A 144179-nucleotide genomic window follows, 5' to 3' on the forward strand; every position below is an offset into this window, starting at 1 on the left:
TGCCTTCAATTTTTTTTTTTTTTTTTTTTTTTTGAGACAAAGTCTCACTCTGTTGCCCCAGCGCTCTAGCCCTGGCATCAGCCTAGCTCACAGCAACCTCAAACTCCTGTGCTCAAGCAATCCTTCTGCCTCAGCCTCCCAAGTAGCTGGGACTACAGGAATATGCCACTATGCTCAGCTACTTTTTTCTATTTTTGGTAGAGATGGGGTCTCGCTCTTACTCAGGCTGGTCTCGAACTCCTGAGCTCAAACGATCCGCCTGCCTCAGCCTCCCAGAGTGCTAGGATTACAGGCTTGAGCCACCGCGCCCGGCCAATCTGCCTTCAATTTTAAAAGACAAGAGTGGAATCAAGGTGTCAGTCAGGAAATTAATGAAGTAAAGCAGTTGAGAGATGATGGTGGCTTTCTAAGGGTGCTAGTGTTGAGAAGACAACAGATTCTACACTCATCTAGAAGGTAGAGCCAGTGATATTTGTTGGATATGGAATATGAAAGAAAGAGAAGAGTTGAGAATGACACCAAGATTTATGGGCTGGGCAGCTGGAAAAATGGAGCTGCTGTTTACTAATCTACAGATGATGTTGGAAGGGCAGGTTTGGAAGAGAAGGCAAGTTCAATTTGGGACATAAAAAGCTTGAGATTCCCATTACGTCTCCAAGTAAAGGTGCTGAAGGTGCTGAATAGACAGATACAGGAGTTTCACATGCACTACTGAATATTAGAGAGGTCTGGGCTGCAGCCATAACTCTGGGAGTTAGAGGCACATTGGGTAGAGTGTTCTGGGCAGCCCTCGGCGGGATCAGCTGATGCTCACTGGTTGGCAGCAGAGTAGAGGAACCAAGTTTACACTTGATCTTTAAGGCAGCAGGATAGTCAAAATTAAGTGAGAAAAAAAGCCATCTACAATGAGTTGTTCAAAAATTTTAACCGGGACTTTGGCCTGTTAACGCAAATTAAAATGGAAATCAGGGCTGAAGAATCCTGAATAGATAAAACCAGTCAGGCCTGTAAGTGACCTTAACCTTGCTTAATTTGGAAACATAAGTGAAACTTAACTTGTGCTGTTTCTTGTAAATGCCTAGATTAAAGAAAAACAAAACTTAAGCTCAACCAATCAGCAGTTGATTGACAATCAGAAACAGCCAACAAACACAATTATATAACTAAGGCCTTTCCAGTGGGACACACCAAATAATGCCACTTTATAACTGTAACCAATCAAACACTTTCTTCATATCACTTCTGTGTTCACTCTATAAAAGCTTGTCCCTAATGCTTCTTCAGTGGAGCCCCTGGAAACACCTGGTTTGGAGCTGTCCAATTCATGAATCGCTGTTTACTCAAATAAACCCTAAAACTTTGTTTTGCCTCAGTTTACCTGTTAAACAGGACTCATGTCTTGAGTTGTCCTGCAAACAGAGAAGATGAGTCATCACCCAGAATGGTTCAATGTGTACAATAAGATCCAGATAACTCTCATCTAGCACAATGGCAGTGAACCAACCTAAAAGATGTAAAGTGGGTCCAGTTTCTTGAAAAAGCAGTTGCTTCTTTGTGATTTCTTCCAAAATGCACATAAAACATCTTAGCCTTAGTGTATCTTGAAGGCCACTTATGTGAACAAATTCTAAATCAGGTTCACCTTTGTACCACATTTTGTAAAATCAGTGCTTAAAAACAAAACAAATTTTTTGAAGTACATATACAGCATGACTATTTACTGCCACAAGAGTACATGAAGTCCAGAAGGGAGTATGTGTGTAAATAAAGAAGAGGTAGACAGGCGGAGCGCTTGGAAACAGCAATATTTGGAGGTCTAGGGGACAAGGAGGAGCCAGAAAGGAGGCTGAGAAAGGAGCCCCCACAAGGCAAGAAGAAAATGGATATACTGTGTGCTGTCCTGAAGACAAAGGAAGAACGTATTCTAGGAAGGAGAGGGTGGTCAACTGTGTCAAATGCTGCAGAATAATCAAAGTTTTCCCATGGAATGGTAGGGGCAAAATCTGATTGGAGTGGGTTCAAGTGGTGATAGTAGAAGATCAATAACACAGACTCTTGGACCTGACAGACTCTAGGTACACAGAGAGAATTGATTTCTGAGCTGCCATGCTGAGTTAGAAGGTAGAATCTATGAATAATGTTCTACAATTGACTGCCAGCTATGTGATCTTAGAGAAGTCCTTTTACCCTAACTGTGAAAAGAGCATGATCTTTAGAGTCAGAGAGTTTTGCTGCTAACTAGCAGAGAAATCTTTGGCAAGCTAGTTGATGTCTTTACAGACTTTGCATTTCTAAAGTAAGAAGAATAATATTACCGTTTATTGGTGATGTAGGAAGCAGAGATTTTGTATGGTAGATATTATCATTAACTCAAGTTCTTTACCTTGGATTTTGATCTCTAAATGTCTATTCTTCCATATTCTTCTCTGCTTCTCTTTGTCTTATGCTAGACTTCCTTGTGATGGTAGTTTATAATAATGATAAGTACCATTATTTTTTCTTTTATCAAAAAGTTCCTACCTTTAACATTTGGATGAATTAAGTAAGGTATGTTAGCTTATTGGGTTAATGTTCTAATTTGGCCTTGACTTGCTCTTTGCATTTCAGATACTTTAAGCATAATGGCCAGCCTAGTCACTTGCCTGTTTCCCATCAGGTCCACTGCCCTCTACCCTTACCCTGCTCTATGCAGGGGGTTGACTGCTGCAAACTACATTTCCTGAACTCCCTAACCAACTGTTTTCCTGATAAGTTTGTATAGGGGAGGCAGTGGTGGGAGATTGGAAGGTAGAAGGAAAGGAGAAACCAGGTTATATCCCCTCTCTGCTTAGGGAGTGTGTTTCCACTGCAGCTCCAGTCCCCACCGGATACTGCTTCCCTTTTTTGTCGTGCCCTTGGGAGGCAGTCTGTGTTGGATTTTCAGTCATGCTGGACTCCTCTAACTCCTGCACTCTGGAGCCATCTCGACCCTTTGTCTCTCCAGTCCTGCTGTTGCTAATCTCTAGGTTATCCCATGGTCTCTCTTAAGCCTTTCAGTTCTTCTAACACCTTTGTAACTAGTTCCTTGTATTAAATTTCTTCCATGGAACCATCTGGTGTGTGCTCTGTTTTCTTCATTGGTCGCTGACTGATACAATTACTGCCATACTGATACTTAACTAATAGCATTGTCAAATGCAGTTTGGCCTAAAGCTGCCTCCATACATATTTTAAGTTTGGCCTAAAGGTGTCTCTGTACATAATGAACTGTAACCTAACTTGATGTATAAACAGCCTGTAACCTGTTCTCTTTTTCTCTTTTAGACACAGTATCAAATCATAACTATAACATACTCTTGTACCAAGTAGCTGAGTCACAGCCAACCATAGATAGCCAACTGTTCAAAGCTAGTTCAAATAAGGCAACTGCCCAACTGTAACCAATCCAGCTGTTTCTGTGCCTCACTTCCATTTTCTATACGTCACTTTTTCCTTTTTCTGTGCATATATATTGTCCAACCATGTGGCATCCCCTGAGTCGCTCTAAATCTATTCTGGTTCTGGGGGCTGCCTGACTCATCATTCTTTGCTCAATTAAACTCTGTTAAATTTAATTTGTCTAAAGTTTTTCTTTTGACAGTGTCATGAGAACTATATGGTGGAACTCACTGAGAATATGACATCTCATATGTAAACTAATGTAATATTTAGCTGAGTATTTAAAAAAATAGATATGAACAATATAAGTGATAGCCTCAAAAAGAATAAATTATTCTCATGCAATATCCAGATTCTTTCATTTACAACTTTTAATGCCCATACTCTGGTTAACTCTAATCAAGAAGAAATACTTAAAAAAAATTATCAGCATCTTTCAGCAGTTGTTATATATACCTTATCAATGTTTATCCATTCAGAACATATTAAATCTATGGAATAGACTGAAAATGGAATCTATGTTGATGTCTTGTTTCTGCACAAGCTTCCCCTCCTTCGGCCTTACCAAAAGATGTGGAGACAGTTTCATCCCAGAGAGGAAAGGAGAGTTGGTGATCTTGTTAAGTAGTTTTGCCAGGCGTTCTATTAAACTGTTCTCTGGGCCTTACCCAGGGTTTACACTGAAGGCTAGCATAACAATCACATTGCAAACAGCTCAAACCACATTTACAATGCTTTATTTATTAAAAGAAAAAAAAAAGGCAAAACAAAAGGTAACCGCACCAAACCAGTCTGACTCAGCTTTTATGTAACAAAGTCATGAGTTGTTTTACAGTTGTCATGGAACCCCCAGGTTGAAGGTAACGTAATCTGAGCATGCCCAGATGAGCCAAACATGCAATATACAACAACCAAATATGCAACCACAGGCAGGACCTAAGTGATGGACTGAATTAAGATGTGGACACCACGTGGCAGGACCCAGGATCCAATAGGAGAGAGCCCTGGTGTTACCCCTGGGCAGAATCCAGTCAGATCATGTCTCATTACCCTCTACTTATAAAACCTGACTCAATCCCCAGCTTGGGGAGACAGATTTAGGTGTTTCCTCCTGACTTCTTGCTAGTAGACTTGCAATAAAGCTTTTCCTTTTTCAAAGCCTGGTGCCATGGTACTGGCTTCTATGTGCATCAGACAGTGAGCCCACTGATTGCTCAGTAACAAAAACAGGATTTGAAGTTTCAAGATTATACTTATAGTGGTCTCATAGCTCCACTTATTTTGGTAACATTTTAAAATATAAAATATAATTTATATTTCCAAAGAGTGTAAGATAAAGATTAAGACAAAAAAATATTAAAAAACAACTACTTATAATTCCACTGTTACTGCTTTGATGTATTCTCATCACTCTTTTTTCTGATGTTTTTAAAAAATGTACTGTTAGATTGCTTTTCAATAAAAATTTTAATTTTGAGAAGCCAACATTTCTGAGTCTAGGGCTTCTGAAAATAAGGCTTTTGAAGATGTGCTGGGTTATAAGCAGAAGCTCAGTAAATATTTGCTCAGTAGTGGCTGCACTGATGGTCTGGAACTCTAAAAGTAAATACAAATAGAAAATGTTTTAGTTTTTGAGAATTTACATGTTTTCTTTAACCTCAAAGTGAAACTGGATTTTTGTTCTTCTTTAATGAGAAAAGAAAGAATAAGAGAACAAGTGAAGAAACAAGAGAGCAACAGACAGAGTGAAGAAACTTCTGCCAGAAATTCCAAGACCCCAAAGCCATTTTAAAGTAGCTAGTCTGCGCATAATTTCAAGTTGGGTGAGAACAAGCGCTTGCGCATGCGCAATGAAAACGCAGCCATAGTCGCCCCTCCCTCAGATGCTGTCCCCGCCCCTGCTCTTTCTTCGAATGCTCCAGTTCCGGGGGACCTGTGTTCTAGCAACACCGGCTCGACTTTTTTCCTTCCGTCCTCCATTGGTTTCTTCCCTGCAATGGCGTCTAGGCTAGTGAGCCTGCTGCAGCAGGCGCCTCACTGCCTCCTGGCTCCGAAAGTCCCCACGCTAGTCCCGTCGGTTCGAGGAGTGAAGGACTTTCGCGCCGCCTTCCGCTTCCAGAAGGAGTTAGAGCGGAGGCGCCTGCTGCGGTGCCCGCCGCCACCCGTGCGCCGGTAGGAGCCACCTGGGGAAGCGGCCGGGGTGGCAGTCGGGGGACACTGGGCCTCCTCTCCGCAGCTTTGGACAGGTGGCGGATGCGCGTCTAGGTTGAACCTTAGGAGGTTTGTGATAGATCCGCCCGTGGGACTTGGGCACTTGGCTTGAGCCAAAGAAAATGGATTTGTGCCCCGGGCGGTAGAGCGCTGGGCTGTTCCCGATGCTTTGGAACTCCCATTTAGAATCTACTGAAAATTGTGTGAAATGAGGTCAGCTGGAGATAACCTTCACGTGAGCTTGGGTGTTGCAGCCACCGTTTTTTGATGCCTGAGAATTCTTCGGGTACGGATGAGAGGACAGGAAGCATTCTGCAGCATTGCGAATTAGGGAGAAAATATTAAATATCTACAACCACAAGTCCACTGTCTAGAGTAAAAGAAAAAAAGGTTAGCTTTAGGTTTTTGCCCTAATTGATCTTGTTGCCCTAATTGATCTTGTTCCAGTAGCAGAAGGTTTGGGAGAAAGAGACGCAGCTTTTTTTAGCTCCAAATGAGATCATACCTGTGGTCCTGTATCTTGCTTTTTCTGTTTAATAATGTGTTTTTGAGATGTTGTCATGGCATTACAAATAGGTATGTATACCCCACTCTTTTTTATGGCTCAGTTTATGGGCAATATGAGAGTTCCATATTATTGGTATTACAACTGATGTAACAGTGAATATCCATATTTTACTTTTGGGAACTTATTTATGTATGGAGTTTTGATAACTTTAATATTGCCCCCTCAAAAAATGTTGATCCAGTTTATACTACTACCACTAGGAACATTCTGCTAACACGTAACATTATGTTGTTTTCCAAAATGGCAAAAAATAAAATCTCTTCTTAATTCACATTTCCTTAAATATTATAAAGTTAGGTATTTTAGGCTTTTAAAGTTGGGAGAAACTTTATGGATTGTATAGATTATATAAGTCTATATATTATGTAGATCTTGTGAATTTCAACCAGATCTTTATCCTTTACTGCTTTATCCTTACTTTATCTTTTTTACTTAAAAGGGCTTTATTTTGGGTTTATCTTCTTTAAAAAAAATGATTTTAGTTTCTTCTTGGAAATGATTATGAACTTTTAACCTACTTATCATAGAGTGATGCCAGATTATTTAATTACTGATTTAAATGGATATTTTCAAAACTTAATAAAATACAAAATACAGTTAGCCTTTGTATCTGTGGCTTCTGCATGTGGGAATTCAACCAACCACAGATCGAAAATACTGGGGGGGAAATGGTTATGTCTGTACTGAACATGTACAGACTTTTTTGTCTTGTCATTATTCCTTAAACAATTAAGTATAACAGCTATTTACATAGCATTTACATTGTATTAGATATTACAAGTAATCTAGAGATAGATGTGGATAGATTATATGCAAATGTAGGCATACCTCATAGATATTTTGGATTTTGGTTCCAGACCACCGCAATAAAGCGAATAACATGGATTTTTTTGATATGTTGCTTATTAAAGTTTTGTTTATGCTGTAGTCTGTTGAGTGTGCAATAGAATTATGTCTAAATAAACAATCCACATATCTTAATTAAAAAATACTTTATTGCTAAAACTGCTGACACAAAGTAAGCACAGGCAAGGTTACTGGAAATCTTCAGTTTGTAAAAAAAATAAATGCAGTATCTGCAAAGTGTAACAAAGTGAAGCACAATAAAATGAGTAAGATATGCCTGTATTACACCATTTTATATAGGGGACTGGAGCATCCTTGGATTTTGGTATACGAGGGGGGTCTAGCAACTATTCACCCATGGATATCAAGGAGCAACTATAAATATGATGTACTTAATGTTTGTGTCCTGAATCTGTGAAGTTAAAATTTATGTCTCATACCTAGGTGTAAAGCATAAGTTCCATGGTTAAAAGAGAAATAAGGAACCTAAAAGTTAGTATAATGGCTTAATGGCAGTTGGGCCAAAGGGAAAATTAATCCAACTATGACTATAGCAAAGGGTTGCCAGTATTCATCTGACTTAAGTTTTAATACTTAGCAGAGCCTGGCATGAAAAAGAAACAATCTTTTTTCATTTCCTTTATATAATTAATGAGACAGGGTCTTGCTTTAGCACCCAGGTTGGAAAAGAGTGACGCTGTCATATACTTTAACCTCCAACTCCTGGGCTCAAGTGATCCTCCCACCTCAGCCTCCCAAAGTGCTGAGATTACAGGTGTGAGCCACCACATCTGGCCTCACAAAGAAAAATTTTTACATAATAACTTGTTCTCTTTACCATCACTTACTGTCTTTATGTTTTCAGTTCAGAGAAGCCTAACTGGGACTACCATGCTGAAATACAAGCCTTCGGACCTCGGTTACAAGAAACCTTTTCCTTAGATCTTCTTAAAACTGCATTTGTTAATAGCTGCTATATTAAAAGTGAGGAAGCCAAACGGCAAAAACTTGGGATAGAGAAAGAAGCTCTTCTTCTGAATCTTAAATGTAATCAAGAACTATCTGAACAAGGGAAATCTTTTTCACAAACTTGCCTCACGAAATTTCTTGAAGACGAGTACCCCGACTTGCCCACTGAAGGCATCAAAGGTCTTGTTGACTTTCTCACTAGTGAGGAAATTGTTTGCCATGTTGCTAGGAACTTGGCTGTGGAGCAGTTAACGCTGAGTGCCGAATTCCCAGTTCCCTTGCCTGTATTACAGCGCACTTTCTTTGCAGTAATTGGAGCCCTCCTACAGAGCAGTGGACCTGAGAGGGCTGCACTTTTCATCAGGGTAGGTAATTATTAATTGCACATGCTTGAGGTGGAGAGAAGGAAAAATTTCCTTTTGTAATTCATTTTCTTGCTATATCACATTGGAAGTGATTTTTTCTCCCAAGAAAAACTGAAAAAGACCTAAAGCTTTCTGCTAGGGCCTTCATTATTCCAGCTGTCTCTTATTGACAACTGTCCTCACATCAGAAGTGAACATGAAATTCTGGGTTGTGACTTGTGAAGGACTGCAAGCCATGTCATCTTTAACTTTACATTTTTAGGGCCAAGGATAGTCTCCTGCATGGCACATATTCGGTAGATGTTTGGTGAATGAATGAGGCCAAAGGACACTATGCAAAGGCACACTGTGGTTAGGAGCTCCATGCTTAAGTATGAGCAGCTGTTCTGCTTTTCCAAGTGATTAATCTTGGGTTTCCCAGTCTTTGTGATAAATAACTATTTGTTAGCTAGTATCTTAGCTAATTAAAATTCTTACATAACTTGTACATTTTGACTTTCGCTGTTCTTTTAAAATTTATTAACTGGGAGAAGTTTTATCCTCTGCCGTTGGATGAGAACATGAGTTTTTGTTCACGCTCCAATAATAGAGTGCCCACACGATCTTTTTAAGTAATAAAAACAGTCTCTATTGAGACGTTTGAATGTCAGGTTCTTTAAACCAGCACACATGTTGTTGGAATCTATTTCATTTTGATACCAAATTGTTAGAGAATGATATCTGTATTTACCAACACTTCAAACTTTGTTCATTGATTGGTAAGACCTGTCTTCCTCCTTCCCTAGTTAGATAGCTTTTTCTAAAGAAATTCTCAAAGTGCTCCTTGATTTCTATTCTCTTTATCCTTGTATCTTCTGTTGGGTTTTAAAACTGTCTAAACAATATTTGGCTATGACTTTGAAATTTCCACAAGGTAGTCATGAGACCGTTTTGGAAATATTTGTTTACCATAATGTAGTGCCTTGTTAACAGTTCTATTTAAAGATGCAATTAAACATAGGTAATTCAAATGTCTATTTTTAAGTCAAGAGCTTTAGTGTCTCTTGTAGTAGAATTGACAGATTTGGATTATCTTCATTCATTCATTCATTTATCCACCTAATGTTGAGTGTCTTATTATGTGCCAAGCACTCTGCTGAGCTCTGGAGTTATAGACTAAATAGGAATCGCTCCTGCTCACAACTCATGAGGCAGATGGAGTGGAATGTGGGAAGTGCTTTCATAGTAGTAGTACGGTTCAGAGGGAACTCGGAAGGTAGCAACCAACTCTGTCTCGTAAGGATAGGGAAGGTTTTACAGAAGTGACATTTGCCCCTAAAAAGGACAAAGAAGATGCGTCAAGGATGAGCTTGTGCTTGGGAACTGCAATTAATCTTTCCTGGCTTTATCATATTGTATCTGGAGGAGTGGTCAGAGATGAACCTTTAAGGGCCAGTATACAGAATATGTAACATTGTTACTCAGAAAGTGGTTTGGATGCTTAGTATCACTAGCATCACCGAGAACTTGTTAGCAATGCACTTCATCAGGCACCACCTCAGAGTACATTCTGGGAGTAGGGCGTAGGAATCTGTATTTTAACTAGCTCTCTTGGTGATTTTTCTGCACCTGGAAATTTGAGCAGCACTCTTGTTAGCCATACTAAAGATGTATTTAATGATCTTGTTTAGAGACAGCTGGAAGAGTTCTAAGTGGGAGATTTCTATGATCAAATGTGTATTTTAGAACATCATTTCTTCATATAGCCTCCCTATCCTGGGGAGATGGGGTTAGAATATTCAACCCACAGCCTACTGAAAGTTCTCATGAGAAATTAATAAAACCAGGAGCAAATAGGAAAAAATAGGATGTGGTAGAAGGTAATCACACCAGAAAAGTTGAGATTTCTTTTTTTATTCCTAATATTAATATGTTAGGCATTGGAAAAGAGTTGTTCCTTACCCTACATTTGGTTATTCAGTATGGTGGATGACAGTTCAGTGATTCATGTATATGTGCTTATACACCTCTACCTCTGTACATTAAAACATTCAACATCCCCCACTGAGAATGGACTTAATAAATATTTTTTATTAAGTGAGCTAAAGTAGAGTTTTAGTGCTTGGAGGATTGTTGTAATGAAATTGCTTTTATTTCATAAACTAAGAGATCATTTAAAATTTATTCCCTCCTGCCCTCATTTACCCATCCTGTTACCATATTACTAACGTTTGTTAACATAAGTTAATGATATAAATTGCTGTGAAAATTAATGTTTGTTTCTATAGTTTCTATTCAACATAATTAAATTTTTTACTGGCAAAATGAATTCTGCTTTGAATGTTCATAGTTTGTTTTCTTAGTCTTATAAAGAAGTATTAATAAATTGTAGATTTAAAAGGCAGTCTATGTTAAATTATTATTTAAATGTTTTTTTTAAAAAAATCATCAATTTAATGGAGGAAGTATTATCTAGAGGTCCTGAATGCCTTTTTATGTGAGTTTCCGCCAAAAGTTTATAGTCTTTATTATTCATTAATTTAACTTTTTAAATCTTTTTTCTTACTGGTAGGAGTATAAGATAGGATTTTACCTTATATGGAATTCTCCTGCATCATATTGCTTAAAATAGACAATTTTCTTAGGCTTTCAAAATTTTTTATACAACTATGATTTTTGTAATAAAATTTATGTGAAAAAACTATGGGAATGAAAAAAAATAGTCCATTTTGTCTATTTTTTCCCATTAAGTTTTAAATTTCTGTTAAAAATATACCTTGTCAAAATAAAGATGAAGGAAAAAAAATCACAAAAATAAAAAAATATATACCTTGTGGTTTTTATCATTCAAACAGTGTAAAGAAAGGACTTTGAATTATGGTCTTAATGTTTTTTATACTAATTTAAATGTATAAATTGTATTTTTATATGCAGGACTTCTTAATTACCCAAATGACTGGAAAAGAGCTCTTTGAGATGTGGAAGATAATAAATCCCATGGGCCTATTGTTAGAAGAATTGAAGAAAAGGAATATTTCAACTCCTGAACCTAGACTTATTAGGCAGTCTGGAAGCACCACAGTTTTGCCTTTGTATTTTGTTGGCTTATACTGGTTAGTGAAATTTTAATCTTAACTTCATAATTTTGATTGGAAGCCTTAAAAACAAACTCTTCACATTCCACAACATAACATAAAGAATGTCGACATTCCTTAACATAACCTCTTCAAATTCCTTTATATAGCCTCTAAGTACAATAAAAAGTTTTTAAAAATCTCTTCCTCATGATTATCTATTTATATTAATATTACTTCCTTTTCTGCCAGTCATTCTTAAGGGGAAGGCAAGTAATCTGTGTTTTGCTAATGGTAACTTTTGTTGGCTAACTGTTATAGATTTTCATAGGCTATATGTTAACTTAAGTTTTTCCATGTAAAAGTGTAAGTTTTGACTCTTACTTGTTACAGATTTAACCTTAATCTATTCCTGTCAGCGGCTTCAGCTGAGCCTAGAGCTGGGAAAGGAAGGGCTTAGTTATCCATAAAAAGTTTTTTAGTTTTGTTAATAAAAAGTGCCCAAAATTAATTTCAGGTATTAAGATTAAAATGTTAAAAGTAAACATTGAATATTTAAGATAGCTAAATTAAAATTTAAGCATTTTTCTAATCTTCTTATCACAAAAGACTTATGGATATGAAAGCAATGAAAAACATAACCAAAAAGAAAATGTATAGTGTTGTAAAAATTTTCATCTTCAGTTTTAATTGAAGTACAAAGCCAAAACAATGAGATACACTTTTTTTGCTTATCATATTGGAAAACCTTAAATACATCTTTTATCATCAATCATACAGTGCTAGTAGAAGAGAAAAACGTATAATATTATGCAAATAATTTCAACAGAAATGTCAAGAATCTTTAAAACTTGCATATACTTGGATTTGGTATTTCTACTTTTGGTGTCTGTCTTAAGATTGCAGACAAAAATTTGTGAACAAAGGTGTTCATTTCTTTTTTACGTTTTTTCTACCCCATACCTTGAATGGTTCTTGGGAGACATGGTGGTCAGTAAATATTATTGAACTAATAAAAATGAAAAATAAGTTTGGTATCCAACACAAGAGAAATGATATATGCACATGATGGAATAATAGTACAGCTATTACAGGCGACATTCTGAAAAGAATTTTTAATGACATTGGGAAATTTGGGAAAATGATCTTTTTCTCTAAAAAAAAAAAAAGTGTGAAATAGTTTGCCATATTACATATTACTGACAGTGATTGTCTTGGGTGTAGTTTTTTTCTAGATTTTTAAAAGATGATCAGTAATATAATCAACATCATTAGACTAAAGACATGATAAATCTGCATTAAATTTACTGTTAGGTGATTTTCTCTATTTTTCACTTTGTATGAATATGTTTGTGTTTATTATTATGAAGTTTAACTTATGTGATTAACTACTATTTAATTTCAAATTACTGTTAAATAGCATGTGTTTTAGCAAATTCCTTCCATATTGTTCTTTTACTTGTGTAGCTTCACTCATTTTTCTTTAATTTAGTTCTGGTGGTCTTTACTTTCAAGTTGACTTACATTAAATCCCAGTTATTAAATGGAGTTGCTGTGACTGAAACTTTCAGAAAGATGCTTCTTTTAATTGCATAGGTGAAGTTTTAGGTCAGGAAATGCGCAGTTAAAGAAGTAACAAAACAAATAGGATTTATACTTATTTAATGTGTACACTCTTTGCCCTCCTTGCAGAAGCATTTTTACCTTTTTAAAGAAGATAGCTAATTATGATAAGAGAAATATCACTAAAGCAGAGGAATACCTGTTTTAGTTTTATCTAGTTTTAGTAGAACACTGGTAGCCAGCATTTAATGTTTACTGTGCTACCTCTGTCTTTTGGGAGTAAATTAGGGTGGATTATAGATATAGAAAATGATTTTTAAATCTAGCCAGTTTTGAATCTGAAGTTCTCAATTTAAAATGTAGAACCGATTTCTCATTTGTGTTAATGTTTAAATGACAAACTCAAAAGGCACAATTTTTTAACAGAATCTTTCCTTAAGTTATATTACACATTCAAACATTCAAAATGAATTAAAAATAATTTAGTTATAGTTCCTGAATATTTATAATAGTTTCAGGTTTTTATAAGAAGATATATTTTTCCAGTTTTCTTATCAGCAGTTAAACCCATACTTACATAGGTATGTGTTGGTTTTTTGCCTTCAAAAATACTGAGCCTAAAAAGTTGTTTGTATTTCTCTGGAAATGTCAATGAATCTTTGTCTAATTACCATAGATAATGAACTTGCAATGAAACTAGTTAAAATCTAAAAGGTGATGTATCTAAAGCTATTGCATTGTGTCTGGTGTGTGTTGTTATCAAAATAAGATTTACAAGACATAACTGCTTTGTGTCCTGGGTGTTACTGTGTACTACACAATTTAAGACTAGTGTTTTGGTTTCTTTCTAGTGATAAAAAGTTGATTGCAGAAGGACCTGGGGAAACAATACTGGTTGCAGAAGAAGAAGCTGCTCGGGTGGCACTTAGAAAACTTTATGGATTCACAGAGAACAGACGGCCCTGGGACTATTCCAAGCCCAAAGAGGACTTGAGAGCACAAAAGACCATCACTGTCAGCTAGCCAGTCAACCCAAACTTTGTGAGCAAAACAATGAGACAAATGTCAAAGGTGTTTCAAGCTAGACATTTTCAGAATTGTAAAGAAATACATCTTAATCTTTGTACTGTGTTCTAAAATTAAATAAATATTATCCAAGTCACAGTATTTTTGGTATTGTTTTTTAAAAATGTTTTTTGTTCAATCAAAAGTTATTCTTTGACATTTTTTCCAAGAGATTTTTCCTAAAGTTTTTTATTTCACTATTGTACAGAATTTGTATAGTTAGGTATATTTTATTCCCCTTTAGCTTTGAGATATTATAATTTGAATATATGTCTTGTGTGAATTTTGTGCTGTAATATTAATAAAGTTATTCTTTCTCTTAATGGTACATTGTAGTTTGATAGACATGGGAATGATAAGAGGTTGATGAACTTTGCTTCTCTAATATAATTTCAATTAAAGTAGCAATGTTACACAACTCTTAGAAATGCAAGATATAGATTATAACTAGACAGCTCTTTCCATGATCTCTAGTTTCTGTTTAAAATTCTGTATTTCTGATATGTTTCTTAGTTAACTTCGTTTCTATAAAATAAATGGCAGAATAGGTAAATTTTATGGTTTCAAGAAATTGCTTTTTCTAAGAAATCAAAACTCAAAACCAGCTTAAAATGTTGAAGATAATGAAAAAATAAAGTATTTGTCAATTTAATTTAGTATTCTATAATCATGGTATAGTATGTACCAAGCACTGTTGTAAATATTGGAACACATTTAATTCAGTAGAGAGTGTCCTGGTTCTTTAATCTTTTGTGTTCCGTTCAATCCTCCAACTTCAATTTCCATTTGATTTATTCCTGTTTCACTTGGCAATAGTAATAATTTTTAGTTTCAGTCTGTCAGTAGTTACTTCCAGGGCTTTACAAGAAAAACAGGACTTGAGAGTTGAGAATAGAAAAGAGATAAAATGTTATACCAACAACACTTTTGCCATGGAATCTTTTTATAAAGAAAGATGAAAGACCTTTGAAACTCATTGCCTGAGACTGGCTAGGAAAGTGGAACTTGAGTCATATCTAAGAAGGTTTACAGCTATCACAGGTAAAGCAGGGACCCGCTTTTGGAGGGGAAAACTTACCTAGTAGGCTGAATTAGTAGGTTGTAAGTTGCAGTTGACCCTTGAACAACATGGGTTGGAACTGCATGAATCCACTTAATGTTCATTTTCTTCTGCCTCTTCCACCCCTGAGATACCAAGACCAACTCTTCCTCCTCCTCCGCCTACTCGATATAAAGACTACAAGGATGAAGACCATTATGATGATGCACTTACACTAAATATATTTCCTCTTTCTTAACATTTTCTTTTCTAGTTTACCTTGGTGTAAGATTATAGTACATAATACATATAAAATGAAATATGTTAGTCAACTGTTAATGTTATCAGTGTGGCTTCCGGTAGCTAAGATTTTGGGGAGTCAAAAGTTATATGTGGATTTTTGACTACGTAGTGGGTTGGCACCCTTAACTTCAGGGGTCAACTGTATTTCACCTTATTTTTGAGTTAACTCTAACTCCTAATTAAACACAAGGATAGAGGACCAAACCCAGTAGTAAAATGCCACTTAAGTGTCATTCACAAGTAAGCTTTTCTTTTTTTATGGAAAAAACCTTTTTACTATTTTTTAAAAATTATGAATACAGAATAGGTGCATATCTTTATAGGGTACATAAAATGTTTTGGTACAGGCATACAGTGTGAAGCAAGTCAGGGTAATTGGGATATCCATCAGCTCAGGCATTTATCATGTCTTTGTGTTAGGAACATTGCATTTCCACTTTTAGTTATTTTAAAGTACACCCTAACTTGTTGATTATAGTCACTTAGTTATGCTATCAAATATTGTTCATTTTATCTAACCATATTTTTGTACTCACTAACCATCCCTACTTTATGTCCCCCTCCCTGTTACCCTTCTCAGCTTCTGGTAACCATCATTTTACTTTCTGTCTTCATGAAATCAATTGTTTTTAAGATTTAGTTCCCACATATGAGTGAGGATATGGGAGATTTATCTTTCTGTGCTTGGCTTATTTTGCTTAACGTTTTCCAGTTCCATCCATGTTCTATCCTATTGCAAATGGCAGTATTTCATTCTTTTTGTGGCTATATAATATTCCATTGTGTGTGTGTGTGTATATATATATATCACAATTTCTTTATCCATTCATCTGTTGATGGACATTTAGGTTGATTCCATATCTTGGCTATTGTGAATAGTGCTACAATAAACATGGGAGTGCAGACATCTTTTTGATATACTGATTTTCCTTCCTTTGGATATATACCCAGCAGCAGGATTGTTGGCTCACATGGTAGTTCTATTTTCAGTTTTCTGAGGAATCTTTACACTGTTCTCCATAGTGATTGCACTAATTTACATTCCCACTAACAGCATTTTTTACCACCTTTTTGATGAAAGCCATTTTAACTGGGGTGAGATGAAAACTCATTGTAGTTTTGATTTGCATTTCTCTGATGATTAATGATGTTGAGCATTTCTTCATATACCTTTTGGCCATTTGTATGTCTTCCTTTGAGAAATATCCATTCAGATCCTTTGCTCATTTTTTAAATCTGATTGATTGTTTTTTCCTATTAAGTCGTGGGAGCTCCTTATCTACTCTAGTTATTAATCCCTTCTCAAATGGGTAGTTTGCAAATATTTTCTCCCATTCTGTGGGTTGTCTCTTTGTTGATTGTTTCCTTTGCTGTGCAGAAGCTTTTTAGCTTGATGTGATGCTGTTTGTCCAATTTTGCTTTGGTCACCTGTGCTTTGGGGAGTATTACTCAAGAAATCATTGCTCAGACCAATGTCTCGAAGCATTTCCCTAGTGAAGTAAACATGATTTGGTAAGCATCCCATTGATACAGTAGGAGAAGAGATTATGTATAATGAAAGTTTCTGGGAAGCAAAAGACAAGTAAATGTCTTCTAACCACTTATCCAGTGAATATGAAATGGCAGAATCTAGCTAGAGTACAATTCTAATTTTTTTTTTAGATGAACTTTTAAAAAAAGTTTTTAGGATTTATTTGCAAAGTAGTAATCCTTTCCCCACCACCTCCCCCCAATAAGGAGTGCTGATAGTAGAATCCCAACATCTCCTGCTCAGGACAGTTTGCAGAATCTTAACTTAGAAGTTTGGAGGGGAACTATCCTTGACTTTAGGTTTTCAAGCTTCCAGGGGTCCTCAAACTTTTAAAACAGGGGGGCAATTTATTGTCCCTCAGACCATTGAAGGGCCGTTGGAGAGTGCGGTGCACATTCCACACATGTGCACTGTGGGCCCGGGACTAGTCGGCTGCTAAGCTGGACAGGCAGCAGCGGCAAAAACACCTGGCAGGCCAGATAAATGTCCTTGGCGGGCCGCATGTGGCCCGCAGGCTGTAGTTTGAGGACCCTCTAAACCTTAAATACTGCTAGATTTATATAAGGAACAATTCTAGCTCTAGTTCTTAAAACTACTTTGCAAGTAAAGATCCATATCCCTTATAAAGAATGCGATTTCAACATATTTCTAAGTAATGTCTTCTCTGAACTTAAATTGTTAACTTGTGTCTTTTAAAAGCACCCATTGAAATATGGTGGGCTGGAATGTAGAAAAATTAACATACATTTGCAGTTCCATGTGATATAGCTTGAAACTTGGAACCAGTCTTTGGATAACTATTTGATTTGTCCTGTGAGAATAAACACTCAGATATAATTTATGGGCAAAAGGAATATGTTTATACAAGGGTGTGATCAAATGGGGCTTGTGACCAAGAGCATTCAATGACCATTTGGAGGACTAGCTTTTTGACTAATGCCTAAACCATATCGAGAAGACAGTTGTAAGACCATACAGAAGTTGTTGGGATATAGAAGCACCGATCCTTGAAGTTGGGTTGGCAGCAGAGGAAGATATTAGTCATTTACTTTGAAATTCTGACCTCCTTTCCCACCTTTTCCCACTCTCCAATTCTAAGCCCAAAGTGTGATTGCACAAAAATTCCCATAAGCAAAAATGTAAAATTAATATCAATAGACTCAATTACATAAACCCTATTCTTTTAAATTCATACTGTTTTTATTATATGCATATGTACAGTGATCATTATTCTCAAAGTGCTTTATGTGGTCATGAGAAAGTGAACTAGAAACTATATTTATAATAATAAAAAATTGAACAAATGGGACCTGTTTTTGTGTTCAGAACTATACTGATTTTGGCCACAAGGTGGTGCTCCAATCCTGCACAGTTTAGCACGCAACGTGCCATTAATGAGAAACACTTCTGCCTGTACAGCAGATTGTGCTTGTATATGGCACACAATTACAGTGAAATATGACTTTTCAAGGCCCTTTACAGCTCTAATATTCTAGGAGTTTACAGGAGCTAGCCCACTTCCCTTCAATTCACCTCTGATGACAAAACATGGATATTTGAGTTTTTTTTATATTCATTGGAAAGAGGGAAAATTGTAGGGCTGCCATAGATTAAAATTTTAAGACATTTCTTTTTGGCCTCTTCTTGCTGCTTCTTTCTCCCTACTTTCTCTGATAAGAGAAAATGCGCTGCAGAGACAAGGAAATCCTTTGTCCACCTTGACACTTCCTAAAACCAGATGTAGACATTCTCCACAGAGCTCACGCCAGCTCACGCATCCCTCCACCCACCCCTGCCCATACCCCTCCAGGGACACCCACTGAGGGCATTCAGCTGCTAGCTTGCTGCCCAAGTTCTGCAGCATAAAGCCCATGTTGGTTTCTGTTCCCCTCAGCTGATCCCTGTATCATCTCTCTGAATCTCAGTTTGTGAAGACCCTTGACCATCGTCCTCTAGGACCTAGAGCTGTGGCTTTTTGGCTGGGTATCACTCAAATGCCATGGTTCTCCCTACAATACCAAAAATGATTGCTAGATTTAATCTTATCTTCCAAACAAACAAAATACCCCACAGTTTTCCAAGAATTCATGCAATCAGAAATCACAATCACAAGCATTTGTTCTTTTTTTTTTTTTTTTTACTTTTTTTTAAATTTTAGCATATTATGGGGGTACAAGTGTTAAGGTTACGTATATTGCCCATGCCCCGCTCCCCCCTCCAGAAAAGCTTCAAGAGTGTCTATTCCCCAAACATTGCCCATCTTACTTGTTGTGGTTGTATATACCCATCCCCTCCTCCCCGCTCCCACCCCGCATTTGTTCTTGTTCAGTTATCTGCCTTCCTGTTAATGTTCACTAACAGAAGACTAATGGTTTAAGAAAAACTGGAGGAGAAAAACAAGTGAGAAAATTAAAAACACTAACTTATTCCCCCTTCAACTGAGGAAGAACTCTGTTATTTGATTATTTATAGAATACCATTTTTCTAGAGCTGTTGAATAATAAAATTGCAAATGAACTGAGTTTGTTATGTTCCGATTCTCTTCATAGAAGACAGGTAATGAGGTCACTGAGAGTTAGAGGAGGCTATTTCTAAGTTAGAAGAGTTTGCTTTTTTGATAATGTTTCTTCCACTTAAATTATTAATGTCAGCTTCTTCAAACCAAGATAACATGTCAGTAAGTGCCTGGAGACATTCAGCAGTAGACTGTGCAGTGAATAAGACAAATGTAGCAAAGCTCAGCTGACCATCATGAGATGAATGAACTTGACAATGGTGTTCATGGGGCTCCTGACAATCTGCCCCCAGGACTCAGTTCTTGGTCCTAGGATTGTTTTTTTGTCTAGAAGGGACAGGAACAAAGGCCTGCCATGCCTTGGTAGGTGGGATTATAAACTTCAAATGAAGGAGGTATAGCATTAAGAAATAAATTCATTCCCATTTTGCTACCTAATATTCAATAGTTTAATCTCCAAACACCATGTATTAATACTTGATACAACGATGAACAGTGATTTCTCATTTAGCAAAATTTTCATTTAAATCATAATGTCTGTCTCTCTTTTTCTTCAAGGTTCGAGAGAGTCAAGGGAGCAGTTTGGGAATCTCCAAAGAAATGGGGCTGTAAAGCCAGCAGTGGCTTCCACCCTCTGGCCTCCCCAGGTGGATTCTGAATAGCAAACCACAAGTGTGTCTTTCAACATTCACCGGAGGTTGAGGACCTAGAAGTCACCTGCCAGCTTACTTAGCTCTTACCTCTCTCCCAGCTGTCACACTGAGCAGTTCCAGGAAGTGGCCATTTGCTATTCTGCTGGCTCAGAGCAAATCCTTGCTGTTCTTACTTCAGTTTTTTAGACAACTTAATGTGTCATTCTGTTTTTCATTTTCAGAAAAACAAAGAGTTACCGGCACAAAGGCCACTCCCTTGTTCCTTTTTGTAGAGTTCTCTTATGTTTGGGATTTTTTTCAGGTCACCTGTCATCACCTTTTCAAAACAGAGACTCCAAGGCCAGAAAGACAGAATGTCCAATGTATTTGGGTCAGTGCCTACTCTCTTTGTTCATTGTGTCTCAGGCAAAAGAACTCATCTTGTTAAGTGTCAAAAGTGAATTCACTGGTTGTGGCCTCAGTTTTTCCATAGCTCTACCATTTTGTTACTTTAGGAAAATTGCAGCCTGTCTCCTGTTTAAACTCACAGTGACCTCTAATCTATACGATAAATTCTTTGCCCAAACATGACTACATAGCAAAAGTGATCTAGCTCAGGCCTGTAATCTTTATGGCAGTCTCCATATCTTAAATTTATTCCAGTTCTCTTCAAGGAAAGAAGTATTCATAAATTTGATCACTTTGAAGTAAGATAAGGCCTACAGACATTGACTTAAGCATATCAAAAAGTAAAAGTTGAAGTATATAAAAAAAATTTAAGAAGAACTTTCTCTCCTAGTGCAGAGATTATAAAGAGGTTCCAAAAGTCAGGCAGGATCAGAATCTAGGTGTTGATAGATGATGAAGGTATGAAGATGAATAACTTGGAAGGATCAAGTGAAAATAGGATATATAGTCTGAGAACCTTGATATTATAATTTTTCTAAGTTCTGTATATTGTACATTTGAAACTTTAATAATCAAAGAGGTACTCGGAAATGGGACCAGACACTTCAAACTTTAATGTGCCCAGCAAAATGTGACCAATATACTATTGGGAAGCAGCCCATCTGTATCACATAATAGGGTCACTCCTTTTGGCAATATTTCTGGAATGAGCACTGCTGGAGTCAGGAGCCCAGCGATCTGTGGCCCTGCAGCCACTTTTACATCATCTCTCACACTCACATTGTCCTGCTTCCACGTCTTGTAAATACTCTTACAGTAGGGAGCTATTTTGCTGTGCTGGGACTGTCTCTCTCCCCTTCAAGATTAAATTACTTAGGGAAAGTGTATGTTTATCTCTGCCCCTTCTAGTACTTGGTACTGGTAGACACTTGTGATGGTCAATTTTAGGTGTCAACCTGACTGGATTAGGGGGTACCCAGATAGCTGGTAAAGCATTCTTTCTAAGTATGTCTGTGAGGGTGTTTTTGGGAAAGACTGGCATTTGAATCAGTGAAGAGAGTGAGGAAAATTCGCCCTCACCCAATGTTGGTGGGCACCATCTTAATGAGTGGAGGGCCCAGATAGAACAAAAAGGCAGAGGAAGGGCAAATTCACTCCCATTTCTGGAACTGGGACACTCATCTTCTCCTACCCTGGGACATCAAACCCCCAAGTTCTCTGGTCTTCGGACCCCAGGACTCACACCAGTGGACCCCAGGTTCTCAGGCCTTCGCCTTGGACTAAGGGTGGCATCCTGGCTCCCCGGGTTCTTAGGCCTTCAGACTTGGGCTGAGCTACACCACTGCCTCCCTTGTTTCTCCAGCTTGCAGACACCACATCATGAGACTTCTCAGCCTCCATAATTGCATTAGCCAATTCCCACACGAAATCTGCTCTTATGTAGCTATAATATATCTATATCCTACTGGTTCTGTTTCTCTGGAGAACCCTGACCTACAGAGAACTTGAATGAATGAATGAATGAATGGAGTATATAATTCTCATTTTACTGCCAACACTATCACTATTTTAAAGTATTGAAAATAATATAACTACATCAGAGCAGAATACTGGAAAACCCAGTCTGACTGGCTCTAAAAAGCATTACTAACTTTTGGCATGTTTGCTAGAATAGATGTGGGTTGAGGTAGCCCTTCAAAAGAGTTCTTTGGCATTTACTCCTAAATAAGGAAAATAGTTCTCCCCTTTCTCCCTTCTCTCTTGGTTAGCCAAAGTGCACATAATTAAATAGTTGCCAATAGCAAAGCTCAGGCCACTTTACAAATAAGAATTACAAGTGGCAAACTGGTGGAGTGTTGAATGTGAGGTTTTAATGTATAAAGAGTGACAAGCAGAGCTTGTGAGCTAAAAATAAATGCTTTGAAGTTTTGATAAATGTTTTAAACCATTCTGATTCAGGTAAGGATACACAAATCTTTAAGAAATTAATGAAAAAAATCAGGCAAATGTTGTAACATTAGAATTATGATATTTGAGTTCAACTTGGAAAGTTAATCCCAAGCCAAAAATGGTCATTTCAGAAAACACTACAGCCTATCACCAAAAAAATGAAACATTCACTGTTCCCTCAGATTTTCAAAGTGCATTAGTACCCAGCAACTGGATTCTGTGCTTGCTATAAAATCCCTATCCTTGCTGAGAATACTTTGCCATTGCTCGAGAGAACTGAAGTTAAGTTTAGAACTAGGATTGCTGCAAGAGTTACTCCTTTGAAGGGATGCAAAAACAGAAGTGTTGAAGCAGGGAATAGTGTTTGATTGCCAGGTTTACAGAAAAAGAGGAAAAGTCCAGGGGCTCTGAATTTCCTGATGTTTTTCTAAGTGCAAAGGTTTATTACAATAGGCTGAAATATTTTTTTTAAAACAGTCTCAGTTTCTTTTGTTGTATTTTCAAATAGTAGAGAAATGGCTTTTTTTTTTTTTTACTACTCATAACACTTTATTTTTACTTTGTACAAAATACAAAAATGCCACTCCAAAGAGTACAGACAAGTAGTGACAGGCACACTGCACAACAGCAAACCTTGTCTAGCAAGACATTAGTTTTTTAAACTTTATTTTAGTGAATACATGCATTATATAAAACAACAACAAAAACACACAAAGAGGCTAGAGATTTCCTACTTCTACCCCCAAAATAATGCTTGCTATCAAGACTTTGGATGGGGGTGGGGAAAAGAATTAAAATGGCAAATAATATTTTTTCCATAAAAAAGTAAAAGCTACCATAAAACATCTTTTTTTTTTCCTTTTTCTGTCACACTGATTAAATTTCTTCTCAAAAGCCGCACATATAAACAAAACAAAACAAAAATCCTGAACTGGACAGACAGCAAATACTCAAGAAGGCTGTTAACCTAGGTAACAGTTCAGTAGTTTAAAGAATCTTTTAGACATTTTGAAGCTTTTCTATTCATTCCTCAGTACAGTGTTCCAGTCATCCTGCCCTTTTTTCCTTCTAATACCTCTCAGAACAGAAATGCTTGCATCATTGAGCCTGTTCCTAAGAACTAGTTTTGAGAAAGAAAGCAATGTACAAAAATATTTAACAGAACTATGAAAGATGTAGGAAAGGAGTCTTTTCTTCATGGCAAAGTAGTCTTTGCATGGTTTCTTTTGTATACTCTTCAGGGCTTGTTTATCTGCCCCATGAATAAGACAGCACCTACAAAATTAAAAGGAGACAATGTATGACTCTGTAAGTGAATAATTATTAAAATAAGATGGCAGGTACTATATGTAAGATGGGGGGGGGTGGAAGGAGCCATGTTTAAACTATTAGTAGTACTGATGAACAGAACTTTCTGCAATGATAGAAATGGTCTATATGTTCACCATCCAATATGGTAGCCACTAATCACATGTGGCCGTAGAGCACTTGAAATGTGGCTAATGTGACTAAGAAACTGAATTTTTAAAGCTAAGGTTAGAGAGCCACATGTGGCTAGAAGCTCCCACATGGGACTGCTTAGTTCTGGGTCACACTAATCATAGGACATTAAAGATGCAATGAGATAAAAGGAACTATCCTATCTTACTAATCAAATAAGATAATAAACTAAAATGTATTAGTGCCTACTCTGTACCAACATGAAGCCAACCTCTCCACAAAGACAATCTTATACTCCATAATTGTACTAAGAGGTAGGAACTATTGTATCTTTATTTTAAAGATGAAGCTGAAGGCCAGAGCCACGTTTGAACCCGTGACTCACAAGATCTACTGAGTCAACAATCCACAGGTGATAACAATAGAGTGGGTTTACAAAGGTTGAAGACATGTAGCTTCTAGCAAAATTTACTGCATTTACAAAAATATGGAAAAATCAGTAAATGTCAAAAATGCCCCAAATGTTGGTTTTAGAAATAGCAACAACCCCCCAAAACCTAAAGTTTCTGTCAGTGTTGAAAAGATTCCATCACACTCTATAAACACAGCTTTTATTTTCCTGTCTGTTTAACGTGGGTGGCTATATTATTCGAAGTGCTTGCGATTATTGACACAAGGAAAATGGATCAAGGGCAACACTGTTGGATGTAACTATGACTGCAAAATACCTTTCTGAAATCAAACACTTGAACAATAGAGGCGGAGAATCACTTACCTGTAGGATTGTGTCGGATGAAAAATAGGAAAGGTCTGTCTACTATAAACCAGGGAGGCGATGACCTTGCAATTAGAATCGCAGCTATGGGAAGAAAGGGGAAATGTGTCAGAGACCCAGTGTGAAGTCAGCCTGATGGACCCTCAGGTGCTGGTGCTTGAGGACACACTTAATGCCTGTCCCATAGGCTGGCCGTGTTGTAACAGGCTCACTAGTCACCCTCTATTGAGCACCTACCCTGTGACAGGACCTTGACATTACTGTCTCATTTATTCTACACAAGCACCATCTTCTCTGATAAACGTACTTACTCCTCATAGAGTTTCGATGAGGGTTAAATGACATAAAACATGCTAAAGCTCTTAGAACAGTGTTTGCCACTAAATAAACACCCAATGCATATTCACTGTTATTATTAGCTGTTTTTTATCCACATCATCTGCTTTGCTGATGACTCCCCCTGGTCCTTTTTCGCCTACCCAAATCCTTTGTGTATATCAAGTTCAGCCAATTTTTAGCTTTTTTGCCTATCCTTTCTCCTTTGGTACATCATTTAGGTTTCCTTTGCACGGGCAATGCAGACCACGCACCTGGGACCTACTACCTTACGTTGCTGTTGAACTCATCAGGTGTAGGCATCTGACTTAGATATCAAATGTCTTTAGGCTCACAGGTCTTAGCCATTCCTCTGCCATGCTTACCAGTGGGGGCTTCCATTTAGTAAGCCTGAGCCAAGGCCTGCAAGGAGGGTAGGCGTGTGGCCTTCCTACCACACGCCTGCTGCCATGGCTCAGTCCTCTTTCTCAAAACCCTGGGAAACACCGACAACTTGGGGGTGATGTTATAAAGGAAACAGCTGCAGTTATGCTGGGGCAAACCACTCCACCCAGGGTTATTAAAAACAAATAGTAGGTGTTATGACTGAACTGTGTTCCCCTAAAATTCATGTGTTCTATCCTCTAATGTGGCTGTATTTGGAGACAGCACCTTTAGGGAGGTAATTAAGGCTAAATGAGGCCATAAGGGTAGGGTCCTATTCTAATAGGAGTGATGTCATTATTAGAAGGGGGACAGACACCAGGGATATGAAGACACAGTGAGGAGGTGCCATCTGTAAGCCAAGGAGAGAGGTCTCAGGAGAAACCAAACAAGCTGACACTTTGATCTTGGACTTCCAGTCTCCAGACTATCCATTCTGTTGTTTAAACCACCCAGTCTACGGCATTTTGCTAAGGCAGCCCAAGTAGACTAAGATAGCAATAGCAGGACCCGGGCATTTACAGAGACTATGCTTGGTTTAGTACTGTCAACTGCTATCTTGGAATTCTTGATAAATCCTGAACAAGGGGTTCTGTATTTTCCTTTTGCACAGAGCCCCACAAATTATGTAGCTGGTCCTAATAGTTATGCTAACTGGCAAAATTGGTCAATAACTTTGGCCAAATTTAGATGTCACTTACAATCGCCTAGAAGAGACAAAGAGAACCTTAAAAATTCCAGCTGTCTTATTTTAGATCTTTGTTTTAAATGTTATTTTAAAGAAATAAAAAATAAATGTTTATTTGAGAAAAGCAATAAGGAAAGTATAAGTGGTACCTTTTAATGACCAGAAATATTAGACCTAGTTACAAGTGTAGCAAGATTTTCACTTTATGAGCTCACACAGTTTTGCCAGATCTAATCATCCAATCTCATATGGATAATTAAGGGAGGGGGGGAATGGTCTTAAGATTGTTCTATTTTCTCCTTCATTATATAAACCACTAAAGAGAAAGCAGATGCGGATGTTCTAATTGCCAAAGAAGGCTGCATAGCAGCCTGGTGCAGTTCAATAGAAGCTAATTCTTTGCTTTGTCCTTGATAGACCGACTTGGCTATTTTCCTATAAGTACTTGCTGTTATTGTTTCACTTTGAAGATTTTTTTTTCTTCAAGTAAGAAGCCAGAATGTGCTTTATCCTCCTGAGAGCAGGGGTCAGCAAAGTACTGTCCTCAAGCCTATGGGGACAAATCTTGTTTGTATAAATAAAGTTTTATTGGAACATGGCCATGTGGTTCACTTGTATTGTCTACGGCTGCTGTCATGCTACAATGGCAGAGGTAAGATGTTGTCATGGAGACAGTATGGCCTAAAAAGCTGAAATATATACTATTTGGCTCTTTACAGAAGTTTGCTGACTCCTATTCTAGAGGAATTTCTCTCACTGACATGCTTGTCTTTAATGAAACAGATTCTGAACTTCTTGGATGCAGGTCTTCAATCTGACTGTCATCACTGCCTTCTTCTGAGGGTCAACTCACAGTGTCTGGCTGGAAATAGGGCTCATTACATATTTGTCAAATTGGTGACTGAATGGTGTCTGCCTCCCTGCCAGAGCTAGCCCTGCCATGGGACACTTACTTGTAGCTGCCTCCCTGCCAGAGCTAGCCCTGCCACCCCAACACTTACTTGTAGCTGCTGAAGCTTTGGTTCCATCTTCACTGACTTCAATTTTTGCTTTTTGCAAGATGTGAGAAACATGGAGGTTCTCTGACCCTGTTTCCAGAAAAAAAAAAAAAAATCAGCATTTGTGTGATATACAGGTCATCATTTGGCTCGAGAAGTAACCTCAAAGCCACGGCAAATTGCAATTATTAAAAACAGTGAGGAGATGCCACCTCTGACAGTCCTGGTGACTGAAGGCTGTAGACAGCTGTCACTTGTGAATTTCAGTCCCTGCTAAGTAAACTGTGATGCTCACTTCTGGGGAGGGAAGCCCAGGCCCCAAATGTTTTAATGCCTCTATCAGTCCAATTCTGATCAGTAGAATTTTATGAAAAAAAAATAAAAAGAAGAAAATAGCAGAGATTTAAAAAGCAAGCCCAATTTTCCAGAAGCAGCAAGGCCACACTATTATTTTTCAATCACAGAATGCAGACCCAGAGAGGATTTCAGGCAGCCTTTACAGATGGGGAAACTGAGGCCAAAAGTGTTAAGAAATCTGCCCCCGATTTGTATAGCTAGTTAGTGGGAGAGTAAGTGCTGACTTTCCACAGCTACCACCACTCATGTTACGGGCATGTTAGTGTCAGAGTTTAGACTCTGGTGGAGGATGGGATGCAGAAACGTAGTTACGCCTCAGGAATCTTCTAGTGAACTCACTCAATGTGCCTGATAGAAGCAAGTATTTGCTCAGAATCTTGATTTTTTTTTCAAACAAAAGAGTTCACATTTGAAAACAAAGAGAAACTAACATCTAAATAAGAGCCTAGTTTTTAAGTATTAATAATAGAGGCAATATATGAACTACTTCTTTGTGTAGTCACTGGGGCACCACGTGAAATGTACACGCAAAATGTAGGGAGAATGAAGTATGCTGATTTAAGTGATGACAGGTGATGGTACCGTTTGGTGCTATCGAATTAAACCTTGGACAGTTTTAGGGCCACACATCCCTAATTCTGACCTTTTCCTTCTAAACAAATCAAAGACTCAGTTTGTAACATTTTCTTCAAGTATACAAATAAGTTTTAAATTGAACATACTTGTTATTTTTGCAAAATTTGCCTTTGATGAATCAAACATCTCGGTAATACCAAGAACTTGCAGCGGCTCCTTCAAGTCTATCTGTGCTACAGCTGTGAACCTGGCACAAAAGCAGAAAATAACGGGAAAAAATCACTGGGCCATAAATGATGCAGGTAAGATCTGAACACCGATCTGAATTGTTTCTTAGGTTTTAATCCCCAAATTTAAACACCAGGGAAGTAGGCAACAACTCATCTCTCAAACATTGAATTGCCAAATGAGCAGCACATACTAGCAGCAAGTATGGGCATTCTCACCCTCACCTGCAACAGGGTCCCTGTTCCAATACTTGGGAAGATCTACAAGATCATAAGGTCTTATGTGGAGGTTCAGAGTATTATTATATCCAGAGATATCCCAGTACTCTGCAATATCTATAGTTGCTCCCCATATCTAACTACAGTTCTTCCCTACATCCATTTGGACTGTGGTGAGAAACATCATCCTTAATAGGACTAGAGATGGCCAAAAGAGAGGCGACACATTCCTGATAGTTCATGTTGGGGTTCTGAAAGCATTTTATTGTTAAAGCAGGAGCAAACATCAGGCATAGGTGATATGGTATTATATTTGGGTATGATATGGGTTTCTTGGATATCTGTGCCCTACCTGGCCTTGGGGCCATAGATATATAAATGTCAATTATTAAACCTATTGTCAGAGGATGGTTTCCCAGCTTTGATTTCATCCTGCGTGCCTCCTCCTATTCCTCACTGAGGCCTACAATGCCATCATCTTATTCATTTATATCACGCATTGCCTAGTTGGAGGCTTAATTTCACACACACACAAAAAAATAATAATAATCATGGGAGAATTACCAATAATTATTGTGACTCTATTACACTGATTACTTAACTCAGTTACTAAAGAATCAAAAGCTATTAGAACTCTCCAGTACCATGGAGGCCTGGGTTGTTAGAAACTCTGGACAGTGGGAGAACAGCTGATGTTGAAAGTTCATAGAAAGGGGACATTCATTGCCTCCCTCATAGGTCTGGACAAGGCATTCTCTGACCTCTCAGAAATTTAGGATTCATATAAAGTCTGGGACTCCTTTTCCCTTGGCTTCAAGTCATACAGTTCAAATGGCCTCTATACTTTACTTTTAGGGTATAATAGAAAAATTGCCTTAGGTACAAATGTAAGAATTCTGCCTGGATGGTCTCAAAATATTTATCATATAGCTTTTGGGCTTACCTGGCAACTTCCAGCTAAAACTTAAGAAATAACTAAAATGAAGTTCCTTATCAAAACTCATGGAACTCTATTAAACTTTCTTGTACTTTCATTTATACTACATCTACATGTTTTTCAGGCTTTTGAACACACATGTATTTTTGAAATACACATATGCTTTTAAGTTTTTTGAACAGAATGAGGTATGTTAAAAGCCATCACTGTGTCATGAAGAGTTTGTACTTATACAGAGGTTCAGAGACCAAAGCTGCCTTCTCTCTTTTATCATTATCTTACCAAACCAGCAGCGCAGGGATTTAAAAAAGAAAAAAAAAGCTTTTAGAAAAGCACAGCCTGGTATTCCCACTTTGCAATTTATGCAAAATAAAACAAGCTTCATGATGTGCCATATTTTTGAGTCACGTTGTCTGGTATCCAGTACGGTAGCTACTGGTTGGACGATCCTATTGTTGTCTTGCAGGGGGAGGCCACTTACTTGGGCAGGACCACCTGCACCCTCTTGGGCACCATGGTGCTCATCCAGCTGTCTATGGTCTTGGTGCTGATGTGAGGGATGATGGCCGACAGCGGGGTGGAGCTCTCGGTGGGCAGCGCGATCAGCATGCTGACGCTTTCCCCGTGGTAGGGCAGTTCGATGAAGTTGTACCATAAGTCGTTGGGGGTGCTGGTCGACCCTAAAGAAATCAGAGGCAGGTTCAGTGCATCCTTGATGGCTCTAGAAGTAGCATGAGTGCTTGCTGGTCACCGGGTGGCTGCAGAGGGAATTGGGCAATTCAGCTGTAGAACTTCCCTTTTCCACAAAGAGCTTCCATAGAAGGACAGAGATAAGGACAATTATTTTTTCCTTCCCTCATGGAGAATTCTCTTTCTCTAGTCTAGACAGCATGCCTTTGGGCATCGCTAAAAATCACTTTAATTCCATCGAGTAGAATTTAACGAGATCATATAAGGGCACTTTAGAATGCTCTGCAAGAAGTTTACCCTTATATGAATAAAAGAATGAATTCAAGCTGCCTTAGACTCATTCTTTTTTTTAAAAATTTAGTTCAAAAAAATAAACTGTATGTGTATATTAAGGTACACAACATGATGTTCTTGGATACATACGGATAGTAAAATAGATCCTCGAGTGACAAGTGCAGCAAATTAACATACCCAGCATCTCACATGGTTTCCTATTTTGTCATTGTTTTTATGACAAAAGCAGCTAAAATTGATTCATTTCGCAGGAATCCTAAGTACAGTATAAGATTATCACCTACAGTCCTCATTTTGGACAAGGCTACATGTGAAGAGAAGGGAGAGGATAAACAGCCTTCTTGTTTACGGGCCCCTCTATGCCAGGCCCACACCAGCCACTACAAGAGATCTGGAATCTACAGCACCCCACGAGGTGGGTATAACTGGCCCAATCTTACAGATGAAGAGGCCACTTTGGGAGAGATTAAGTAACCTACCAAAGGCACCCTGCTGAGACGTGGGGAGCAGAGAGTCTAATGCCAAAGGTGACCTTCTTCCTACTTCACTCCATGGCTCCCTACTCACTCTCTATCCATTCCATGATGGTTTTTAGAGATTTCATGGTATTTCTGCTTATTAGCGAAAATCCAAGAATGAGTTAAGTCTGCATTTCTCAAAATGTTGTCTAGAAAAAACTCTACCTGTAAGATGCTCTACAGACAAAACAGATTCCATATCCCAGCGACCTGAGGGAGCACTGGACCCTTGATGTTTTCTGCAGATTCATAATGTACACCAGGGCCATAAAGGCTCTGAGACAATCGCAAGTAAAGGAAAGTGTTTGATCCCATTTATCACCATGTTTCTCAAACTAATTTGATCTTGGGACCCTTTTAGTTCATGCAAGATGCTCAAAATATCTAGCAACTGAGCAGCACAACTGAGCACTGGCCGAGTAGAGGGGTTGAAGGCGCAGTCAGGGGTGCCGGCCAGCAGCCCAGCTAATAGGGCCCGGAGGGGCTATGAGAAGGGAGAAGGCGTTATCCACAGCTTTAGGATCCTAGGAAACCTTGAAGCTAGGCATCTAATGAAAAGAGTTATAAAAATTAACTAGGTGAATGAAAAACCAGCATGTCTAGATTTATGGCGCATTTCTGAAATGTTTTATTAAACACTTTAAACTTTTAAAGAAGAACTCTGTGCCCCTGGTGACCTGTGCCTCCTTGTATGTAGAATGGAGAGACCACGGTGTCAAAGTGTGTGCCTCACAGGGTTGCTGTGATGACTGAACGAGAAAACAATACATAAGGTGCTTAGCGGGCCTGGCCCATGCTTGGTGCTCAAGGAATGTCGGCCCTCTCCTCCTCCTCTAAGTAATCTGGGAGGACGACGTAGCTGGAACCCATTCTATTAAGTGAAATATCCCAAGAATGGAAAAACAAGCACCACATGTACTCACCAGCAAATTGGTATTAACTGATCAACACCTAAGTGCACATATAGGAGTAACATCTGTCGGGTGCTGGGCAGGTGGGGGGGAGGGGAGGGGTATATACATACATAATGAGTGTGATGTGCACCAACTGGGGGATGGACACGTTTGAGGCTCTGACTCGAGGGGGAAGGGGGGGGCAAGGGAAATATATGTAACCTTAACATTTGTACCCCCATAATATGCTGGAAAAAATAAATTAAAAAAAAAAGAGAGAGAGAAAGCGAGTTTCTTTCATGATCTTCACCGCTCTCTCCTTGCGGGACGACCTTTGCTAGTCACTGCATTTGAGACAGGGAACTTCAAAAACATGCCAGCTCCTCACAGCAGGGGGTTAGGAGGGAGGGACTGAGGGCGGAAGGAAGAGAAAGAACAAAGGAGAGAAAGGGAGGGAACTTTGTCACACAATGGACACAATTAGCCATAAAATCTGATAAACGTAGTGTAGCGACTAGAATACGGGACACTACAGGATGGCACCACAGTTTCTCCTTCAGGAAGAAATACGCAGGCGACTGGTGGAGTCCCTCAGTCTCCCTGGGTCCCACCATGCCGCATTTGCCGGCCGGGCTGCTCAGTAACCCATGTGGCCTCGGCTCTGGATGCGTGCCCAACTCTCTCTAGCCTGGCTTCCGTCTTGGGGCTACCTAAGAATCAAAGATAGGATTCTTCATCTTTACTTTGAGCCCATGTAATGAAATAGTCTCAGCAAAAACTGAAAAATCAATGGGAAAGTGAGAAAAAAAACTCACTTCCTAATGAGCTCTTTAATCCTCGAAGGAAACATTAAGTCCCTACTCGGGCAGAGCTAATTTTTAGAAACTGTGAAGTTTGGGAAGTAGTTAATAAATGATTGCTCCAGGGCATGAAATAAGGACCTGGAGGCTTTAGCTGCTTCTAGACATGTTTACTGTGTTGATAAGAAGGATGGAGGTTATGAATTAATGAAAAATTATGAGCCGGGTGTGTTCGAGGGAGGGAGACAGCAGCTACGTTCACCCGTTTATCCATCCTCTACCGGATCCGTGGTTGACTGGTCAGTGATACTGACTACCATGCGCCACTGTGCATCCAGTCACTCATTTCTGCCTGGTGGCCAATTATCTCCCCTTCCTGGCTCCACTTCTGCTTTTGGCCACAGGAACGATGACCAACAGCGGCCAGGATACTTCCAGACATACCCATGCTCATCTTTACGTGGTGGCTTGAGGAGCAGGGAGAGTAACACCTTTCTCCTCTCTTTCCCCCTGGTCACTAGGGTACTGCTTCCACAGCATCCTTTTATGGAGGACACGTGCCGAGGCTGAGGACTCGAGATCTGGAGCCATGGGACCTGCGTTCAAATCCTGCGCCTGCAGCACCCTAGCTCTGGGACTTTGGCAAGCTCCTGTAAAATGCTACAACAATAGCACCTACCTTATAGAGTTATGAAAATTCAGTGAGATAACATACAAAGTGCTCAACACCGTCCGAAAGACAGCAAAAACTTCCATCTATTGATGTAAGGAGGTTTGTAAAATACCTCACTTCTTGAATGTGAGGTCACTGCTCATAGTCTAAACACAAAGTCGACCCACCCAGGGGGACCACGCCTGCTGCCCTGGCGCACACACGGCTCCTGGGCAAAGTGAATCAAGTACGGGAAAGGTATTTGGGAGCCTGGTGTCAGAGCACTGAGCCTCTTTTGATTTTTTAAATTTTCGCTTATTTTAATAATTTACAAATATTTTTAAGTTATGATGGGTACATAAATAATAGCTGCATATATTTATGAAGCCTCTTGACCCAGAGCTTTAGAGCTCTTCCCTTTAAAATGCCCTACCCCAGGCTCTCTTTAACCTCTGGAAAGTAGACTGTGTGCTCTTTAGTGAGAATAATTTCTGCAGTATATAAAAATGTGAAGCAGGTTCACTCATTCTGAAAAGGAGCAGAGATGAAAGGGGATCAGAAGTCTTTCCTCTTAGACGAAATGGCGGTCAACACAACTTTTAATGAGACATAACAAGTGAAGAATCAAGCACTAAAAATGTGGAGAAGACTTAAAATTTCCCATAAGTGGTGCTTTGGGGGTAACCCAGTGTTTCTAGAAAGCCCCTGAAGAACTGTGACCCCCGCGGAGAGTGCTACAAGGGAGGCACCACCAGGCTCACTGACACGTTAAGGGCTTTTCTTTCTCGGCCTGTAAAATCAAAGAGAGTACCTTAAATATTTAATATCAGGAAAGCTTTATAGATGAAAGTCCCTCTGGTTACCTTCTACTACAAGTAACTGTGGATTTCCCGAGCTCTTAAGGAACTGTTCAGACCATACTTTAGTAGAAAATGAAATATATATTTTGGAAAAACAGTAACAGATCCGCTGTGTGCAACAGTCTACTGTATACAACTATTATTTATGTACTCATCATAATTTAAAATTTGTTTTAATTATTTAAAAAATCAATAAATAAAAGGGGGCTCCATGCTCTGACACTGGCTCCCAAATACCTTTCCCTGACTTGGTTCGTTCTGCCCAGGTGCTGGGCTGGAGTCCAAAGGAATCCGGGGAGAGGTGCTGGGGAAGGAGGAGTGTCGTAAGCAACCAGTGTGTGTCGGTGCCATTAGCTGCTGAGGAGCTGCGGGGGAGGACTAGCCGGCAAGGACAATGACAAGTCTAGTCTGTGCAGCTAGAACTTAGGACACAACCAAGGAGAGCAGTGATGTGGGGGACAAGTGTGAACTAGAAATTCAGACGAGAAAGGACACTGAAAATATAAATTTGGTTATTCTTTGTGATCTCTTTCAAAATAAAGACTCTAAGGTCTAAATCCATAACCATACTAACAAAAAAAAAAATCACAACTCTGACTCAGCAATTCCTATTTGAGGAAAATTTCCTTTATACTGATACTAGTAAAGACCTATGTACAAAACTACTCAGTGCAGTGTTGTTTATTAGAGGAATAAAGTAAATGGCCACCCATAGGATATTGTGATGTGTTTATGCCGTGCAATATTATTATGCAGCTGATCAAGTAAATCCTCATGAATTGACATAAAAAGTTTTCCATGATATACTGTCTGATGAAAAAGGCAGAGTATATAATAGAAATGACAGCATAATCCTCTGTACGTAGAAAAGGTTCACAGATACATTTTATAAATATCCATAGAATAAGTCTCATTATTATATATACCTGGCATCTAATAGAGTTTTTAATCCTGGGAAATGGGATTATAGCAGAATGTTTACTTACATGCTGTGTATTTAAAGATTTTGCAGTGATCATGAAATACACTTCTATTAAAAATGATTTTAAAGCTTTTTCTTTTTTTTTTTTTAAGAGAAAAGTTTCTGTCCTTGAGGTGCTCATACTTATCGGGCACAAGTCAGAAGGGTTTTCTCCTCCTCATCTATTTTCACCCTTGCTCCTGAGTGTTGCCAGGGGAACCTTCTCAGGGATTTTCATGGCATTTTGGGGGGAAGTGTCAAGAAGACAGATACACTGAATGACAATGTCTTGGCAACGTGACCAAGAGTAATGAGAACTGGCGGAGGCCCAGGCACCATTCGACAGGTGGCACCACAGGCCGTGGGAATCTGGGCAGGGCCGCCTGAGCCCTGGCTGTGCAAGTTGGCCAGAGTGTCAGGGGACAGTGGACTGTGGTCATGAAAACACGCCTGCTTGGGGCCACCATGGACCTTCACAGCCCCACCAAGACAAAGCTGCCCTGTCTTAGCGTGACAAGCTGCCTTGCTGTCCAAAGCAAGAAACCAGGGACCCCATGACACCCTCACTGCTCTGCGGCACGGCCCACAAGAAGAGCGTGGTCCGATTCTAGGTTTTACTGAAATGGAGACCACAGGCAGAGAAAGAGGGGCAGGGCAAGAAGGACAACACTGAGCTGTTTAGAGTGATTACTGGTGAGGGAATGAGAACAGCAGTGAGCAGGAGACATTCCTATTCTGCTCTGAATTCAGTACAGAGCAGTCGGGGTGGGTAGGAAACAGGTACCATGACATAAAATTGGGTCATTTGAGCAGAGTTTACCAATCATGGGCAGAATACAGAGAAACAGCACAGGCAGCACCCTGAGCTACAAACAGTGGGTACCACCGCCGGCCATAGGCTGGGATTGGGGAGGGGCAGCGACTCAGAGAGAAAGGGCTCTTGGGCACACGCCTGGCAGGAGCTGAGCCTTTGGACGAGGGACGCAGTGCTCCCGAATTAAGCTAAAGCGCTCAGGGGCCTTTCTGACATTCAGCAGGCCTCGCCAAGTGTGAACTTACCGCAGCGGAACACAGAGAGCTGGGCCAGCATCGGCACTTGATAGGATTTCCCGTCAGCTGCCACGAACGTGCGCTTCTTTGTGTTCTCAGGTTGGAACCGTGATTTCCACAAACCCTTAAAATACACTGCATTGACAAGGACCAGCCTGGTGAGCACCCCGTCGATCAGATCTGGGGACAGCAGGTTGTCGATCATGCCTGTGAAGCCAAAGAACAAACAAGGAAAAACCTCAGGATTGGCAGCTGCTTTGAGGCCACACGAGGGTAGCTGTTGACCAGGTAGAACAAAAATCAAAGGGAGTCTTAAAGGATTTTAAAAAGAAACTTTTAAAAACACACTTTTGTACTTTCCGGTTTCTTCCCCTCCCCCCCCCACTAAAAACTAAAGTTAAAAACAAGTTAAAAGTCAGAGAACTGGAAAAGACATTAGAAATCCCTAATTAAAGGGGACCAAAGTTTTCATAGAGAAATTCTTTTACTACCAATTTCCTGTAAGCCCATGCTTTAGAAGATTTTACTCAACCAAATAAGCTATACTTGATAATTAATATCCTTATTTTTTTGCTAATTAAGTGACTGGCAGTGAGGGTGTTTGCTCAGCACAAGATGAGCAGTTTATTTTTTGTTTGTTTTGAAGTGCTGGGTTGATTTAATCCCAGTAAAAAATAAACACTTCAGCCTGCACAATGTTATCTAGGGTAAATGTTTTTATTTCTCTTAAGATTTCTCTTAACTTTTCTTAACATTCAGAAATGTTGAGGATTATTTTGGAATCCCTGGATAACACAAGTCTCCATAACTCACTAAAGAATAATTGAAACTAAAAATTGGTTTCTGTATTTATGAGTCAGGCATCAAGCTAGGCGCTGATATTACAGAGATTATAAAACAAGATTTTGAATGTTCTCATCATAAAGAAATGATCAATGTTTGAGGTAATGGATAGGCTAATTACCTGGGTTTGATCATTACACATTGAATGCATGTATCAAAACATCACATTATACCCCATAATGTGTACCATTAATATGTGCCAATTAAAAATAAAATACAACTTAAAAAAACAAAGATGGGTCTATCCTAAAAGAACTTCTAATTTTGAAGGAAAGTGCTCTTCACAAGATATTGGGAATGGTCCATGTTATTGGTGTCAGGAATGAAAGAACAAACAAAGCTCCTTCTAAAGTATTATTTATGGGCCGGGCATGGTGGCTCACGCCTGTAATCCTAGCTCTCTGGGAGGCCGAGGCGGGCGGATTGCTCAAGGTCAGGAGTTCGAAACCAGCCTGAGCAAGAGCAAGACCCCGTCTCTACTATAAACAAAGAAATTAATTGGCCAACTAATATATATAGAAAAAATTAGCCGGGCATGGTGGCACATGCCTGTAGTCCCAGCTACTCGGGAGGCTGAGGCAGCAGAATCGCTTGAGCCCAGGAGTTTGAGGTTGCTGTGAGCTAGGCTGACGCCACGGCACTCACTCTAGCCTGGGTAACAAAGTGAGACTCTGTCTCAAAAAAAAAAAAAAATAAAATAAAGTATTATTTATGGTTGAAGCTTTGGTTTTCCATTTAGGCTCCTTTTAAATGGTCTTTTAAGATTCAGCTATGAGAGAGAGAGAGAAAGTGTGTGTATGTGTGTTAATAGGGATCGCTAATGCCCAAAGCTATTAAAAATTAGTTTACTGCATTTTTTTCACCCAAATATATATGTAGGCATATACAGATATATACAAATGCATACTATAAATGCAAGTTATATTACTTCGAATGGCAAGGGTAAAACCAACTGCTTCTGAGGAAGCAAGAGTATCTAATTCAGCAGTGAGAGCTTCAAATCCTTTTAAGTGAAGTTACGAGAGGATCCTGTTAGACAAGAAACAAACATTTAAGCAAGTCATGATAAATAAGCACACTGAAGTTTCCCTGACCCTCAGTGTGCTAAGACCGTTTCATCACCACTACTTCCACAAGGGGGCGCCAGTGCCACCTGAAGTCAGGAAGAGGAAGGAGAATGCATAAGCTATAAATAGCCATCATTCAGTTCAGTACAAGGCTGGCCTCTGCCCACGGACTGGGCTGTGGGAAAGAAGTTAGAACTTTATGCTCTCCCACTAGCAAGCTCATTAGAATTGGTTCCCCAATAGTGAGTGTTCTTTCTCACCTCTGCTGGGAACGTTACCCCGTCCAATTCTTACTTGCTCCTAAGACATAGCTCAGTGGTCCCCTCCACTTCTAAACCTTCTCTGATCCTCCGTCCCACCTCACAAAAGTCACCTCTCTTCTTGGTTTCTGTAAAGCCCAATGCGTAGCACTACAATGACACCTGTGGTATTTCGTTCTGGCCAACTTTAACGTGTCTATCTCCCCCAACTAAACTGCGAACCGCATGAGAACAAGCGCTCTGCCATTCATTTTTTTTCTCACTCCTACCACTATGTTCAGTATACAGTCAGTGCTCAACTAGAGTCTGAAGAAATCACAGTTCTTTTTTGCAGAGATAAATAATGCCTCCAAATGCCAACAGTAGGACTAAGATATAATAAGGGGCTGTGAAGATATAAAGAGAAAAAGAAAGGATAAAGAGAGAAAGGTAAGAAATGCATAGCGTAGAGGCAAGAAGGCACATAGAAACCTGCCATCAATAACTGCCACAAACGTGCATCCATCCATCCATCCATCCATCCCTGGATACCTACCTATCTACCATATGCCAGGTACTCATTCTCTTTTTAAAATATTTATTCATTAATTTATCTGTACAAATTTGTAGGGTACAAGTGTAATTTTGTTACATGGATGCAGTTCGTAGTGGTAGAGTCAGGGCTTTTAGTGCATCCATCACTGAAGGAACGTACATTGTACCCATGAAGTAATTTCATAGACACCCCCCCCACCGGTATTCTCTTAAGAAAACAAAAGGAATTCTGCCCTCAAAGAGCTATGAATTAGAGTGAGTTGGGGACTGACATAAATAACTTGGAAACTACAGAGCTCCCTTGCAGAGGACGTACCCGAGGCTGTGAGGGCAAATACGAGGGAGACCTGACCTGGCAAGTGAGGTCGGGACGGACGGGTTCCTTGGGGAGGCATTACACGAGCCAACAGCTATAAAAATAGCTCACGCTGGTTGAACATTTACAAAGCGCAGGGCACTCCGCTGCGTGCATGATTCATGTCCTCACGGCAGCCTTAATGCTGCTAGAATTATTCTAGTAGGTGTTACTACCATCTCTCTCCATTTGACAGATGAGAATGCTGAGGCACAGGAAGGTTCGGTAACTTGCCCGAGGCTACACAGCTAGTGCACACACTGAGATCCCAACTAATTCCAGAACTGAGATTCCAACGCAGAATTTGTGCTTTTAACTGTCACTCTGCTCGTGTGGCGGTGCAGAGATGAGTAGGCACCGACAGGGGGAAGGCAGTGGGACTGTGTGCACGGGGCCTGGGGGAGGGTCTGCATTGTGACAGGAGACAGGATGGGGGTGAGGGTACTGGGAGGAGGCCCGTGAGCCTGGAACACACAGTACACGAGGCTGGCAGGTCAGACCATCATGGGGACACTGCAAAGGGCCTGCATGCTGCACTCTCCCTCTCTCTTAGGGAACGAACTGTCACCTCTGTGGAACAGGCTCGGCAATCTTCTAGACCACGGGGCCCTCAAAATTTTTAAACAAGGGGTCGGTTCACTGTCCCTCAGAACATTGGAGAGTGCGCACTGTGGGCCTGGGACAAGTCAGTTGCTCAGCAGGACAGGCAGTGGCGGCAAAAACACCTGGCAGGCCGGATAAATGTCCTCGGTGGGCGGCATGTGGCCCTCGGGCCGTAGTTTGAGGACTCCTGTTCTAGACACAGACCGTGGAGCTCCCAGGTCCTTCTGAGCTTCATCATGTAGCCAAGTGCCTCTCAGTGGGGCAGGTCACCCCCAGCAGGCAGTTTGGAAACTTGGGGGAGCATTTTCGGTTGAGTGGAACAGTGGCCAGAGATGCTCGCTGTCCTGCAACATTCGACAGTTCCACACGATGAAGCACCGTGTGCTTTTCACATGACCTTCAGATGCCCCACTGGATATCTGTGTCGGTGAGATGCCTCTTTATAATTATCTGAGCCCAGAACCGCACTCTTTTTCACATATAAATACAAGGCATATATTTTTTCCATCCTTTTAATGTATAGTGAATGTGCCAGGAATGCGACTACCATGCAAATCAAATGGAGCCTGCACTTTGTTTTGTTTGGAAATTTACGAAGAGTCTTGCAGCGTTTCAGAAAAACTTGCATCAGTGATAGTAACACACCTCACGCTCATGCGTCCCAGCACGACGTACCCGCCTGGGTCAGCTTCTATAGCTTTCGACTCCCAATTATTCTCAGAACCTGACTACTTTTGTTATAGTCACGTGTAGTTATGCCCCATGGTTTACCTGTAGAACCATATATACAAATTACTTTTATTGCGTTTTCCTTTGTATTACAGTCTGGCATTGTTCTAATTTATTACAAATTTTGCATATGTGCGTGTAGGGTGTATGGGCGATGAGTTTCCTTTCAGGATAGCAAAGAGAGCATGGAAGATATTTGTGTAAAAGAGAAGAGTGGGTCTGATAGGCGCTGCTGAGGTTTCCACGGCTTCCCTTCCCAGCACGTTCAGGTGCTTTGCAAACTGTCAAGTGGTAAAACTGAGGTGGTTTAATAATACATTCCACAGGCAAAGAAGGCTGAGAGGGCGCAATGACGTGCCACAGTCACGCGGTCTAGCCAGGGAGTCGGGCCCGAGGACGGTCCTGCGTGCCTCTGCTTCCTGCCACTCCTGTCAGGCCCGCAGCCCCCAGCAACCTGCAAACAGCGCCGGACGCCCTCCCGTTTGCCGGGCTCCTCATCGTTTACAGGAAGGGAGCCTGACCTGCCTGGTCCGGGCCCCATCGAGGAGGGATGCCGTGGATCTAGAAAACCACCCCGGGTCTCCTCCCCCCCTCCCGGGCATTCTTCTTCCACGTCCACCTCTACCTTCCACCTTCCGCTAGCTCTGCTGATGGTCCTCCAACATTCGGGTACGTGACCACGGCGACGGATGGCAGAGGCAGACTGGGGGTTGCTAACTCCTTCCTCGGAGATTCTGATTTAGTCTGGGGTCCAGGGATCTGCGTTCTAAACATACCAGGTAATTCTGACACAAGTGAACCATGAACTGCACTTTAAGAAACATGCCCTGAGCGGCCAGTTTCCCTCAAGTTTTGTCTTTGGGCTTCTTTTCCCTATTGAGTCCCTTTTGCTTCCACTCTCGTGACTCTAACTCTCCCTTCTATGAAGAAAGGTGCCCAAATCTGCATTTCCAGCCTTCCCGGTCCTCTGTCGTTCCGGACCTACAGCTCCTACTGCGTGTTTCCACCTAGACCTGCGGTTTAGAAATTAACGGGTTTAAAACACCCATGTTAGACATTCGTTCCATTTAAAGGGACAAAAGACACATGTAAGCAAGTAACGGTTATGTGATATGGAAAGTACTACAGCGGAGGGGTTTGACAAAGGCATGAGCACGTGGCAATCCTAAGTGACGGGGGCACATACGTCCTGGCAACAGCAGAAGCAAAAAGCCTGGAACGTGAATAGAGAAAGCTACCGAGGTGGATGTCGCAGGCAAAGGGAACAGCAGACGCAAAGGCAGGAAGGGGTGAACAAGAAAACCTTCAAAACAGACGAGCGCCTGTAGCCCAGGACTCTGGCCAGGCCATACGGCAAGGACAGGGGACAGCGGGAGGGGCAGTTTTCTGCTCCACTGTCCGAACTACAGGGAGAAACCCCCCCAAGGGCACGGCGAGTAGCGTGAATGGGGAAGGAAGAGAAACTGAGTCTTGGGGCCTGCTGAGAAAGAAGCGAAGGACCAGAGCTCACTCGGGTCAGGGCGTTTCTCAACGGAAGGGGCCATGGGACTTGGGGACGCCAGTTAGAGTCTTGGAGTCTAACTCACACGTTCACCCACAAAGCATACAAGATATTCCGGCCACTCACCCCTGGTTTCGTTTTTAACCCACACATTGATGGAATCGCAGGCAGAGGCGGGGTCCTCAAAGTCCACGTTCTGGACCTCGCACTGGAACACGTCCTTGTTCCTCGTAACGAAAGGCGCTTCCATCTTAAAGCCGTTCTTGACAAACACAGCATTCGCCACTGTCACGATATCTTTGTTCTTCTTGGAGACAATGGCCTTGTTGATCTTCTTTAACACTTTACCAACTCCTAAAGGAGAAATCAGAAAATACAGCATTTTTTCCCTAAGAATTTAGAAAAGTTTTTTAAAAAAATCTTTTGTATTACAGCCAATAAGCACAGCATAAACAGGGCAAGTCCGAGCAGCAAGAGATTACAAAGTCTTCTGCTTTCTCGGGGGGGGGGGGGGGGGGCCTGGTTCTTAGGAAACTGGGGTGGGGTTACTACTAAAGGTCTCAAAATCAATTGGCTTCTGCATCAAAACAGGCACACTGGGGTGTTCTCGACACCTTCCCAATGAGGACCTCATCCTCCCGGGCACCAGATGGCCATGAACGCTATCATGCCCCTCAGTTCTGTAGCTGGGGGAAATAAATTAAAGAGAACTTCCTAATTCATCCTCTCTCTCTCTCGTCTAACAGTATTAAAGGCTATTTCCTTTTGTGCCAAAGATTTAACAAGCAGATTTCTTTTTTCAATTTTGGAAAAAAAATGAATAAAATAAGCATTAGAGAGACTATAAAAAATTACCATGGGCCACCATCCAGAACAATGTGATTTTTACTTGGTATCAAGCTCAAAAAGTAAGGAGATTAATTTTATGGCAATGTAAGCTTTATTTTACATGAGCCATTCATACATGCTCCATTTAGTCTGAGAGCATGAAAAAGAGGAAAATAAGTTACGAGGATGAAATGGGTTTCCGTAGAGAGCTCAAATTACAGACCCTTCTTCATCATTTGGGATCTTTGCAAAATGGCACTGTCCCAAAATGTCCTACCAGAGTGACCTTGATGGTCCCCCTGAAGAGCCGATTTGTGACTCTGTGCATCTTCTTCAGACCCCTGACACGAGGCAGGGCAAAGTACCCCCCCCCATGGTCCCCAGAGAGGGGAGCGCACAGGGCTTTACAGTGTGCACGGCCCTTCCTTGGACCTCTCCTGATCACCTCACCACCGTTCTGTGGGGCAGGCCCACTTTATAAGTTAGGGAACAGCCAGCTATTGGCCAATGGGCCAAGATATTTCCAAGGCCAAGTGCCATCCAAGGGGTGGGGAACCTGCGGGCTCAAGGCCACATGTGGCCTTCTGGATCCCTAAGTGCACCTTTTGACTGAACCCAGACTTCACAGAACAAATGCTATATTCGTTTGTTCCGTGAAGTCTGGATTTGGTCAAGAGGCCACCCTTGGGGATCTGGAGGGCCACATGTGACCTTGAGGCTGCAGGTTCCCCACCCCTGACAGCCCAATGTCGTCACAACTTCAGAAATAATGACTTAAAAATTAATGTGGGTCCGCGTTAAAACAAACAACAGAAGTCCAGTTGCTATTTTGGAATGGTATTGGCCGACAGGGCCTGGATCGCACTAGGAAAGGCCATAAATTTTAGCAGTGATTCACCATGAAGTTATAAATTACCAAGAGTTTTCTGAGCTTCCAAGCAAGGGGCAGAACAGCGTGTTCCAAGTATTTGGTACTTCCATGCTTCTAACAGGTGAACAAACTGCAAACTCATGCAGAAGTTTAATGCTGCGTCAACAGAGCAGCGTGGCCAGGCATCCGGGGCTGGCAACCCTGGAGGCCAGGCTGAGAGCAGAGTCACAGGCAGGCACCGAGCACGGAAGGACACAAATCCCTACCGCTCTCATGGCACTCGCCCGCTAAAGGCGCCAACGCAGTCAAGGTTCTCAGAGCTTTGGACTGGCGGCAGCGGTGCAAGAACACAGGCAGGAAAACTCCCTCGTCTCCAGCCTGGATGTGAATGGGACTTGCTCAAGGCCATGGTGCACGCTGGTGGCTAGAAGGAGCCAGGCCTGCTCCTGTACACACCACGCTTGTGGAAAGGCGGGTGGGAGGTGCCTCTGGGCAGGGACCCTGAGCTAGAGCCAAATGCAGCACCAGGAGATTATGTGTGCGCAATTCAATAGGCAAAGATAGGTTTTTCTTTTAATAAAACTAAACTTTTTTCATTGGGCCTTGCTTTAAAACAATTTGTTGAGCTTTTTATTTTGAAATAACTATAGATTTATAGCAAGTGACAAAGCAATACGCAGGGAGGTCCCACCCACCCTTTGTCTAGTTTTCCTCAATGTATTGTCATTGTATCAGGAAATGGCCACTGGTGCAGTCCACACGGCTTGCTCTGACTTCACTTGCTTTCCATAGGCTCCTGTGTGTGTGTGTGTGTGTGTGTGTGTGTGTGTGTGTGTGTGACTCTACGAAACCTTATCACCCATACAGATTCATGTGACACCACCACAGTCAGGACCCAGGATGGCCCCAACACCACAAGGCTCCCTGGTGTCTCCCCAGCCACCCCATCCTGCCTGCCCTGCTCACATGTTTTACAAGTCACAGTTTCGCCCTGGCCACCAAGGAGGTGGCTGAGACAGAAGTTTTCTCCGCGGGGATGAGAGGACTGGGGCACGGGGGGATCCAGCGACTGACCCAGGGCCCCACAGCTGCCGGACAGGGAACCAGTATCTGGTTCTCCCATCTCCAGCACCCCAGCACCTGGCCTGGAGAGGAGGCTGACCCCAAGCCCCAGATCTTGCCAGCAAAACCCCATCTGGCTGCTCTGCTCCTCAGGCCGTAAGCAAAGACCAAGCCGCAAGGCCCCCTCCACTCCCGACACAAGACTCTTGGGCAAAGGCCCTGCCAGTGAGCGCGGTGCGCACGCACCGTTCACGCTGTATCTCATCGCCGTCGTGAGCTGCTTCTTGGTCCTGCCGTCGGCCCCCAGCTGAAGCATCCCCAGGACCGAGGCGATCCCGTGCGGGGAGACGATGACGTTGTCATACGGCCTCGACTTGACGATCTGATTGAAGACCTGGATTCCCATGTCGGAGCCTAGTTCCTCGAGAGACAGAGGGTTGAACTGGGAGCAGATGGAAGGCAAAGTCACGGTGGCCAAGAGGAAGAAGGGCAGGTGCCAGTTCATGGTTCCTTCCGGCAAAGACAACCTAAAAAATCAGATTAAAAAAATTTAAATGACACTTAAGTGAAGAGCTCTGGGAGGACTACTTTGTCCTCAACGAGGTATGATTTACTGTGCGTGGCAAAACTGAACGCCACCCGACTGCATTTGAGATAGAACAGTGTACATTAAATCAGTCTTCAGCACACAGCCTAGGGAGGTGGGGGAGGGAGAGGACGCAAACTTCCATTTATTGGGTCCTTTCCATGTGCCAGCACCTATACTAATCCTTATTTAACTCTCGTAACCACCCTTCCCTCACTGAAACCAACACATAGTGAGGATCCCTGTGCGCCAGGCCCTTTGCTAAGTGCTGGGCATTGGCTGTAAATAAGATGGCCAAGACCCCGGCCCTTGTGGAGCTCACAGTCTGGAGGGAGAACAGAAAACAAACCAGCAAGCAATCAAGTAATTTCAGAGAGGGACAGAAGCCACGAACAAATGGAACAGAACAGAATGGAACAAAGGAATGTGAGTGACTTGGGGACTAGGGCCGGGGGCCGCCTCTGCAGCGGGAACACGGTGACGGGAGCTGAGGGACACGTAAGCTTGGTGTGTGAGAGGCCAGTGTGGAGCGAAGTCAAGGGCGTGGAGGAGAGAGGCGGGGAAAGAGGGTGAAGCGGAAGGAGAGACCAATCCAGAAGGGCCTGTAGAGCCTGGTGAGGCACCTGGATTTCATTCTGAGGGTCAGGAGAAATCACTGGAGGGCTTTAAACAAGGGACTGACTCCCTCAGGTTGCTATGACTATCTTAGAACCACACACACACTTGACTCTTTTACCAGAAGCATACTATTTTTGAAATTAAATAATTATTAATTAAAATAAGCTTAAGTGACAGCTTTCAAGCGACAACAGGGCAGAACAATCGGTAAATTAATAAACTGCGAGGATGGGATGGGGGCAGCGCCTACTCCGATCCGCACAATCACAGTGATTTGTTTCAAATGAGCTTCTTTCCTTGATTACCACTTGCGGGGCTTTCTTTGGCTATGACAAGTAAGAGGTAGGAAATTTACATGTATTTATGGAAAAGCAAATACTTTCATTAAATAAGAACTTAACAGTGGCAGCTGGTAAAACAAAAGCAGAATTCGTGAAGTTGCTAATTTGGTTCTTCCCTTATAGGCCTGAGCTCCCGCTGAGCACAAGTCTCCCATGGAGCCAATTTGTCCCCCTTGTCACATGCATTTGTGTGTGGGAGGCTGGGAGTGTTTGCAGAGAATAAAATGGAGGGAGGCTTTTAAGAGACAGGTGACCTGGAGGGAGAGGAAGTAGTGTCTATAGGTGCTCAGGGAAGGAACGGGCAGAAATAAAGCCCATGTTGCCTTCCTTCCTACACACTTTTTGTGCTTCCCACCCTTAGGCTCAGTAGATGTTCACTAAAGACCCTGAGATTAAATCTGATGGTTTGTGAGCACTTTCTACCTTTACTAATTATTTTCCCTTGCATCAGAATAGTGTTTATTGAGTGTGCCTAAGGAAATGCTTGTGTTTACTCTTGATCCTCAGTGTCGGCCCCAAACACTCTCCAAGGAAAGAGCTAGCCCTGGGTTGGGCATAAACAGAATTCCCCGCCCGGTTCCCCAACACACAGAGGGCCCCAATGTGAACCACTGAGGCGGTCGTTCAAGTTGATGTTGCAATTTTCTTATATATTGTGAAACGAGTACCTTTTTAAAAAAAAATTTAGAACACTCAGTGTTTCTCCAGAGCTTAATTGTAAAACAATGGCGTAAACTCAGCCTGTCTAAATTCAAAACATGTAAGTGACCTACATACGCTCCTACTTGGGGCTTGACGATGGCCAGCGCGGCCTATTTTGACTTTGGCACCTAGGACTGGCTCCGATACCATGACAATCCCCTGAGTTTCCTGGAGCCCGCTGGACACTGGAGAGCTTCCAAATCCTGAGGGGGGAAGCTTTAGTCGTTTCATCTAAAAGTTAGGAATGGTGTTCTCCCTTCCTCCCTCTTGCTCTTTCTTTCTTTCAGGCAATAGCATTTCCTCTTTAAAATTTAATATATCGCAAAGTCATCGTAAGTATAAAAGAACACGTACTATCTTTGTTACAAACGGTCAAATCCTGTGACTAGTGCCAACTCCATCCCTCTCAAGGGCTGACTCCTGCACCGTAGCCTGTTTTGTCATCGACATTCAACATGCTATGAGCTACTCTCCCCAGGCCTCCTCAAAGAAATCCTCTTGGATTAGTGAATATTTGAATAAATATTTGAATTTGCATTCACAAGGCATAAAAGACATCCAACTGGTTTTGCCTCTGGTAGTCCGAAGTCGATTGACTCAAATACTAGTGATATATATAGAATCATGTAAGACAGGGCGAAAGGATCAGTGACAGCGAGAAATCTCACGGCTCCAATGTCTTGGAGTCAGCAAGGACAGTCTTCCAAATAAATAGTGATCTTATTTAACAGAATTTTGCCTGGTTATAAATTTCTGCTCAAAAAACAGTTTCATTATGACATGGAGGAAAACTGTCATGGGTGTTTTTCTTGGTTTCTTGGACTTGAGAAGTTTTCGAGAGCTGTCTATGTACAGTTTCATAACAGTACTTTCGGACAGTGTGTGGGCTGTACAGAACTTGGAATCAGAGCTACTTTTGATTGATGTTCTGGGCACAATTTCTCCTTGGCCTCGGCTTCCCAGGCCAAATGTTCACTCATCTTAACTCACCTGGTTTATACACATGTCTAAGAATAAGCTTTCACTTCTCTCCAAAGTTCAGTAGCCAGCAAGGTGGGTGTTGGTCCATAAACTACTTTAGGCTTGTATGATTCCTAAATACAAATGTCCAAATATACAGTCTCTTACATGAAATAACTTGGAGTTCTCAGGCTTTGAAATGCTAATCTGCGGAACAAGCGGATCTCATAATGGGAAGAACACAGAAACCACCCGTTTATTTTCATTTTTAACAGAAATTACACTTTAAATAGAGAAAGAAAAAAAGTATTGCGCGAATGTGTTGCGTGGCATCAAAATAGAAGATCATAAATCTGTTTAAGTAGTTCCATTCTTAAATAATGTTTTCACAACAGTAGAAAACAAGTTTCTAGTTTAGGCCATCCTTGAAGGGAGATCATAAACCCATCAAAAAGGCCATCGCCACAGGCGAATCCTGAGAAATGTTGGGTTTCTCTTTCCCCACGTTCTTCCAGCTTCTCTTACTTCAAACCTCTCCACTTTCCAACATGCAGAAGGTTTCTGAATTAGGTTCTTCTCTGAGCTTCAACCATGACTGAGCGTAGTAAATAATGGTTGGTGGTTTTGCAAATTCCAGACTCAAAATACACCTCCAAGTTCATCAGTGCGCCCCTTGCCGATGGCAGACATTAAACAGAGGGACACACTCTCGACAGACCCAGCGGCTTTGACTGTCACTTCAGCACAGGCAGTGCTTAAATCTGCAGCTCTAACCCTCATACTGTTGAAAGTGTGACATTGAAATTCAGCAGAGGACTGAATTTGTACAATCCTGGTTGGTCAGGAAAACCTTCCACTGGTGGGCTAAGGGACGGCCACTCGTCTCCAACAGCTAACGACTCTCTTCTTAAAGGCTCGTATTCTCTGTGCACGGGCCTTGGGCCTTCCCCAGCCTGGGCCTTTGCTGTTCTCCCTTGCACACCACCTAGCGACACTTGTACGTCCCCCTCAGCTCCCTCCATGCCCCTCTGAAGCTTTTCCTGACTGGTCCAGATGGGGTTATTTATCCCTTCTTTGAATTCCTACAGCGTTTCCAATTTGCTCCTCTGTTTCCCACCCACGTTTTCTCTCCTCGCAGCTAGACTGGAAGCTCACAGAAAGCAGGGACTTTAGATTCCCGGTGCCCAGAGGGTCTAAGCTAGGACCTTGCGGCCGCAGGCACTAAATCAGAGGTTGACCCACCGGACTAACCCAGCAAGTGTGTGGTTTAGAATACAGAGTGCTCTAGAAGTATGTCAAACAACTAAGAGTCAAAAGAAATGTCACATACAAGCCTAAACTTAGAGTTATTCTCAGGAAAAATAAAAAAGAAGGAAAGTTCTGGTCCCACTGGGCCCCACAGCGAACATTCTGCACAGCCGCTGCCCTGAGAGGCTGGGACGTGCTTTCCTGCGTACCTCATGCCCGGCCAGCGGCTGCCGTCACCGCCCCCAGGCCGCGCAGAGCTTGTGACCAAGCCCCTGGCCGGAGCCAGCGCTGACCCACTGAGCAAGGGAGGCCAGGAGAGCCCATCGCCAAAGATTCAGCTCCAGCCCTCTTGTACCTAATAAATTCTTTTTTTTGTTTTTACAAAGAAAATATGGTTTATACATAACACGTGAACAAATGATAAATAATATGATATCTGTCTGCTCTATTTAGCATAACAAATAAGTTGTAGGCAAACAGTTTGGTGGGGAAGAAAAACACTGGAAAGATTCTTCTGGCTCCATCTCTTAGCCAGATAATTCACGCCTGTTTTGGGAGCACCCAGAGTATTTAATGAAGGAAAAGGATTCCATTCCCTCTCATTCTCTAAAACATTTTAAAGCAATATATTTTATAAAGAGTGTGTGCGTGTGTGTGTGTGTATTTTTAAACACAGAGTCTCCGTCACCCAGGCTAGAGTGCAGTGTCCTGATCATAGGTCACTGTAACCTCAGATTGATCCTCCTGCCTCAGCCTCCCAAGCAGCTAGGACTATAGGCATGGGCCATCGCATCTAGCTAATTTTATTTTTTGTAGAGATGGAGTCTTGCTTTGTTGCCTAGGCTGGTCTTGAACTCCTGGCCTCAAGCTGTCCTCCCAGGGTCTCTGTCACCTAGGCTAGAGTACAGTGCCCTGATCATAGGTCACTATAACCTCAAAGCGATCCTTCCACCTCAGCCTCCCAAAATGCTAGGATTACAGGCACGAGCCACCACCCCTGGCCTAAAATGTATATACTTTAAAAAACTTTATATCCTAGAAGATTTGGAATCTATGCAAAAATACAATATGCAAAAAAAAAAACAAAACAAAAAACACCCTCAATTTATTTCAGTACATAACATCCAGATAAAACAATTATCAACTCATGGCTTAGTTTGTTTCATCTCAAATCAAAGATGATTTTGAAGCAAGGCTGGGCTGGGATAATCAAAATAGATTGCCCTCACATGAAATCAGCGAGTCTCCTGCATCAAGCCCATACTAAAAGTGGGATTCCAACAGGCAGGTGAATGGAATGAACAACTGACACATGGCATGACAAGGAGAGTCCCCAGTTTATCTCAGCCCCAAGCCCCTCAATGAAAGCTGGCATTCTGGAAAGTGTTGGTCTCCTTCTGGTTTCTGTGCTTCTAGGATCTTAGTTCTTGGAACCTAAGGGGCCTTATAAATCTGCCTCTGGACCAACCATTTCTTCTAGAGGGACGACTGTAGGGAGATAAAAACTGCATATCAGATTGTATCAGGATCATGACATCTCAACAGTCCCTCTTGCCAGGGCTTCCCAAAGAAATACGTGTGTAGGAGAGGTTTGGGGCTGCCAGACTGAGAGTGCTAAGTGGCTTTAAGTAGGATTGTGCTGTCCAGAAGTCAGGCCAAACGTTTCTCACCAATTCTTTGCCAACAGGCAAAGGTCTAACTCTTAAGAGTGTTTAGCAAAAGGCACTCTATAGACCCTTCAGGAGATGCCCCATGGAGATGAATGCTGTATCTGCAAAGTGATAGTAACTGATAATGCCGAAGTAATTGGGGTTAAGCTTCAAATATGGTCTTATGATGGCAAGAGGATGAATCTGTTCTCCCAAACCTGTATGGACATTACTGAAATATATCCACCAAGACCTGTTTTCATTTTCCAAATATCTACCACGTTTACTTAAGATCCCAAATCAGGTGAACAAGCAAACTAGAGTGCATCTTGATAATCCTTGGGAAGTGTACTGTTACCAAAATGACTCAGCATCTTTAAAACTTAGAGAAAGGACAGGAATGCCAATGTCCTGTTTGTTCTTCCCTGCTTGTGCCTGATCAAAGGGACAGTAGCTTGGGGGTTTTTTAATGTGCTCTTTCCCATTACTGGAGAAAGACTTACAGTCCTCTGAATCTTTTCTTAAAATTTCATCTCACTTCAAAGCGTAGGCTCATTCTATGACACTAATTAATTTGGCCAAAAAGGGACTCTAAAACTGTTTAGGAAAGAACTTTTCAGCCACTGAAAAGTATAGCAACAATGTCCAAAAGGTTCCTTCAATGAGAAGACACATCTTTTATTATTAAATACACTCTCACTGATATCCAAGTGCCTTTTGTATGTACACTTGCTTATTCTGATGTCTCTTTGGGGTGAAGGGAGAAGGATAAAAGAAAGAAGGGGACTGGGGCTTTGTTATTTGTCTACTTTTTAAAATTCAAGGTTACTGGACATTTACTCTACACTTTCCTCTATGTTTCAGGGAAAATTCATCTAAGATTCAAAGCCCAATTCTGCCATCCATTAACCAAGAAGGCCAAGGCAAGTCACAATCTTCATCAACCTCAACCTCTACCATATTATTATAGAAACTATATCTCCAGGGTGGACATAGGAATTCAGCAAGTACAAAGAGAAAGACAGACAGTAACTGGTACAGTGCCTGGCTCAGAGCAGGTGCTCAATAAATGCTGGCTCTTTGTCAATTGCTCCCCCTTATCTTTGTCAATGCTCAAGAACTGAAATAGTCCCTGATTTTTATTTCAACAGTTATTTAGAAAGACTCAAGGATCAAGCTGAAAAAAACAGTCAAACATTTCTACCTTGATAAAGCCCTCTCTGTACCTTTAAGGCTTTCCTAGACTATTTAAGACACAGAAATGGATTGAGAAAATGCCAGTGTGTTTCAAAGTCTCTGTAAGAGGATGGAAGGGTTGGTTATGATGGGAGTGGAGGTGGGTGAGCATGCTCCAAAAAACTTTTAATGATTCTGAGATATGTTTTTCAATCTGCTGACTTAGGTCATTCAATCCATTTTACTCATGGTATCAAGTCCATAGACTTTTCTTTTTGAAAAATCTTTAAGATGTAATGGTCCACATGAGTGATTTCCTTATCCAACAGCCAAGAGACGAGCCAAGGCATTATAGTGATATTCATCAGTGGTTCTCAGTCTTTAAAAATAAGGATGTACCTTTTTGAGACATAAAAAGGTGTTGCAGATATTTCATGACAAATTATATTTCTAGTACTTGTTAAAGTACATGATAAAAAACAGCCATGAATTACTGAACACTTTAATAAAATGCAAATTCTTTTTATTAGAATCTAGATCCATTTAAAAAATCATACTTTGAGGTATTATTTTTTTTTTTTTTTTTTTTTTTTGAGACAGAGTCTCGCTTTGTTGCCCAGGCTAGAGTGAGTGCCGTGGCGTCAGCCTAGCTCACAGCAACCTCAAACTCCTGGGCTCGAGTGATCCTTCTGCCTCAGCCTCCCGGGTAGCTGGGACTACAGGCATGCGCCACCATGCCCGGCTAATTTTTTCTATATATATCAGTTGGCCAATTAATTTCTTTCTATTTATAGTAGAGACGGGGTCTCGCTCTTGCTCAGGCTGGTTTTGAACTCCTGACCTTGAGCAATCCGCCCGCCTCGGCCTCCCAAGAGCTAGGATTACAGGCGTGAGCAACAGCGCCCGGCCTTTTGAGGTATTATTTATTTAATCTATACTTGAAGCTGGACCATGAACATGACTTCTCTGATCCCTTGGAATAATTATGACGTGCACTAATAAATGGGTATTAAACGATGGGTATGTATGGTCATACAGTGGTGTAAAGGACACTGGAAATTAAGAAGAGGGGAGGTCAGAAGGGAGGTGAGAGATAAAAACATACCTATCAGGTACAGTACACTACTCTGGTGATGTGCACACTAAAAGCCCTGACTTCAGCATTACTCAATTCAACCAATTAACAAAAACACTTGTACCCCCTTAATATTTTGAAATTAAAAAAATTCTGATGTGCCTATGGGTCCACAATTCATAGATGAGATACTAATACTCTCTAGATTGTTGCCAATAAAAAATGAGTAGCAAGTGTTGGAAGAATAAATTGATTTAACAAAATATTTTTGAAAGGCAATCTCTGGTATGCATAATCTTAAAAATGTATATACCTATTAGAGTAGTAATGCCCTTTCTACCAATCAACCCCAATGTAATAATAAAAAAGATTTGAGTCCAAAAATGTTCACTGTTGTTTCTAGTACCAAAAGCATTGCAATATTCTTTCCAATAAATAATTGCAATAGCAATTATAATTGCAACCTAAATCTCCAATGGAGGGGATGCTGTGGGTGACCTTTTATCAGCTTTGTGCACTTATCCTCTGGCTTCTGTGTGCTTTGTTGCTGATGGTTTGCATCTGTTACTTTGGACCACTACCAGTGGGAGGTGACACTCACTTTACTAGTGAGCCTTAAATGGCTAAGAGCTCACATACGCCACCCCCACCCCAGAGGCCAACAGCCATTGACCATCAGGCTGGGCGTAAATGACTCTCTAGAGCTTCTGAGCAGCTCTGAGTGTAGGACTTCACCTGATATTATCTCTTGCTTGGCTTCTTCCCTTTCTAATCCCACTTCTCCCATCCCCTTACTGTTCCTCCTGGGGACACTCCCTTAATGAATCACTTGAACTTTATGCTTGGCTCAGGGACTGCTTCTGGGAGAATATGACCTACAACATCCAACAATAAGGAACAGTGAATGACATCCATCCGACACAGTGTCATTCAGCGGTGAAGAATCTATCTTTGAAGAAAACTTAAAGCCATGGTAATATATTTTAGCTATGTCTTAACTGAAAAAAGCTGGGCACAGTGGCGCATGCCTGTAATCCCAGTTAGTCAAGAGGCTAACGTGGGAGGATTGCTTGAGCCCAGGATTTCAAGACCAGCTTGGGCAACATAGCAAGACCCCCATCCCAAAAATAAAAACAAAAAATAAGCAAAAAAGAAAACTATTGATGATATAATTAACTATGTAAAAATTATACACAGGTACAGAAAAAAGACTAGAAAGACGTTAAAATATCTATATAGTTATGTTTGATGGTGGGGATATAAATATAGTTTATTATTCTGTATACTATTCTATATTTTTCAAAATTTCTATAATGACCACATCACCTAAAACAAGCATCCCTATTCTGTTTATAAAAATATGAGCAGCAGGAACTTAGACTTTGGATCAGCTGCCATGTGCACTAAAGTGGAGCAGAGAATGCTATAGAGATAAATCAGAGGATCATAAAGTTTTAACAAAAAGTGGTATTTATTGGAAAAGGAGAGCACTGAGAAATAATAGAGTGGAATCCCCTTAATGTACGTTAAGATGATTATTATACCCCATTACAACCCATACCATTTCATGTTGAGTTTTTTTCTATAAATGGTGGCTCCATTTTGATGAATGTGATTTGCCCTATTTATGTGACTAAATCAACATATTAGATATTTAATGGCAATGGCAGAGATTACAGTTTTATTCCCTATGTTTAGCACAGTACCTGGTATATGGTAGTAACTCAATATATGTTTATGAAATAAATTATAGTTCAATGGAAATTAACTATCTCATTACTGTTTTATTAGCAGCAGCAACTGCTATTGCTAACTTAAAAAAAATTCCAATTTGTTTAAAATGTGTGCAATAATACATTCTTAAGTACTTAAGAACAATAGCCATCACTTATTGAATGCCTACTGCTATGGTCTGAATATCTGTGTCCTTCCAAAATGCATATGTTGAAATCCTAACCCCCAAGGTAACAGTATTAGAAGTTGGGCCTTTGGGAGGTGATTAGATCATGAATGGGATCAGTGCTCTTATAAAATAGACTCCAGAAAGCTGGCTAATCCCTTCCGCTACGTGAGGACACAGCTAGAAGGTGCCACCAGAGAGTGGGCCCTCACCAAATACAGAGTCTTGATCTTGGACTTCCCAGCCTCCAGGGAAGCAAATTGTTTTTTTTTTACAAGCTACCTATGCCATTCTGTTACAGCAGCCTGAACAAACTAAGACCTCCACTATATGCCTGACATGGTACCTAGAAGCTTTATCTTCAACATCTAGTTTAATCCTCAGCTTAAGAAGTAGGCATTAGTATTTGTATTTTCCAGATGATGAAAACTGAGGCCCAGGAAAATTAAATGACTTGCCCAGACTATATAAACTGAACATGGTGGAGGATCTGATGCCTGAAAGCCGATGCTCTTCGCCACCATGCCATGCTGCGTCTTGGGATGGGGTTTCAAGAGTCGACCAAGGAAAAGGCGAAGAAACTGCCTTCTTTCTACTTCTCTGTCCAGTGCTTAAATCGTCAAGAACTCAGAGTAAACAAGTGACCACACCTTTACAAGGTAACAGGACTGAACATAATATTTGTTACTCTAGTGCAGTGCCAACCAGAGGTGGCAGGTGACATCACGCCCCCAGGGGACATCTTTTGGCAATGGCTGGAGACATTTTTGGTTGCTAGATCTGGGAGGAACGTGCTACGGGCACCTAGTGGGTGGAAGCCAGGATGCTGCTAAATGTTCTACCCACCAGAGGGTTATTCGGCCCCAAATGCCAGTTGTGCCGAGAAAGAGAGAGCCTGCTCTGGAGCACGACAGGGCACACGTGCCCACCCTCCCCCCAGGTGTGACACAGGACACCTTAATTCAGTTAGAATCAAGGTCTCGGTCTGAAGTTTTACACCGTTTCTCATCAAAGCAAGGACTGCACTGACGCCAATTTACACGCTGGTTCTCCCTGGCGTTTTCCATCCATCTACATGGGAGAGGAAGGGATCCAGCCAATTACTTTCGGGAGTCCTAGAAGGGCAGGTTTGTGGTACCGGTAACTGAAGCTTTGTCCCACCAGCCCACCTGATGGAACTTACCAGCCCAAGTTCATCTACAGCCTGCTGAGAAGCTCTGCGGCCACTGCGGGGACGCACGCGATACTCTGAGCTTCCTGCGAGCAGCACGGTGGAAGGCGCTAACCCCGGGCTAAGTCGCTGGGCGGCTGTCCCTGTGCAGAGGGAGACAGCCCCAGCCTCCCAGTGCCCTGCATTTCCTGAAATCCTTCCCTCACAGCAGCACCAGGGAGTGGGGGCGACATCACCAGGCACTGCCCCCTGTTGGCTTGTCCTCCCTGCTGATGGCCCTGCAAGTCTCCCAACTGGCTGCCTTTTACTTGCTGAACCACAGCCAGCTCTATCGTGCAGGCTCAGGAAACAGAACTGCCAGGTACAGAGAGAAAACCTAAAATGTTCACACATACCCCGAATTATTCTTACAGCCACTGTAGTTCCCACTAGGAACTTTCTGAACCAATTACGTCCAGTTACCTGCTTAGCTGAGCAAAACTGACCCAGACGGAGCCCAGCTAGAGAGGAGAGGAGCCTCAGCAGGGAGCCCTGCGTTAGGTCTCCACGCAGCCCCGTGCCAAGTCGCCCTGAAAGGCCACCCGAAGGAGGTCCCGCTCTGTGGGCTGCGATGCCCTTTTTCTCGGAAGGAGAGTCCTGAGTCCGCAGGGGACTCCGAGCCCTGCAAGTAATAGACATGCTTTTTCTAAGCTGCGAGGGCCCCGCTTTGGCAGCGGTAGCAGAGGATGTGGGCTTTAATCAGGCAGGAACTCGATGGCTCCTGCCCTCCTATTTCAGTCGGTGGGGAGAGGGGCAGGGAAACACAGACTCAGCGGTGTAGACAGGGACTCCTAGGGCTCAAATTCCCAGTGAAAGCCACTTCGTTCCTTTGACACCAGGGTGGTATTTCCAAGGTTGCTGCATACAGAAGTGTTTGATATGGTTCGTCCATTCATTTATTCCACGAAATACTCATGGAGCATCAGGGGGCCAGGCACAGGGCTGGGCTGCTAGGGCGAGAACAGGGACAAAAAGGGACTCGGCACCCACTCTCCCAGCTCCTACAGTCTAGAGCTGTGGTCCTCAACCTGGGTTCCCCCTCAGGGAACATTTGGTGATGTCTGAAGACACTTTCGTTTTTCACAACGGGGTGGGGCTAGGGAGGGTGTCCTGTGGCATCCAGTGGGGAGAGGCCAGGGATGCCACTAAGCACCCTATGACACACAGGACAGCTGCCTGCAACAAAGAATTGTCTGGCCCCAAATGCCAGAATGTGCTGAGGATGAGAATGCCCAGTCCAGAGGAGAAAAAGACTTTCATCACATCGTCATATTACTGAACTGATATTCACATTCATTTTTACATATTTACTTTACAAATGCCCTGACAGCGATTGGAGCGTGCAACCAAGGCAGCTGAGGCCCACCTGGGCAGAGAGGACCGGCAGTGACCAGGGAAGCGCTCTGGGGACGGGCCACGTGGGCAGACGCTGGAGGATGAGCTGGACAGAGCTGACCAAGGTGCAGAGGGAGTGGGCAGGGAAGCATATTCCAGACGCAGGAGCACAAGTGCAGAAAAGCCTGTGTCAGGAGGCACCGTGGACAATGCTCAAAATATTTTTCTCTGCACCCTATCGTCACCTTACAGCCTTTGCAAGACAAGGCTGACGCTGTGGCCGTGACCCTGGCAAATGTCACGACACACACCAAGACCCAGCTGGACAGAAGCTGGAAGAGCCGTTCACACTCCAATTCCACCTTGTTCCATGACCTTCTTTCTCAACATCCAGTCCCTGCACATTGCAAGAGGCAGGGCTCAAGACCCTATTTTTTTCTTACACTTGACATTAAAAGTGCAAAAAAATCCCCTGCAAAGATGATGAAAAGACTAGGAGAAAAATATTTCCAAAACACATATCTGACAAAGGACTAGTGTCTAGGATATTTAAAGAATTCTCAAAAACCAAACAATCCAATTATTATTTATTTTTTTAAATAAAAAGAACAATCCAATTAGGAATTGTACAAAAGACATGGACAAACATTCCATTAAAGAGGATATACGGATGGCAAATAAGCCCATGAAAAGATGTTCAACATTATTAGCCATTAGGGAAATGCAAATGAAAACCACAATGAGATATCACTACCTGCCTATCAGAATAACTAAAATAAATACTAGTGACAACACCAACTGCTAGTGAGATGCAGAGAAACTGGATCACTCACACATTACTGGTGGGAATGTAAAATGGCACAACCACTCTGGGAAATAGTTTGGCAGTTTCTTGCAAAACTAAACATGCACTTAAGTGTATGAGCCAGCAATCCTGAATATTTATTCCAAGAATGAAAACTCATATTCACGTAGAAACCTACATACCAATGTTCATATCAACTTTATTTGTAATAGCCCCAAACTGGAAACAATCCAGATGGTCATCAATGGGCGAATGGTTAAACTGTAGTACATCCATGCCATGGAATACTACTCAGCAACGAAAAGAAATAAACTACTGAGACACTCAACAACTTGGGTGGATCTCAAGAAAATTATGCTGGGTAAAAAACCTAACCCCAAATGTTACACAGTGTTATGATTCCACTTATATAACATTCTTGAAATGACAAAATTACAGAGGTAGAAACCAGATTAGTGGTTGCCAGGGGTTGGGGGGGGCGGCGGGAGGTGGGCAGGTGTGACTGACTATAAAAGGGGCATGAGGGGCCCGTGTGATGGAGCTGTTCTGTATCCTGACTGCAGTGGTAGTCACATGAGTTTACACACGTGGCAAAACTGCACAGAGGTAAATACACACATACCAGTGAGTGCATGTGAAACTAGTAAAATCTGAATAAGGTGGTTGGACTCTACTGATGTCAATTTCCTTGTTGTGATATTGTACTATAGTTATGCAAGATGGTACCTTTGCCAGAAGCCAGGTGAAAGGTAGATGGAATCTCTCTACAACTGTCTTAAAATAAAGTTTTTTTTTTTAAAAAAAACCTACTATAAAATTTTAGTTAGCAAACAAATGCCAATGCACCTTAAGACAGATATTTCTATTACTTACTTTATTTTCCCAAGCACACTAAAGCTATAGATGTTCTTTAAAAGGTATCAAAATGTTTTTGCATAATACACTTTCATAATTATTTGGTCTGTGGCAGCATCAATTCTTATTCTTTAAGAAATAAATAAAAGGATCTAAGACCTTGTACTTGGGCTATGCAGGCTCCTAAGACAAATCAACCAAACTGAAATCCCAGCTCTGCTACCAATTAACTGTATGACTTTCAATAAATGCTTAACTTTACTGTGCCTCAGTTCCTCCATCTGTAAAATGGGTGTTAATCATTGTCCCTGCCTTAAGAGTTGTTGTGAGGACTCAAAAAAGGTATTACATTTTTATTACATTTCAGGTTCTTGGGACAGTTCCTAAGGCCCCAACCAAAGCTGGCCTCTGCCATCAACCGGTTTTCCACCCTCATCATGAAGGGCTGAGTTCCTTTCTTCACCTTCTGAAGGTCTATACTGTGGCCCAGCTTAACACTCTTCTCAACTGCAAAATGTTCAAGAATTCTCATTTCTCACAATTTCTCAAAAGGACTTTTTAAAGCTTCTCTTTTTTTTTTTTTAACCAACTCATGGTCTTTTTTTGATTTCCTTTATTTCTTTACTATAGGAGGAACTCAGGGCTCTCATATGTGACTTTATCAGAGTGTCACATCTGGCCACAAACCCTCAGAGATGGAGACCTGAGGGGCCGTGCCCCAGCCAGGGCAGCAGCCCAGCCCCTGTGGCCTCCGTCCACGGCCCTGGTGATGGGTCAGGAAATGTCTGATGGTCACCGGCCGACTGAGGAAATGGGCGTCAGGCTCTGGCAACTCTCCTGTGTTCTTTCCAAGGCTGCCAAGCTCGTGAACAAGGAAGTGTTTTCCTACCAGCCTGAAACTGAAATAGGGTGGGATCATACTAATTTTAAAAAGTTCTAAGGTGGCAAAGCCAGACCAGCCTCATCTTGGTGGTCAAGAGACTCCATGGTAGAAGTCTGGATCTTGCACCAACCTTCATCACTCTTCGGTTTCGATGGATGAAACACCTAATACAGGGAATGCTTGACAATTGCCCAAAGAGGCCATTTAGAAATAATTCTGAGCTCCTGGGAAAGCCTGTTATGCTAGTAACCGAAAGAAGAGGTAATCCAGGAAAAAACCTTCCGTTTTTGCAAGCAGACCCCAAAACACAGTGTTTCTTATTTCAAAATGGGGTAGAAAGATACATAGAAGTCCCCTTATCACTTTTCCCAGACATTCTAGAATGGGAGGAAAAATAAACACTCCTCACCCCTAACGCTGCTGGTTCTCCCAGGTCCCACATCCCAGTGAGTGACACCACCAGCCATCTCCCTGGGAATCTAAGCCAGAAGCCCACGGCCCACCCTTCGTCCTTTTGCTTATCCCAGGGAACCATCAGCAAGCACCGTCATTTGAACGGTCCACCTCTTTCCGTTTCCTCTGCCCCTGGCCCACGCGCCACTGGCATCTCTGCAGGGGGACACTGTTCTCCTAGACCCGGCTCGCTGCCTGCCCCGCTCCAATGACAGGGAAAGCTCACCCTGAGTCTACACCCAGACCTGAGTCAAGCCCTCCAACGGGTTCCCACACTCTTACAAGGAAACACAAACCTCCTCCCACAGCCTCCGAGAGGGCCTGGCCTGGATTTGGCTTGCTTCTGGGGACAGTGGTTCCCTCCTTATTTGAGGGAGATGTGTTCCAAGATCCCCCGTGGATGCCTGACACCATGGATAGTCCAGAACCTTCTATATACTATGTTTTCCCCATCCATACATACTTATGACAAAGTCTAATTTATAAATTAGGCACAGTCATAGATGAACAACAATAATATAAGAATTATAACAATATACTGTAATAAAACTTATGTGAACGTGGTCTCTCTGTCTCTCTCTCTCTCAAAACACCTTATCGTGCTGTACTCACCTATTTTCACACCTCGGGTAACTGAAGCTACGGGTGAGGCAGGACTGCTGTGCCCCGTCCTTGCAGTCTGCAGAACCTGCCCGGCTGCTCCCAGCAACCTCAGGCCTCCATGCCCATGTTCCCACTGACCAGAACATCTGTTGTCTTCCCTTCCCTTTGTGAGCACGGTGGGGACCTTGTCTGTCCTGTCACGTGTACCCCAGCATCTAACACGGCACATGGACACCGCGGTGGTCGACACACAACTGAGGCATTGACGAAGAAGCCAGGCCTTCGACGATCAACTTAAGTCGCATCATATACTAAGGTCAATTACAGAAGCCACCATTTTACAAGCAGGTATGGTCTAAAGCTGCTGTCCCAACCCCTGGGCCGAGGCCCGGTACCAGTCACTGGTGCCAAAAAGGTTGAGGACCGCTGGTCTAAAGTATTTGGGGAAATCTTTTTTTTTTTTTTTTTTTTTAAGAATTTACATATATTCTAGAGCAAGGTTTCACAGCCTTGGCACTGCTGACATGTTGGGCTGAATATTCCTCGTTGTAGGGGGCTGCCCTGCATACTGCAGGGATATTTAGCAGTATCCCTGGCCTTCATTCAGGAGGTGCTAGTAGCACCCTGCCCAGATGTGCCGACCAAATGTTTGCAGATGCAGACAAATGGCCCTGGGGGAGAGAGGAAGGATCACCCTAGTTAGGAACCACCATTACAGAGGAGGTTAGTATTTTAATTCTGCCCACAAAATGCCTAATTAACTGATACCGTCTGAATCACATGAGCACTAATGCATTTTAATACAGCATTACCTAATTAGCATTTACAACATCATTTCAGTGGGAACATGCATTCCAAATCCCTAGTAACATTTATGAACAGCCATGGAAGGGCTGATTATTCCATCCTGAGAGACTCAACTTAGCTTTCTGTGTCAGTGTTCTAGGAGACGGTTGATGTGAAATGGCACAAAGAATTGGTGCAGAAGGTACAAGGAGTCAGAAAGGAGTCAGGGGAAGGACAGGGCTCCTCGTGTCTGACCCGACCTCATGTGTGACACATAAGAACAGCAGAGAGACACAAGAGAACGCATTAGTGTTTGGGGTCCTTCCAGAAAGCATCACCCCGAGGTTAAACATTTTCTTTCTTTCCATGGTGGAGCAAAACCCAGGAAGGAGATGTGAAGGGCTGCGTCTCAATACTGACCTAACTCCCTCTCCACCCTGCCCCGTTTTGCTAATATAATGCTACTGAGCTTGGAGCACCTCTTCAGGAATGCAAAACGATTCCTATTTTTACCTGCCACACTGCAACAATATTTTCAATTATTGGTTAAACTCCAAATGCCCCACGAGTCATTTAAATAAATCTCACATGTATGAAATAGTCAATTGTGTTCTCTGAGCAATTCCCAGCTGTAAAAATAGAGCCACACTAAATGTATTTTTTTTTCCTGCAGCTAATTGAAAATACTGCACATATAATGCATGATTTAAAGCACCCATGAGGAATTTCAATTTGCATTCCCTATTTCAAATGTACAATCAAATGCTGTCTTAAAGGGCTCTACACGTTTAATTCAATATTGCTTGCCCAAAGCCCCGACCACTCCTAAATTTTAACAACTGAATTGATGATCGGAGGTTTTTAATGCTTCAAGTGACTTTTAAAAACAATGGCTTTAATTAGGACTGTATTTCCTGAGAAAACAAACGCTCCTAGACTTGACTGGTTCAAACCTTGGTGGCCCAGAGAAAATCTCCCAAATGGCAGCCTGCCAGGAGGAAGGACCATGTACAAGAATGCCCTGCAATCAAGAGTCGAAACTGTGATTTAAGTGCTCAGAGTGGCTGCCCTGGAGTTGGAAAGGCCACCTGGACATTCCTGGTGGTTGGTCAAGATGGTTGATTAAAGGTGGCTGAAGGCAGAGATGAGGAGAGGGGCTGCGCTCACTGGCCAAGAGGCCCTCTTACTATCTTTCATTCATCCCTCGTGAGTCTGGTCATTGTTAGTCGGTCTCTCCCACCTGCCACAACCCTGCTGTCCTGCCCGCAATGACCTGTGCTGAAGGAGGAGGGCCCCGAACCTTGGGATCTGGGGAAAAGGTGTCACGAGATTCACAATCGTCTTCCTTTCTAATGGGGCTTTGGAGGTTGCACAAACAGCTCAAGAGCTTTCCTAGTTAATGGAACAGTCAATGAGGTTCCTAAGCCCCGAGGAAAGGACAAGTTACAAAGAAGGGAAAGCAGAGCCTGACCTCAAGAGCTTGCAGACCAACAGGAGATAAAATTCCTCAAGGACTAAGAAATGAGACAGAGTGACCCATGTCGGTGGCAACCGACAAATGATAACCAAGCCAGCAAAGAATTAAAAGCATCAGAATTTAAAGTCGAGTAACATAATGGACACTAGATATAGATACATACTTATCGAACAAATGAAAGTACTAGTCACAGCTTAGTGTTATTCCTTAGATACGAAAACCTTTAACCCTTGGTTTTTGCTTCACAAGTTTCTAAATAAAATGAGAGATAATGAAAGGACTCAGAAATTATCTATTTCAATAACCTGCCATCAGGGGCTATTCTCTTACATTATCCTACACTACAGTTAGTCTCTAAGGCATTCTTGACATCTAGGAATGAAGGAACCTACTATGTGCAATGCTGTTGATCCACTAACCCCCTGTGCTGTTTGACCAGGGAATTTCCTACAGGCCATACGGAACTGACCCAGGTTTTACTTCTGTGACATCGGCCATCAACCTGCTTTCACCTGGCCCTTATCAATCAACCTTCCCAGAACAAGCAGGCTTCCCATGAAGACTTTGTTAAGGTGGAGAATGTGCCCATTGGCCTAGAGGCCCTCTTATTATTATTCATCCATCTCTTGTGAGTCTGGTAATTGTTAGTCAGTCTCTCCAACAACCCTGCTGTCCTGACGAATTCTGAGTCCGTCTCCTGTGCTTTGTGCTGTGGGTGCCCCTGAGTGATTTCATCTAGTCACCCAGCTTCTCTGACATCATGCAAATAAAACGCAGCACCATTTGGTGACCCGTCCTATGTTCTTTCTTCTGCCTTTTGCAGTAGATAGTAATTACTTACTACCTTTCCCAGGGCAAATGGAGGGAAGGCAGGAAAGTGCTGAGCTTGTATTATGGAACCTGAGGAGGAAGAGTGGGAAGGAAGAGCTCAGTGCGGCTAAATCAGCTTCCTGATACACCTATGTCCCCAAGTAGGTTCACTTAAGCAGTTTAGAAATTAAAATAAAAAGGTTAAGGGAAAATAAGCAGAATATCTTCCCTACCTTTCTTCCAAATATATCAAAGACACTCCATTAAAACAATGGATTCTTATAGTAAACATGGAGAAAACATTTTCTATTTTTTATTAGGTGACTTTAGGGCTGCTTTGAGATAAGTTTTAGCATCCATATAAGTGATCCTGTGATACTTGGGTAGACAGTCTATTCTTTTTCAGTTTTCCATTCTGGTTCTTGTATTTAAGACCCTCTCCACCAAGTGGTGCAAGAAACCGACACGGGCTTGGTCCATCCAAATTCTATGGTGTCACTGAAGTAAAATAGTTACCTAGAAAGAGTCTGGGCTGGGTACAAGAGGTAGATGGTCCCTGGTTCCCTTGTTTTAACTTCTGGGGGAAAATTACATGAGTCATCTTCCAAAATAAGTAAGCAAGGAAATTAAAAATATATATTTCTATATAGGCACAGGGTCTGAAAATGCTTCTAAAGTAAGAAAAAGGAAAGAGGGATGGGGAAAATATGAGAACTTAGGTAAACTTCCACTTTAAGAAAGGTTCCTGCGTTTTTACCTCCAACTCCACTCTTTTTGCTCTTTTCTTTCAGTACAGAAGAGTTTGTAAACACAATCTCAAAGGAATGGTAAAAAAAGATGACCATCCTATATTTACATGTTGGGTTTTTTTCCCAACAAGTAACCATCAACCCAGAAATGCTCAAGGCTTAGAAACCATCTAAAGTCCCAAGAAGTGCAATTCCAAACGTGGCTTTAGTTATTCAACTACTGAGGTTCTTCCTCAGCCTGACTCAGTTTCCCTTGCTGCAGCAGATACTAATACCTTCTGAAGGAACATGGAGGTGGGGACATGTTTAGCTGTCTCCCAGAAGAAACTTGTGTGCACTTTGACACGATTGTGGAACAGGCCTGCTGTCTGGCCCAAGGCCTGTCTATGTGGGATCAGTCACACAGCCGCTCTGGGATTTTGTCCCCTCACCTAAGACCAGCGATAAGCCTCCTCCCTCCGCCGCTGTGAGGTTCGCACGAGACACCATGCTGGTGAACAATGTGACCACTCTCACTCTCGCGCACCACAGAACTTTTCTTCATGGGACCAGGCTGCCCCCCCCCTAATATCCACAGCTAAGACAGAAGAACAAGGATTTCTAGAATTAAAAGTCAATGGCTTAATGAAAGTTCTGCTTCTCACCTTTCTCTAACCTAGAGTATAAGATACTGCACCCAGGGACATGAGGGATGAAGGTCCCATTTGTCATGCACTTGCATGTTATAGGTAGGTGAGAATGCCTCCCCAGTGTCTCACAGCCAGTCACAGAGATAGTGTTCCCCAGCGATGGGGCTGGTGAGTAGCTGCACAGGAGATGGGGGAAGAAACATTCATAAAGCTCCTACTGCGTGCACAGCCCTGGGGACATGCCATCTCTCTGAATGTCATGCTGATGCAGACAGGTTGTGTGCCCTGCCCATGTCATCCAGAAGGGGGGAGAGAGAGCACTCAGGTGTGCCCGCCACCAGGAGACTGGGCTTCTCCCAGAGAGAGGGTCACCTGCCTGCCCCCTGCCAAGTGCCTGAGGCTTCCCTTTTCTGCCCCCAGCCAGAGTATGGGATTGGCGTTGGTCCCATTCCCTTGCTTTTGCCTCTCTTTTTACACCCAGACGCAGAACTGTGTTTCCAGCAAATCTGACAGCCCTCCCCCACACTGGTAGGCACCCCTTCCTCCAGCATGAACCCTGTATTTCTTTGATTAACTTCTAAGTCCGACATGTACTTGAATATAAGGCAGATAAGGCAACCCTCTACTTTTCCCAATGAGAAGATCCCTGCCCACCCACGCAAGTTTTGGTCAACCTGACTAAATAAACGTTATGACTAATACGTGAAATCACGCATATTATGAATTAGAAATAGTGCTTTCCTTTCTGCCCCCATTTTCCATGAAGTGATTCTATTCAGAGTCTTCCCAGGCATCTTCCACATGCGCGTCCTCACTTTCTGAGGTGTCGAACCATTTTCCCAAGCACAGGATCTCTTCGCTTTCTAGTTGCCTGCGAAGGTGAAGCACTTTTCAAATCTAGGTGAGGCACGGCCACCAAACACCTGCCCTAAGCCCTGCATAGCGCATCAGGACAGTTGCCCTCAGAGATATTAATAAAAATATATTCATGATCCCCACGGTGTATTATTTACTGTGTTACTTTAAAAAGTGACTTTTAACGGTCTTAGTAAAATTCCATCTGACAGAGAGTCACTAGCTTCTCAACAAACTCATTTCCACTTCTTCCCAACCACAGAGCTGGACTACACTTCGTAGCCTCTGCGGCAGGTGGGAGTGACCGTAAGTGACTTTGTTCCCAACACACAGAAATGATAAATGCTCAAGATGATACATCCCCTAAATACCCTGACTTGATCATTACACACTCTATGAACGTAACAAACTATCACATGCACCCCATAAATATGTACAAATATTATATATATCAACAAAAAATATTAAGAAAAGGGAAAAAACAGACTGAATTATATTATACTTAATGAAATGGGAGTGGAAACAACATAAGCCATCCCCAGGCCTGGCCCAGCAAAGCCCCCCACAGGCCACCCTCCACGGTATTTCTGCTTCCATGCTGACCAGCACCACGACCTTGGCAACTGCCTGTTAAATAAAGTGGAGCCACAAGACGGCTGTGTCAGTGCATCCCCAGGCTTTCAAGTAGACACATCCACTTCGGGCTTTATGCAAGTGGAAAATAATCTTCCACTGTGTGTGAACCATGGCACACGCTGGGGTTTATTTGTTACAGCGACCAGCATTGCCCTAACTGATGCCACGTTCGGCATTTGGCAGTTGTGAAGTCATGACCTCAGGAGTAGTTACTAAATTCATATTCAATTTCTTTGCTTCTCTCTTTTTTAATTTAACCACCTTTCACCATGCAACCTCAACGAGCATTCCTAGGGAAATACTGACTGAGGGAACTGCAAGCTAATGAGCCCTCCCATCTGTTCTCAGCCAGCCACTCGGAAGCCCCTTCCCTCCAGGCCGTTGTGTGAACTCTTGACTGGGGAACCCATCAGAATCTTGTGAGAGCAAAGACTGTGTAAGGACCCTAGCAGACAGCAACTCCCTTCTTCTCCAAGGAAACATTTTGAGGAAATGTTTTGCTTCCTATCTAGGTACCCAATTTTTGAACTGGGAGAGTCTTTTTCATAGAAAAAATTCTACATTTCAGTGCCTTTTAATGATTTATTAAGGCGCCATTTTCAGTTTGCATGCTCGGCCCCGAGGAGACCGGGCCGTAAAGCAGCATTGCGCATTCCCATGTCTCGTGGTCATGAGTATTTAATGAAAGGAAAAGTTACATGTGAGTAATGCTTCACACCTTTCCATGGCTGTCCATTAAAACTTTCAGCTTCTTTTTAAGGGAACTAATCTCTCCTTAGAGAAGGAGTTATCTGCTCTTATCCAGCCACAGAGAGCACGTGAGAGGCCAAACACCCAACTCTTAGCTGATACAAATCAATAAATGCCAATTCTGCAGAGTTTAGGGGTAAAACAAAGATTTTGTGGAGAATAAAGTAAAAGAAAACAATGAGGACCGGATCACCCATGAGGGTTATCTAGACATTCACGTCTGTACACAGAGACTGACCTCTCGTGCATGTCATCATGAGTAGTGACTGACATTTAAGTCACTTCTCTCTGTGCAGGGCTTGGCATTAGCACTGCTGAGCCTCCTGCCAGCCACGTGGAAACTGGGCGTTACTACCCTCAGCTCACACAGGAGGACAGCGAGACCTGGAGACGTCCTGTCGCTTGCCCACGTTCCTCACCTACAGAACTGTCTCGGGCCGCGAGAGGAGTCGGCATGGCAATGCACAGAAAGCACCTCCCCGGCCCACGGCGCACTCGGGCATCAGCTCCAGCCCTCAGGGTCACAGACTGCTCGCCAGGTGTCCTGTCATAACCAAGACGGCGGGGAGAGGACTCCTGCGCAGCCTTCCCCAACAATTCAGTCCCCACCGACCACTGCCAGCTCGACCTCCCAAACACCTCATTAGTATTGCTCATTTAGGCAGCTGATTATTGACCTCGTACAGGAATTAGGGACAGGGTGGGAGTGGTAGAACTGGTTGGCTCCAGTGGAGAAATATTTTATCACCATGGTGCATGATGATAATCCAGAGTAAACTGAGGCAATTATTGCTTTTAAATCCTCTACAGACAATGCACCCTGATTGCCTTCCTTCCCCAAGACAGTGTGCTACTGGTCTAGACTGCCTTGAATTTGTTAGAGTATCACAGAAATGCCCTTTCTACCTAAAGAGACAAGCCCCTCCAAGGTTGACCCGTTTCGTAGGTATTTCTGTGCCCCTCCAGGAACCCACTGCAGAGTTAAGTTCTCCAAGGCTAGTTCTGAGCTGCCTGCCACCCGAATACAATAGGGCTGTGACCTTCAGTTCCTCTGAAGTCCCTCGGGGCAGTTACATCAAGAGCAAGTCTTGTGGGAATCCTTCTCCTCTCTGGTAAGAATCTTCCTTAAGAACATGGGAGTGAAAGGAGAAAATATGACAGAGAAAGGAGACATGAATCAGCCACGTGGCTCAAGGGGGTGGGTGGTGAGGGTCACCGAGTTAGTGGGGTCCTCTGTGGGCTAATCAGGGGTGAGTGGCAGGTGATGGCAATTCTGCTGCCACACTGCACCCAGACTTGGCACAGGTGATAGCCCTCAGAGACAGGAATTCTCAACCTGCCACAGCTCCGACCTTGACATGTGACTTAAGTCACTGCATTTGCTATTTCCCTGCCTGTGAGTCAGGGACAGTACGCTTTTGGTCTGCAAGGAGGGTGATGTCCTCACCACCTCTATTCTCTCGATATGGAAATAGAGCCCACAGAGGGGAGTATTTCACCTAAGGCCAAACACCTACTAAGTGTGGAGCTGGGGTTAAACCCAAGTTCATTTGACTGTGAAACTCATCCTCTGTCCAACAATGTTCTGACCTTTAATCTGTGGGGTCTTGCATTGTTGCTCAGCCTCAGTCATTCATTGAAGACAATGTTTCAGAACTGAAATGTCTACCATGGAGTCATATAGACCTGGAGTCCATATCCCACCAGTGGGAATCTGAGCAGGTTGTTCTACACCTTGAATCTCAGCTTTCTCACCTATAAACTAGGACTAATGTCTACCTTATGACAGTTGTTAGGATTCAACAAGATCATGTATAAAATATACCTAACAGTACCTGACATATTGATGATTCATAATTTTTCATTTCTTTCTCTCCCCTTTAAAGCATCTTTTGGGCACCTAGAAGGAGCCCGAAAGAATAAGATAGACTTGAAGGTTCCTAATGGGCCAGGTAAGACACATGCACAACTAGAACACAAGGTAGAGAGAGAGCAGTACCAAAGCATAATTTTGGCCAGATGTGGTGGCTCATGCCTGTAATCCTAGCACTCTGGGAGGCCGAGGCGGGAGGACCACTTGAGCTCAGGAGGTCGAGACCAGCCTGAGCAAGAGCAAGATCCCATCTCTACTAAAAATAGAAAATTAGCCAGGTGTGTGGTGGCATGTGCCTGTAGTCACAGCTATCGGGGAGGCTAAAGTAAGAGGATTGCTTGAGCCCAGGAGTTTGAGGTTGCCATGAGCTATGATGACGCCATTGCACTCTATCCAGGGTGACAGAGACTAAATAAAACAAAACAAAACATAATTTTGCCACTATACATATAAAAAATGTGCTTATCCTATGCAAAGAAACTTTAGGCTATTAAGTGATATATATACATGGGAACAATTCTGCCTCCATACTTTCAATTATGCTAAATTAATTCACATTAGTATGATCAGCACTTTGATATTCATGATTTACCACCTTGCTGCGCAAGAACAGGTTCATTATGAATATTTTGGCATCTTCAGCCAATCCTCCAAATTGCTATCTTAACTAACATGTCATTAGAAATTAACACAGATTTGGCATAAGATGATATGAGCCTTTTAGTAAATTAATTTCAGAGAGAAAATGCACATGTTCAGAAAGAAAACTCTCTTTAAAATAAAGTCATCACACAGAATCTCCCCGGCATCTCCCATCTCACAGAGCAACAGTTCAGGTGTGGGCATACACTCAGACTACTGTATAGAGTCTCGAGTGAGTATATGCCAGAAAAATCCCCCCAAATCATATCAGTGGCAGCAGAAAACACATTTCTTATCTGGGAATGTTTGCTACAGTTAATCCAACATTCTTAGAACTCTTTTGTATATTGAGGGAATAAAAACACAATTAAATGACCATGTGTTTTAAATACATTCAGCAAGTGTTTAAAATGGTTATTTTTGGGTATCTGGACATCATCAGACATAATAGAATGACTTTCTTACAGTCTGAAGAAAAACAGAATGAAAAGAGAAGTCTCTGGATGTTACCCAGGCAAAGACCTAAATACTAAACCAAACCAGCATTCCCCAACTTTTTTGGCACTAGGGATCACGGGAGACAATTTTTCAATGGACATATTGTGTGTGTGTGTGTGTGTGTGTGTGTGTGTGTGTGTGTCTTAACAGGTTGCCGACTGGTACAGGGCTGTGGCTTGGGAGTTGGGAACTGAAGAAATAGGTTATTCTTCCTACTATTTAGACATTTATTCATTCTTCATAACCAACCTAGAGGGGAAAAAGCACCCACTATAACAGGGGTACCTGCAATTTTCCCTTATAAAAACCTCCTGGTAACATGGCTGTTTGCATTTCCTCCCAAATGCAAGGCTGGCATTGAAGGTAGGTTATTTCATGCATCAGTCATCCTCTGCTTCGTGGCCAGTGCACAAGAGCCTAAAGCCTGCAGGAAGGACAGATGACCAGCTGATCGCGGGGAAGTAGCACCCACTGAGAGTGTTACCGGAAAGGGGTACAGAAACAAAGCATGCAAACACACACAGCAAGCCGCTCATTCACTCGGTCAGAGACACAATGAAAACGCGAGTCTTGAGAAGTACCCACCTGTACTACTGTGACAAATAAAACCCAGCATCCCGGCCACTTTGTGTCCCCAAAGTCAGCTCCATTCCTGCCACTGTGCTCAGCACCTAAGGTATACCTTCCTTTTCATCCTTACAACACTTATAGGGTGGCTACCTTTATGCCTAACTCACAGATGAAGAAACTGGAGCTTGGAGAAGTTAAGAAATTGAGCTATGGCTCACGGCCTGCAACTTGTAAACCGACAGACTCTAAATTCAAACCAAGCCCAGGTGGCCTCCAAATCTTAATTACTACTATTCTACGAAGAAGAAGGAAATCACTACTATTTGGAAGTGACATATTTCGAAATAAAGGTAATACTATAAACTTTAGAAAAAGAAACGCTAAATCCTAAACAAAGTTCAATTAGGCATCATTTAAAAACGATTCCACACCTGTTCTTTGGTTCTATCGAGTTTTATGCAGCTAGCCTTGAACTCGGCATTGCCTTGAACTCGGCATAAATGCACTCTACCTTCTCACTCCAAAGGTCAGTACTAATTTTAGACTTCAATCCCAGAAAAAGGTGTCTAAGGAACAAATCAGGGAGGAGGGTGCAAAAGGCATAAAAATATTACTCCAGACATGACGCAAAAAGACTGGCCTCTTCCATCTTGTGTGTTTTGGTGGTGCGACTGAAGGAAGGTGTATGGTTTGACAGGAATTTCTTTCTGAGAAGGTATAAATATTGATGGGATATAAAGCTCTGACAATCCATGGTACCAGCTCACAGTCACACGTTTACAGACCTGGCTCCAGGCTCTGGCATCGACACTCCCAGGCCCTGTGACGGGCACATACAGGCTGTAGGACGGTGGACACTTTGGTTCCTCTACACACTTCCTTCCCAGCTGTGCTAGCGGGGATGATATTAATATTTATGCGAGAGGCAGGCATGAGGCTCAAGGAGACCACACAGAGCCTCTGTCAATGGAAAACTGGAAACTAGTGGTGGTTGGATAACTTGCCTGCCCAGGACACCCTTCTCAATACACCCTCCCTGCTGACCACAGTGCTGAACATGTGACTCTGCCTCAGCCAATCATAGCACCCCAATCACCCAACCATAGCCACTGGTAGCAGGAAGGGCATGTGACCCAAACTGAGCCAATCAGAATTCCTTCCTCCCTAGGATTCTCCCAACTAGAACTGGCAGGGAAGCCTCTCCTTCCTCTCAGCTTAGGAGGCTGGAGCTACCTGCAGTCATGGCAGTCAGCAGAGAGAAGCAGAGATAAGAGACCAGCAGGGACAGAAGAGAGCCTCAAGGCCCCCAGTCTTTGGCCAGAGCCACCTCTGCCATTCCTGGGGGTGGGCAATGTAAGCCAACAGCTCTCCCTGCTTTTTGTCTGAGTTATTTTGATTTGGGTTTCTGCACTGGTAAGCAAAAGATAACACAGCAGTTAATAGTTCTTATAATCTTATAATCTGAACAGTGACCAAATCCTCCATAAAAGTAATTTCCTCTTAAGTGGATTTCTTATTTTAAAAATGCAGGAGAAAAAGGGATCTTAGTAGACGAAGCAAACATTGCCATTATTTATATAGCACTTTCCCCAAAGAAAGAAAGAGCTATCTATTTTTATTTGTAGTCACCTTATTCGTTTCGAGTGGGCTTCCTATTTGGCACTAAACTCTCTCACATACCCACACCCACTTTCGAGATCTGGTCCATAAAACCTTAGGATAAAAACAAGTGGTTATTTTTTTCTATAATAGCCATATTTTCTGGCACTACCCAGAGGGAGAAAGCGGGGGAGACGGCACTGATGCTATTTTTGGTATGCTCTCAAGAGAAATTCCCCAGGTTACCGGAGTTCTCACCGGGGTGTTGGGGGGTTACAAAAGCAAAGTGTATTTACCAAGATTTGCAGCCACTGCAAGAAATCCTTTCTGCCTCTTCACAGGATAGTTTTTCTTTTACATTAAAGATCTCCTCCATATTATCTTTCTCCTAAAAATTAACTGATAGAAATGGAAAGGCCCAGTGGATTCTGACTCTCAAATGATCTTCTGAAGCAAAGAGCGAAGTCTGCAGTTGAACTAGCAGAAGCCCGGGTATTTCCAATCTGGTCTTGAACTAGGGTGTCCACCTCAACCTCCAGAGGACCCCAAGGATGAAACAGGGGACGTATTTGTCAAAACACACAAACGAAATTACAAATACTCAGAGCATTGCTCAGACCCAGTGGCCATCCCATGCATAAAAAAGAAACCCAGAGGGGATGCCAACTTCTCTGGACTGGGCTTACTGCCAGCCCCAGAAATCTAACGGCAGAATAAAGACAAGACTCACTGACCATGGAAATAGACTTGGCCCGTTGGATGAAAGGTAGCGCTTCTCAAAAAAGAAATAAAATAGTACTAATCTTTTCATGTTCTTAGACAAATTGGGAACTTAGAGATAAGAAATAACCTAAAGATGTAGTTTATTGCCTTTGACTCCATTCTGCACCTAAGAGTATTTTTTTGACTCCATTCTGTACCTAAGAGTATTTTTTTAAAACCCAACATTGACTTTCAGATCAGGCATGCAATCTATTCATGAGGAGAGATGGTTTGGGAAGAGAAGATGGGCACATTTATGAGTGGAGAACAAGTTTACAAAGAAGATTCAAGTAGATGGGACCCATTTTATTTAACATTTTTAGAAATGCCTCTAAGTGGGAGTACAAACTAAATCTTCATATTGGCCCACAGTGCTCTGAGTACTAACACTGAATGATTTTACAGGCTTTAAAATGAGAGAGAGACAGAATCTCACAGTACAAAGGCACATAATAATGCATTTAAGAAAAAAATCTCATCAAGGCTTGACACTTATGAGAAAAATGGATCAGAAAGTTAGCCAAGAAATTATAGGTTTTTAAAAATAAGACACTTTGAGATCATTTATTTCAACATACCCATTGTATAGACAAGGAAACTGAGTTCTAGATGGTTAACTATACAGATTGCTGGTGGGGCCCTATTTCAGCCTACTCTTTCCACCAAATGTAGCTGAAGATATTAGCTGAAAAACTACCATGGGGAAAAAACAAACAAACAAACAAACTTAAAAGGGGTTACCAAGAGGTCAGGTCTCACTATCCCCAAGAAGGTTAATGGAAATAAAACCAAAAAGCATCCTACTTTGTACACACCGTGAAATGCAGATTGCAGCCAAGCCAACAGACTTCAAGGAAGACAGAACCATGCCAAAAAAGGATTCAGATAAGGATAACTGAAGTGAACACAAGCACAGAAGCATTTCTGTCTTAGACTTCTGCTTTTTTTCTAAGTAATGAGCTATACCAAAAGACAGGGTTGATCAAAAAATTTTAAAGTATGGATACATACATTAAACTTGGAAGTACCCAAACCAGATGTAGAGGTCTGGGGAGATACCTCCCCTTTAAGCCTGAAATATATGCACTCTTCCATAAAGCATGCAATAACTAATGCAGACGTGGTTTAGTTCAAATATCTGTTAAATGCCTTTGGGTCACACATTGTTGCTGGTGCAAATAAGACTAAAACACAGTCACGTCTTCATGAAGCTCAGAGTCCAGTGGGTAGAGCATGTTGCTGTAACACACAAACTGCCATCACAGAGGCATGCACAGGGTAGGCGGTACACGCATGTGCACACGGCACCTGTGCCCCAGAGGGCTGGGGGTAGTGATTGTCAGGAAGGACTTTTCAGAACAGGTGATACTAGTCTTGCAAAAGGGAAAATGAGCTAGACAATGAACGCAGTGGGAGAGAGACAAGTGCAGGCAGAGGCAGGAGCAAAGGCAAGGAGGCACTGGGTAGCACCATGGTACACAGAGTCTACAGGAAGCTCAGTTTGCAGGAAAATAAAGTTTCAGAAAGGAGACAAAGCTGGGAGGTAGGAAGCGGTTGAAGAAAGCTTTGACTTTGTCAGGTCATTACAAATGGCCAGCAGGCTGGTGAGCCCGTGGAACACTGGAAAGTTCCCCGGCTTTGTGCTAACAGTTGCACGAAGTTCTGGGCCAGGAGTGTCCAAAGGCAGCAGCGTGACTTTGGAAAAACGCTGTGTGACTCTTGGCCTCACGAGTGAAACAGGGCCCACCATGTCCCAAGGGCTGAGGGCTGCTGGGGCAGCCCGTGCCCTCCCTATTTACAGACTCCCTACTGCTGTGTGCAATGTGGACCCAACCGAGCCCCATCTCCACCCAGCGGGTGTGAGGAAGTGGTGGTGGTGAGGTCTGTGGAAATGGTTTGTAAACAGCAAAGGCTGCAATCTTGATGCAGGTAAGGCAGCACTAGAATTCTGTACTAACCACCCTACAAAGTTCAAAAGCATCTTGAGACACTCAGGTGCAACATGGTATGGAGATAACAGAGCGCTCACCTTTCAATCTGGGGTTCCCAACCTGTGATGTGACATCACCACATCAAGAAGGAGGTTTATCCCCAAATCAAGAGGGAGGCACTGAATTTTTATCGGAAAGGACACAGGCAGATTTGAATGTGGGGGGCTGAAGTCACACCAGCAATAATGTGAAAGGCAGTTAGAAGGGAAGCAAAAGCAGGCACAGGAAACCATGCAGTAAGCTACTAGAGATTCCCAGGCCAATGGTGGTCTCAGCCTACGGTCACTAGTTCCAAAGTCCGTGGGAGCCAGAAGCTAATGTAAATGAGGGCCACAGGTCCAGGGGGAACCAGAAAGCACCCAGCCTCCAGTGTAGACAGGTACTGGAAACTCAGCACCGGTGAGTGTGGCCACATGGGAATGTATGCCTCTTATTCCAGGTCTTCTAACTTTTAAGAGAAACTATTAATCCAGGTGACAGCTCCAGATTCCTAAATATTACCTCAATTTTTGTATACTTCGTTCAGCTAACAACACATCTGCCAGCTGGAAGTCACACACTGGCCACCATTTTACCACTCTGGCCTCTGCATGACTATGGCGGAGTTTTGCAGTTCACAGCAGAGAGAAGCAACAGGAGTTGGCAACTGTCTGCGTGCTGGGGCGTGCAGGAGCCCAGCACCAAAGTGAAGCTCCTGCTCTAACACCTCGGTGGATGATGGAGCCACTGCCAAAAAAAAAAAAGAAACCCAGAGACAAATCTCTGGTAACAATGAAGCGGATATGACGTGGGCAGTGAAAACTAAAATCAGTTCTAGACTTCTCGTGGGTTTTCTTGCTTAAAGGACATGGATACATACACTTGACTGCAGGTAACCAGTTGGAACACAGGAGAATGCTATTAACAGGGACGCCAATCTGGGACTCGCTTCACGGTGGCAATAGTGAAAGCTTTGGAAACGTAATTCACCCAAAGACTCCACAGAGAACAGAATGGGGGTGAGAACAGAACCTAGCTAATCCCAGGAGGTAGCAGAGATGCCAGGGAGGAAGGAGGAAAACCAGAAGATGGCAACCAGGGAGGAAGAAAGTATCAGAAAAGACCGAAAGAGCCTCATCAAATGCCACAGAGAGGTCTGGTGAGTAACCAGAAGATGGCTTGCTCAGGAAATCACGGGGTCTGCTACTCTGGGGAGACCCTGGCCAGCTGGCAGAGAGCAGAGCAGGAAGGGAAGACCAGCGTGAGAAGCCTGGGGAGATGTCGTGGTCACTACAGGCGAGTTGGGGAATGCAGGAACAAGGGAGGTGAAGGCATTTAAAAAATACTGCCAAAAAAGAAAAGAGTCCCTAGGGAGAGACTGCAGATAAAATGAGAGAAGGGAGTGAGATTCCCAAGGAAAGGGAGGCATTGTGACTCAGGACACAGCTGGAGACATTAGTCACTGCCACAAGGAGGCCTTCTCTCCAAACTTCCCTAAGTGCCCCATTCAACGTGATTTTCCTTCCATCATTCTACCCTATTCATTTTTTATCATACATTTTATAATATACTTATGCTTGCTTGTTGTCTGTTTTCTCCCACAAAAATGACAGTGCCAAAAAAGTGAGGATCTGCTACATGTACCATATATGAGGACCTAGCAAAGTACCCAGACACAGCAGATGCTTAAGAAGATTTATTGGATGCCTGGATAAATACAGAAAAGTTTGTAGGGAGAGAGGGGATAGGACAAAAAAAGACCCTGGTGACCTCTATTTTCTTGATTGAGAGGGCTATGAAGTCACCTGCCAAACCTGAAGCTTGGCGATCTCTTGTGTTGAAGATTACAATGAAAACCTCAGTTTGCAACCTGAAAAGAAGGAGCTTGTGGGATGGAGACACTAAGATACTAGAATTTCTGATTTCACAAGCTGAACATCAAGTCAGGCACAGTGGCTCACGCCTGCAATCCTAACACTCTGGGAGGCCAAGGCTGGAGGACTGCTTGAGCTCAGGAGGTGGAGGCCACCCTGAGCAAGAGCAAGACTCCATCTCTGCTAAAAATAGAAAAAATTAGCTGGGTGTGGTGACACATGCCTGTAGTCCCAGCTACTCAGTAGGCAGAGGCAGGAGATTGCCTGTGCCCAGGAATTGGAGGTTGCAGTGAGCTGTGATGACGACACTGTACTCTAGCTGGGGAGATAGAATGAGACTCTGTCTCAAAAAAACACAAATACATTAAAAAAAAAAAAAAAAAAGAAGAAGAAGTTGAGCATCTCTGGGAGAGAGTGAGACTTCGATGTAGAGGACTAGTAGCTGGAGTGGGTGGAGGCCGCTGGATTTGAGATGATCAAGGAAGTGAGAATCTAGACTCTAGATCCCCCACAAGGACTTTGAGACAAGAGGAGGAGAAAAAGGCCATGAGCCAAAGTCCCCCTGCTGTGGGAGAAGGAATGGCTGGAAGAGATGGCAACACGGAGGTGGAGCTAAGGATCCAGCCAGGTCACCACCCCATTTCCGACTCTACCACCTCCAACAATCTCTGACTAGTATTTCATCCCCATGCGAGGGACTGAAAATTAATGTCCTTTAGAGACTGAGTAATTTTTAAATTACACTAATATGTGAAGTTCATTGGAGGTAGAAATTTTCTGCATAGATTTAGTTTTTAGAATAAAAGATGGATGACATTTTCCCGACCTTCAGTAATTGCCCTGCACTGTACAATATTTTCAAACATTATTTGAATAAAGAATCAAGACTTGGGTGTTCAAAGAAACCTTAGATTATTCTGGCTAGCACTTTCATTTGCATAGCCAAAAACTTTAATGAAGTATCTCAAACAGCAAATAATTACTTATTTAGATATGCAGATAATACTCTGAATTTTCAGTGTGGTTTAGGATACACAAATTAGCAATGTTGACATTTCTCTCAGTTCTCTGTGCTCAACTTTTGATATAAAATCTCCAAAGTGCAAAATTATCACATAAATTGTTCCAGCACAGCTCAGAGAAGTAAACTGCTTTCTAGCTTGAAAGAGGAAGTTAAACCTTCAAACACCTTTTTATGTGGATGCTGAATATAAGAACGTTCTCTGCAAAGTAGTCAAAGCAAGACACAGCAGCATCTGAGATTTCTCCACACACACACACAAAGACTGTGTTTCGTTCATTAAAACACTAAAACCCTCAACAGCATCTTCCCCAGTACCTGAAGGTGGAGTGCTGTCTTATGTAATAGAAGCCTTCCCTCCCTGCTCAGTTTGTGGGCAAATTAAACACCTAATTCTGCCCAGAATTTCCGAGTCCTGTACTTTCACTTTACCTGTAGTCACTAAGCAGCCTCACAACTCCCATTCTTACAGACGATGACAATAGCAATGACCTGCTCTATAGGGTTAAACCGGTTGCCCAAGGCCAAGGTTAGGGGTCTCCCCCAAACCACCGGTCACCTCCACCCTGCTCAGGCCGGGGTAACAAGGAAGAGTCCGTTTGTCTTTCCCTACCCGGCGGCACACAGGCAGAAGTACGGGGTAGGGGACGCCGGCGAGTAGCTGGGTACCTCAGGTTCAGGGTCATGGGCGCCAGCGCGGATGGACAGATAGAGGCCACGCCGGCCTCGGGGACTCTCTCGGCTGGCCCCGGGGCTCCCAGGTGTGGGCACACCTGGACCCCACAGCCGGCGCGCCCTGCCTTGCCCTGCTCGAGTCCCACTCGGGGCGCCCAGCGGGCGGGACCGAGGCGCCCCGCGCGCACCCAGCCTCGGCCGAGGCAGCCAGAGGGGGGCTGAGAAAGTTCCCTCCGCCTCGACGTCGGCGCCCGGGTCCCGCCCGTCCCGCAGCCTCCCGGCAGGGCGCAAGGTCGCGGCGCGGCGCGGGCGGCGCGGAGCCCCGGGGACCGTCCCCGCGCCGGGGGCAGCTCCGGCCGCGCCCCTCCCGCGCCCGGGACCGCGCCGCCCGTACTCACCGCCTCGCGCTCGGATCCCCAGGTGGCGGCCGCGGAGGGCGGCGCGGCCGGAGCCGGAGCCGGGTCTCGGCGGGGCGGGCGAGTCGGGGAGGGAGAGAGCCGGCGGCGGCCAGCAGGGTCAGGGCAGGGAAGGAGGCGGCGGTGGCGCCTGCAGACGCCGCGCAGCCCGGACAGCCCCACAGCGCGAGCTGGGCGGCCGCGGCGGCGGGGGCTTTATCGGCGGCGCCGCGCGGGCCCCCGCCCCTTCCTGCCGCCCCCGCCCCCGGCCCGCCCCGCCCCGCCTTCCCGCCGCCTCCTTTGTGTGCCAGCGGGCCGCCGCGTCCCCGCGCCCGGGCTCCGGGACGCCCCCACCGCGCCCGCGACCTCTCGGATGCTGCCCCCCAGGGGTCCCCGTCGCGGGGCAGCGCCCCGAAAGCGCCTGGGAGACGCGCCGGCCCCGAGGTGCGGGCCCGCCGGGGCCGCGCTGCACGTGGGTCGCCTGAATGGGTGTGGGGGGTGGCTGGGGGGATATAAGGGCTCGTGGCGCGTCCCTAAGACGCAGGACAAGTCGTCTCGATTGCCCCGTGGGAGAGACAGAGGGCGCCCTGGGACAGCGCCCACCCCTCCGGGAGCTGGAATAACTAACGGTGCCAGGGCGCAGCCGGGAAGGGGCAGATCACCCCTCGAGGCGCTTTATGGGGTGTCCTAGAGCCGACTTTTCCCTGCCTGGGGGACGGAAGAGCGGCAGTAGGTCGCCTTAAGCAGATGGCAGACAAGGGAATCCAGAAAACTGGATTCCTGGCTGCGGTGACAGCAGCGTAACGTACCCGCAGAGTCCTGGAGTCCAGCCCTTCTCAGCGGGTAGCTACAGCCGGTGGGACCCTGCGCGCGGCGGAGGCGCGGACCCGCTGCAAGGCCCCAGACTACTGTCCCACCCCGGGCGCTGTTACCCGGATCTGCTCTATCCAGCCCTCCTTTGCAAGTTAGGTTTGTCGGAGCTCAACTTTAATGACATAATTTATGTTGCCTTTAGTGCAGAGCCCTCCCTAGCTAGCCCGCGGCCCCAGCTGTGAGGAAGAAACGTGGTAAATTTCCTTAGACACAGCTCTGAATTAAGGCTGCAGCTGCTGATGAGAGTGACTGGGAAGATCGGTTTGCAATCACCCGGTGGCATCTAGGTGGCCCTGCCACACAGTGCGTACGTACGTGTGTGACGGGAGGGATTGCTTGTAAAAGTATAAAGTCCGAGCCAGTTCGACGGTGTCACAGTCCCTCTTACATAGAAACAAGCATGGGAGGTTTGGCCCTAAGATAAGAAGGAAACACAGTCCACAAAAAGAAAACCTGTTCAATTATTTTACAGTCATGTTGAATATTCATATTCAGTTACAGGGCCAGCGTATGCATCCTTCATTCTTGTTCCCTGTGCTTGAAATGCTTTTTGCCCCCAGAGTCTTTCCCTGACTGCTTCCCGGTGCTTTAGGTCACAGTTCAGATGTCCTCCCCTCTAAGAAACTCTCCTTGACCACTTGAGCTAACCTCACTTCCTCCCCTGTAACCTATCACTTTCTTCATAGCCCTGGTCATGATCTTCTTTATTTATCTATTTTGCTTGTTTCTTGCTAGTTTTCTTCCACTCTCCCTCACTGGAATATGCTCCTAGAGAGGGAGAGAAGAGAAAGCAACCCAATGTGGTCCCCAGCTGTCCCCATCCCTAGTACCTGGAGCCACCATACTACACATCTAGCAGCTGCTCAATAAACGTTTGCTGGCTGCTGGGTGAGCTAATAGCCAGCTATTAGTTCGTAACTGCTCCAGTGATAGTGCTGTGGCTTGGTCCAGGCAGGGAAGTTGAGCTGGAGCTGGGAAAAAATTCAGGTGAGGTTTGGTGGGACAAAAACCCGGAGGTGGGAATGAGCTTGCTCAGTGTGTTCGGGAAGCTGGGAGTAGCCTCTTCCAGATATAAGGGAGTCATTCAAGAAACTACTGGAGAAACAGACTAGAATCAGGAAATGCAGGTGAAGCCAGATAATGAAGGCTTGCCAGATTCCCTGTATTCATTTCTATCTCAATCACATTTTTAAATAGAATTTTTTCTTTTTCTTTTTTTTTCCATGCCCCCCAATAGAATTTTTAATTGAGATAATTATAGGCTCCCATGCAATTGTGACACATAACCCAGAGAGGTCCCTTGTACACTTTGCTCAGCTTTCCTCCATGGTAACATTATGCAAAATTATTGTATAATATCACAACATTGGTATATAGATTCAGATTTCAAACACTTTGGTTAATTATTTATAACTTTAAGCTTTTAGTAAAGTTATTCTAAAGTTAAACCGGTTTTTAAGAGAAATGCACAGACATTATTTTAAAGTGTTTCAGTCTCTTAATGGAACCAATGTTTTCCAGGGGAAATAAAAAACCTTATGATTTTCCCAAGTAGAGTATAAATAGGGTCTAGATTCTTCATCTATAACAGACATTCAGAAGTCTTTAGGACTAACTTCTTTTGTTTACGTTTTCATGACTGACATTCACTTCCCTGTTCTCCCCAGTACTGTCCAAGGAACATTTTGAGCAATACTGTGCGTGACTTGTCAATTCTGAAAGAAGACAGCACGCAGTGTTGACTAACATGGTAAACTAAGCCCAGCCACTGTTTCTTTCTCTCTCCCAACATTGGATGGGGCTGATGAAGGATGTCTCCCAAAGAAAAGTGATCCGAGACAAAGACCCGTTCTGCCAGTGGGATATGCTGGGAATACCAACTATACTTCTTACACAGTGTGCATGGCTGGCGTTGGCCGGCCTTCCTGATGCCGGGAAGAGAAGACAGAGGCAATAACCCAAGCTACACTTTCCATGACATTCAAATGACCAGGCTCGTTGATACCCGTCACTAGGGGGCTGTCCCAAAGAAGTTGTTTTCCTACCTCGGTGCCCACAAGCAGCCTGTTCCTCCTCCAATATGTGACCCTTTTTGAAATGCATTTCTTGCAGCTGTGTATCCAATCGACACTTCCCTCCTACCTCTACTGCGGCTTTATGTGAGAGATCCAAATCGTTTAACACTCCTACCTGACTCGCTCTTTGCAACTTCGTATTCACAGCAGAATTTCATTTTGTCCTTCAGTTGTGTGTGTTTGCCTTAATCCTCAAATAGAGCTTCAAATTGTTTATTCCTTTGACCTGGAGTTTAGCCAGCTCCAGCCAGGCTCTGAGTTTGGCTTTGTGTCCATAAGCCGCAGTTGGGAGAAACGCAAGAAATGCCCAAACAGAATAAAACAAATGATCTATTTAGTCTTGTTTCCTTTCTTGGAAGAGGTCCAGTGTTGAGTGCCTTGGAATAAATGAAAATCCCCCCACCCCACCTCCACTGCTCCCCCATGCACCCGAACAGTATAACCTTGTATCTAAGTAAAAACTGTCCTTAGCTCCCAACCGGGGGATGATGTTTTGTCTGGAAGACTAACCGATATTATGATAATAAGATAATGGTAGTTGCTTCTCTCCCATCTAACTCCTATTTAAAAGACATTACTCCATAAGGCTACTTGTTACACAACATTATAGATACAAATGCTGTTTATGTGAGATTGTTTCAACCAGGGGAAGGGAGACTGGTTGTAACAGTTCATTTACACAATTAGTTTCCAGGAATGTTGCATTTGGGTTTTTGTTTGTTTGTTGTTTTGTTTTTAGATCATAAAAGGTATATGTCTTGTTTGCCTTTAAAATTGGCTGTCAGATGAATCCAATTTCCTCTTTCTGTAACTTCTGAAACAGATTAAACTGGAGCAGCAATTTGCACTTTCCTATTGTCGTCACTACTTTTCACCAAAGGCTTCAGAGAAAAGACATTACTAAGTGCTGAGCTGGGTATTATTTTCTACTTATATTTGACCGGATGGGATGGAAGAGCCAGATTCTGAGAATCAGTGTGGTAGTGATCCCTTCCTCGCTCTTCTTCTTCCTGTTAGGACCAAACAATAGAGGCTTCCTCTCTCCTTCCATGAGTCTCTTAAATTCATTTTCTTATCCCCATCCCTGTGCTCCCCTCCCACTCTTCCTCACTTCCTGTGTCCCTCCTTCTCTCTCGAATGTCACCAATAGTTTGCAATGCCAACCCCAGCAGTTTCTCATCATTCTTCATCACCTTTCATCATCTTTCATCACCTTTGATCCCTTGGCAGCATTTGACCTTCATGTTTTGCCCATTTTTTGCTCCATAGCTGGGCACCGTGCTACTGACTGCCCACAGCTCTCTCCTCTCTTCTCCATACTTTCTCCCAGTGGAATGAACATTGATGGATTTGTGGCCACCCAGCATCTATTCCCCCTCACACCCCTGCCCCATCTTTTGATAGTGGATTTACTTCTGTTCTATGCACCATTTTGTTAGGAATGGAAGTGAAGGTGTCCTCTCTCTTTCTACCTCACCTCTACTGCTCCCCCATGCACCCAAACAGTATGACCTTGTATTTAAGTAAAAACTGTGATGGTGTTTTGTCTGGAAGACTGACGGATGTTATGGTAGTAAGATAATGGTAGTTGTTTCTCTCTTATCTAAGCCCTATTTAAAAGACATTACACCATAATGTTACTTGTTACACAACATTAAGATACAAATGTTGTTATGCAAGAGTGTTTCAACGAGGGGAAAGGAGACTGGTTATAACAGTTCACTTATACAATTAGTTTCTGGGACTATTGCATTGGTGACCAAACTAACTGGATTCCCTCCCAGTACTTTGAATTTCAAAAGTAGTAGAGAAAGTAATTGGAGCTGACTCATCCCGGTTGATGAAGATTAGAAATTCCTCCAGTCTGGATCTCAGAGCTTCCCTAGCCTTTCTAAGTAGATGTTCTCAGTGGACTCTTTGTTTCTGTGAGCTTTTTCTACTTTTTAGCCAGATTCAGTTTCTGTTGCTTGCAAACAAGGACTCCTAACTGACCCACCCTAGATGTAAGTAAATTACTTAATTATGGATGAATTCCAAGCCTGTGTCTACAGATGGCTTTAGACACTATCCCGAAGGTCCCACTCATGTATCTCCAAGTGCCTCCATTTAATGTCCCACCAGCACTTTCCACCTAACAAGTCTAAAACTAAATTTATTATTTTCATCCCCAAACTAGTTCTTCCTCCTTCATGCCCTGTGTGTTTTACAGGAATGACTGCTCTCTCAGTCACCAAAGCCAGAAAGATGGAATTGAGTTCCTACTCCTCTTCTTTTTTTTAAGTTTATCTCATATCCAGCCACTCCCTTGGTGTTATTAATGTAGCTTTTCCCCAAACCCCTCTTATTCACCCCCTTTTCCATTGTTTTAGTCTAGTACAAATCCTTATCATCTCATACCTGGACTGCTCCAATAGCACCCTAGCTGTTCTCTCAACTTCCAGATTCTATCCACAACTGCCTGCTTAGTCTTTCTAAAGTACTGCTTCTCATGCCATCTATGCATAAACTAATCCCGTGTTTCTCACTAAGGTCCAAATTTCTTGGTTTAGGCAATCTTCTGTAGAGATTATGGGCACAGGTTTGGAGTTAGACTGCCTGTGTACAAATCTCAGGCTCACCACTATGAAATTTTTTTTCAAGTAATTTAACCTGTGAGCCTTGGTTTCTGTCTTTGTAAAATGGGTGATAATAGAATAACATACTCATGGGGTTATGTGAGTATTAAGTAGCTAATACATGAAAAGGACTTAATGGGTGTCTGACACATAGTAAATGCTTAATAAAAATTTACTACAATGAAAGCTCTCCACAATCTAACCCTAGCCTATGTTTCTAGCATTATCTTCTCATTTTCCCTATGTTCCTAAAGGCTTTCCCAATCAGAATTACTCACTCACCTATATCCAGATTGTATTTTCTACCACTGTGCTATTGTTTAAACCATTCTCTGAATGAATTCTGTCTTGAATACCCTTTTCTCATTCCACCTGTATCAGTTATCTAGTGTTGCATTACAAACTATCCCAAATTTTAATGGCTTAAAATAACAACCATTTTATTTGTGATTCTGTTGGTTGGCTGGGCAGGGTTCAGCTGGGATGGTTCATCTCTGATCTGTCTTGTGTCTTTTGACTTCACTTGTGCAGCTGTAAGATTCAGGATGACCTCACTCACATGTGTGGATCTTCAGTGAGGAGGGCTGGAACTCTCAGTCTTCCCTTTTCTCCAGTTTTTTTTTTTTTTTTTTAATCTTCACTGGCCTTTTCTACCTTGTATTTCAAACTCAAATGCTTCTCTACATGATTTTTCCAGCAGTGATCAAACTTTACATGATGGCTTAAGACTCCAAGATAGGGAAAACAGAAATTTCAAGTTCTCTTAAGAAAATTACATAGTGGTGAGTCTGAGATTTGTACACAGGCAGTCTAACTCCAAACCTGTGCCCATAATCTCTACAGAAGATTGCCTAAACCAAGAAATTTGGACCTTAGTGAGAAACACAGGGTTATTTTAGCCTTGGATTTGGTGCAATGTCACTTCTGCTGTCACAATTCAAAGTAAGTCACAGGGCTATCTCAGATTCAGTTAGAGAAGTAGACTCTACCTCTTGATGCAAGATGAGTCAGCTTGGGCTGCCATAACAAGATACTACAGACTGTCTCTTCCTCCTCCTATAATGACATCAATCCTATTGGCTTAGTGGCCCACACTTGTGACCTCATTTAACATTAATTAGCTCTGTAAAAACCTTCTTTCCAAATACAGTAACATTAAGGGGTTGAGGCTTTAATGTATGAATTTTAGGGGACACAATTCAGTCCATAATAATAGGAGTGGCAAACTCATTTAAAAAGGGCACACAGAATGGAAGCATTACTTTTGCCATTTGGGGACATAATTTACTACTCTTCTCTGCCACTGAGATCTCATTTTCATCCTCACAACTTTCCCCTCTCAGCCTAGCCCAGAGTTGATCTCTCCTCCTTCCTCACTCCTGTGGCTCTAAGTGTGGGCTACTTATTTCACATGACCACATCCTGCCTTGGATGTTAGCATTTGGTTTAGGCTCAACCTCAAGGCAATGGACCATGTTTTGTATGTTTTTACATTTTCACATAGTGCCTTGCACAGAGAAGTCTATGATAAATATTTGTTGAATGAAGGAAAAATGCAATAAATTTTACTATTCCAAAGGGACAGCCAGTTGAATACCAAGCTAGGTTTGACACCTGGGCAGTCTGCATGCTTTTGTTCCTTCATATGTCCTAAGTCCTCACCTCTTCCAGCTGCTAGGGCATTGCATGTTGGGAAGAACTCAGAATACTAAATCCTGGAGCCAAACACCTGGGTCCTCTAGCACCTCTTAATTGTGGTCTTGGGTGAGTCATTTGACTTCTCTGGGCCTCAATTTTCTCATTTCCAAAAGAAGAGTAACGATACTTTTTGCAGGGTTGTTGAGAAAAAGAAATATGATAAAATGGGTGAAGCAAGTCCAAAGAAATTCACAGATATTACTGCTATTGTTAATTCTGAAACACATAGTTGTGCTTCATTGGTCCGCCTTGGTTCCTTGCCAGTTGTATACCAGCTGCTATGGTCTGGATGTTTATGTCCCCTTAAAATTCATATATTAAAATCTAATCATCAATGAATAGTACTGGGAGGTGGGGCTTTTGGAAGGTGATTGGGTCCTGAGGGCAGAGCCCTTGTGAATGGAATTAGGGCCCTCATAAAAGAAGCCTCACCCCTTCTGCCATGTGAGGACACAGTGAGAAGGGAGCTGTCTATGAACTAGGAGATGGGCCCTCACCAGACACTGAATCTGCCAGTGCCTTGATCTTGAATTTCCTAGACTCCAGAATTGTGAGGAATAAGTCTCTGTTGTTTATAAGTCACCCAGTCTAAGGTATTTTGTTATAGACACCAACCCTTCTGGTACACCCTCTATAATGTCGGGAACAAGTCCATAAATGATAGCGTTTCTTGTTAATCCTGGACCCTACTGAAAGGTGTCAGGGGAATGGAAAATGAAGACAAGTGTCCTGAGATTTCCAGTTCTAAATAGGAGGAAAAAAAAAAAAAAGGATTTGTTCCCTTAGGTTCCTAACTTCATGCTAGGTTACAAAAACTCCTTGAGAATTACGTTGATCTGTCTCCAAATGCTTAGGCAGACCCTGAAATCATCAAAATTCACTCAGATTACAGAGTGAGAACAACCACAGTCTTTAAATTCTTAAGATGGCTTCTGAGTGAAAAAAATTATTATTATAATTAATTAATTTTTTAAAAAATTTCAGGCTGCTTAACCAGCTCTGTACCTGGCTACAGGGCAGGAGCTGATTGTGCTGCATCTTGTATACTGTCTATAGAGCAGCGGTTCTCACCATTCCAGGCCACCAGCCTTCCCAATATGACAAAGGACCCTGTGTCCCACCAACCTCATCTGCTTCCACTTATCACCTCTACTTGCACACCATTTTGGATTTAATGAGGATAATGATGCCACTGTCTTTATGGGACTCTGAAGAAAAACTGGTTCTTATTAAAGAGTAAAAGTAAATTATCAAGTTATACCAAACATAGAGATCCACTGTCACTTTTTAAACAATAATCCCATAAAAGGCCACTTGGAGGACTGTCTTCAGCCTCTCCAGCCTACAGTTCATAGACTTCTACCCTTAAGGTTCTAGGAACAAACAAGTAAACAGCAAGGAGGTCTGTAAGTGTAAGCTGTTGGCTAACTGTACCTATTAGCCCTTACTCTTGATATCTGTGTCATCTTACATTGAACATCTCTTCCAAGATTTCTAGAGTAAGGAAGGTACCTTACAGATCACTAAGCTCGGTATTTATTAAAGTGTAGTACAAGCAAGTAAAAACATCTTTGAGATTCCTGTTAAAAATGCACTTTAGAATCCATCCCCAGATCTGCTCATTTGGAATCCATCTCTCCTCCCTGACCTTAAAGCAGTTCTGGGATTCTCACTTCATTCCCCTGTCCCTCTTTCACCTTCATTTTTTCCCCAGCTTTCAGGTTGTTGGCCATTGTCTCACCATTGCCTCACCTTCTCCTCCCATCCCTCTGGGCCCCGTGTCTCCATACATTTGTCATGATTCAGGATCACAGCAATCATGGGAACTGGGCTTGTGAAAGCAGAACTTCTGTAGAGGACAGAGCAAAGGAGAGGAAATTAAGCAGTAAATGCAAAATATTTTAGTGGAAGTCCAGAACACTCTCAAGTTAACAGGCTATCCTAATCAAATCTGAATTGTACTTTGTGTTCTGGCTGTAGCATGAGTCTTATTGTAGGGGGCAGGCAAGAGCATGGGGCAGGAGGCCACCGGGAGGCTATGGGAGCAGTTCTGAGAGCTGGGACCAGGCTGGTGGTGGGAGAATACTGGTGGAAATATGTTCCAGGGGACAACACTGATAGGACTTAGGAAGGGTGGGTAACAGAGGAGACCTGCTCAAAGTTATGTACCCTGTTTTCAGGAAAATGCACATTCTAAAATTCTTGTACAAGTAGAGGTGACTCCTGTTTGCAGATTCCAGAAGCTCGTCCTCAGTCCTGAGGTTAATAGACTTGGTACTAAAGGAGTCATCACAGATCTCTGAAAATACTGCTGCTCTCACCCAGGCTTCTGATAGCTATTGGGCAGCACCCAAGTTGAGGTTATTGTGAGGAATGCCTGGAGTGGTCCACTGTTGCCCCAAATCAGTGAAGCCATCAGCTTTGACACCCTGGTGCCTGAAGGTTCAAGGTCCAAGGGGACAGTCACAAAAAGGGCTTTCATAACCATATCTTCCAAAAACAATGACCAGACAAGAGATGCAGTTTCGAAATGGGAAAAAACAGCAGATATCTCAGGGAAACTTGGGGCAGACACAAGGAGAGGCAGGCCCCCAATAACAGAACGTTCAGTACAGATGCCCAGAAGTGGGAGGATGTACAGGACATAGTGGGGCATGTCAGTCATAGTGATCTCCATCCCTAATCATGTGAAATCAGATAGGCCCCTGTTGTGGCTCACGGTGGCCCATATCCTGGTGACCTGTGCTGCAGGCGAGTGCCGTGAACTTGTGTGAGCACTCATTACAGCCTGCCCCAGACCACGTAGAACCAGTCAATAGAACTGGACACCTCACTGCTTCCTGTGTTGGGATGACATGTTCAAGGTTGGCCCTCAGGTATGTGGGATTCCCCCAAACCCCACAGACTGGTAGGGACAGGGAGTAAGTTGGGTCAGATTGGACTAGGGCCACTGGGGCTGAGAGAATTAAGTGTGATCTTTTAGGGGAGCTGCCCAAGGGCAGTAGCCAGCCACCTTAATTACCAGACAAGATAGGGTTCAATCTGGCCTGGCTTCAGGAGCCAAGTGGTCCAGTTTGGTGGCTGAGGGAATGCTAGTAAGATCTCTGAGTGGTTATGGTAGGATAGTTGCATTTTTAATCCAAGGAGGATGCATTTGGTAAGAACCAGGACAACTAACCAATGGCTGCTGGGCGGAGGGACAGGATTCATCTCACTGGAGAGAGAAAAAGGCAGGAAGGGGCTGGGCAGGTTTTTAGGATTCAGATCCAGCAAGGAATGGAGGACCTATCAGGAACCTGGGTGGACACAGTGATCAGGCACCCAGAGTGTGGCTTTGAGTTGGGCTGTAACTCACGTAAGAAGAACACGGGGGCTCAGGGATTCTGCTGTGTTTTTTTTTTTTGTTTGTTTGTTTGTTTTTTGTTTTTTTTATCTAGGCTCAGGGCTAGACACAGAGCTTTGCCCTAGGGCCTGGGGGCTGCTGCTGTGTTTCCAGGCTTGCCCTCATGTTCACTGGTTCGGGCCCAAGTGACCCAGCAGGTAACAGGTCTCCAGGCTTCCTAATGGGCATGCCTGGGTCAGTCAAGCACTTGACCCTATTTGGTTCCTGCTGAGATTTTAGACCAGGGCCAAGCCCCAGCAGACTTGACTGAATCCCCCATCCCCTCCTGGGATGCTGGCCCTCCACCTTCCCCCAGAATTCCCAAGCAGCTGCCCACTAGACTAGCTACTTCCGCTGTACCTCCAGCCTTGGGTGTCATCACCCTTGGGAGCACAGTGCTTTTGAGACTGGGCCCTGGAGCCAGACTACCGGGTCTGAATTCTGGGTCTGATACTTCCTACACGTGTAACCTTGAATCTACTTCTTTACCTTCTGAGCCCTAGTTTCTTCATCTGCAGGTAAGAAAAATAAATCTAACGCAAGGTTGGGTAAGAGAAATAAATGAGATGGTGCATGCAAAGCACTTGTCATAAGGCCCAGTACATACCATTGTTACGTGATATTATATTTTATGACTAGCTAATTTGGGTAGTGGCTAGTCTTACAGCTGTGGCTGTCCCTTGGCTCGCTCTGAGTCCTTCTTATTTTGACCCCTGCCTCTTCCCCACCAATCTGAGAATCTAATATGTCTCCAGGCTGAGATGCCTTCATGTTCTCCAGGGAAACTCTGCCCTGGCATCCGTGAGAGAGGACACTCACATGCACACATCTTGAAGGGAGGGATGGGGATCAATCCCCAAGTCAGTTCAATGTGATCCTTCCTTTTTTTTTTTTTTTTTTTTATCATTTCAGTTCTGAATGGAGAAAAAACAGACCCCTGTCTCTTCCGGGCACACAGCGAAGGTGATACCTCTTTTTTCAGAAAAGCTTGTTAGAGGCTCAGCACATAGGAGCAATGGGAGGAAGCTGCAGAAGCATTTTGTTTGGTTTATAGGAGGATTGGGAATTGGTTTAAGAACTGTAAGCGTATGAGAAGATATTTGTAGGAAGGGTAGTGACATGTTATTCTCCACCATCACCAATAATAGCACAAGATTAAATTAAAGAAACTATAAGAGGAAAGAGTCAGTTTAGATTTTAAAAAGAGAATGTAGAGATAGTCCAAGTAGAATTCGCTTGGAAGATACAAAAACTGAGATTGTTGTAGGTATCCAACACTCATTTAAGATGTAAAATGCAGTGATATTAACACAGACAAGCACCTGTTCTGGGTCTTTCTAGTCTGTATAGTTTTACAGGAAAGTAATAATTATCATGGTCTTTTTTCCCCTGATAATGACTTTCTTTCTTTCTCCTTTGTTTTCAGATTGTCTATGTTCATTTTCACTTTCCCACATCCTCTACTCTCTTTTCCACCTTGCCTCTTCCGTGATGATAACACGGATTTGTGCCCAATTAAACCAAAAGTTCCTGCTCTCCTTTCAAATTGCCTTTAAAATGTTTTATGCCCCACCTTGACCTTAGGCCTGTCCCTGGAGTGTTTTTAACGCTGTTTACAAGTGTCCACATAGAGCTGAAGATGGTAGAGGAATGGGAGAAGGGGTCTTAGCTTTAGGTTTCATTCAGTGTACCAAAATGTTTGAGCGTGGACTTCTGTGGTAGACTTCTGTTGTTTCATTTTCTAGTGTTCATTTCTCACTCTTTTGCTTACAGAACCCTGATGTTGCTTTGGGGATCTATCTCCTTCCCTCCCCACACAATCTACCCCATTAGAAGCATTTCTGTGGGGAGTGACAATCAAGGTGGCCCCGCCTTTCCTCGCAAGACTGAGCAGGTGACATAAGTTAGTTTAAGCAGATATTCTCTTTCTGCAATTGGACTCTTAAGCTAAATGGCAGGAAAAGACGGAAAACAGCTGGAGGTCATTCATCATGACAATGGCAATTCGAAGAGATGGCATGTTATATGGTTTTAGATTCTTTCATACCTGCAGCTACTCTGTTCCTTGTCCTTTCTGGAGTCTGGTATTTTTTGTTGTTGCTGTTTTAAAGTTTTGCCTTTGACTATAAGAGCTGTTCTGTGTCCTTTCAGTAAGTTCTTTTTTTTCTTAATTCAGTTATAGTTGATTTCCTTGTTGTAAGAAAATCCCCCACAAAGATACTCTGATAGTCTGTCCTTTATGAGATTATCAAAGACTACAAAACAATTCCTGTAGGTCCTTTAAAAACTATGTCTTCTCGCTTTAAGGCATTAATAAAATGTTGATTATTGGCACAGAGATAGTTTTAATGTTTTGGAGGAGTAACCAGATGGTGACATTACATAGAATTTCCGAATCCAATTTATCTCAAAGTATATGTGTTTGTTCAATCTTGGGAAAATGTTTTATCATCATTATTATGTTATAGCTCTGCTTTTTAAAAACCAAGCTATAGAACACCTTGGGGGGATAGAATTCGGATGTGATGAAAGCAGTTTTGTTTGGCAATGCCTCAGAAGTTAGGTGTATACCCTAACTTCAAACAATTTATGTCCAAAATGTCTAAAGGCAAACAAATATCCTCAGAGGGGGAATATTTCCTAGGTGGATGCAGCCAATATGTAGATTTTATTACAGCTCTGTCAGGACCCAGTGACTTGCACATTGCTGCTGCCTTTCACAGATTGTGATAAATGTCTCTTTGATACAGTAGTTACTGCTCTCTGCAAGGCTCAAGCAATGGACTCTGACCAGAAGCCAGGAGAGTGGTGGAAAAAGACCTTTGCTTTGGATTACAAGTAAGATTGTAGATTAAATTGTTAGGGTCAAGTAGGGGCTAGAAAAGATTTCTACACTTGTAACAGGAAGTCTACGGATAGCTTTTACATTTGATCAGATTATATTTGGTAGATCAGACCAAAAGAAGAAGGAAATGATAACACTGAACCCCCGTATTGCTGTTAGAAACTCACTGATAAATATCTGCTTCTACCCCCCCCAAAAAAAAGAAAGCCACAAAATTTACTTCTGAGTAAGTATTCCCTATTTCCCCTCTGCTCCCAGCTCTGATTTTTTTCTCCTCTTTCACTAATGTATCAGTTAACTAGTGTTGTGTAACAAACCACTCCAAAAGGTAGTGGCTTAAAACAGCCAATAAAATTAGCTCATGGGACCGTGGGTTGGCTGGGCACTGCTGCTCCTGGCTGGGCTGCTCGTGCATCTGTGATGAGTGGGCGGGCCAGCTAGCTGCTGGCTGGCTCTGCTGATCTTGGCCGTGCTCTCACATGTTTGGGTTGGTTGGCTCTAGGCTGATCAAGGATGCTCTTAGCTGGGGCAACTAGGCTCTCCTCTATTCATCTTCCAACAGGCAGCCTGGGCTTGTTCACGTAACTGTGTTACAGTTCAGAGACAGAGAGAGAGAAATAGGAAGTAGGCAAGGCCTCTTGAGGTCTAAGCTCAGAACAAGCACATAGTCACTTCCACCTCTAGTCAAGAGGAGCTACAAAGTCACATTGCAAACGGTGTGGATATACAGAGGCATGAAAAATTGAGGCCATTTTCCTATTCTTAGAAATGTTGCAACTCTGCTAGTCTGATATCATTGTTTTCCCTGTGATGCCAAATGAAAAGAATGGGCAGAGAGGGATGCTGACCCAGAGAGAAGAGAAGTGGAAGAGAGAAAATTCATGTGGGTTGAAGGTCAGGAAAGAATTTGGGGAATGTGGCAAATGAGAGGCTTTGACAGAACTTCAGTATAGAAAAGAAGCGGGGTGGGGTGTGGTGAGGGACAAGGGAAGATGGGGTTTTTTAGTTGTGTTCCATGGTTTAGGAATTTGATTTCTTCTGATATTCTATGAGACATGCAAGCACAGAGTAGAATTTCCATTAAGTTACTTTTTGGCTATCGGACCACGCATTTTTCCGACGCAACTGTACAAAGCAGAGCTATGTGGGTTCCCAGGACTTACTTGGATTAAACATTTAAATTTCTAAAGGAGGCTCCTGAAAAAAGAAAAGCTCTACCAAACTGAAGGAAAAGTAAAACATTGATTTTTTTTCCCTCCCCTCGGGAGAACAATCAATCATATTTAGATGTTTAATATTTCCTGAGCACTATCAGGTTCAGTATGTGAAAATTTTGAGTAAATGTGCTGCTCTCTGAAGACTATACAAGTTTAGTTTGTTCAAATATCTGTGGAAATGTAAAGAAATAATGTACTGACTAACTCATAGGTGTGCAATGCTGCCAGTCTGAGCATTTGACAGATAGCTCTTCTGCATCGATACCCATTTCTATCCTGATGGTGTCAGTGCTTCAAACCTAGAACACCTATGGTATGAATGGAAGGTGTCCTGAAAGCCAGTGCTTAAGGGCTTGAAAGTTAGCCCATCCTGTATTTAAATCCTGATTTCACCCTTGACTAACTATGTGAACTTGGGCACATTTTCTTACCTGACTGAGCTTGTTTTTAATCTTAAAGTGGGGATAACAATCCTTTTGTTAACAATCCAAGATTGTTGCAAGAATTCAGGATAATATATAATCAGCAATGAGCACATAAATGTTAAGTTTAGATTCCTTACAAGAGGTTATAGGCCAGCCTTTATTGTGCTAGTGTCAAGAAACATCCCCGCATTTGGTCAAATAAGCTTGTCTAAGGTCCAATGTCAGGAAATCATTGAACTAACAAAGACCTCTCTTTTTCTTATTGCTTGCAGGAGAGAACCGAAGGTATAGCTACCAACTTAGGTGTGATACTAACTGTGCCACTGAGGCCATTTACAAATTAATCAATCATCGGATATAGTTTTTGTTTTCCATATCTTTATTCTAGATCTTAAGGCACTCACAATTTAGTTGGGGAGAAAAAGCAACAGAAAACATTCAAATGCAGCAACTATCTGCTCAAATGCTAAATGTGGAGTTTGAGGGTAAGGGGAGATAAAGAAAAGGCTGAAGTGGATCTTGAAGGCTAGAAAGAGTTTAAGAACCCCCTGAAAGTGTTCTGAAAGGCAGGCAGACGACTCCTGATGGGGCAGAAGCCTAGAACACTACTAACAATTTCTGAACAAGCCAGAAAAATCATGAAGATTAGCGCCCGGCAGGGACCTCTAGAATCCCAAGGCAGAGCCTGGAATCAGGCGTCAGCTGGCCAGGAGTGATACCCACGGTGACAGTGACGGAATCCAGCGTGATGAAGTAGTGGTGGGAGGGGCAGAAGAGAGTCACAAAGACTCTTCACTATTAGAGACTCTTCACCATCCTTTCCAGACTGACCCAGCACAGTTCTGGCTCAGACATCCGCTCTGTTGGGTACTGGTGGAATGAGCTGAGATCACCTCTCCTTAACTGGTAACTTCTCATAAGCTAGAATGCCTCATTCTTCAAGTGTTCAAGACATGAGAATAGTATGCCTCAGCTTGTACAACAGCTGTAATTTCCTTTATACTTGAACTCTATAATAAAACAGAGGACAGTTTCTCTTCATATCCCTGGGCAAGGGCCAAATAGAAAAGTGGAACGTGGGATGGAATAGCACGGTCATCCCCTCAGTTACTAATGCTCATCTTTACCTTCTTCAGATTGTCAATTACAGATAAATTGGCCCACACAACATCACAGGGAAAACTCAAGGGCAAACAAGTCTCCTGATTCAAATAACAGTGGACTTGTGTTGCTGTGCTTTTCTGCCAACTAAAGGATGAGAACCGAAATGTTTTCATGTGACTTCTAAATAAGTGATATCTTATGTCTCCAAGCTGGCATTCAGCACACAACAAAGGAGACAAAAGACTGAACTGAAGAGGCCTGAGAGTCAAGGCCAATTCCCTTTTCATTTGAGATGTTTTCTTCTTAAGAAGGTCTGTTGTGATGGGTGAGAGAGAGAGCGAGGGGGAGTATTACCCTGAAGGAAAAGAACACAGAAATTTTAAACTTGGAAATTGACCAGCAAATAATCTCTATAGAAATTAACAATTTAAAGCACATTATAAGCCATGCAAATTTATTTATTCAACAAGTAGTTACGAAGGACCAGCACTGTGCCAGACTCTGTCTTGGGAATGGGGAATACATCAGTAAATGACACAAGTCCCTGCTCACATGGGGTTGAAAATGGACAATAGCCTGTAAAAATATACTCTGCCATTTTGCCTGGATGAACAAGTCTGGAGACGGGAATGGAGAGAGGTGGAGCTGGCGGCAGTGCTGTGCTTTTTCAGACACTGTGGTAAGGGCCTGTGCTGAGGTGGCAGCTGAGGGAAGTGAAGGACTGAGCCCTGTGGACATCTAGCAGAGTATTCTGTGCAGAGGGACCAGATCGTGGGCTCGCCAGATAAAATACAGGATGCCAGTTCAAGTTGGATCTCAAATAAAAAACAAATCTTTTTTACTATAAGCTTATCCTAAATATTACATGAGACGTACTAAAAAAAATCTTTATTTATCTAAAATTCAACTTGAGCTGGCACTGCTATGTTTTTATTTGCTGACTCTAGCCACCCTTGCCAGGCCTTGAGGAAAGAGTGTGCTTGGTGTGTTCAAGGAACAGCAAGTAGACCAAGGAGCAAGCAAGGGGAAGGCTTAGAAGATGAGGTCCCTGAGGTGTCAGAGGGCCCCAGGGGCTGCTGTAACAACTTTGGCTTTTCTGTTGGGTATGATGAGAAGCCAGTAGGAGGTGCTGAGCAGACAACTGTCAAGATTCATTGATTTTTTTCAACTGTTTAAGGAATTTCATTCAACACTTGTCAAAGAAAGTACCTACCTGTTTCACTGAGCAAGGACAATGATAGGATCCTGTTCCTGCTTTCCAGGTACTCATTGACTATCTGGGGGAGATAACAAAGCAGTTAAGTAATAATATAAATGTGTGGACAGCAGGAGCATTTCAGCCCAGGATACCACAGGTGGATGGGTTACTCAGGCCCGAAAATTCTGGGAAGCATTTTGGAGGAGGTTGGATCAGCTGGTCCAGGAAGGACAGCTGAGAAGGATTATCTTTTCATCCAATTTCAAGCATGTAGATGTCATCCTCTCACATGGAAATGGAAGTCTTGGGCCATTGCAGCCTCTGTGACCAATCTGCCTGGGGACAGTCCTTTCCCAATATATCACACCTAGACAGCACGTCAGAACCAAAAGGATGATGGGATGAGCAGGGATACCTCAAGTAAATGGTCAGAGGTCCAGAACTCTCTGGAGAGTCAAAGTGGGTCTTCTCTATCCTGACCCACCACATGCACAGCCCTTGCCTACAGTAGGAATATGGGCCTCAGTAAATGTGTATTTAATAAAAGCACCATTACTTTTCCTTGGGGATTCTTGCATATGAGAAGTTAGCACCCAGCAAAATTCTTGGCACACCACGGAAGCTGATGAGTGTTTGTGGAATAAATATCCAACTTTTGCATCAATTTGCAAAAAGCATTTTGAAGTGTTTCTAATAGAGTCATCAGCTTCATAGAGTAGCCTTAATTTAATTTATATTTTTCAAGCTTTCTGAATGTCGAAGAGATTTTGTGTCCTATGGCCTCTCTGAAATGGCCAGAGAACTTCAGAGAAGGGCTCTGCTTGTAGTTCGGAGCCAGGGGCACAGGGTCCAGGATCTCCTAGGTCTCAAGGCCTGGAGCACTTGTGGGCAATACAGTTGGTGCGGGTCCTCTGAGCACAATCCTAGTTGTGACTGGAGGACTAGCCTGTGTGCGAGTCACTCTGTGAAAGCTAAATTCCTGTAAAGGCTGCTGGCATTCCCTGAGGATGGGTCAGAAACAAGTCCCCAGAAACTCTCTGTAGTAGTTTCCCAGATCTGTCATGAAAATTATTAATGCCACAAACCGAGGTGGCTTAAAGCAACAGAAATCTAATCTCTCACAGTTCTGGAGGTGAGAAATCCAAAATCAAAGTGTCAGCGGGGCCACATTCCTTTCAAAAGCTCTGGGGGAAAACCCTTCCCGCTGCTTCAGGCAGCTCCAGGAGTCCCCTGGCTTTGGGCTGCATCACTCCAAACTCTGCCTCAGTGGCCACACTGCACTTCCTCTTCAGTCTCAAAACTCCCGCTGCCTCTCTCTTACAAGGACACTCTATCATTGGATTTAGGGCCCACCTAGACGATTTTATCTTACAATTCTTAATTTAATTACATCTGCAAAAACCCTTTTTCCAAATAAATTCACATTCACAAGGTCCCAGGAGTTAGGACACAGACATATATTTTGGGGGAATGTTATCCAACTTACTACACCCCCCAAAATATAAGACAGTGAGGAGAGCAAGAGAGGAGGAGAGTTTATGAATACAGTGAAAATGTACGGGAAGATTGCTGGTACTGTAGAATGTGTGCAAATACACGTCACAGCCAAAGCTGTCATTGCCGTGTCCACGCTCCGTTGGCACTCACCAGTCTCACACACACCAGTGGCTTCCACCTGCATGCACTTCTCCCTTTCTGCCTAAGGGCTTTCTCTGGTTGCTGGGTTGCACTTGGCTCAGGGGCAATTGAGGCAGATGAGAAACACCAAGGAGTTAATGCCCCAGGGAAAAGATGTCAACAGAGGAAAGATAGGTGTTGGGGATAAATACCCCAGATTCCTACTCTGGTGGTTCAACTTGAGGAAAGCAAGTTCTGTCCAGACTTTCAGAGGTCCCTAGTGGGACTGAGCCCTAATTGCCCACAGCAATAACTTTCTCCTTAACATACTCAGCATTGGCTTCCTTCCTTTCTCCATCTCTCTTCCCCTCTCCACTTCCGGTGCTTCCTGGGATCACCTGCTCGATAATCTACCTGCACTCAAATACTTGGCTCAGGGTCTGCTTCAGGGTGAACTCGACAGAAACACTTAAATGTATGTGCTTCCCATTTATTATTTATTATGTCAAGCATTGTGCTAAGAACTTTATTATATCTATTAATAATTTACTCATTGATGATAGCCATTTGAGTCCCACGTCATTAGCATCATTTTACAGGTGCAGAAACAGAATCTTAGAGAATGTAACCATCTTGCTTAAGAGTTCACAGGTTAGTACTAAATGGAAAGCTGGGATTTGAACAAGCTCTATGGAACTCCAAAAATCTATGCCCTTAAACACTATATTATAGTGTTTAAGGCTTCCCATATTAAGGCTCCTGTCTTAGGTTCTCTAGGAAATAGTCTCTAGGGCAGAAATTGGTATGTGGAAAGTTCTTTGGGGAGTGTTGTCAACATCAGTACTCATGGGGGAGTGACAGAAGCAAGGTTAGTCAGAGGGGGAAGCTGGACTGCAATACAGTCACAAAGACCTCACCCTACTCCATAGGGAGCTCAGAAACTGGAATGGCCTTTCAGAGTTATCCTGCCTTGACTCAAAGTGGTTGGTACGTTATACCCCACAGGATTAAGCAGCCATTGCATGCGTGCTGCAAAGTGAAAAGTGGACATAGCTTTGCATGAGGTGGCTCTTAACATAGGGCAATTTCTGGAGGGCAACGCAACTGAAAACCTTCAGCTGTCAACACTGCAGGCAATTAGGTGAATAGATGCCAATCTTGAGAGGGAGGCTCTAGGTGGTGCACTAAAACATGCGTTACAGTCCACCCTCTATACTGATTGGATCTGATTGTTTCATTTAATAAGTTGTGGGGACAACTCCTTCAAAATTCTGGTTGATCACTTTCCCTGAGAAAACTTACAAGAAAATGGTTAATGAGATGAATTATAGGCTTCATCACTGTAGCTGGTCTTGAAGCTGCAACTGATCTACCCACTTGAGATTTATCTTATCCTCCGCTATCACGTCTGCTGGTTTAGGGGGTTTTCTTGGTGGTATAACCTAGACCCTCAGCCGTGAGTGATCTGAACACTGGTCAATGTGCCCCTCTCAGGCTATGGCTGCTACCTTTATCCATTTGCTATAAAAACTGAGCAAAGAGGTGTCAAGAGACTCTCAGGTGGGTCACCTGGGTGTCTACCATATTCTTCCCTCTCCCCACTGTGTAATAGTGGCCTCACCTCTTCATGATGGCAAGAAACAATCACTTCCACCAGGATGGAGATAACCTGCTTTGCCTTCCTGTTTCTTGGCACGAGAAGCCCAAAGTGACTGGGTATAGCCCAGTAGTTTAAAGTTTAATGGGATTCTTGATTTGCCCCCTGTTGCAAGTGTTTCCACTCTAGGAACTAGGACCTTTAAATCCATAGAAACTAGCGTTATTGGGACCAAAAGCACATCACTAGGCCTGATGGTGGCCAGGACCACTCCTACTTCCCCCTCCTTATTCTGAATATATGCATATATATGAATATATATGTGTCACATACTTGTGACACAACTCCATATGATGCTAACTGATTTACAATGTGTGTTGAATCTTGGAGGAGGGGGTATCCCCGCAGGGCATCATATCCAAGTTGGCACCGTAATTGCACCTTCAACACTCTAGGCCATTGCTCTATCAAACCCGAAGCTTTTGAATGGTGCAGTAAGTAATGGTATCAGTAGATCCCATGATAATGTTCTTTGGTCCAACGTGATGTTATGTAGGACCCATGTCTGTGGATCAGATGCTTTGTAAGCCCTTGGATAATGTTTCTGGCTGAGGCTCTGTGAGAAGAAAAGACAAATAATACCCCTTTAAATGTGTCTATATGCCAATCCCAACCAATCACTGTCCTTGCAAGATGGAAAGAGTCCACTGTATGGCCAATCCCCTCAAGGGATGATGTCATACACCAAGGCAGTTACTACAAAGGCTTCTGTTGATCCTGCAGGGAGCTCAGGAACAAGAATGGCTCCCCTCCCCATCAACCAGGTATTAGATGCTGGCTATCCTCAGAAAGGCAAAAAACTCTGGGCAAGACAGCAACAGCTTCTTCCATCTCACATAGATGCCCAAAGAGCAACTCAGCTGAGAGCTTCCAGCCTCCAAACATCCCAGCAGCTGGGGAAGGATCTGGCCACACAGTATCCACTAGGACTCATTTATCTTCCATGAAGGAACTCTGTTGGCTTTTTTTTTTTTCCTCTCACTGTCACTCATGGCAGTTAGCAGATTGCTGGTGGTTTTAGTAGGAACTATTTCAATGATGTTGGGAGGAGAGAGGAATACAGACAATTAAGAAGTAAATCTGAAGTAAAGGGGCCCAGCTGGTGAGTCTAAACCTCTCTTGCAAGAAACTTTGTTGTAAAGAAGAGGGATTCTATAGAATCTAGAGGGAGAATGATGTAGGATACCCTTCCTTCCCCAGTGAGTGCACTTCCAAAATAGATGGCTAGGGCTAGGAGGGATATTTGGAAGAATTTTCTTTGTGTGAAGCTAATTAGTCCCCAGGGGAACTGAATCTGTAGTTCCAACTTCATTAGTTATCACCCCAGCTGAACCAACTGGCTGGAGAACAACCAGGCTTCAGGGGAGCATCAGCAGTCAAGTCCAAGATCATCTGAGAGGTGGAGTTATTTACCACATCAGATAGAGAGGGTGGGTTTATGTTCATGGCATCTACAAAATGTTATAGCATAACATATGAGGTCTGACACTGGGTAGTTTGAATGGTCTTGGCTGAAACTTTGAGAAAACTTTCCTATTTATGCCCAAAAGGTACAGTAAAAAATTTAAATAAAGATGAGCATCAGGGGCTCTGGGATATTTTGATGGAAGAGATTTGAAGAAGGGCAATGGATTCGGATATGGTCAGGAACTTCCATGTTATCAAATCAGCAGGCTCCATGAAAATGTATTTTCTGAGCATCAGTTTTCAGTTATACATCTGTTTAGTCTGTAAAATATGGAGAACTGAGCTCATTATGCTATAAATATAACTGATGAGGGCAAGTGGAATTCTCATCAGCTTGTGAAGTATTTGAATAATTTCCTAAGTCCTATGTTTTATTATATATATATATATTTTTTTGTTTGTTTGTTTAGGAAGATCTGTCCTTAATTAAATCAGGAAGGAGTCAAGACTCCTTGAGCAGGAAACCTAAGCAAGCTCAGCCTTTTTCTGTATGCTGTTTTTGGAAGATGGATGGGGTGTGAGAGAAGATGGGTGAGACTGTGATCCTCATTCCAAATAACAAGAGGAACTCTCTTCTTACAAATGTTAGAAACATTGTCTTGAGCTGAAGGAGGAGTTGAACCAGGTGTGCATTGGGGTCAGGTGGTTGGTTCATCCTTGGATATCATAAGCATGTCCTTGATCAGAGGACAGTCTAGACTGGCCTCATGCTCAACAATATTGAAGGCACCTTTGACTGCCTGGAATCTTCTTCTCATGCCTCTTGAAACTCCTTCCGTGGCTATCTCTTTTTCATCCTTCGGGTCTCTGAACTTAAATGCCCCTTCTGTCAAAAGGTGGGAGGTGCCATTAGGTAGGTAAAGTGGATACTCCCTATTATTATCTCTCTTAATCCCTTGATTGTTTCTTTTATAGCTGTAATCCCCAAATCCCAGGCCAAAGACTGGTACTGGTCTGTGGCCTGTTAGGATCCGGGCCACATAGCAGGAGGTGAGCAGCTAGCGAGCAAGTGAATCTTCATCTGTATTCATAGCTGCTCCCCGTCACTCACATCACCACGTGAGCTCCACCTCCTGTCAGATCAGCAGTGGCGTTAGATTCTCATAGGAGCGTGAGCCCTACTGTAAACTGCGTGTGTGAGGAATCTAGCTGCACGCTCCTTATGAGAATCTAATGCCCGATGATCTGAGGTGGAGCTGAGGCGGTGATGCTAGCGCTGGGGAGCGGCTGAAAATTATCATTAGCAGAGAGGTTTGACTGTGTAATAAATGTAATGCACGTGAATCATCCTGAAACCAGCCCCCGACACCAGTCCATGGAAAAACTGTCTTCCCTGAAACTGGTCCCTGGTGCCAAAAAGGGTGGGGACTGCTGCTTTATAGTACATATCCCAATTTGAAATTAGTTTATTTGTTATCTAATAAACGAACAAACAATTAGTTATTGTTTGTCTCACCTACATGAATATAAGCTCCGTGGGGGTAGGGACTAAGTCTGCATTATTTCACAATCAAATCTCCATGCTAGGCACCTCATAATCATTCTTCATGAAATGTACGTTGATTGAATATGTGAACAGAATTGACTTAAAGAGGACCATAAGGCAAAGGTGATGCTGCATTTTAAAGACATGATACAGAGCTCAGTCTTACCTTTGCTATTAACCAGCACTGTGACTGGACAAGACTTTCAATGTCTCTGGGTCTCATCTGTAAAATGGGAAGTTAGAAGTGTTCATTTTCATTCCAGAGTTATGCAGCTAGAACTGATTGACAATGTACCTTCTGGAGTTCTGTGACTGTGTTGTTTTGAATTGTAGCCTTACACAGAGAGTTTCTCTTTCTAACTGGTTTTTGTACCTTATTTTCCATAGAGCAGTTTGTTTTGACCCGAGGCATATCTATGGCCAAAACTGAACAAGCCTTTATTGGAAAAATATGTCCATGTAATTAAATTCTAGTATTCATGATTTCCAAAACCACTTTACAGAGAGAATATGATCAATCAGTGTAGAAATCCCCAATACCAATTAAATTAAGCATTAGGGTCTATTCGAAATGGTTACAAATAATACGGGAATTTCAAAGCTTTTGTGGTCTGTTGAAAACATTTCAAATGCTTGAAGAAATGACAATATTTACTGAAGCATCAACTTGTTCTTTCATGCTAAGAACAGAGGTATTAAAAAGTTGAGAAATCCCTTTGACAGGCTCACTGGTGGGTACAAAGGAATAAATTACCATTTTATTTGTTCTTTGAGCAGAAGCCTAGCAGCAGACCACAGAAAAGTGGTCGTGGGGGCTCATGGCGGTTCACGACCCAGACATGACTCACCAGTTGAGCACTGGGCTCAGGTCCCTTTGTGTGGCTCATGTCCATGAGTGGAGGGAAGGGCCACAAGTTGCAGGGGGTCATGGCTTATTCTCTAGGTGTCTGTGATGTCAGCAAGCTGCTTCTGGCATTGAGATGTTTCCTGGTATCCGACTATTCATTTCATCACCCTTAAATCTCTAGTGGTGACCTTCAGAGGGAAAACATAAAAAGCTGGTTACTTTATTTAAGACCCAGTATCTATAATTGTTAGTAGCATTTTTCACATTTTCCTCCATAATCTGGAATCAAGTACTTAGTTGACATAGTAGCATGAATACTACTCACAGGTAGTAACAGATTGGAAGTGAGCTCATAGGCAGAGATTCAAAGACCCAATTAGCTGAGAATGGCTGGTCTGAAAATGAAGAGTTCCCTCATGGAGCAGCCAGGGTACTGTGTGAAGACTTTATCCGTATGACCGCGAATGACCTAGTGCCTTATTAATAGTACACTATTAACGTGTACTATAGTGACGGGGCTTTCACCACTAATTTAGGCCCACATCCAGAAAGAGATTAACTGCACTTCTATGTTTTAAGAGAGATTAGAAACCCATAAACCAACAGGGTGTGTCCGAGAAGGAGCAGACTTCTTTAGAAACTTGAATTCCACTAATATTAGTTAGACAACTCTGTCAGCCAAAGTACGGTGGTTAAGGGTGGATTTATTCAGACCTCAATTCCAAGCCCTAGTAAGAACAAAGAAAAAAAAATGTTCCTGCACGTATGTAAAAAGACTTTAAATCCTGGTCCATCTACCCCAGGCAAAAATGTTTCTTTCCAACCTCACTTTTAGACGTACTAACATTAAGAGGTCTTTTGTCCTCCTTCTCCTTCTTTCCTCTTCCTCATGTCTTCCCATTCCTTTGCTTGTGTCTTACCCCAAAGATTTTGATGAAAATTTCCCCAGTATTCTAGGCTATTTGTCATGCCCCTTCTTTACTTCTAGTCAAAATAGAGACACAGACCAATGGAGCAGAACAGAGAATCCAGATATAAAACTATCCACATACAGAGCATTTCTTTTCCTCAGAGAAATCTTTTCTCTGAGGAATCTTTTCAATAAATGGTGCTGGAAAAATTGTATAGCCATATGCAGAAGAATGAAATAGGACCCATATCTCTCACCACTCACCAAAATTAATTCAAGATGGATAAAAGACTTAAATGTAAGGCATGAAACCATAATACTTCTTGAAGAAAATGTAGGAAAAACTCTTCTAGATATCAGCGTAGGCAAAGAATTTATGAAAAAGACCTGAATGACAATTACAGCAATAGCAAAAACAAATAAATGGAACTCTATTAAATTAAAAAGCATCTGCACAGCTAAGGAAATAATCAACAGAGCAAATAGACAACCTACGGAATGGCAGAAAATATTCACAAGCTATACGTCTGATAAAGGGATAATAACCAGAATCTACAAAGAACTCAAGCAAATTAGTAAGAAAAAACAATTGATAACCCCATTAAAAAGTGGGCAAAAGACATGAACAGAAGCTTTTCAAAAGAAGATAGACAGATGGCCAATAAACATATGAAAAATGCTCAATGTCACTAATCATCAGGGAAATGCAAATTAAAACCACAACAAGGTATCACCTTCGCCCAGTTAGAATGACTTTTATTAAAAAGTCCAAAAACAATAGATGCTGGCATGGATGCAGAGACAAAGGAACACGTATACACTTTTGGTGCGACTGCAAATTAGTACAACCTCTATGGAAAACAGTATGAAGATTCCTCAAAGAACTAAAAGTATACCTACCACTTGATTCAGCAATCCCACTACTGGGTATCTAACCAAAGGAAAATAAGTCATTTTATCAAAAAAACGCCTGCATTCAATTGTTTTTTTGCAGCACAATTCACAGATGTGGAATCAACCCAAGTGCCCACCAATTCATGAGTGGATTAACGAAATATGGAATATGTATACCATGAAATACTACTCAGCCATAAAAAAGGATGAATTAATGCCTTTTGTGATAATTTGGTTGGAACTGGAGACCATTCTCCTAAGTGAAGAATGGAAAAACAAACACCACATGTACTTGCTATCAAATTAGAACTAACCAATGAGCACACATGTGCACAAAGGGAAGTAAAACTCAGTGGAAATCAAGCAGGGGAGGGGGAGAAGACAGGATGGGTGAAAACCTGCCTAGTGGTACAATGAACAATATCTGGTTGATGGGCACTCTTCTAGACCTGACTCAAGCATTACAAGAGCGATCAATGTAACCAAAAACATTTGTACCCCTGTAACATTTTGAAATTAAAAAAAAAAAAAAAAACTTACCACAAAAGGGACACAAATAAAGGGCATTCATTACCAAAAAAAGAATCCATTTTATCTCAGCTCCAGAAACTTCTAAATGCATGAGTTTTAAAGATTTGCTTCTCTCATATTGTATATATATATTGCATATATGATAGGAAATATGCATATAATGGGAAGTGTAGGATTAAATCCATCAAGTATAGAAACACAAATAATAGTATGTCATTTCTTTACAAATTGAGGATATCGTAGCCTTATTTGTATGCTGTAAGGACCTCCATTATGTCCTTTATCCTCCCCAGCCCCCATGGCTGATATTGATTGTTAAGAGTTTGAGGCTTTGTTTTATATTACCATTAAAAATGTCCTGGAAAAGCTCACCATATTAAACTGCTTTTAAATAACATGCATCACAGGGAAGGAATTTATCTGTTCTTTCCTGAGAGCAAGTTTTGTGAGAACAGAGGGGAGAACAGACACTGAAATGGGTACAATGGGAAGAATCACAGATGGTGTCTGAGGCAGACGGTCTGGTCTCTTCCCCACCACTCCATCTCACCACATTCCCAGTTTCTGCCAGAGAGAAGCTATCTGTTCCCAGTAGGTTAGGCTTCCCTTTGCTTTTTTTAGCCTGGCCAAGGACCAAGAAGTTCTAAATTACCTCTGTCTTCTGGTATGCTTTATTCATTCAGTTGTTGCTCTCTACAAAAAATGATGCCATCCAGCCATCATGCTGCTGCTGGATGGGGCATTGGCAAGTAAGGCAGACCTCTGCCTTCATGGGGCTTATAATCTAGGATCAACAATAAACAGGCAAATAAACAAATAAACATGTAACCAACTGTGGTTAGATCCACAATGGAAGCAAATGGGGCTCTGCCGTAGAGAATCATTGATGAGTACATTATTATAGACTGGCAGGACAGCTTCTCTGTGGAGGTGAAGACAGAGGAGAGAAAGAGCCAGCCACATGTGGACAGGAAGATGGGTGTTCTAGGCAGAGGGACCAGCAGGTGTGAAAACCATGACTCAGAGGGCAAGTCAGAATTTAAACAGTAATGTTCAGCTGTGAATCAGTGATTGTCCCTGAGTCTTCAGCAAGTGTTTTCAGGCAGTAAGTGCCCGCTCACAGGATGTCTTACAGTTCTCCCACTAGTTGACTATTTGGTAGGTTGGGGGACATTTGAGTGGAATTGTAGGATAGTATATTTAAATTTTTTTCTTTAACCTTACTTTGTGCTATTGCAAACTGCTGGCAAAAAATAAAAAGAAAGAAAAAAAGAAAAGAAAAAGAAAAAAGACAGAAAGAAAACAAGAAAAAGAAATTCCTGAGATTTAGATGAAACATAATTTCCAAATAAATAAATAAAAATAAAGCTTTTCTTTGAATTATGGGAACATTGTCGCACAAATATGTTTCTATTAAAATTTTGCACGTCTACGTTTCATTACTCTATCAGCAGGCCCCTCAGAGAAGGGTGAGAGTTGTGGAGGAAGAGATTTTGAAATGTGCTGTGGGTCACCACACTGCTAGGAGTTCTCAGCAGAACCTTGTGTAGGAAAGAGGAGGCTAACTGAGCTTGGAGGTTACCTTCAGCTCACCAGTGCTGTGATCATTAGGAAGGTAGTGTCTTTGGTACTAGCCAGCTCTTGTGTGTGCCTGCCAGCCTCTGTTCCTTTGGAAAACTGCCCCTCCTTCCTCCATGTTGGTAGGACGAGATCCCTGTTTGCCCTAATTCTTAGGTGAGCACATGACCTAGGATTGGCCAATGAGAGTAGACCATAGTGATTGGTTCAGCCATGGCCACAAGGCCCAAACAGGCCTACCAGAGCCCTTCTTTGAGATTTGATATCTGGAAGCAGTAAGAGAGTCTCTCTCTTCTAGGATCAGGAGCTATAAGGACAAAGTGGGCTTAGGCGTATGAGAAGACATCTTGCTGCCACATGGAGAGAGAGCCTGAGGTTAAAACCTAGCAGAGGTAAGTGGAGAGAGAGAGAGAAAGGAGTGAGCCCAGCCATCACAAACTGGGCCCCAGATCTCACCATACTGAAACAAGATGCACATCTCAGACTTCCCAGCCAATATATTACATTTTTTGCTTTAAGTGCTAGTTTGAGTTGGGTTTCCATTTCTTGCAACCAATAGTACTGAATTAATAGAATCTCCCCCCAAAAATGTTTTTATCATTTCCACCAAATCTTGGTAGAAAAACTAGATATAAATTCATGTATAATTTTCATCTACCACCAAACATTGGCCATTTCTCACGTAGGACAGTTAGGTAGTTTTTCTAGACTTGCTCAAATATATAACAAGACTTTCAATTATTCAAGTACATATCATTATCCAGAAGAAAAATCACACTGTATGTTTGCATTTGTGATAAGACAAACAGTGCTAAGAATGAGTTGCTTAATGGGAATTAATTTTCATTCTGAATGTACTTTATTACAACTTCTTTATCTAATTGGAGGTATTATTTTTAGACAACTCTCTGTTCTCATTCATAACAAAATAACTTATTATTTGTTAGGTTGAGAAACAAGCAGATTTTTTTTTCGTATTTCTTGGATTTAAAAAGAAGAGTCATAAATTGGAAAGGTTAGTGGCCTATATTTGTGACCTGTACAAAATGCTTACAGTTTTTCCTGAACCATCAAAAGACAAATCACTGTTGAAAATAGTGGCCTGGTTGTTGTCAGGCCACTTAAGCTAATCCTGAAGATGAGTCATTAGATTTAAACCCTAGGAAGTGAAGACTCAGAAGGAGAGATGGGCCTGTGACCTCCTTTTCCAGCCCTGTTCATTGCAGTGAGGAAGGAAAACCCAACCACATTGATAAATTGGAAACTCCAGGGGTCCTAATTTCAGACCTACCTGTATCATGGTTAAGAAACTGAATAGTATAATTCTTCAGCCTCTCTCAGTTTCTTTACTCAGTTGAGACTGTCTAAGAGTTCTGGTGATAATTCCATTAACAAAAAATCTTTTGTTGATGAAGCAGCCGACAGCGGCCTGGTTTAATGATCTTAACACTTTAAGACGTAAAGCACCACTTAAGGAAAATGCAATGAATCTCTGGGAAAATTACAACCATGTCACCTTGAAATCCTATATTTCTGCAAAGTCAGGTTGGCCTGGAGAGTCCTGGAATTCTGTTTAATATGGTAGTACTCATTTATTTCTTCCCTGTCAGTCATTTAGTGAGAATGACCAAATACAATATAATAAAGCTCAGGGGTAAATCAAAAACTATTCAAGCTGGAAGAGAACCTACCTATTCACTTTCTAGAACAAGGAAGAGTAACTCATAGCAGTTCTGGGACTTGCTGAAGTTCTCATAAGCTCTGATAACTGTTTAGCAGTAGCTCAGGCACCAGGATGAAGCTGAAGTATTAATATTAAGTATTTGTCACACATTCTGCCCACCAGCCTATATCTGCCTTTCTCAAAGTATGTGTCTTAGAATACTTGTGAACAGACATTCTATGTAATAAGAGTTTTCTAGGCAAATAAATTTGGGGAATAACATGTACTGTAGTGCTTCTTGGAGCATACTAAAGATGTCCTACAGAGTGAAAAAAAATATTTACCTGTATTTTATCAGAGAGTTTGCCAAAATATTTGACCAAGGAAAGCTTATTCTGTGAAACAAGCACCCAACATGAGTAGGTCAAGTTTTCCATGTGGGAAAGACTTATAAGTTTGTTTGATATTTGTTCTTCCACATAAACTCAAGCTCCTGAATACATTTTTAACTCTATTCTGGGGTTTATTGAGCCAGCTTAGATGTTATTTAAAATGCTAAATTAAAAAATTGAATGTTCTACTGAGGGAAAATTTCAAACATATTGTTTCTGGCATTTTCACAGCAACATCACAAAATGCCATAACTTAGGAAATACCAAAGTGCCATAACTCAATGAAATTTAGCATGTGGTTCTTGGCATCAAACAATCTGGCAATTAGCTGTCTGAGTAAGCTTGAAACATGAACCCATGAGTCAGGATGACCAAGCCAGCTCTGCATGGGTGTGCCCAGAAGACAAGGAGCTATTAGTAGCCCTAAGTGTACCTATTAGCCAATACTATTGAACATCTTCCAGTGAAATTGCTGTATTTCTCCAGGGCCTACCAATTCAAAAGCCTTTAGGGACCAGGCACTAACATAAATTGGTAAAATGCAATAGAGAGTAGTAGAGGCCATTTCGAATTGGGAAGTGTGTGCCCCCTAAAAGCAAAACAAAAACCAATTATACTATGTCATCCAAACAAAATTCATTTGTGGGCTGAATTAGTTATATTGCCTGACAGTGTACAATCCCTGTCTTAGCCTTAAAAGTAGAGGCATGATTTAAGTAACAGCAGCTAGAATGATCCTTGAAAAATAGTGGCATTCTGCACTCTCTTAGGATCAGAGAACAGAGTAATCGAGTGATCAACATCATGACTTATAATTCATGATTGCAACCCATGAGCTTTATCTTGCAAACAATATGCAGATTTTCCATTTGCATGAAATTAGCAGAGAGGGGAATATGTTTCTCATTCAAACTAGATTGATCATTATCCATTCTTTTGATGGTTCAAAAAACTTTAGAGAAGCCCTGCAGTGCTTCTGGGGCATCATTCTGACCAACGGTCACATTGTAACTGAGAGATTCCAAGGGGGATATTTTTTATTGAACAGTACAGTGCTAATTAGGAGCTTACCATGGTTAGGTTAGACCTGTGGAATTTGCTGGCTGATTCAAAACACCACTACTTAAAACAAAAAAAGATTGCTAAAAAGTGACTGAATGGTTGAAAATCAGTAATAACATAGGCATTTAGGAGATGGGCTTATATAGTTCACAAGAAGAGCCAGGAAACTTCTATGAAAAATAAGTTTTAAGGAGATAAAATGTTGGGTTTGAAAGGTAATTTCTTTTTGGAGGTGCTATTAAATTAGGATAAATACCCATCATTAATAACGGTGAGCATTCGTACCTTTCCAGATACAGAAAGGTATCTATGATCCATGTATTCTGATTCCAGGACATTACCAACCCTTCTTCCTCTAAGAATTTCAGAACACAGGAAAAATCTATTTGTAAGTTCTCTAAGGGCAGTGATGTTTCTTCTCTGACCTTGGAAAGACTCCCACAGTGCCTGTTGCTGTGCCATCCCTAGAGTAGGCACTCAGCGATGCACAGATGAAATGTGTTCCCTCAGAAGCACAATAACACTGACTAGCATTGACTGAGCCCTTGCTATATGTGAGCAAGGCACTGACCTGGCTACTTTACATGCAATGTCATTAATTCTTGTGGCAAGTCCTATTTTATAGATAAGGAGACTGAGCCAGAGAGAGGGTGGGTACCTCTTTCCACGTGCCATGACAGAGTTATAAGAGGTCAGGATGTAAAGCCCATACTCTTTCCAACATGTTCTGTAACTAGATATGAATGTATGGAAATGGAGATATTTGAGGAACACATGGGGTTTGGGGAGGAGATTGTGTTTGGAACGATGTACGTTGAGAAGAGCGTTGAAAGAATGAATTAACTATAGAAGGGAGAGTATTATGGATTAGAGAGGGTTCAATGTCATCTGTCCCATCTATGCTTTGGAACTATGTAATGACCAATGTTTACAGCAATGATACTGGGAATTTGCTGAGAGCTTAGCTTAAGAATGTATAGTGGGTTGAATTGTGTCCCCCTAAGAAGATACACCCTAGTCCTAACCCCCTGTAACCTCACAATGTGGTCTTATTTGGAATAAGGGTCTTTGAAGATATAACTAATTAGAGTAAGAAGCCCCAGATGAGATCATCCCAAATTTGGGTGGGTCTTTAAATCCCTTAATGAGTATCTTTATAAGAGACAGAAAAGGAGAAGACAGACAGAGACACAGAGAGGAAAGCCATGTGCAGATAGAGGCAGATATTGATGTGACGTGCTCATAAGTTAAGCAACGCCAAGATTGCCAGAGCCATTGGAAGCCAGGAGGTACAAAACAAATTCTTCTCCAGAGCTTCCAGAAGGAACCAACCTTATTGATGCTTTGATTTCAGACTTCTGGCCTCCAGAACTATGGGAGAATAAATTTCTGGTGTTTTAAGCCACCAAGTTCATGACGATTTGTAATGGAAGCCCTAGGGAACTAATGCAGAGTGCCTGTCAAATTTGTTTCTGTGGATCTGCTTCCTATAGCTCTCAGGTTTCTCCCAGGGAGTCATGGTGCATAAGTATAGAACTGGTTTGATAAGGGGAAGCTGAGCTAGACATTCTGGCTTGGAAGTTAGAAATGGTCCCTTAATATGGCCTCTTAGTCGGTAGTTTTTATGTTCTTGCTGTGGAATTGTAGAAACTGACACTAAAAAACAGATCATTAGTTTGAATTACCCAAACCATCTTGATTCTTCTTTTAATTCTTCTGTGACTTGACCTTAAACAGTGTATTCAATATCAGTTTCCTGGTCAGTAAATCAGGACTGCAACATCAGCTCCTTTATCCAGCCATTGGCTAGAGAGACAGAGTAGTCCTGCATTTTAAAAATGGGACATGTTCTCAGCTACTTCCCCATTTACCTCTCCCAGAGGTTGTTGCAGACATCCTTTGGTGTTAAAGAATTAATGACAATGGCCATAAAGGGTTAATGTTCTGGCATCAAGATGTTCTAGCACAGACTCATGATGCAATGTCTCTGTGGGTGCCATCAGCAAGCCTGCCATGGAAACAAACTCCCCGAGCTCTTAGAAGATGCTCTGCGTATACCTTTAGTGTTGCCACAGATTCAAAACACACATCCTGGGTCTGCAATGGGGACTGAATCCCTCTTTCCCAGTGGATAGGTCCACCCGGCCTGTGCTGCTCTAACAGGTCCTATGGGTGAGAGGCACTCAAATAGAGTACCCCAATATGAACAGGGGTGAAAATGGGCCATGCTTGCCACATTTGAGATTCTGGGCTGCATACTGTCCAGAATCGTCTACCGTCAGCACACTATTATATTTCCTGTTCCACTCTGTTCTCATAGGGTTTAAATAAGGTGTTCTCCCTGCAGCATTTCATCAGAGCTACCCTTTGAAAGCATGTGCTGTCTTGCTAGGAAAGGGGAAAAATGTTATGCTTTCAGCTGGGGAAGAAACAGTGTTGTTCCTTCCTTTATTTATGCTCAAAAATATCTTTATTTTCTTATTCATTCAAATCTTTCACCAAGTATTTAAGGATAGCCTCTGGGACTCTAGGTACACATCCACCATGCTCAGCTAATTTTTCTATTTTTTTTTAATGGTAGAGATAGGGCCTTGCTATGCGGCTCAGGTTGGACTTGAACTCTTGGCTTCAAGCAATTCTCCCGCCTTGACTTCCCAAAGTGCTAGGATTACAGGCATGAGTCACCGTGCCCAGCCAAGAAATTTATTTTCTCATAGTTCTGGAGGCTGGAATGCCCAAGATCAGGGTTCTAGCCAATTTGGTTTCTGGTGAGGGCTGTCTTCCTGGCTTACAGACAACTGCCTTTTTGCTGTGTCTTCACATGGCAGAGAGAGGTGGGGGGAGAATGAACTCTCTGGTGTCTCTTCTTAAAAGGACAGTAATCCTATCAGATTAGGGCCTCACCCCTATTAGTTATTTTAACCTAAATTATTTCCTTACTCCAAATATGGTCCCATTGGGGGTTAGGGTGTCAACATATGAATCCGGGGGGACACAATACAGTCCGTAGAGTGAGATGATGAAAGTTGCTATTTTATGTAGGATGGTCAGGATGATTTTCCCCGATACTTGGTCTGAGAGCTAAAAGAAATGAGGGAATGAAACTAGTGGATACCTGGAGAATGTTCTCCAGACAGGTAAAAGAGTAGAGGCAAAGTCCCCAAGAATTGGTTGGGGAGTTTGAGAAGTAGCCAGGAGACCAGCAGATCTGGAATGCAATGTGCCAGGGAGAGAGTGCAAGAGGTTGGACTCAGGAGAGGCTCAAGAGTTGGAGCAGATGGTAGGATACTTTGTAGAGCCACACACTCGTAAGACCCTGAGTGACATGATCTAGTTTGAGTTTTAGAAGGATCCCCCAGCTTCTGTGTTGAGGAGCAAAGTCAGAGGCAGGCAGTGGTGGTGCTGGTGTGGGTGGGTGGTGGTGCTGGTGGTGGGAGTGGTAATGGTTTTGGTGGTGGTGCTCATGCTGCTTCTGGTGCTGCTGGTGGTTCTGGTGGTGGTGGCAGTGGTGGCAGCCGTGGTGGTGGGGATGTGTATTTCCCTCTTTCTTCTTGTGGTAGTGAGCCTCCAAAGATGGCTAACAACAACTCTTCACCTACTTATACATGTGCATCTCTTTTCATATCAAGAGGCAGCACTTATTTCCTCCTCTTGAATCTGGACTGTTCTTATGATGGGCTCCACCACTAGAACTCAGGGGAAGTGACATCCTTGGACTTCTGAGCCCAGACCTGATGAAGATGGGCCATTTCCATTTCCTGCCTCTTGAAACCCAGCTATCATTCTGGGAGAAGCCCCATGCACATGGAAATACCACATTGAGGAGAACCATGGGGCAGCAGTTGACAGTCCCTGCTGAGCTCCTGGATAGCATTGATACCACGTGTCGGCCACGTGAGTGCGCCATCTTGGACTTTCAGCCCAGGTAAGTCTCTGGATATCTGCAGCCCCCACCAAGATTATATGGGACTGAATAACCATTCAGCTGAGCCAGCCAACCCACAGAATCAGAAAAAAGTAAAATACAAGTAAAAACTTGTTTTGCCACAAGTTTTATAGTGATTGTTACTTAGCAACAGACAACTGAAACATTTCCTCTGTCATTCTTTCCTTCCCTCCTTTCTTCTTTCTTTCCTTCCATTCCATTTTCCTTCTCTTCCTTTTTTGTCTGTTTCTCTTTTCCTCTCATCTTTCTTTTCTCTTGCACACCACCATCTGTTCATTTCATCCACCTATATTGGGCCCACACAGAAAGAACACAGGCTAAATTCTTATGCCTAACAAAATATTTAACAAATTAGAGAAATATCTAACAGGACAGTGAAAGAGAGGGAGAAAGAGAGAGAGACAGAGAGAGAGAGATATTTTGAGAAAAGGAGAAGCGGTAGGAGGGGGGAGAGAACCTACTCATGTATCAGAGACTTGAAGAAGAAAGATTTAATGGAAAATTCAACATTTAAATAATGTGTTTCTAATAATTCTTGGTCTGAGACCAAGCTGACTATCTCAGAACCTACCCTGGGACACACACTTGTGTGACTTTCTTGGGGTTTGGGAACTACATTGGAGTGTTCCAGCCTTCCCTGGAGCAGAAAGCAGGACTCTGAGGCTGAGAAGATCCATTGCTATTGCAAGATCTTGACTTCAGTCAACCTAAGAATCATTACCTGTGTATTAGTTTTCTACTAATGTGTAATAAATTACCACACATTTAGAGGCTTTAAACAACTCTCATTTTTTAGCTCAAAGTTCTGCAGGTCAAAAATTTAGGCATGATGTGGCTGAGTTTTCTGTTCAGGGTTTCAAAACTACGGTCAAGCTGAGTTCTTGCCTGTAGGCTTTGAGGGAAGAATCAACTTCCAAATTCAATAAGCTTATTGGCAGAATTTGGTTCCTCGGGGTTTTGGAATTAAGGTCCCATATCCTTGCAGACTTTCCTCTCGGAGCTGCTCTTAGTTCCTACAAGCTGCCCTCATTCTTTGTCCGATGGCCTTCTCCACGTTCAAGCTAGCAAGGCTACATTGAATCTTTCTCCAGTTCCAAGTCTCTGACTTCTGTGATGAGCTGGAGAAAACTCTCTGCTTTTAAAGGGCTTCTGATATTAGGTCAGGCTCACCTGGATGATCTCCCTTCCGAAGGTCACTCCTGCCACGTAACATAACCTAGTCATGGGAGTAAAATCCATTATATTCACAGTCCTGGGGATTATTCAAGTGGCAGATACTGGGGTTGTGGGAGAGGATGTCACAGAACATCTTAGAATTGTGGTAGACAGTACCACACCTTGATAACTATTAGTGTTTTCAAAGACTTGACTCTTCATGGAGCGGGAAGTCCAGAGATTGGAATAGGAGTCTATTTGGGTGAATTGATGTACTTAGAAACTTGTTTTTTGACTGAAAGAGGAAAGAAGAGGGCTTTTGTTTTGTTCTATTTTTGTCAGTGGGTTTCTGGGAGTGCAGGAAGGGTGGAAGAGAACGACTTGGGGCATCACTCCCCCTCACTATGAATTGACTGTGAGCGCTTGTGGAGAACGAGTTCATAGATGTGAAGCAGGAAGTAGCCAAGTTCAGGGAAGACTTTGCAAGACACTGATTCTCTAAGAACTGCTCTACGATTTCAGTAACTGAGTGTGGGGGGCCCCACTGCTCTTCCAGGGTACTTCACACCCCTGCCCAACACCTATGTCAGTGTTGACTTGGAATGAATGCGGAAGTGCAGCTCCCAGAAGAGGAGCAAGTGAGGCGGGTGCTCCAGGCTCCTTAAAAGCAGAGGAATGTGGAAGTCCCATCACAGGTCTGCATTAGGGAGATAAGTTGCAAAGGAATCTTAAAACTCTTTTTTCAAATGAAAATTTTGTTTTTTAAGGAAATATCAATGGCATTTTATAGTCCTAGAGAACAGTGAGAATTATGAAGTTAATATTTATTTGACCACTCATTATACCTAGAAACATTTTTATCTTTTCCCTTCCTAGAAGTTGCAAAGACATGTTCATGAGCTTATTTTGCTGTGTTGCTGATACCAAGAAATATTTTTCTTTGTCTGGTTCATCCAGTTGTTTAAAGTCTTCTTGGTTATTTTACTCAGAGTTATAGACTGCTGCCTCCTGGGTGCCAGGGACCTCTATGAAGAATTTAATTAGTTACTTCATTTTAAAGGCTGTCCAGACATCCACAGGGGATAATTAATCTAGTGTTGTGTTTCCAGCAGTATATGTATTACAGAAAACTGGACAAGAATGTTTTTACATTCATGATGTCTAAGGGTCCAAGGTTTAATTATGTGTTTATGTGAAACTTGCTTCTAGACTGTCCTTCCTAAGAGTGGCCTCACTGGTCATCCCTTGTCCTCTCTCTCCATCGTTAGAAGAGACTCTGCAATGCTCTGTCACTGATAAATAAACAGTGTCCCCTGGGTGGAAGACCAAGGGCAGGGGTGTAATCTTGCCCAACCCCAGGCGCAATGCACGTTATAAGGAACATTGGCTTTCTCTCTGTTTTTCAAAATTGTCAACCTTACTCCTACCTCCAAGTCATTGCTCATGATGTTTCCTTGCCTAAAATGCTCTTCCCGCAGATTTCCAAAGGGCTTGGTGACTTCCGTCATTCCAGCCGGTGCTCAGATGCGAACTGCTCACGGAAGCTGTCCTGGACTTTTTTTGTCACTGTCTGTCACATTGCCCTATTTCATTTTCTTCATAACACTTTTAACTATCTGAAATTATGGTGTTTTAAGTTTCCTTTTGTAACCTAAGGCTTTTGATATGATTTCAAATAGCTGATTTAGGATCAAAGCTGAGGATGAATAAATTATTATGTACCCTGAAATTCTAAAAATAGCCATTAAAAAATCAGGCCCTGGTCCCTCCCCTGTGTCTGACTAAATGGCTGCAGATCTGGCTCTGTTTCCCTCAGCAGATAAGGGGGTGGGGTGGGGCTTCTGGGAAAGAAAGAGGAAAAGGAGAGAGAGATGGGGAGTCAGGGACCACTGGCCTCCTGTAATGGCCATCATCCTACCCTGCAGGGTGACCTCAGATCTCCAAGGGAATTGTTCCTAGATCTTGGGGACATTAGTGGACAGATGATTGACTAAGCTGCAGAATCAGCAGGTTTGCACTGTCACGGACATCTGGGTAGAGTGGAAGACGGCAACGTAGTAACTCTAAGAGCTTAATATGTGTGTCGAGGGGTCTTGGGTTACTATTAAATGGAAAACACAGAGAGTGTTGTCTGCTTCTCTCTGGAATTGTCTGAAGGTGGGGAGCTTAATGGGGCAGAGGGGACCAAAATGGTGAGTAAGGACTGTAAACTGGTGTGCCTGGGAGGGCTAATATTCTCTGTGGCCCTTAGAGGCCATGGCAGAGAGTCACATCGCACAGGTCAAGGAGCACAAAGGTTCCAGGAGTGCACGAGAATGTATGCCGATCAGGTGACAGGGAAGGTAGACCCACCTGGAGAATGCTGGCATGAGCTCAGCATCCCAACACACATGCCCATGGTCCATGCCAGGACCCTGCCATTGCCAGACGGTCTAGCAGATGCTTTTCTAATGAAGATTTATCAAAGAGACTTAGCTCAGAAGTAAGATGTGATAGCAGCAGAAGGCTGCTCATCACTATCAGCTAGAAGCAGGATGTTTGTTCAATTCCTGGCATGCCTTGATGAACATTTCATTGTTTGGAAGGAATTCTAGAATTCTGGACATAGTAAATCATGTTTACAGGGTTTTATTGAAGAAGACATTTTTGTAAATGGGAAGAAAAGAGTCTAAACAGGAATATGACTCAAGAGGGAAGGGCATTTCTCAAAGTGCATGAGGCAGAAAAGGAAGTCTCTAAAACAACTCAGACAGTTCCCCAGGGAGCTCTCCAGTGAGTGTACACTTTAAAGGTCATGTACATAAAGATAAATGAGCAATAGATAACTAAGGATGGAAGCAAAGGGTGTGTTGTGAAAGCTAATGACTAGACTCAATTAAAACTTGTGAAAAGTGAAGGAAATTAAAAGCGTCATATTTATTCTCAGAACCAGAATTTGAGCCAACATGGCCCAGAACATTTTGGCAAAATTGGCACAAAACCACCAGGTGAAAGAGAAGTCAGAATTTCCTTCCAACTGTTTCCTTTACATCTCTTCCTTCCCATCTCCAGGGTCAATGGACATCAAACTGGGTGAGTGTGGAAGAGGCATTATTGAAAGGAACTTAAATTCAAATAAATGGAGAGATCTGTCATGTTCTTGGATCAAAGATTTGGTAAGCATTCAATTTTTGCCAAAGTTTTGTATAGAGTTAATACACATTTTAATTAAAATCCCCACGGATGTGTGTTCCCCAAAGCACATAGTCAAGCATGATCATAGCAGCACAGTTCATTATAGGTGAAAACTGGAACGAATCCAGCATGATCTATAAACAAATTGCTGTGAATTCACATGGTGAAATACTATGCAGCAATGAGAATAAGCGCCTACACACTACAACAATGGTAAATTTAACAGACATTGTGTTGTGTAAGTAAGCCAGATACACAAGAGCACATACTGTATGACTCTGTTTACGTAAAGTTCAAAAGCAGACAGGACCGATGTAGGCATTGGTCAGGATGGTGGTTACCCTTGTGGAGATAAAACCTGGAAGAGGCAGAAGGGGCTCTTAATTTGAGTACGAATTGGCGAAGTATTAATTTTGTGAAGATTCAAGTGTACACTTGTGATTTGTGTGCTTTTCTGTACGTGTGCTATACTTTACTAAGGTGTTTGCATCATTTACAAGTAAAGAAACGCTTCCATGGGATTTTGTTTTTGAACTTGACCAAACTCTTCTGAAGTTTATTAAAAAAAATTATAAAGGTAAATGTGTGTATTATGGTTCTCTTAAGAAAGAGGAGGTGGAGGGGGAGAGAGAAAGAGAGGAAGAGAGAGAGGGGATTTGTCTTAAGGGATTGGCCACGTGGTTAATGGAACCTGACAAGTCCCAGGATGTACAGTCGGCAAACTGGAGACCTCGGAGAGCTGGCGGGGTAGTTCCAGACCAGAGTCGGCAGGCGTGAGATGCAGGAAGAGTTGATGTTTTAGTTTGAGTTTGAAGGCAAGAAAAATCTGATGTTCCAGCCCAAAGGCAGTTGGACAGAAGCAGCTTCCCGTCCTCTGCCTTTTCATTCTGTTCAGGCCTTCAGCTGAGTGGACCAGGCCCACGACATTAGGGAGGGTGGACTGCTTTACTAAGTCCATTGATTCAAATGTTAATCTCTTCCAGAAACACCCTCACAGACATACCCACGATAGTGTTTAATCAAATACCTGCATGTCCTGTGACCCAGTCAAGTGACACATAAAATTAGCCATTATAAGCCCACCCCTTGTCAACTTGGCACCCACAGGCATCTCTTTAAACCATACTTCATCTTCAAATACTGACAACAAGGCCACAATTCCACCTAACATGACAAAACAATCCCATGCATAAACAAAAATGCACTAACCCCTGTTCCATCAGAGGATGTAGAATCCTTAAATGATGTTTAGTCTTCTCCTTGATATCGCATAACTTCAACATGGGATAAATATGATGCAAAATTAACAACATGTAAATACTATGATATGAAGTCAACACATCTTATAATACATGATAAGGGAAGAAGAATGGGAAGAAAACAAAAATATCTGCCTAATAAACACACACACACACACACACATCCAATCATATTCATAGTAAAATAAGGAGGAAATATTCATGACAATTACAAGCCTTGTGTCTCTAACTGGTCATGTGGTCATCACTGGCATTTATAACTGCCTCATTCCACTGCCTGTTCCATATTCCCTTTGCCTCCAGCAAGCACCTCAGCTGGTCACAGCTCTTTACCTGGTGCAGTGACCCAAACCTTCACTCTTGAAAGGTCTGGGCCATTACTAGTCCTGCCTGGATTGGGTTGTTGTTGTTTTCCATTAGCCTTACTACAGGCCTTGGTAAAACTAAGACACCCCATAATGGATCTCCTGTATTCCAGACATATTCGTCTTCCTTACCTTGGAAGTCAGGATCAGTCATTCCAGCCAACACAGTAACTCCCTTGTTTGCCTGTTGATTCAGAGGCACAAGGAGCCCGAAGTGGGCAGCAGTCTTCACTCCCAGTTCAATGGAATCATTGTTGTGTCTCCTGGTCAAAGCATTCCTGCTTCTGGAACCAAAACCTCTAGGCCATCAGAGCATAAAGTCATGGGAACAGAAAGACAAATTTTGCTAATGGTCACTAAGGGTGATGGTGGGTGGTGCTTCTCCCACACCCCCCTCCCCTGGATTCTTGGACCTGCAAATCCTGGCTTTGGAAGAAACAGCTCCATATTTCAAAGCCCATACAGACTTATAGAGAACCTTTCCCCTGTCCTGCAAAATATTGCCATTCATTGAATACCCTGTAACTGTGTTTTCAATAGGCTCTTCTACCATTGCATCAAGTTTGCTGCTTCAGGATGGTGGTGAACATGGTAAGACCAGTGAATCCCATGTGTATGTGCCCATTGCTGCGTTTCACTTCCTACAAACTGAATTATTTGATTAGAAGCCATGCTGTGTTGAATACCATGACAGTGGACAAGGTATTCTGCAAATCCACAGGTGATTTTGGCAGAGCATTGCATGCAAAGAAGGTAAATCCACACCAAGTAAATGTCTGTTCCAGTAAGAACAGAACTGTCAATTCCATGATGGAAGAGGCCCAGTGTAATCAACCTACCACCAGGGAGTTGGATGATTACCCTGGGGAATGGTGCCTTATCAGGGTTTCAGCATTGGTTTCTGCTGCAGATTGAGGACTCAGAGGTGGCCATAGCCAGGTTGGCCTTGCTGAGTGGAAGTCCACATACTAGAACCATGCGTAACCTCCATCCCTGCCATGGCCACTTTGTTCCTGAGCCCACTGGGTGATGACAGGGGTGCCTGGGGAAAGAGGCTGACTACTATCCACAGTATAGGCCATCCTGTCCACTTGATCATTAAAATCCTCCTCTGCTGAGCTCACCCTTTGGTAAGCATTCACATGGGATACAAATATCTTCACTTTTTTCCAACCATTCAGAGAGGTCTATCTAACCACATACCTCTTCCTCAAACTTCCTTGTCACCAATTTTCCAATCGTGTTTCTTCTAAGTTGTTGGCCATCTGGCCAAACCAATGGTCACAGCCCATGTATCTGTACACAATCACATGCCTGGCCATTTCTCCTTCCAAGCATAGTGAATAGCCAGGTGCACCACTCAAAGTTCTGCCTACTGGGGAGGATTTCCCCTCACCACTGATCTTCAGGGATGTCCCAAAGAGGGACTGCAGTGCTTCAGCTGTCCCCTTTCAGGTGATGCCTACATGTGATGCAGAACCATCTATAAATGAGGGCCCAGCTTTATCTTCCTCTTTCAAATGCTTGAAGGGACTCCCAGTGAAGCCAGAGGTGTAGGCTGGGAGGAAAAAGGCAGGGTAGTGTAATTGGGAGCCACTTCTTCATGTAACTTACTTGTGCTTTCAGGGCCTGCTCAGGCCCAATCTCGGACATACCATTCCAAGTGATGATGCAGTGCTGCTGTGCATGCCCAACTCTGTGGCTTGGTGGGTCAGATAGCACCCAGCTCATGATGGGCAGCTCAGGTTGAATGATAATTTTGTGGCCCTGGTTAAGCATTCAGCCTCAACTAAGTCCCAGTATCAGGCCAAGAGTTGTTTCTTTCTTTCTTTTTTTTTTTTTTGAGACAGAGTCTCACTCTGTTGCCCGGGCTAGAGTGTCATGGCATCAGCCTAGCTCACAGCAACCTCAAACTCCTGGGCTCAAGCAATCCTCCTGCCTCAGCCTCCTGAGTAGCTGGGACTACAGGCATGTGCCATCATTCCCGGCTAATTTTTTTTTGTATATATTTTTAGTTGTCCAGCTAATTTCTTTCTATTTTTAGTGGAGATGGGGGTCTCACTCTTGCTCAGGCTGGTCTTGAACTCCTGAACTTGAGCGATCCTCCCACCTTGGCCTCCCAGAGTGCTAGGATTACAGGTGCAAGCCACCATGCCCGGCAAAGAGTTGTTTCTTTAAAGGGGAACAGTTATCCACAAAGGATGGAAGAGCTTTGCTCTAAAATCCTATGGGTCTGTGCTACCTATAGGGATCTGCCAACAGCTCCAAATAGCATGCCTATCTGCCACTGACATTCGAGCACAACTGGCTTTTCTGGATCATATGGCCCAAGCAGCAATGCAGCTTGTATAGCAGTCTGGACCTGTTGTGCAGCCTTCTTTTATTCTGGGCCCCAACTAGCAGCTTTTTGGGTCATTCAGTAAATGAGGTGGAGTAACACAATCAAATGAGGAATATGTTGCCCCTGAAATTGAAAGAGGCATTGTGCTTCTTTCTTGGATGTAGGAGGGGCCAGATGCAACAAGTTATCCTTTACTGCAGGAGAGATATCTTGACATGCCCCACACCACTGGTCCTCTAGAAATTTCACTGAGGTAAAAGGCACCTAGATTTTTGTCAGATTTATTTCCAACCCTCTGACATACAAGTGTCTTACCAATAAATTCAAAGTAGTTGCTTCTTCTTTCTTACTAGGTCCAAGTAGCAAAATATCAATGTAATGGACTGGTGTGATACCTTGTGGAAGAATGGGTGATCAAGATCCATGTGAAACTAAATTATGACATAGGGCCGGGAGAGTTAACATAGCCCTGAGGTAGGACAGTAAGGTGTGTCACTGGCCATGCCTGCTGAAGTCAAACTGCTTTTGGTGGGCCTTGTTGTCAGGGATGGAGGGAAAGGCATTTGCCAGATCAATGGCTGCACACCAGGTACCAGGGTATGGGTTAATTTGCTCAAGCAATGGAACTACATCTGGTATAGCAGCTGCAATTAGTGTCACGATCTGATTGAGCTTACAATAATTCAGTGTCATTCTCCAAGATCCAGCTGCCCTTTTCACAAACTGAATACGAGGGTTGAAGGGAGATGTGATGGAAATCACCACCCCGGCATCCTTCAAGCCATTGATGGTGGCACTAATCTTTGCAATCCCTCCAGAAATGCAGTATTGCTTTCAGTTGACCATTTTCCTTTCTAGTGGCTTCCACTTGGCCTCCCCACCATAGTAGCCCTCACGCCACAGGTCTGGCAACTAATGTGGGAATTCTGCTAGCTGATGAGCATATCTATTCCAATGATGCATTCTGCAATTGGATAAATAACCACCAGATGTGTTTGTGGACCCACTGGACCTGCTGTGAGATGGACTGGAGCTAAAACTCCACTGATCACTTGATCTCTATAAGCTCGTCCTCTAACTGGTAGAGCATGGTAACATTTTGGCTCTCTTGGAATCAGTGTCAGTTCAGAGCCAGTATCCAGTGTCCCCAAAAGTCTGATCATTTCCTTTTCCTTACTACACAGTTGCCCTGGTAAAAGGCTATAAATCCATCTGTAAAAGGCTGGAAGAAAATTAACAGTATGAATGTTGGGCAGTGTATCAAGGTCTCTCCTCAAAGACACCTGGCCTCCCTTTCCTTCAAAGGATTCTGATTCTGTAAAGTGGCTCAAGTCTGGGAAATGATTGAGGGGCCATGATTCTCTGCTCATCCAGAACCACCCTCACAGATACACTCAGAATAATGTCTAACCAAACATTTGTGCATCCCACAGGCCAGCCAAGTTGACCCATGCAATTAACCATCACAGCGTGGTAGGCAAGATTTGAAGATGGGCCCAAGATTCCTGGCCCCGCAGGTGTACACACCTTTATCTCCCTCTCAGTGTGGGTAAAACATGGGTATATGATGGATAGCACTCCCATGTTTATGCTACTAATCAGTTGACTTTTACTTAATTATAAAGGAGATTGTCCTGGGTGGGCTGACATAATCAGAGGAGCCTTCATAAGAAGATATGAGTGAGAGTGATGTGCTACTATTGCAGTGGAAGGCAGGAATCAGCCACGTTACAGGTTGCTCCTGGGGACTCGTGACAAAGAATTACTAATGGCCTCTAGGAACCGATAGTGGTCCTCATCTGACATCTGGCCAAAAAAAAAAAAAAAAAAGGACAATCTTACAATGACAAGGAAATGGATTTCTGAAAAACTAATGAGCTTGGAAGAGGATTCCAAGCTTCAGATGAGAATTTCAGGCCCACTGACACCTTGAACCCTTTTAGCCTTGTGAAACTCCTAAGCTACGGAAACTATGAGATGATAAATTTGTGTTGTTTCAGGCCACTACGTTTGTGGTAATTTGTTATGCAACAATAGAAAGTTAATGCAGTAAGAATTGCTTAGAAAGTTTTGAGAAAGATTAAGAAGGGACTTATTATATTAAATATTAATATTAAAACTCACTTTATAAGGTTGATAATCAAAATAGTGTCATCTTTTACAACAAAAGGTGATATAAAAAAAAACACCAGAAAAGAAAAAGTAGTCCTATAACCAATTCTGCATGTGCATATATAAATGCTGTGCCTAATATAAAGGAATGGTTTTCAACATTATTGGAAACATTGGCAAAATGTTATAACCTTACCCTCCAGCTATGACAAAAATATTAAAGAGTTAAATCTAAGAAATGAAATTATGCAAAAAACTGGAGATGGAGAAAGATTTAAAGTGTAGAATGTGATAACATATACCATGAGTCTTAATAAAATTTATTTTCCTAGGTCTAGCAATTCTAATTCTAGGAAAACATACTCTGAAAATTCGGAAATGAGACAGATTTTTGAATAAGGATTTTTATCTCAGCATCATTTATAATTCCAAAAAATCCAACAATAGAGAAATGCTTAAATAGATTATGATATAATAATATAATGTAGTATTATACAATCTTCAAAAAGAAGAGTTTAAATACATTAGGCAAAATATTTTTACCATAAGTATACTGTAAAAAAACCGTACTAACTTATACTATAATGTTATGTGAAAAAGTAAGATAAAAACTATGAGATTGTTTCAAAGAATAAAACTAAAGTATAAAATTACTTAAATATCACATGTTTATATATAAAATTTAGAAAATATATGTAAAAAAATAGAAAAAAAGAAAAAGAAAATACACACTATCCATAATCTAACCACCCAGGGCTGAGACCACTGTTAAAGTTTTGTTAAATATATTTTCAGACTTTTCTCAGGGTATGTATATGAATAGATATTTATGCATAACTTTTAAATAGAAATTGTAATAATGCTTTAAGTCATATCTTACAGCTTCCTTTTTCACTCAACAACATATAATAAACATATTTTTATGAAAATAAAATTTTTCCTAAAAATTTGACTAGAGACATGGGATTCCATTTTATGGAAGTAATTTATTTAATCATTCACATATTGTCTGTTTTTTCTTTTCCTATAATGTTCAATGCTGTGAAGATCAATCGGGTAACTAATACATATTCTTTAAAAGTCACTTTAGGACTTTTTTTTAGATTTTTAAAAATCAAAGCATTTACTGCATGAATAATTACTGAGATTCTCAAGATGAACTGGATGCTGCAGCAGCTGCCTCTTGAGTTAGGTGCTGTCCCTCCATGAAATCCATGCCCGAATCTGCAGCACACAATTTTTAGGTACCTCATCCGACCAGTCCCGGTGGTGTTTCATCTTTTAGCATTGGCACTCCAGTACTTTCTCTTGCATGTGGAAGGGTAGCCACATTTGTCACAGTTTGACTTTTGAAGGTCGGAGGCCTTAGGGCCACAGTGGTGGCACAATGTATGCGTCTTATTGTGACACTTTCCAAACGACAATCCCTTCGTCATCTTGCTTCTGTGGCTGAGACCAAAGAGACTTTAGGATTTTTTTTAAGCCAGAAAAAGTTATGAAGGCTATGTTTTGTAATTAATATCAACATGGATAGGAAATGACCTCTAAAATGATAGAAAATTTAATAAGAAAGTTACTTTAGTTTTTAATTTCCAAATTTGTAAAAACAACTTAGCATTTTTAAAGACACAAATGTGTGTAGTTAAGAAGTCAAATCTCCTGGGAGATTTTTTTTTTTTTTTTTTTTTAGGAAAAGCAGCTCTATGAAAAATGGTTAAGCTTGTTGTCTAATTTCATGTGAAAGAAAAGTGATCAATCTTTTATGTTTTGGAAACCCTAATGTTAGAATGTGAAGATCATTTGGGGGGGGATATGACCTCCCACAATAAGGGCCTTAGTTCTCTTAAATCTTTCAATCAATTTTTTAAGAAAACAACTTTCCTTACTGGAAGGGTAAATGCCTGTTTATTGCACATCTGCTCCTGGGGGGAAGTTGTTTTGACCCATTAGTCCATAGACTTCAATTATGCCCCCATCTCATAATATTTAGTCCCATGACTCACCCTGACCTGCTGTTGTACCTAGAATTCCCAAATTCAAGCCTTCCTGTGATCCTTCAGGGCAGATCATCTCCCTTCACAGATGCTCACTGTCTTATTTCATTTCATGCTGCTAGAGCAGAGTACCTGAGATTAGTAATTTATTAAAAAAAGAGGTTTATTTGGCACACAATTCTCGTGGCTGCAAAGTCCAAGATTGGGCCGTCCATCTAGTAAGAGTCTCATGCTGCTTCAACAAGCAGTGGAAAAGGTGGAAGGTAGGGGTGTGAACAAAAAGGCCAAACATGAGAAGGAACAACCCACTCTCTCAGGAACCAATCCAGTCCCACTAGAGTGAGAGCTCACTCCCAAACGATGGCATCAATCCATTAATGAGAGTTCTGCCCCCATGACCAAAACACCTCCCACTAGGCCCCATCACCCAACATTGCCACACTGGAAGTGAAATTTCAGTGTGAGTTTGGGCAGGGAAAAATTCCATCCAAACCATAGCACTCACCCATCTCTACCTATTCTTGACTGCATTTTCTTTCACTTGGATCACTCACCATTCCTGCATCTGATTTCCATTTTTCTAGTAATCTATTGAAATTTTGAATGTACTGATGGCCCCCTTTTTTCTTCTCTGTTGTGACTTTATACCTTTTATTATTATTATTTCTTTGAAATAAGTATAATGGGGTGCAGGTAGGAGAGATGAGTCTTCTAATATACTACTTTAAACTGCAAGATGCCTACTTATTTTCAACGTGCTTGATGAATGATTTCAGCATGTGCAGCCTGCGTGCTTATTAAGTTCATATCACTAAACCTCAATTTCTTTATTTGTAACATGAATGTAAGAAAACATGTCCTGTCTATTTCTTAGATGAGATCAAAGGAAATTATCATATCCCTGCAAAAAAGCTTTACAAAGCACAAAATCTACATACTACTAGGGTTTCTTTTATTCCCTCTGTCTTCTCCTTTTTGAGATATGGTCATTTCATCTCACCACCTGGCCCATAAAGGAAATTTCTTAAAGAATATAGACTCCTTCCCTTCTAAATATATTTTATGCTGCTAATAAATAAGACATAATATGATTTTTTAATGATCAAGCAAATTTATTCAAAATGCGTTTACTTTTTGAATCATTTTAAAATGTGCTGTTGTCTTTTTATTATTTCAAAATGTCATGGGTCTTAGCAAAATACTATAATAGACAAGGCCATGCCAGGATTCCTTTTTCCAATTAAAAAAAACCTATTAGCTGATAAAAGGAGAATAAATGCACTTATGAAACCTCTAATCAATATCCTAATTGAAAAAGTAGTTCTTTTTCATTGTCGTCAGATCATATGGATCATTGTTATAACTCATTCATCAGCCTCTGAAGAAGAAGGAAATGTGAGATTGCTCACACAACCTGACTTCTGGTGTTTTTCTTAGACATAAAATTCCTATAATGCCTTCTCTTATGCATTCTAGCTGACCTACAGGCAAATTAAAAATTATTACTATAACTAGGCTTTTATTCTCTCTCATTTGCTGCTGTGATTCAGTGCAGTTCACGTTTAGGTGATTAATAACTAGGTATGGCAACTTGCCTGTGGACTTGCACAGGATTTCCTGTCTTGCCATCAAGCCATTAATCTGGAAACATCAGCAATAGGCATTAATCACTAATGCTAAGATATAGTGTTGCCACTGGGCAAGGGATTAGAAGGAGTGTAGAATGTGTCCATTGCTGGAAAACAAAGAATTCAATCTATTTCCAGGCCCCTCAAATTATGCTACCTGAAAGTCATTTCTGTGCCATAGCCTGTTACTCTAGGAATAACAACATTAGGCACCATTATTTGCTTTATATATCAATTCTCAATTCCATTTGTGAGGAAGGGAAACTTCCACAGAGTATTTTAGATCATAGATCACACACCTGAGGGATGGTGGTTATTTTCATAGCCTAACTCTATGCCCCCCACCAGAAAGTCATAATTCTTGGTGATTCTTGGCAGCTTTTGGTGGATTTTTTGAGCTATTAAAATTAATATAAGATTTCCATAATTATATTTTCACTTGTGTTCTTGGTGAGGCAGAAGGGCCATATACCAGGTGTTTATAGAGTTTGGCATTCAAACTTACCTTTTTATTCCAAGAGAGCTGCAGATCTATCTGTGCTAATGCTTCTTAATCTTTCTTGATTATAAGAATCATTCAAGTTGTGCTAAAAAGTTCAACCTAGTTTACCTTATTTTGCAGAAAATGCGGTTGCGAGTGGTCTTCACCTGTCTCTTCACCTGTCTCTTCAATCTCAGAGAGGAAGCTGTTGTAGGTAAGATGGAGTAGATTGAATGAATCATTCAATCATTCAAGTTGGGGTAGTTGAATACCCCAAAACTCAATTGCTCGACACAGCGATCTGTTTTTGCCTACAGATCTGTGGGCTGACTGTGTGGTTCTCCCGGCCAAGTCGTTTTGCTAACCAGCTTGTCTTGGCTGATCTTAGCTGGGCTCACCTGTGGGTCTGCAGACAGCTCTCAAATGCATTTAAAGGGTCTCACTCATATGTCTGATGGTTGACTGGTGGTCAACTGGGGTGACAGGGGTGGCAGGGGCCACATGTCTCTAACAATTGAGCAGACTAAATTGGGCTTGCTCACATGGTGCTAGGAAATAAGCACAAAGAGAAGCAAGCAAGGCCTCTTGGAGATCTAGGCTCAGAACTGGCCCATTGTTACTTCTGCCACAGTCTACAGGTCAAAGCAAGTCACAAGGCCAGCCCAGACTTAAGGGTGGGGAGATCGACTTCACACCCTCAGGAAAGTCGCTGTGATGGCACATTGCAAGCAGCATGGACACAGGGAAGGAAGAGAATTCTAGCCATCTTTGCAAAGCATCCATCTCAGGGTACGTGTTTAAAAATACAGATTCCTAGGCTCTGCTGCAGAGATCAATGCCCCTCCTCAGACAAACGAGCCTGTCAACTCTGTTCATGCAGTGAGTTCACCCCCACGCAGTGTTCCCAGAAAACCTGGGGAACTTCCTAGTCTACTCCATCTTACCTACAACCCCTTCCTCTCTGAGATTGAAGAGACAGGTGAAGACCTCTCGCAACCATATTTTCTGCAAAATAAGGTAAACTAGGTTGAACTTTTTAGTCAGTTTTCCTTTGGAAACATGGAGCAATGACACATTCCAGGGATGGATTGTAGCTTATGGTCTTTGTATGCCAATGTTACCGGCCATTGGTCAAATTTAGCCCTCAAAATACTAGCCTTATAACAAAGCACCACTAAATTCATTTCCTCAACAAACATTTATTGCTGATCTATTATATACCAGACCCTGTAAACAAAAGGGAATTAGACATAGCCTTGTACTTAAACATGGGCTTTACTAGAGGAAAGAAAAGGACTTTGCTGCCAGGAAACTTTCTAAGAATGACTTGGAATTAATAATATTGAGCAAAGTCTAAATTTTATTACATGTACATTTGCTCTAAACATTGACAAAAGCCTTTGTCACTTTTTTCTATAGATTTTTTTCTATAGTATTGTAAGAATAAGAGAATTTAATATTCAGTTTCAAAATTAGCACCCTTAATTTTTGTATTCTTGTATTTTCTTTCTTTGACGAGGTATCTTGGTTATTTGAAATTTAGTAAAATAAGGAGTAGGATAGGTCATAAAAATAACCTAAATTCACAGTGTGACTCAGGTTGAAGAAAGAAATTTATTTCTTGTCTAAGTAATTGGTATAGATTAGACCATTTAAATGTTTATAGTTAACGACCCATATCAATGGGCCCCTCGTGTATTTACTAGTCTGTAATAATGGCTCTTAAATAATGAGTCCTTTCCTCCCTTCAGAAAAATTTTATTGAATGCCTATTAAATGCTAAACACTTGGGATCTATCAGTGAACAAAACAAAAATCCCTGCTTTGGGGGAGCTTAATTCTCAGCATATTGGAATTCAAAGGATTTCCTAATTTTTAATAGATTTCAGTGTTGGTATTCATCACAGGCTTCTATAACAAAATATTATAGGCTGGGTGGCTTAAATAATAGACATTTATTCTTCACAGTTCTGGAGGCTGGCAGGTCCAAGATCAAGATGCTGGCAGATTTGGTTCCTGGTGAGGGCTCTCTCTTTGGGTTGCAATCAGCTACCTTCTTTCTATAACTTCACATGGCAGAGAGAAAGATCTAGTGTATCCTCCTCTTCTTATAAGGGCACTAATCCCATTATGGGGGTTCTACTCTGGAAACTAATTACCTTCCAAAGGCCCCACCTCCTAATACCATCACGTTGGGGGTTAAGACTTCAGCATATGAATTTGTGGGGGAAGGGAACACAAATCCATAACAGTGACAGTACCTTGTACTGAAAGGAAAAAATAAAAAATTAGGGGGAAGATGAGGTGAATACCTGCTATAGCAGTACTCCCTTTGTAAATTTTCCCCAGAAGGTTTTGATTTCTGAAGACATCAGTTGCACCTCCTCTGAAAAGGAATCCATTTAAATGATGATGTCCTGGAAAATAAAGATAGGAAATTATTTTTAAGGAGACTGAGGATCTGATGGTGTCTGGTAGGATCATGGGAACGTGGGTACTCAGGATTCCCAGAAAGGCTGGGTCTGGAGCCTCAACTGAGGAGGTGGTTATGGGAGGCAGCCGACCTCCAGCTGTGGGGTGCTCAGGCTGGGCCCACAGGAAGCCCAGGGCGTGGCTGGCTAGGGCTGAAGGAAAATTCCAGAGCCGAGAGGCAGTGCCTTGGGGACGCCACAGTGTCTTCAGCCTGGGCTTCATTACACAAACAATAACAAAAAACCTCAGAAAACAACAAAAAAGAATCACTCCTAAAGTGGGGATATTCAGAAATGAAATAAAATAAATAACATGTAAGTAGTTTATTTTGTTAGAGAGAAAAAAAGGAAGCTTTTAGCCTTCAGGCCTTATTCATAAAAGAGCTGTCAGAAGAGAGGGGATATCTCAGAGGAAGCAGGAAGGATGTGATGAACCCTAGGGAAGGCCATTTGGGGGAAATCCAAGTTCTGATGAAGCTGCGGCTGTGGCCGTTCCTGGCCTGAATGGTCGCCAGGAACCTGAGCAGAGAAGGAAGGCTCTGAGACGGAGCTGAGAAGCTCGGACTTGCTGTGTGGATTGGGCCAGAGCACAGCTGTTGTCCAAAGAGCCAGTGAGGTTGAGGAGCTCCCAGTCTTCCTGAGGGTCCCATCATCCAATCCATCTCCTCTCCACACCCTCTGCAGCCACCTCCCTCTGGAACAAGCCATGGCTCATTCCCACCAAATGGCTGCCAATGTCTGCAGCCTGCTTTTCCTGTTTCTTTAGGACCCGCAGAGGTTGACTAGATGAGTAAATATTTAATCTGATCAACAAGATATATACTAATATATCATAGCTTATATAGTACATTATAAATATAAAATTCATCATCTGTGGTATAATATCCACCTATATGAGCAAGGTACATACGATGAGAAAAACTTGCGAAGCTAGAACAGAACCAAGTAACCCACCAGAAGAAGGACTACACAATTGGACATGCTCTAAAGAGAGAGTGCATTTGGCCAGTCTCAGAGGCAGGGTAGATTAGAAATTAGCTTTGGGTTCTGGAGTCAACCCTCTTTGGTTTTCCTCGGATCTCTGCCACTCACTAGTTGCATGACCCCCAGCAAATCACTGAACTTCTCTTGCTTCAATTTCCCTTTTGTGGTTTGTGGACATGGCTAGGATGCACCTCACGGGGCTGTTTGAGGGTTGGATGAGTTCATAGATGAAAAGAGCTCAGTCGTGTCTGGCCCAGCATAAGCGCTCAATAGACGATGGCTGTTACTCCCTGCTTTGAACTAGTCGTCAAAACGGTCAGGGCAGTTTGTCACCAGTTTAAAATGCTTTCGAAGATGAGGCATGAAATCAAGGTGAGGTTAAGTCAGCGAGGACGGACACTTGTCCGGTGGGAACAGACAATGGCTGCTTGGATCAGGCCCCATCTTGTCAGAGTTGCCAGATCTGATTTGACAAGACAAGATGGATATCAGGATTGTTATATGCAACCTCCCAGTTTTTACATACTGGAAACTATCTTAAAATTTTTTTTTAAATTCTGTGCAGGTCCCACCAAATGTCCCTGTAGCCTGCGGTCCTAGATGTTTGAGCCATAGTTGAGTTTGAAGAGATCTCCATGCAGAAGCAACAAGCAAGCCTCACCATCGGGGAAGGGTTTTGTTGTTGTTGTTTGTAGCTTAATGTCAAAACCAAACCCAATGCAAACGATGCCTCTTTCTTGTTCTCTCCAGTGTGGCAGCTGGGGCGGTCCCTTCATCTGCTAATCAGACACATAGCCTTCAAACTGAAAGCTGAATGACTGCAGTTGGTGTTTATCTTCTCTTTAAACCAGCCTGGTTTTTACCAGACCGTCCTGCTGAATGTTCCCCTTTGCTAACTAGAGCACAGCTCAGCACGTTCCATCAACTGCTGCTCTGCCTGAGGCCTTGCTTAGGACCTCGAGTTGGGTACAAAGAGAAAGCAGATATAGGATTGACCCAGAAGAACCTCCACACAAAGGAATTAAAAGGTAGATATAATTCAGATGTTTGAGATCTGATTCAGGCCCAACCTCATGTGACATTGAACACTCATAACACTTCCTTACTGGAGTTTTAGTTTTTTGTTAGACAAAAATTTCCTTAAGTATGGCCTTTGTCCCAGTACTTATTTATGATAGTGACTCTTAACTTTTGAGATTTTGCAGATGGATGGTACAGCATAGGGAAGTGATAAGTCTAAATAAGAGAAGCACTGTTGTATGTTCAATGTATGTATTAAAACACATCCTACATTTGAGAATTTAGTATCTCAGTCGTTCCCTGGCTAGGGGCCAGCTTCTGTTAGCTATGTGAACCTATTCAAGTTATTACTGCAGCCTGCAGTGAAATGAATCACTATTAAAACCACAGAGATTTCCACAGCAAGTCAGGGGCTTATCTAATAGCCTCAACCTCACACTCCTCATTTTCTTCTTCAAACTACTTATACCTGCTGGTGCACAAAATTTTTATGTGCTTCCCTTCTTGCAGCCTACTTCTGAGGAATGTGTCTTGGGAGGTTCAATCTCTAGTGTCTCCATGCCTACTATCAGGGACCATGTCACGGTGGCCATAGCAGCCTGGTCCGGACCTCTGGTCTGCATTGGAACAGAAAAGAACCATAAAGAAAATCAACAGCAAGGCCGTTTGGTTTGAGGCTGCCTGAGAGGAGAGTTTCTTAGTGAAAGGTGTCCTATTGACCCAAACAGATCTTCTCTCCTGGGGACAATGAATGAGACATTCACCAGAGAGAGAAATAGGGAGCAGGAAGTGCACATGTTCTGGGGGAAATAGATGGCCAAACTGCTTGGAAGATAGTGCTCAATGTGTCATAGTGAATTAAACCATGATTTCTCAGAGAAGAGTGTTTCGTTTCTTCATCATTCATTCATTCATCAAAATAGCCTGAGCAAGTGAATGCCTGTTGATATCCTAGTTGCTATGGAGGACGCACTGGGCTCATTCTCAAAAGAACTGAGGTGGACCTGGGCAGTGAGATATAAATGTAAAGTTCAATTTAGAAATTAAGTAACAGGAAATGAGTTGTGATTTCTTGGCTTTCCCAGAACCATCCTCCTTTTGGGTGTTTCAAATACCAGAGGGTTTTTCTTTTTAGTATAAAACTTTTTTGAGACCTCCTTATTTAAAATCATAACCTGACCTGCCTGACTTCTCCTCTCCCACTTCTCTGACCTGCCTTCCCCTGCCCTACATCTCTCTCATCACTTTAGTGCCTTCTAATATACATATTGCTTACTTCTTTGCTGTACTCACTGGTTACTGCCTGTCTCTGCAAAAATGCCACCTCCACAGGGACAGCAATTCTCATCTGCTTTGTTTATGGATGTGTTCCAAGTACCTAGAGCAGTGTCTAGAACGTGCCAGCTGTTCAGTAAAGATTTGGTGGATGTTGAATGAACGAAACCTTAAAAATCATGGGTGCAAATATTCCCCAAATCTTTCTTATTATACTTCCTGCTTAACTACAATATTCCGGATAGAATGTAAACTTTTGGTGGGTCATCACATTGGACCACTCTTAACTTGCCTAGTTTTTGTACTGCACTTGGGACCTTCTGAATAGGGTAGGACTATCTTCTCCTACTCTGGGCTAAAAGTACTCCAGGAAGATGTACTGTTTGAGTTCCAGTGTCAGCTTTTTCTCTGATAATCGGTGACCAGAGGTTCTTTCACCACTGGGAGAACTTCTTCCTGCTTCTAATTCTTGGCCTATTCAGTGACAAACCTGGGAAATTCAGAGAAGGAAACCTACTGAATTTATGTTGGGAACAAGATCAAATAAGGACGAATTAATTTGGAGAGCTTATTTTCTCGTTTCTAATCATCTCACTAATCTTTTATGCTATGTCACATATTGTCCAGTTATGGATGAAGAAATTATAGAGCACAGAGCAGCCCCTTGCCAATATTTGCTCAAGTTCACGTGGTTGACCAGTGGAAGGGATGGAACTTTGAGGTCTGCCTAGCATCAGAGCTAGTACTCTTTTCTCGCCATATTTCTTCTATGAGGATCTGGAAACGTGTTCCTTCGAGTAATGTGTATAAAATTCCATCCATGAAGCCTACTACACTGCGGCTTCAGGCTGTTCATGGGATGTTTAATACTTTCTGCTTCTCATTTTTCTTTTCTTTTCCACCTTCCTTATAAAGTGGAGATTTTGAGTGATTTCTAGTCAGAGATGCTTATAGCAGAAGCCAGTAAGGGGTACCCTTGTTTTTAAAAGGCACTGAGGGTCCCTTTAGAAAGTCAAATATAGGTTTTCAGATTGATGGTTGAGTTCAGAGCAGCACGAAACAGCTATTTGAAAGATCTTTGGACAAACGGCTCCCTTCGACCCGGGGCAGCTGCCTACAATTACTCTAGTGACAATGACTTTGAGTAGAAATCGATGGAGACCAGCCCCTTCATGTTTTTCCAGATTGGAAAGCAACCCTCTCTCCTAAGAGGAATGGTTATGTATCTGTTTCTGGCATCGCTTTAGAAGTTTAAGAGAAAAAGAAAATTAATTATAAAGCTCTCTGCCCAGTGAGTAACAAAAATGAAAGAGAAAATGACTTAATGAGATCAGGGTAACAATAACACCATTTTTATTATCAAAAAAATAAACAAACGTTTCCCAAATTTCCTTTGGAGGAGGCTCTTCACATCAAACTGGTCCCAGCTTGACTTCTCCTCAGACTGAGACTGATTCTCCATGGAAACCCCTCCCTCGGTCCCCAGGGACCTACCAGCGACAAATAGCCCTAAGGCTTCAGAGCAAACACACTTTGGGCTGGGAAAACAAACAAACTTTTACTTATGCTGAGCCCAAGGTTCAAGTTTCCTCTTGCTGTTTCTAGAATAGGATTTTGCTTTTAATAATTATTCCTGGCTTCTGACCAGACTAAAGAATTCAAATGCTGCTTTTTCTATGGCCAGAACCATCTTCCCATGAGGCCTACTCTTCTTCTTTCTTCTTCACTTCCTCTCTTTCCTGACATTGCCCTTATTTTTTTAGATAATTTGGCTTCAGATTTTCAGTCTCTACTTCTAAGGGGCTGTTTTCTTACTGACGTCCTATTGGCCATCCTTTGGTAGCAAGTGGTCCTTTGGGACAACCTAAGCAGTTTCTCTTCTCCTAGAGCAGCGGGAAGAGAGGATGGATGCAACATCAGGCTCATCGGGCAGATTCAATGGCTTTCAGAAGTTCCTTGGCCAATAACATAAAGACATAGTTTTCAGAACCTCAGTGTCTCTGTCATTTATTTATTAAATCCCTCATTCAGTCATGCCTTCATCTCCCATCAAACACAGTTCGAGCCTCTATCTGTCAGGGTTTAGAGATATGTAATGGCAGGACGTCCTCTCCTATTTGGGATGTTTCCTCCCCTCTTCACTTAGTTAACTTCTACTCATACTTTACCTTTCAGCCCAGTTATCACGTCCTCAGAGAATCCTGCCCCTGCCTACAATTTCACGCACTCCTAGAATCCATTTGTTTTACTTAATAGTAATTAACATACCCAGTGCTTTTTTAAATGTGATAATTTGATTGTTGAGTTTCTCCACTAGATGCATTTCATACCCCCTTGAAGATTCAACATCTAGCAGGCACTCAGTAAATAATTGTGTAACATAGTTGAGTAAGGACACAAGTCAGAAGATGATTACAATATTTAGTGTGACGTCAGCATTAATCCTGTGGTCCACCTAATGCAAATTGAGTTGTGAGGTACAGAGGACAAAGGGAAAACTTCTGGAAAGGATATGTAAACTGAGTCCTAGAGAGTGAGGAGATCAGCCAACAAAGAACAAAGGAGTGGGAGCTTATGGTGACAACATTCCAGGTTGGGGTGACATCATCAGCCAAACCTTGGAAATGGGGGACACTGAGGCTGGCCTGTTGGGTTAAGGCAAAGAGCTCAGTGAGTCTGAGGAACACAGTGTGAGTTGGGGAATGAAGGTATGACAGCTGAGACTAGACATGCAGATTGGGGGTACGTCGTGAAAGCCTTGCATGCCATGCTAAAAATTTTGACCTTATCCTGAAGGTGATGGGGAAATTCTGAATTGTTTTAGGCAGGGCAGAAGCATGAGCAGACATGCTCCATGCTCAGGAGGGTGTACACATCCTATCTTGCACCATAGGCTATTGGAGAAAGGTCAGGAAACTCCCCACACTTGCTGGTCCTGGAAGCCAGTTGCCAGAAGCGGAAGTCCCAGAAGAGATGGGGTAGCTGTCGCCTTCCAAGCCCTGCAGAGGTGAAGGAAGAAATCTGGGTAAAACTGATAAAGGCAAGTATTGATTTCTACTTCAAAAGACAGGCATTTGACACTCATTTTTCATTTTCTGGGGGTAAGAAGTGTATTCTGGGTGTCTGGATGGCACGTAGGAGACAGAAGCCCCACGAGGCAGCCGTTTCCCCTCTTCCCCTGCTTTGCATGAGGTTGGGTGATTGTGCTGTGGTTCTCGTAACGGTCAATGGGACCGGTCACTTTTCAATCCTTACCCCAGTGCTGGGCGTTTCGGGAAATTGCACAAAAGAAGACATTGTAAGAAAATGATGCATGAGAGAGAGGAAATACATTGCATTGTACCATGGAATGAATTTGTGACTCAATCATCGTGATTTAATTAGGACCCCCTTGAAGTTTCCCCTTCTGGGATTCTGAGTGCTGCTTCTCATTCTTTGGAAGCAATTCTTCCCCTTTTACTTTCCGACTTGTAATGCTACTGCTGGCCAAGCGGCCTTTTCCTCTTAGCCAGGGATTACCTCAAATCCCTTCTTCTGAGCAGAGACTGCTGCCCAGTAAACCTAACCCTGTCCTGACTCACCAGCCTCTCCCGTCTCTCCTCAGCGCCTGTGCCAGCTCTGCGGGAAGAGAGCCCGACCCGTGAAATCCTTGCTCCAAACTCATTTAATTCTTAACATTCCCAAATGCCTCCCCAGCCTCAGCTCAAGGAGCAGCAACACCTCTCGGAGCGACACTGAGGAATGTGCTTCCGGTGTCTGGACACAAAGCCAGCCCTCTGCGCCCGACTTGCTACAGGACCGGCAACGTGTGGCCAATGCAAGGTGAAATTGTGAAACAAATGACCTTTGGTTTTTCCTCACGTCTTAAGTTATTGCCAAATTTTCTTCCCTGTTCATTTAAGTTTCGTTCCTCATCAATCGTAACAACCTTGCCCCTGGGAGGGGGAAAAAAACGATTAAAAATCATAAGACCTGGGTTCAACTCCCAAATATTGGGCAGATTCTTTCCTGGACTTTCCCCTCATGCATATGAACAGGATCCTGACACCTACCAGCCACAGCGGCTATGAGAATCAAATTTTTGGTACAGTTATCGGTGCCTTGCAGACTATATAGAGTGGCGTGTAAATGTGAAGGATATTATTAATGGTAATTTCTAAATCCTGGAACCTTCTGGGCTCCTTCCTAAGTCACTACTGAGGCACCCAACCCTAACATAATTCCTCTAGGTCGCAGGCCACATGCGGCCCGCTGAGGACATTTATCCGGCCTACTGGGTGCTGTCGCTGCCTGTCCTGCTTAGCAGCCGACTGGTCCTGGGCCCACAGTGCGCACGTGTGGAATGTGCGCCGCACTCTCCAACAGCCCTCCAACGGTCTGAGGGACAGTGAACTGACCCCTTGTTTAAAAACTTTGAGGACCCCTGCTCTAGGTCCTGTGTGTTTGTCTCCATTCTCCCAAAATGGTCCTATCTTTTCCCAGGTTCTCATTTTCTCTCTTCAGTATTCCACCTAGACATTCAGATAAATGTATGTATAGTAGTGAAGTAGTAAAAAAAAAGAATATAGCTGTGGCATGGCATACTTCTGTGTAATATGATCAACTTGTGTGCATTATGATCCAACTTACATATGTTAACGACCTTGTGGCAGGAAGTCTACCGTGGGAGATGTGCAAAAGTAAACGTCACACGTTCGTAGCCCTCCCCTCCCTCCCATTCGTTTTGTGATCTAGGCCAGCATTTCTGAAGCTGTTACGCACGAACAGAGAGAAGAAAGTGTAGAAACCCTGGGTTAAACAAAGTTAGATAAGTTTCTTTACTGCAGGATTAATGTGCGCTGGGAATATTCAAGAAGGGGATTTGTACATTTTTTCTTTTTTTGAACTTGTGGGACCATAGAAGACTTTTAATGAAGCATCTGGATGACTAATGTATTATGGAGTGCATCTGGGGAAAGTCTCTTTTAGCAAATTCAGAAAAGTGGGATAATGATAGTTGGCCCAGAGTATTTGCAGGATTAAATGGAGTAACACGTTAAGGTGGAAGCAAAGAGTTACCAGGATTTAAGGCTTAAAAGGCAACGTCTCAGGGGCTGTTGTCTGAGAGATGTTTATTGGTGATGCCCAGGAAACGCCATGGTGCCGACCAGAGGGGGATGTGCTCTCAGATGAACTCTGAGCAGGGGGAGCTCCCCTCCACCTCTCCACAAAGAGGCTTGCCACCCCCTCCCATCACCCAGCACCCCAGTAAGGCCTTCCCCCGACTTTCTGTGATCATACTGAGGACGGAAGAGGGGCTTAAAAGCCAAAAGCAACAAGGAACTCAAGAAAGGATACAGATGAAATCTATAAAGAGACCTTAGCCATGCTAAGTTAAATGCCAGCTTTTTAGTAACAGAAAGAAAGAAAGAAAGAAAGAAAGAAAGAAAGAAAGAAAGAAAGAAAGAAAGAAAGAAAGAAAGAAAGAAAGAAAGACAAGACCGATTGTTTACCCTTCATAGTTTCCTATATATGACTATATTTAAGACACTAGAATTTATCTTCATTAGGGGTGTGGGTTCAGTCATTCTCAATCTTCATAATGGTTTTTATCTTCATCACAAATCCCAAATTAAAGACCCTGTTGGTGTGTTCGCAAGTGGCTGTCTGATGTGGGTGGACCTGACTTGCTGAGTTGGAGTTAGGTTCTGGCATCCACGGGGAGCAAAAACAGGACAGCAGTGCCCTTGACATCAGTCACACAAGGTACATACCAGAGGGTACATACCATATGCTCGATGCGTCATCTCATTCATTTGTTTGTTCCACATTCCCTAATTCCACCGTATCACGAGGACCTGCTCACTGACAGGCCCTGTGAAGAGTGCTGGGAACTCGAGATGAACAGGATGGACAAGGTCCTGACTCTCCAATGATAGGAAATATTTGCATGTCTAATCTGGAATGAAGGATGGAAGGAAAATCCTCATTGCACCCAGAGGGCTTATCTCAGTACTGTAACCTTCTCAAGGGATAGCATCCATCCTCTGGTCCAAAAGTGTCATCAGTGTAGGATTTACAGACAGCCCTGTGTCAGCAGACAGCAATGCTAGCTCAGGCTTCTGAAAAAGGTGTCTGGAAAGGTGGGTCCCTCTGGAGCCCTCAGCTCTCTTGCAGAAACGTGCTTATTTTGCCAATAAATGGCCTGGGTGCTACAAAAGATCACATTTATTTTTAGTTCTCTGGGTCAGGGTCTATCTTCTAGAAGATAAGGCCCCTCTGCCATGATTCTAGGTGGAAGCTTGATCCAGATATACCAAGAGGATTGGCCGGGCCAGGCAAGTGTGCAAATTGGGCTGCAAGTCAGGTTCCCATCCAGGAATGCCCCTGGCACCCAGTCCCGTTTCCCTCGGTTTACTCCCCATCCCCTGGCATTCAGCACAGGAGGTATTTAAACTGCGATGGCTCTAAAGAATCTACAGGTGACTCTTGTGTGACCAAAAAGCCTCATTTCCCATTTGGTGCTATGATCTTTCTTTGGTTGCCCAGTCATCCTGATTGCACTAAAAACAGATTCAAAGTTTTCATCAATTGTAATCCTGATTTAGAAGAGGCCTGTTATAAATGGATGAAGCATGAAGCTGCCGAAAGCCATCTACAAGTTCAAATATCGCAGAAGAAAAATGGCTTTAACTTTCCTGGGTGGGAGGGTGAAGCAGATTTAAAAGACAAAGAGAGAAGGAAAAAGAATGGTTGCAATAAGAGGTACCTTGACAAATGATGGATATTTCCCATGTACTTGATCTTTACAGGATTCAGTGACAAGCACAGAGACATTTAATACAATTGTGAAAAGTTAAGGAACCTGGGAAAATAATAAGAGATGCTTCATAGTGCACAGGATACTTCTCAATCTGAATGGTTTTATTTCCTTGCACCATTTTAATACTATTCGAACCGCATTGTTACTTTTCGTTTTGTGAATAAGTGAGATATTTAATCAGCGCAAATGGCTTTGAAATTTTTCTGTCTAGTCCTGATGACGCTTCCTAGTTTTTCATTCATGCATTATTCACTAGATAGGGGATTGCTGTCTACATCCCAGGCTTTGAGAATTCAAGGATTTCAGAGTCTGCCTTCAGAGTAGTAGAGGAAATAACACATCACTCTAATACAGGGTAAAACCTAAAGCACACAGGGGAAAAATGATTGGAATGTAGAGGAGAGAGAAACCAGTTTATCCCACCTGTGGTCTCAGCCAGGGTAGTGCTTAAGAACATGGCTCTGAATCAGCCTGTCAGGCCCAGTTTTCAATCATCATGGCTGGGGCACCTTGGGCAGAATATTTATCCTCTGTAAGTCTCAGCTTTTTTCCCATATGCAAAATGGGGGAAGTAACAATAATATTAATATAATAATAACGGTATCTATTTCTAATGTTAAGGACTGAATAAGGCAGTAGAATACAGCATCTAGCAGACAGTAAATAGTAAACAGAACATAGTAAGTTCTAAATAAAATGGATTGTGTCTCCTGTGGTAACTTACCCTTCTTCCTGACACCCCTGTCTGGATTGATGCCTCCCTGCCCTGCCCTCCTTGGTCATGAGGCTTAAACCTCAGGAATTTCCCTCTTCCTTCTCGTTGTCCTCTGCATCCAGCTGCCAACCTGCATCTCCCGGTCACGTCCACGCTGCCGCCTGAATTTTTGGCCCTCTTTTTAATATTAGCTGCTAATTAACATTTTGGTTTTAGTTTATTTGTATTTTTAAATAAATTTGATTGTGAATACTTGAGCCTTACAACATGACACTAATGGGATACATAAAGATAGTAAAATGGTACTGTAGTGAAGCAAATTAACCTACCTATCATCTCACATAGCTACTCTTTTGGTGTGACGAGAGCAGCTAAAATCTACTTATTCGACAAAAGTCCCGAATACGATGGCATCTTCTCAACTCTAGTCCTCACGTCATACCTTAGATCTCCGGACTTGTTCATCCTCCGTACCTGCTGCTTTGTGTCCTTTGACCTGCATCTCCCCATCTCCTCCCCGCACCCTCAGTTCTGATAGCTATTGTCTTATTCTTTACCAGTTAATGTTTTAGAGCAGTGCTCCCCAACTTTTTTGGCACCAGGGACTGGTTTCACGGAAGACAATTTTTTCCAAGGACCACCAGGGCTAGTTTCAGGACAATTTAAGTGCATTTCATTTATCATGCAGTCAAACCTCTCTGCTATTGATAATCTGTATTTGCAGCTGCTTCCCAGCGCTAGCATCTTGGCCTCACCTCCACCTGAGATCATCAGGCATTAGATTCTCATGAGGAGCATACAACCTTCACCCCTCACATGTGCAGTTTACAGTAGAGTTTGCTCTCCTATAAGAATCTAGTGCCACCACTGACCTGACAGGAGTCACAGCTCAGGTGGTGATGTGAGTGACGGGGAGTGACTGTAAATACAGACAAAGCTCACTGGCCCACCACTCACCTCCTGCTGCATGGCCTGGTTCCTAACAGGCCATGGACCAGTACCAGTCCATGGCCCAGGGTTTGGAGGCTGATGTTTTAAAGGGTTTACTCTGCAGCTTTATTCTTTTATTAACCTATCGTGACACCTGTATGAGATAGGTACTATTGTTTTCATGTCTTTTTACAGAAGGGAAGCTGCCTTAGTCTTTGCAGGCTGCTGGAACAAAATAC

General features: G+C 42.5%; 2 protein-coding genes and 1 pseudogene across 2 annotated transcripts; 1 reads left to right on the top strand and 2 right to left on the bottom strand.

Moving 5' to 3' along the window:
• Positions 1 to 5363: 5363 nt before the first annotated feature.
• MRPL44 (mitochondrial ribosomal protein L44) lies at positions 5364 to 14159 on the top strand. Its single transcript, XM_012761065.2, has 4 exons — positions 5364 to 5589; positions 7908 to 8376; positions 11290 to 11468; positions 13844 to 14159. The coding sequence occupies exons 1-4, from the start codon at positions 5414 to 5416 to the stop codon at positions 14013 to 14015; spliced, it is 996 nt and encodes a 331-aa protein (XP_012616519.1). The 5' UTR covers positions 5364 to 5413; the 3' UTR covers positions 14016 to 14159.
• An 8796-nt stretch (positions 14160 to 22955) lies between these two features.
• SERPINE2 (serpin family E member 2) lies at positions 22956 to 79957 on the bottom strand. Its single transcript, XM_012761072.3, has 9 exons — positions 79756 to 79957; positions 45029 to 45309; positions 42148 to 42375; positions 36139 to 36336; positions 29893 to 30091; positions 28175 to 28275; positions 27099 to 27185; positions 24651 to 24734; positions 22956 to 23710 (listed from the first exon to the last, which is right to left on the bottom strand). Exons 2-9 carry the CDS (start codon positions 45285 to 45287, stop codon positions 23673 to 23675), a joined length of 1194 nt encoding a protein of 397 aa, XP_012616526.2. The 5' UTR covers positions 45288 to 45309; positions 79756 to 79957; the 3' UTR covers positions 22956 to 23672.
• Positions 79958 to 126790: 46833 nt separating this feature from the next.
• Positions 126791 to 127076, bottom strand: LOC109731006 (large ribosomal subunit protein eL37-like; annotated as a pseudogene).
• Between the last annotated feature and the right edge of the window lie 17103 nt (positions 127077 to 144179).

This window comes from Microcebus murinus, chromosome 8 (genome assembly GCF_040939455.1).
Source record: "Microcebus murinus isolate Inina chromosome 8, M.murinus_Inina_mat1.0, whole genome shotgun sequence".
Classification (NCBI taxonomy): domain Eukaryota; kingdom Metazoa; phylum Chordata; class Mammalia; order Primates; family Cheirogaleidae; genus Microcebus; species Microcebus murinus.

What these genes read in the sequence shown, in the direction of transcription:
- MRPL44 (XM_012761065.2), top strand. Translation starts at nt 5,414, where the DNA reads ATGGCGTCTAGGCTAGTGAGCCTGCTGCAGCAGGCGCCTCACTGCCTC. An exon ending in CCGCCGCCACCCGTGCGCCG is followed by an intron (nt 5,590 to 7,907) that starts GTAGGAGCCACC and finishes TTATGTTTTCAG; the next exon opens with TTCAGAGAAGCCTAACTGGG. An exon ending in TATTTTGTTGGCTTATACTG is followed by an intron (nt 11,469 to 13,843) that starts GTTAGTGAAATT and finishes GTTTCTTTCTAG; the next exon opens with TGATAAAAAGTTGATTGCAG.
- SERPINE2 (XM_012761072.3), bottom strand. Translation starts at nt 45,287, where the DNA reads ATGAACTGGCACCTGCCCTTCTTCCTCTTGGCCACCGTGACTTTGCCT. An exon ending in GGTTAAAAACGAAACCAGGG is followed by an intron (nt 36,337 to 42,147) that starts GTGAGTGGCCGG and finishes TTGGCTTCACAG; the next exon opens with GCATGATCGACAACCTGCTG. An exon ending in AAATTTTGCAAAAATAACAA is followed by an intron (nt 27,186 to 28,174) that starts GTATGTTCAATT and finishes TTCTGGAAACAG; the next exon opens with GGTCAGAGAACCTCCATGTT.